The sequence below is a fragment of the Myodes glareolus genome, chromosome 2, assembly GCF_982192425.1.
Source record: "Myodes glareolus chromosome 2, mMyoGla1.1, whole genome shotgun sequence".
Taxonomy (NCBI): Eukaryota; Metazoa; Chordata; class Mammalia; order Rodentia; family Cricetidae; genus Myodes; species Myodes glareolus.
This window is the reverse complement of record NC_142027.1, coordinates 126,858,938-126,980,833: the sequence shown is the minus strand read 5'-3', so window position 1 is coordinate 126,980,833 and position 121,896 is coordinate 126,858,938. Positions and strand designations below refer to the sequence as shown.

At 45.7% G+C, this 121,896-nt stretch overlaps 2 protein-coding genes and 1 long non-coding RNA gene across 4 annotated transcripts; 2 read left to right on the top strand and 1 right to left on the bottom strand.

The window, feature by feature from the left end:
* Nucleotides 1-1,212: 1,212 nt before the first annotated feature.
* Galnt9 (polypeptide N-acetylgalactosaminyltransferase 9) lies at nt 1,213-78,695 on the top strand. 2 transcript variants are annotated; one of them, XM_085680139.2, is made up of 11 exons: nt 1,213-1,780; nt 29,948-30,128; nt 39,264-39,430; nt 40,827-41,001; nt 44,208-44,405; nt 59,842-59,959; nt 70,970-71,155; nt 72,837-72,974; nt 75,354-75,449; nt 76,510-76,677; nt 77,803-78,695. In XM_085680139.2, exons 1-11 carry the CDS (start codon nt 1,540-1,542, stop codon nt 77,947-77,949), a joined length of 1,815 nt encoding a protein of 604 aa, XP_085536265.1. In that variant the 5' UTR covers nt 1,213-1,539; the 3' UTR covers nt 77,950-78,695. The 2 variants fall into 2 exon arrangements, with proteins under 2 accessions (XP_085536265.1, XP_085536272.1); XM_085680146.2 differs by lacking the exons at nt 1,213-1,780; nt 29,948-30,128; nt 39,264-39,430; nt 40,827-41,001; nt 44,208-44,405 and adding an exon at nt 55,916-58,865.
* Nucleotides 78,696-96,657: 17,962 nt separating this feature from the next.
* On the bottom strand, nt 96,658-102,118 carry LOC146895409 (ral guanine nucleotide dissociation stimulator-like; the record flags this gene model as incomplete). The annotated part of the gene is made up of 4 exons (XM_085678556.2): nt 96,658-96,741; nt 97,243-97,361; nt 97,805-97,914; nt 102,048-102,118. Coding segments are annotated over 4 exons (384 nt in total), but the record flags the coding sequence as incomplete, so codon positions are not given.
* A 3,275-nt stretch (nt 102,119-105,393) lies between these two features.
* Nucleotides 105,394-111,606, top strand: LOC146895408 (uncharacterized). Its single transcript, XR_015737315.1, has 2 exons — nt 105,394-105,517; nt 110,119-111,606. It is a non-coding gene; the product is annotated as an uncharacterized LOC146895408 (long non-coding RNA).
* The last annotated feature ends 10,290 nt before the right edge of the window (nt 111,607-121,896 follow it).

Sequence of the window (121,896 nt, the reverse complement as noted above, 5' to 3'; positions counted from 1 at the left end):
ATAGGTGCACACAAACACACACATCACATACACATTACACACAAGCATAATCATAAGGACACAGCACGTGTATGCACATATATACACACACATGCAGACACATCACATATTACTCGTGTGCATCTACACCATGAAGACACCACATATATGCACAAACATGTGCAATACATAGAGACAAGTAATACACCCTTTGTTCATGTGTACATTCACAAAGGAGATTCATGAACATAGAAACACGTGTACACAAACACAAGAACACATACATGAACACATATGCATACCTATGCAGAAACAAAGGTACATACATAGACACATGGGCACATGCACACACAGCAGATACATACATGCACAAATACTCATATGCAGAACCAAGAGCTACAAAGTCCCAGAGGCCTTGCCTTTCTATGGAAAAGACCCACCACAAAGTAAGTTCGTAATAAATGCTCCATCATTTATTCATTCAGTAAATATTTGCTAAGCATCAGCTACGTGTCAGAAATCTTTTCAGGCACTGTCATACAGTGGTAACCAAGCATACAGGAGCTCACATTCTGTGATCCCGGTTAACAACGCCTGCTGTGTGATTTCTGTCGTCTCTCCTCTGATTCCAGGGGTCTTATCTACAGCTGCCTGTTTGGGGCTAGAGATGGAAAGGCAGGTGTTTGTTGTTGTTTTTCTTCTGGCCGAGGGTGCACCTGAGCTCTGAGGACTTGGGAAGCCTGGTCAAGATTTGTTTTCTTTTATTTGGTCCTGATGTTGCAATAGGATCGCTCCGTTTCTAGCCTCCTCCTTTCTTATCCCTGGTACCAGAGGAAGGCGGCCAATCAGATTAGGTTTGGCCATAGGCAAATCAAGGTGGCTCTGACTCACTCCTTTGCGCACAAAGGCACCCCACCACACCCTAGTGTGCACCCACAGCACAGTCCTGACCAGTGTTCCCTAAGGTTCTGTGTCACTAGGGGTCAAGTGTGTGTTTTATCCCCTGAGATAAGCCCGGGCTGTGGAGGGAGGTCCGAGGTTCTGCGTGGTGCGACGCTCTGATCCTAGCTGCTGGCGGGCCTATCCTGGCCAGGGGTGGCGCGCGGAATCGGTTTGGGATGGCGGGCGGGGCTGCAGGCGCCGCGTGCATGTTGATGAGCGCAGGCCGCGTCACTGCGCACCGGCGCCGTGGTTTCGGGGCGCGCAGGAGCAGGGCGCGCAGGAGCCAGCGGGGCGCGCAGGAGCCAGCGGGGCGCGCAGGAGAGGGACGCAGCAGCCAAGGCCTCGCGCCGCCTCCTGGCCCAGGAAGCTCCTGGGGGGCGGGCCCTACTGACTACGCGGGCGGTGCCCCGTGCCCGCAGCCCCGGGAGGTTTCTGCGCTCTGGAGAAGGTCGGGTCGCGGCAGTCTGGCGCGTGGAGCCCGCGTGGCGGTGCTGAAGGGACAGCTCCCGGCCTTCCCCGGCCCATGGTCCCCGTCGCGGCCGGTCGCGCTCAGGCTCGTGCGGCCCCGGAGCCCCGGGGATGCCCGGAGGGTGAGGCGGCCCGGTCTGAGCCGCGCTCATGGCGGTGGCCAGGAAGATCAAAACTTTGCTGACGGTCAACATCCTGGTGTTCGTGGGCATCATTCTCTTCTCTGTGTACTGCCGCCTTCAGGATCGTTCAGAGGCGCTGGTGCAGGTCGTGCGAGGCACGGACCGCCGGATGCGCAATCGGCTCTCCAAGGCGAGTGCTCTAGCCGACCGCGAGGCCATCCTGCAGCGCTTGGACCATTTGGAGGAGGTGGTCTACAATCAGCTGAATGGTGAGCCACGGGTACCCCGGGATGGAGGGGAGGCAGGGTCCTGTGTCAGAACATTACTGTGTCCAGGAGTGGCTGCTCACACCCACCCCACAGTATCTTCCAGGGTCCAGGGTAGAAGCTACTCTGGGTCCTGCGGAGGGAATGCAGGAGGTAAAAGGGAGGCTTGGAGGCCTTCATTGACAGAGGGCAGTGATAGTGACTGTACCATCCACTCATCCTGTGGAACCGACCCCTGCCTCTCCCACAATGACTCCAAACTTACTACCCAAGAGAAGTTGAACTTCTCAAGGAAGAGCCTCCAAGGAGCTGCCAGGAGGGCAGTGAGGGGCTCAGTCAATGCCTGGATCCACAGTGAGACATCCAGACAGTGCCTAGATTCACAACCAGGGACCAGGGGTATCTTACAAAGTTGTGAGGATGGAGGTGACACTTGGGTTCACAGCAAGGGCACAGGGAATCTTTCCAAGCTGTGGGTTTAGGTTGGTTCCCTCTTCCCTCCCTGGAGAAATGGGAGGAGGGGTGACTGCTGCTTCTCTACAGTGGCTGATCCCATCTTCCTCACTGCAGGGACCAGAGGGTTTCCGCCCACTGAAGTTGAGACCTCTGGCCTGGATAGCTCTCATTCAAGGATGCTCAGGGAACCTGCAGAAAGTTTTTTTTTTTTTTTTTTTTTTTTTTTTTTTTTTTTTTTGTGGGAGAAGTGTAAGACACCATTGGTGCTGTGTGGACAGATGGACTCAAGTGTCTGGCAGGGATGCGTAGGAGCTAAGTGCTCACATGGACTGAGGTCAGTGCCTGGGAACCCCTGAGGCATGAAAGTGTCTGCTTCTGGTGGCTGGCCTCTTTGCTTTTTCATGAGGAAAGGGGGAACTCAGCTGGGACACAGTAGATGGGGGTCGCTGTTGGGACTAAACTAATTAGATGTTGGGTGCAAGATGAATGCACCGTCTTTGTCCCCAAGGACAGCTCTGTTAGGTTTCAGGAAAGAGACAGTTGGTGCAAGCCTGCAGCTCCAGCAGGCATCTCCTATTTTGTGTGGCTCTTGGCAGAAGCAGCCCCAGCAAACCTCTTTCTGCAAGTGCTAGAAACTGGCTTCAATAGGCAGTGCCTACTGGGCTTCTTCAGCAGGGTGGGCGTCTTCAGCAGGGTTCAGGTCATAAGTTGTCTGTTTGCTGTGAAAGATGTCACCTGGGGACTCCTTAGAGAACTGGATTCCAGGCATACCTCTGAGCACAACCTAGAGGGACCAGGTGCCATCTGGGGATATAGGCAGCTCATGCATCCTCATGATAACGAAACCCCAACTTCCCAAGGGCTTTTTCACCACCCACGGAACTTCTGGAACTCCTGGCAGTCCTTACCAGCTCTGTGGCTTCTCAGTCAGCCATTCAGCTGAAGGCACAGTGGAAGAAAGTTGAGTTGGAGCGGTAGCTTGGCCACACCGGCAGTGTGATTCATCTTCTGGAAGACACTGGGCCCTGTAATAGCACGGAGCTTTATTGAAGTGTATTTGCCAGGGTGTTATGGTCTGTTTTATGGGGTGAACCAGAGGATTATATAAAAACATTGGCACCATTTGAGCTTGTGTAACAGCATGCTAGCGAGTCAGCCTCATGAGTTGTTTCCGTCTCCAGATCCCCAAGGACAAAAGGGGCCAGTATTTGGTGGAAGGAAATGTCAGGACCCTCAATGAACTTTCCTGACATTGACATGGACAGAATGAGTTCCTCCCTCTGGCCTCTTTCCTCCTTGCTCCTCTGCTACTGCCAGCTTTTTCCTGCCTCTCTTCCCTTTTTCTTTGCCTGTCATTTGTGCCTCTCCCTCAAACCTCAATAAATCCCTTCCCCTTTCTCCTTGCCTCCTCCAGTTTCCCTTCTCCTCTTTCTCTGTGCTGAGACAGCCTTGCCTTCCTTTCTGACTCCTGCTTAACAGAGTCTGAACTCAGCCATCACTCAATATTCATCCTTGGAAACAAGCAAAATCCAAATCAAACACTGGTCTCAGGTGGGTTCCTTGCAGGGTGGGAGGAACACAGGATTTTCAGGGATTGTCTGTTTAAGTAAAGTCATTTAGGCATCCTTATCCCCCTCCCTACTTGATTCAAAACCTTTGATTGGAGGCATGGAGGAGAGCCATGAGCGCTTCCTGGAGGAGGCAGGTTGCTCTCCCTGTCGCAGCTTGTTTTATTTTAGATCCTAGAGATGTGGGTTTGATCCCCAAGGGTTTCTATCTGGAACTTATCTCAGATGCAGCTAAACACCAAGAGGGAGCAATTGCTTATTACATCTGCTCGGGCTCTCCCTTTGAACTCTCTCCTGGCTGGGGAGATGACTAGAAGAGGGAATCCTGGGGAGTGAGGGATGTCTTCCTTTGAGCCAGGAGGCATATGAAGGTGCTTTGATATGACAGGTATATCATTCTCCCCATTTTCTTTGACCCCATGACCTCATGGCATGTCTTATTCACCCTGGCAAAGCACTCCTGTGTGGTGTAGACTCAGGCTCATAGGACTGGGAAGCATTTTGTGGGAAAGGGTGCACAGATTCTCTTATATGTGATTGAGAATTGCTTCTAAATTCAGCACTCAATGCAAGAAAAAATGTTTATGGGAAAAACTCATCCCCCGCATACCTTAAAGCCCAGTGCCCAGGACTACATGAGCAGCTAACTGGTTCAGGCTCCCAGGAGCAGTAAATTTGAAATCCTGCAGGCTTGGTACTGCTTCCGATGTCAGGAATTCAACCCTTTTCCCCTAGTGATTGGGGGGTGGGAGTTCAGACTTTTGTGTTTTCTGGGTTTACCCCTCTATGAGCTGGTGAAGCCCCAGTGGAGTGGAGGAATAGCCCTGTACTCTACTTCTGGGAGGGAACCAAACTCAGGTCCTCTGGAAGAGCAGGCAGTGCTCTTAACCACTGAGCCATCTCTCCATCCCTTCCTTTGGTTACCTTTAAGTGAATAGTTTTGTCTGTAGTTCCATCTCTAGGGCCTGACACCCAGGCAGGGTGGCACACCCATGGATATGTGAATAACTGGGCATTTCTCTGAGCTACATATTGCTTTTGATAAAATAAGTTTAATTTTTTTTTGAGATAGAGTCTCTTTCTGCATAGCACTGATCTCCTTGGAACTCTATATATACCAGGCAGGCCTCAAACTCACAGAGATCCACCTGCTTCTGCCTCCTGAATACCAGGTTCAAAGGCATATGCCACTACTCTCAACTGAGAATAACGTTATTTTAGGCCATTGTGTTCCGCTGCCATGCTTGTTGGCAGAAGTGCTGAATGAAAAGGGTTGGGGAAGGTCTCACACTGTTGATAACTCTCTAGATTCAAAGGAAGCAGTGTAAGTGAAGGGGATGCAGGGAATGTGGCGTGAACCATGCTTCAGGAGAATGATTGTTCTCATACTGTGATTCTGGGTACTCAGTTCTTGTCTGTTTCCTGCCAAGAAGTGTGTACTGCAGCCCAACCCCAGTGTGCACAGCTTTAGAAGTAGGCTTCAGAAGCCCTCATCTAGGGTTAAGATAGGGGCTGGAGGTCAGGTGGGGAAATTGAGGCAATTGTCAAAGGACACGAATTCTGAGTTGCCTGCGTGGCAGCAAGGCCAGGACTGCAGGTAAACACCAGTTCTTCCTTCTTGTGATGGGCACAATGAATTACCATCTATAAAGGGCTTTGGGAGCTGGAACAGAGGTCAGAGGGAAGGAAGGGGTTGCTAGGAAGAATGTAGAGCAATGGTGTGGCTTTTCCCCTGTAACCTTTGGCTTCAGAGTAGTGAGGACTGAGCCTGAGGCAAGGTGTTAGAGTTAGGGATGGCTTGATGCTATGGCTGGAGACTGTGACAGCTCCCCACCTGCTGCTGTGTCAGGTGTGATGGGACATGTCCCAGATATCTGTCCTACCAGTGGCTGGCCATATGCTTTGAGTGCAGCTCTAGAACACCAACCGAGTACAGTGAACTTAGCTATTGGATGTCCTTACAAGGGATGGCCCATGTCTGTTATACAGGTGACCAAAGACAAGTGGCAACAGGCAGAGGAGCAAGAAGATGATGCAGTTGGAGGAGGGTATGGCACTGAACCTGGGGATTGGCTTCAGGCTCCCTTGGCAGGTCAACCATACATCCCTCTTGAGCCTCTGGTTATGTTTGCAGGGGTCTTAGCTTCCAGAAAGGGGCTCCTCTGGAACTTCTCTGCACACTGGAGAAACATGAAGAATGTCCCACTTGCAGGGAGCATGATCGCTGGCAGAAGGGTTCTCATTGCCCAGCAAGTTTTACTTCTCAAAATGGCTTGCTGCTGGTTCCAGATGACCTTCTCAGCTCAGGCCCATTGGCTTTTACCCTCCTCAGAGTATATGGTCCTGCGTGGCCCACCCAAGTGGCAAGAGTGATAGCAGCTGGAAAAACAGCTACAATTGGTTGGATTGACTGGGCTCCACCCACCGTTCTCCCACGTACAGTCTACCTGCTACTGACAATAACTACAAAAATTGGCAAATCAGTGACTATCCCACTGAGTGTGGCCCTGGCTCCATAACTGGGCAGGTCAGGTTATGCAGTGGCTGACATTTTGTCCATGCTGTGCATAACTCTTAGAGTGACTTTTGTTATGGTTTTGGTTATTGTTTCCTCAGTGGGAAGAAATTTGGCTCTACCTTGCTCCTCCCAGATGGACTGCACAGTCTTCTGAATAGTGGTCTTCATCAGAGATACTGACTATACCTGACCACAGTTGTATGGGGACTCCTGAGCTTTCGTGACAAGCAACCCTATGACATGAAAGTGAAACACACTGTTATGCTATTTTTCCCTGAGCAGTGACCTAGTCTGGCTGAATCTGGGGCTGCAATCTACAAAGACGTGGGGCGGGGAGGAGGGGCAAACTTGTAGGAAAGCACTCACAGGTGGTGGCCCCGATCTCAGGTATGCTGGGGTGGGATGATTATGTTTACGATCTGGCTTGCAGTCAGCATATTTCAGTCTGTTACAAATAGACTACAGAATTATAAAAGATGACTTATCATTCGTTGGTTGGAAACTGGACAAAATAAGCCTGTGAATTTCTTTACCGTTTCTGCCTCTACAGATATGCACGTGAGGGCTGAAGTGGTTAAGAGTACTGACTGCTCTTCCAAAGGATCAGGGTTTAATTTTCAGTAGCCATATGGTAACTCACAACCATCTGTAATTCCAGTTCCAGGGCATCCATAAGCACTATAGGCATGTGGTACCCAGATATACATGCAGGTAAAACACAGATACACACTAATGTAAAAACCCTCAAAGAAATGTAAGTGGGCTCTGAGTCTCAAGACCAGCTCATCAGCCTCACTCTGTCCCAGAAAAGCAAAGATGCCCTAAGAGGGAAGAGCAGGTGCAGCTACCAGCAGGAAGAGGCACGGACTGCTGAGGGGGCAGAACTCAGTGTCCTTCCACTTGCTCAGCAGGGTCCTTTGTTGCAGGGGGCTGCTTGGTCATTCCTAGCCACTTAGCCCTGAAATAACCACTCAGAAACTGTATTAATTAAAACATTGCTTGGCCCATTAGTTCTAGTTTTTTATTGGCTAATTCTTACATCTTAATTTAACCCATTTCCATTAATCTGTGCATCACCACGAGGTTGTGGCCTACCAGCAAAGTTTCAGCATGTCTATCTCTGGCGGCAGCGGGTCCATGGCATCCCTGACTCCGCCCTTCTTTCTCCCAGCATTCAGTTCTATCTTCCTTGCCTACCTAAGTTCTGCCCTATCAATAGGCCAAGGCAGTTTCTTTATTCATTAATTGTAATCACAGCACACAGAGGGACTCCCACATTAGTCCTTGACCTCTATGAAGGTGAGTGTGACAGTCCCTTTAAAACTTTTTCAGAAAGAGAGACTGGCTTTGCAAGTCATTTCAAAGGTTTTTTTTTTTTTTTGGAAGAAGATGGCATTGTATCTAACATGTGACAAAGTGGTCATTAACACCATTTCCATGCTCTCTGCTGCCTCCTCCATGGAGCATCCTGGAATTGCTCAGTGGCTCTTATTCTGCAGCCCTTGCTGACCTAGCAAACAGAGCCTTGTTCCAAGGGATATGCACACTGATGAAGGACAGGGCACCTTGTGGAAATGTGTGAAGGGAGTACATGAACACTTTTTCTGGGATCCCTCCAAGTTAGGGGTCTTGTGAACCTACCCCATGCTGTCAGGGGCCTGGTGATACTCAAATCAGTGCTGAAAGTCTCCATACATTCAAAGTACAGCAGGCTCCATGTGCTCCACCTGCAGAAGGTAGCGCTCTTCTTGTGTACCTCTATGGCTGAACAAAGTTACCTTCCAGAAGGAGCCCAGGTAAAACTCCTTCAGCAGAGATGATCTGCAAAGGGAGTGAGTGACAGAGCAAGTAGGTGGGTGAGGTACTTGAGGTCTCACATCGGTTGAACTGTGTCCTCCAAAATTCACAAGACCTTAGAATATGGGCTTATGTGGGGAGAGGGTCTTTGCAGATTTTGAAGATTAAGTCATACTGTCTGGAGTGAGCCTAAATTTAATGACATCTGTCTCTATGAGAAGAAGGAAAAGGGGGCTGGAGAGAGATGGCTCGGCAATTAAGAGCATTGACTGCTCTTTCAGGTAATAGGAATTTGGTTCCCAGTGCCTACATCAGGTGGCTCACACTTGTCTGTAATTCCAGCTACATGGGATCTGATTCCTTTATCAAGCCTCTTGTGGGCACCTGCAAGCGGAAAACAAGAGAAGACCCAGGAAGTAGCTAATAAGGCCAGAGGTGGAGACAGAGCAGTATGGCCTCGAGTCAAGGAATTCTGGGATCTGCCAGGAACTGAGAAAGACAAGGTACTATTTTAGGACTTCCACAGGGATAGGACTCTGTTCATTATGCCCTGAATCTCAGATTACTGCACAACTGGAGAGAAATCAAGAAATCCATGTCAGGCCCCCATGCTGTGCGGTGTAGCTGAGGACTTTCACACAAAGGGACAACCAGGGACTCTCTCCAGTAAACTTCTGAACTGAGATGTAAATGAAGGAAAGTGTGACCTAGGAGCATCCTGGAAAACAGGTTGAGTGGGTGTCAGCAGATGCGAAGATCCGATGGTGTCATGAGGGTCCTAGGGAATAGCGAGGGAGCTGAGAAGTTTTGTATAAAGTGTCTTGAAGGAGGCAGGCAGAGCCCATCTTGGCCTCCTCAGTAGCTTGTCCGATCTGCAGTTATCAGCTGTGCTTCTTGGCTTCTGGGAGGTTCTGGGAGATTTCTAGGAAGGGAGATGATAACAGAAGTGCTCTAAGGGATCCCTGATTTCTTTTTAAGATTGTGTGTATGTGTGTGTGAACGCGTGTGCATATGCGTGCTCAGTACCTGCAGATGCCAAAGAGGTCTTTGGATTTCCTGGAGCTGGATGTGAGCAGCCTGGCATGGATGCTAGGAACTGAACTTGGACTCTCTGAAAGAGCAAAAGGTGCTCTTAAGTACTGAGCCATTTCTTCAGGCCAGACACCCGGACTTTAGCTAGGGTGGTGTTTTTGCCTTCAGGGATGGTTTTAAAAAGCATCCATGATTTCTCTTGAATGTTTTGGACCAGATGAACTTCACCTGGCTAGTGATGTTTTTGTTGATTAGCAGAGGGGAAAGAACATGGTTCTCAGGCAACCCAAGAGCTGGACCGTTCCTCCATCCATGCCGGAGGACGTTAATCTGGCTCATACTGTCTGTGACCTGATCGAACCCAGGAGGGCTTTTAAATTCAGTGCTCCAGCCACAGGGCATGGCCAGCTTTCCCAGGTATCCTATGTGTCCAGTTTATTGATTTATGGATTGTGAGATATTGAATACTGAAGGCAAGCGCTCCACAGCTACAGCTATGTCCTCAGGGAAGCCCGCCTAGCGGAGTGCTCCTATTTTCATTACAGTGTGGCCTTGACCAGCTGGTTCCTCTTCAGGACTACCCTTCCCTCTTGGCAGCATCTGCCTCTCAGAGCCTCAGTTTCTTCATTTGTGAGGTGAATATGAGCCTTGTAGAGAGTGACGGAGTTACTGTAGGCAGGAGCCTTACCATGTTTTGTAGGGAAGGATTCTATAACGTATACACCCCTCATCTGTAGACAGGCAAATGAATCTGAGTCACAGCATGGCCCTCCAACTTTCCAGGCTGAGCCACTAACAGCACTGTGTAGCCTGTTGCAGTTTCCAAGTCTGGCTCCTTAGTGACCTCCAAGAGGCCATCCCCGTGTGTGTGTGTGTGTGTGTGTGTGTGTGTGTTTAGGTGTGGGGGTATGACTGACTGTCACTGTTCTACTTTTAATTTCCCATTTACTAATATTTTTGATAAACAATACATGATGCATTTTTTTTTTTTGAGACCAGGTTTGTCTGTGTAGCCTTGGCTGTCCTGGAACTCACTCTGTAGACCAGGCTGGCTTTGAACTCATAGAAATCCACCTGCCTCTGCCTCCCAAGTGCTGGGATTACAGGTGTACACCACCACTGCCTGGAGCAGGTTGTCTTTCATTGGTAGAAATGCATTACTTATCTAAGAGACATTGATCAAGACGAGGAGACCATAAATGGAGTTGGACTGAGCATTTGATTATTTCCTGCTCTAGAAGAGGGTGTGACCTGGGAGAATGTGGCTGATAGATGAGGTTGATGAAGTCCTATGCAGTAGTCAACTTTATTCAGAGCATCAGACAGTTCATACTCTGAGGGTTAAGAGGAGTCACATGGGTGAAGTGTCCAACCACAGGGCAAGCCGCACTTGACTGAGACAGGATGTTCCCTTGAGGTATATAAGCAATCAATAGGCAGTTGTAATGAATAATCTGAAGTTAACTCATTGCTATCTAATCCACCTGGGAGGGACTTGAAAACGTAATCCAAGAACAATTTTGTGTTTTTGAAGAAACTGAGGTTATAAGACTCTTGTCTTAGTTTCTTGGAGTTTTCTCACAAGTGCTCAGAAATTTTCACATACAACTCCATTCTTGAACTGTGTCCCAACATAGTTAATATTTAGCTGATAGTTAATCTTCCAGTGTGAGCTTGCCTATTTTTGCCTATTCAGTCACATTATTCACCAAAAATTAGGTCATCGTGGTTGAGGTGTATGTGATTTGCAAAGAAGTTGATCATATTTTTAGAAAGTATTTCATAAGAATGGTTGGAAACAAGTCTACTTACCTGGCTATACCTTGACTTTTAAAATAGAGAGACAAATTTAGCTAATTCAAAGATGAATCAGTTTCAAGAAATCTGCTGAATAATATAAACTTGACCAATTTGGAAAGACTATACAGAGGAAAGGAGGAAGGTGGAGTAGTGCTCTTCGGGGCTTCAGCCTAGTTGTCCTCCTGGACTATCAGTGTGACCAGAGTTGGTAGAGAGAGACACCCAACTCTGGGTCTGGCTCCTGGCCAGGTCATCCTGTGGCTCCCAGGCTGATGAAAACAAACAAAGAAGACTGTCTGGGCATTTGGATGCTTAGTGAGGGAGGTGGCACAGATCAGAGTGGTACCTTATCATAGGTTAACCATGCTGGTGTAGGGAGGATGGTTGGCCGCTCTTCCTGATGGCTGGCTGGGCCTAGTGTCTACATTTTGGCAGAGTCCCTGTGGCCCAGATATTTACATGCAGTGTGAGTTCCCTGTGTACTGCCCTTGGACTGATTGGGTATTATACTGCCAACCCTGTTGGTATTGGGACTGGGCCCTTGGACCCAGGAGTGGGTGGCTCTCATCTTTGTCACAGACCATAAAAGGAATGTGCAGCAACTGTCAGGCCACACAGTGCCTCTTTCTGGGTCAGGGCCACCTGGAGCCTACTGCATGGATCCTGGAAGCTCTGACCGACTAAATCAGGCAGACCACAGCCCTGGATCCAGCCCACAAGATCCTCTTGGATGCTTCAGCTGCTGGTGGTATGTTTTAAAATACATATGTGAAGTACAAATGTCCTTCACAATGCTGCCCCGGGCCTTGGTGTTGTGCCAGGGAAATAATGAGGCCCTTGTCCCAGGACCTCCCAGATACTCCTCCAGGCTCCCTGCTCCATAGCCATGGAGCCCAATGGCAGCTCCTTTCTCCTGGGTGTCACACCCTCCTTAGGAGGGGTCTGAGCTGCAGTGCAGGAAGGTGGGGGACAAGGCTGTACTTCAGAGGCAGAGGCAGAGGCAGAGGCAGAGGCAGAGGCAGAGGCAGAGGCAGAGGCAGAGGCAGAGGCAGAGGCAGAGGCAGAGGCAGAGGCAGAGGCAGAGGCAGAGGCAGAGGCAGAGGCAGAGGCAGAGGCAGAGGCAGAGGCAGAGGCAGAGGCAGAGGCAGAGGCAGAGGCAGAGGCAGAGGCAGAGGCAGAGGCAGAGGCAGAGGCAGAGGCAGAGGCAGAGGCAGAGGCAGAGGCAGAGGCAGAGGCAGAGGCAGAGGCAGAGGCAGAGGCAGAGGCAGAGGCAGAGGCAGAGGCAGAGGCAGAGGCAGAGGCAGAGGCAGAGGCAGAGGCAGAGGCAGAGGCAGAGGCAGAGGCAGAGGCAGAGGCAGAGGCAGAGGCAGAGGCAGAGGCAGAGGCAGAGGCAGAGGCAGAGGCAGAGGCAGAGGCAGAGGCAGAGGCAGAGGCAGAGGCAGAGGCAGAGGCAGAGGCAGAGGCAGAGGCAGAGGCAGAGGCAGAGGCAGAGGCAGAGGCAGAGGCAGAGGCAGAGGCAGAGGCAGAGGCAGAGGCAGAGGCAGAGGCAGAGGCAGAGGCAGAGGCAGAGGCAGAGGCAGAGGCAGAGGCAGAGGCAGAGGCAGAGGCAGAGGCAGAGGCAGAGGCAGAGGCAGAGGCAGAGGCAGAGGCAGAGGCAGAGGCAGAGGCAGAGGCAGAGGCAGAGGCAGAGGCAGAGGCAGAGGCAGAGGCAGAGGCAGAGGCAGAGGCAGAGGCAGAGGCAGAGGCAGAGGCAGAGGCAGAGGCAGAGGCAGAGGCAGAGGCAGAGGCAGAGGCAGAGGCAGAGGCAGAGGAGGCAGAGGCAGAGGAGGCAGAGGCAGAGGAGGCAGAGGCAGAGGCAGAGGCAGAGGCAGAGGCAGAGGCAGAGGCAGAGGCAGCGGCAGCGGCAGCGGCAGCGGCAGCGGCAGCGGCAGCGGCAGCGGCAGCGGCAGCGGCAGAGGCAGAGGCAGATCTCTGTGAGTTCAAGGCCAGCCTGGTCTACAAGAGCTAGTTCCAAGACAGGCTCTAAAACTACAGCAAAACCCTTTCTTGAAAAACCAAAAACAACAACAACAAAAGATTTATTTCTCTTAAGTATCTGTGCAGTGCCTACAGAGGCCAGAAGAGGGTGTTGGATCTCCTGTAATCAGAGTTACAGACAGTTGTGAGCTGTCATATGGGTCCTGGAAACCAAACTCAGGTCCTCTGCAAGAGTTAACCCCTGAGCCGTCTCTCCAGCCTGATGATGTTCTCTGATGCTCCCATGTAACCAAAAGTCATGTGTTTTGGTGCGTATGAGCCCTATATGCCCTGAGCCCACGGGCAATGCTGAGTATTGCAAACTGACTTTTCTCTGAGAGCCTCCAGTTAAGTATGAGAAGCAGTGTTACTGTTCTCTGAGGGTGGTGAGCTATAAGAGGCGTGAAAACCCACAAGAGCACAAGGAAGAGATGTTTTAATGACAAGTTAGATGGCTTCATGGAAGGGGAGGCATTCAAGCTACACCTTTGGTGTTGGAATGACCTGGGCACACATTCCAACTGAATGACCTTGGGGAAGTTATCTCTCTTTGAGCCTTGGTTTCCATATCTGTGAAATGTGAGCTAATTCTTTGCAATAGAATCATTGAGATTAAATAAGATGCCTGTAGAAGGTTTGGCGAAGCCAAGTTGATCTTCAGAAATGTTAATGAAGATTTAAAAGAAACAATTAAAAAGAGGGAGAATGTGAATAAATGGGTAGGATAATGCTAGGCATGTGGTAGATAAATATTGTCTGGTGGGATGGGTGGATGGCTAAGTGGGTGAGAGATGGATAGATATTTGGGTGGACGGATTGATGAATAGATGGACGCATGAACAGATGGGTGGATATCTGTACTGTCATTTCCACAACGTCACTCAGGTGTCACTGTTGAGGTCACCCTAGACTACCTTGTTCTTGCTGCCAGTAATCATTAGACCTAACCTTGCTATATGGTGAAGCGGTGTGGCATCTGTGGGTTAATAGTGTAGAGAAGAGCTATGAAGCCCTGTGTTCTAGGGATTCCAAGTCCTCCCCTCCGCCATCTCCCCTGATCTGCTCTCAAGTGCAGAAACTCCTTGGGAGAATTTATCAGTTATAGTCTCTGAGTTCCTGCCATGCCCTGTAAAATGTTAGTGACCTCATCGTTTACAGATATTGGTCTATGATATTGACAACCTTGTTATTAGTTCAGGTCCCCAGGGAATCTTAAAAGACCTAGCCATGATGAAACGAACTCTTGTATTTGGAGAGAGTAGGTAAAATTGAGAGCGTATGAGAGAGACATTATCCACATAGGCAAACCGGGGGCTGTCATTATTATCTGCTTTGTGATCATCAAAGTGAATAGCCAGGTACATTAAATCAGTCTGCACTTTTAGGGGGACAGAGAGAGGAGCAAGGGGTGCTGGAGGAATGTCATGTTTGTTCCCAATCTTCTTGATCTGCCCACATACAAGATTGGTAGCCAAGGTCTCGGAACCACGAGGGAACTTTGTAGAGATGCAGAAGGTAACAGTGATCATTTCCCCACTGTAGATAGTGATGCCCTGCTTGCTGGACAAATAAGGAGACCACTGGTACTTTTGGGACCCAGGGGTAAAATGAGGATAGCTATCTGAAGTTGGCCTTCACTGCTCCTGTGGGACTCACTAACAGTATCTTGTCTGCTTATATGCCTTGTTAAATGGGCTGTGGACATTGTTATGAAATTTGATTGTAGACATGTTTTGCAGAGGCTGAGGATGGAGAGGATTCCCTTGGAGAGGACCAAGATTGTTTCTTTGGGCTCCTGAGGACTCTCCTGGGTGGTCCTTTAGTCCACCCTCAAAGTCATTCAGACCAAAACTGTTTCCATATATGTTGGGACACAGAGGTTCCACTCTTGCCTGGTTTTGGAGAGATAAAATGATGCTGCTGATTTCTTCACTGGAGATGTCAGACTTGTACATTCAGATCCGCCGTTAGGACAAAGTGCAATCGCTAGCCAGTTCTGTCCCACACTCCTGCTGCCTTCTGCCTGGGTCATGCACTTCATCAGACCTTTATTGTATTTATAGGTGTTTGGTTTGCATGTAAGTCTGTGTACTACATGTGTACCTGGGCCCACAGAGACCAGGAGGTGGTGTCAGATCCCCTGGAACTAGAGATAGAGATGGTTGTAAGCTGCCATGTGGGTTCAGGGAACCAAACTTGGACCCTCTGGAAGAGTAGTCAGTGCTCTTAACCACTGAGCCACCTCTCCAGCCCTGTTTGTTGCTTTTTAGATATTGATTCTGTTGTTTGTTACATACTTAGTTGTTTTCAGTGATCACGTGTTGCTTTGCCGTACTGCTACTATGGAATCCTAGCTAACAATGAGTTCTTTCTCTGGGCTTGTGATGGCTCTGAATGTCATGGATGTTATGAATCATGGCAGGCTGAAGTCCCAACTAGGGGATGCTGCCCCTAAAGCTGGCTGTCATACCCTCCATCTTCACTTTCAAGGTCAACTACCCTTTTCCCCAGAGGCCTCTCCTCTCTGCTTCTTCCCCTGTGACGGACTTGTGGCTTGCAGCCTGTGTTCTCAAGGCTGCTTCCGCTCTCAGAACCTTGGCTGATGCTGCGTTGACAGATGGAAAGCAGTGACTCACAGAGAAGCAGAGAGCTCCAGAGTCACACAGCCTTCCAAGCTGGCAATCACAGCCACCCATGAGCCCCAAGTACTCTGTGCGGAAGAGGTGGGCTGACCAAGTGTGAACTGACTTTGCTGGAGGCAGGGAGCTTGGCGGGAGCTGACAGCACTTCTATCCCTGCAGGGGCTCTTGCCTGGCTAAGCGACACTAGCCGAGTTCTTCTTGGCAGGACCATTGATAAGTTGGCAGCCTGGATTTTCCTGTGCTGAGATCTTGTCTTCTTTGCCTTTCTACAGGAGAGAATTCAGTCTCTGATGATCAGAGACTATGTGACTTGAGTTCTTTGTCTCACCACGCGCCAGAACCACAGCTGAAGAGCATCTCTGCACTGGGATCTTTCTGTGGCCCATGGACTCCACAGGGAGGCGGGTGTCTTCCAGGGCTAACCCCATGGAATACCTACCATGCATTGCATTTAATGCTCACTTCGTGGCTGCTCCAGGCTCAAGCGTTGAGTCCTAGTTCCAAGCAGGAAAATAGGCACAAGATGTGGATAGAAAGCAAAGCTCACATGTTACAGTGGTAGATATACTCTGTAGACATGTCTCTCAGATGGCATTCAGCAGGCCCCATGTAAATGTCAGTGACAGCCAGTGGTCAGACTCACTCCTGGCTGCAAGGCCCTCTGGAAGTGAGTGGCCCACCAGAGCCATTCAGACCATTCTGTCAGAAGCAAACAGCGGGTCTGCTGGCAGGGACGCAAGGGGGAGCAGAGGCTACCAGATGTCACCACTGATCCCCCACCTGCTACTTCCTCTCTTTCTTTAATTTTTTATTTCCTGGGGCTGATGTAGCAAAGGGCAAGTCTACAGGTCACTGAGTTGGAGGCACAGGTAGCTTTTCTTCCCCTGACCTCTCTCTTGATGGTTCTAGACATCCAGGGATCCTAGACTTGCCGTTATGTTACTTCTTTGCCTTCAGGCTGTGCCTGTCATGAGGACACTGTCTACTGGAATTAGGACATCTTAATCCTGAACACTCTCATCTCCACAATCCCATTTAATGATATCAACAACCACCCCTTTTACAGACAAGGCCACATTTGTAGTCTTTGAGGGTTACCTCTGTAGTCTAATGTACAACTTGGGCTCTCAAGAAGCTACTGGGAGCTGCTTACTGCAGGTTTAGGTAACCCTCATGTAAACTCATCACTGCGTTGTAGCAAGCAGATCCATGCTACAGATTACTGAGTCCCCTAAAGAGGCTGGATGCCCATACTTAAACTGTGAACTTACAGGCCTTGAATGTGGCAAAAGCCAGATCTCTAAGCAACTTTTGCAGCCATCATATACCAACACCTGGTGAATAGACCTGAAGCACCGCTATCCATCCATTCAGCTCCCTCCAGAGTTGGCTGCTAACTCTGTCACACTGCTTTCTCTGTAAGTCGTTGCTGAAGTAATTGCTCTGAGGGTTCTCTTAGCCCCACATCAAAGTACACAGACCCACAGGAGCAGAGGCAACAGCAGTAGTGTTGGCCACCATGCAACCTGCAGCCACTATCTCTGCCGGCCAAGCCTATAGGAAGTGCTCCACTCCCAAACACGCCAATCCTGGTGCAGGTGTCTGCATGTCTGGGAGTCCAATGGGAGGGACTGCAACCATCATACACGGGATCTGAGCACTTATGAAGCTGTGGGCATTTGCTTGACCTTTTTGTTCTCGGGATTGCGGAAACAAGCGACCACAAATGAAGGCCTGAAGTGCAGAAGCCTAAAGTGGGTTTCTCTGTACTAAAACCTTGTGTCTGGAAGCTGTGCTGCCTTCAGAGACGCTGGGTCTGGTCTCTTCCTGACCCTTGCAGTCTTGAAGAACCCACCACCAACCCAACATCCCCAGTCATGGTTGTGTTGACTGGTAGTGTGACTGGTAGTATGAAATATGACACAGCAGAGAGAATGTGCGCACATTCTCTCTGCTGTGTTAAATTTCACACTACCAATAACTGCATTCAGCCCCCACCCTGCTTCCCATGAAACAGATTTCCCTTCTCAACCTGCTGGACTTAATCATATCCACAAAGTCCCTCTGTATATAGTCACACATTGCTTCCCAGAGTCCAGGACCTAGCCAGCCAAACCCAGTCTGGTACAAAGACTTCCATGTTAGTCTGTTAATCATTTCTTGCAAACTATGCCTCGATAGCAACCTATATATCGATGCTTCTCTTGAAATCTTAGGTAACCTGGCACCCTGGAGGCCAAGTCTGGCTGGCAGTATTTGGTTAGATCTTAGTGGCCCATTGTAACCATGAGCCCCAGTCCTCCCTATCCCTTTAGTAGCAAGCATGACAGTGAATGGCATATTTATCCTAGAATTTCTGTCATAATTTTTCTCAGAGTGCAGCTTGAGGAGGTGTGTAGGAAACTGATTCAAATCACACCTCACCTCCTGAGTCATCCTTGCCTGTCATCCTGCTTCCAAACTGAGTCAGCCCCTTATGTAAATAGTCTCATGCCCACCCTCTGGCAATGGTGCCACCCCCAGTGATCTCCTATAATTAAAGAAGTGTGTTCCCTTCTCCCAGGTCACAGGAAAAGAACGTTGAATGATTATTCTGTAAAGGAGGAATAGTGCTGGCTTTGCACATCACTGAGCCATTGCCTTCAGTAACTGTTCTGCCTTTGGATTGGTTCGGGATGGAGGCTCTCACACTAAGACTGCTCACTACTTCTGAACCAGATGAGGACCAGGGCTCTGAGCTAGAGCACTGGCATGAAGTAAACTGCCCCCTGCTGTCATGTGACCTGTCCCCATGGGGACGAGGAGAGGTACAAGTGTGTAGCTCCTTCTGCTCTTGGCTCTTGCTCTGGACACTTGCATTCCATAGCCAGGGCCAGCTCATGCTCATTTGTACCCAGACACTGAATTGTTCCCCAGCTCCAGGACATGGTTCATTTCTGTGTCAGGCTGGTCAATGCCCCCAGCTCTAATCCACCTTCTAGGAGGTGACACTGGAGACTCAGTGATGCCTGAAGGCCCAGAACACAGAGCAACTCAAAATTTCTCTCCCTGTGCACTCATTTATTCAGTTCCAGAGGTGTAAGGAGCCCATTATGACAGGGAGGCATGGGTGGAGGAGTACAAGGCTGAGAGATAACATCTGGACCTTAAACATGGAGAGAGAGAGAGAGAGAGAGAGAGAGAGAGAGAGAGAGAGAGAGAGAGAGAGAGAACTGGAAGTAGTGACAGTCTATAAGCTCTCAAAGCCCAACCCCAGTGATAGTACTTCCTCCAGCAAGACCTCACCTCCTAAATCTCCCTAAACAGCAAAACAAATTGGGGACCAAATGTTCAAATACCTTAACCATATGAGCAACATTTCTTATACAAAGAACCCCCAAAACCCTGTCTCAAATAAAAAAATGAATAAATAAGGAACATGCCTGAAAGACACATCTGCAGTTCCAGATCTTGGGATAGTGGAGGCAGGAAGATAAGGGATTTAAGGATATCCTTGGCTACATACTGAATCAAAGTTAGCCTATGCTACATGAAACCCAGAGTCTTCTTGACACCCTCAAGGGAATTGAGTTCATAGACAGTTGTCTGTCAAGGCTCCAATAGGGCCTAAGATGAGCTCCTGTCTCAGTGGACAAAGTCATCCTGGGAAAGCAGCCTCTGTGGAAGTGACCAGGGTCACTTGACTTGTACACATGGAATTGGCCCTCTAGGACATCAGCTGACTGTTTACTCAAAGAAGGGGAGGGCCAGCTCTGCCCCAGTGCTCCCCAGTCAGTGCAGAAGTGCTCAGGACATTTCCCCCTGCATCGTGGACCATACAGAATTCTCCCAGGTCAAAAGGCCTCCTCTGAGGATTATTTAACATGGAAATTGGCAAAATATGTAGTAAGTGAGGAGCGAGCCACTGCTGAGAGTTGGCGGGTGTGGCTGAAGGACCCATAGGAAGGATGATGGATGCTTTTCGAGATGGTCAACTGTTCTGAAATACTTAAAAAACTTAAAAGGATAAAAATAATGAGGATATTACATTATGAAAGGTGTTGGAGAATATTATTTTAAGGTGTGTTACCTTTGTTTATGTTGCATTTGTTTAACTCTATGAAACTGTGCTACTGTGCCTGTCTAAAACACCCGATGGTTCAATAAAGAGATGAATGGCCAATAGCAAGGCAGGAGAGAGGAATAGGCAGGGTTGGCAGTCAGAGAGGATAAATATGAGGAGAAATGTGGGAGAAAGAGATCTTGGAATGAGAGAGGAAGGAGAGGATTTCAGGGACCAGCCACTCTGCTGCAAAGACATATAGGAATGGGGGAAAAAGCCCGAGGCCAAAAATAGATGGAATAATTTAAGTTAAGAAAAATTGAGAAGAAACAAGCCAAGCTAAGGCGGGCACTCATAACTAAGAATAAGCCTCTGTGTGTAATTTATTTGGGAGCTGGGCGGCGGCCCCCTCCAAAAGTCGCCAAAGAATAAAAGAGAAAACCATCACACCACAGAAAGGAGAAAGCATAGGTTAGAAAAATATATAACAACACTGATGTAGTTGCAGGTTGGTTGAAAATTTGAGGTCAACTCAGGCTACAGAGAGACCTTGTCTCAACACACACACACACACACGCACACGCACACACACACATGTGTCTATATACATATATGTATTTGTAAAAAATTCCAAAGTTGAAATATATCAGCACTGAACTAAAGACTCAAAGACTGAATTACACAGAAAATTAGATAGTGCCAGAGAAGGTGTAGTACCTGGAAGTTGTTCTTGAGAAAATAGCCACTGTTCAGTGAAGAAGAGAAGAGGAGGGGAGGAGAGAAGAGTAAGGCACACATCTTGCCATGTTCCAAGAGCAGAAAGGGACAGACCGCCAAAGAGCTGGAAGGTGGGGCATGGAAAACAAACCAGCCACGCTCTGGACAATTTAAATTAACCCTTTATATACATCCTAGTAAAACTACAAACTGGCAGCCCCTGCCAGTAGGAAAAACCCTAAGCTCCTATTGAGAATGTAGAGTGGGTTCAAAGGGACTATCATTGTGTGATAATGGATCTGGAGGCTCCTGGGTGGCTATGTGGATTGGTAAGGACATAACTGCCGGCCCCAGCACCACTTCTACTATTTTCTTCCCCCTTCCTCCCTCCCTTTTTTTCTCCCTTTCTTCTTTTGTTTCTTCCTCGTCTTTCTTCACTATTACCTGTAAAGGTTCAGCCATTTAATAAGAAAAGTTCCTCATCCTTACTCCATGACTGCATCCTGAGAATTATAGGCTTAGCCATGTGCAGAAGGCCATGGAAAGTCAAAGAAAATGAAGAAGTCACAGTCTTGAGAATATGAACTGGGTTGGGCACGGAGGCCTCTTTGCCCAGACCGTGGCATGAACTCTATGGAAGGCTAGGATCTGCCCTGACTTCTGCACTTAACTCAGCCAAGAGGCCAAGACGTGATCAGACTCAACAGTTAAGTCAGCAAGTTGTAACCCAAAAGGGTTAAGATCAAGGCATATTCAGAGGGAGAGGGGAAGGGGAGGCACTGCGAATAGATGTTGCTAACAGTCCCCAGGCTACAGCCTGCTTCTAAGGAAGAAAGAGTGCTAGATTTGGAGGCCAGGAGTGGGAAGTCTGTGAACAAAGGTGCTGTTCAAGAGGCTGCAGCCCCTGGCGGTTGAAGCAGAAATTAGGACAAGGGCCACTCTAGGGACCCAAAGCCCATTAGCCATTGCCTGAGGCACACACAGTCTTTGAGTTTATTTAGAGGAGAGTGGAGATAGTGATCCTAGGCAAGAGGCAAGCATGCCTGCAGAAAACTTGGCAGCTATCATTAAAAAAACAGTGCACTAGGAACTAATAGGGCAAAGATGCTTCTAACAAAGCTATGGTGCAAACAATTCACCAGGGAAGTACTGCAGTGTTCTCCACCATGTCTCCAGATGTAAAGAAAGCGTTGGAACTAAGAGAAGAAATGAGCCATCTCGGGAAATTGAGTTAGAGGGCACTGTCAACTCTGTCAGATCAAACAGTAAGAACCCAGCAAGAGGACTTGCATTTATTTATTTATTTGCTTTTTAAGAGATGTATGGACTGTTCTCAAGACTTGAGCCTGCAGGGTCAACAGGATGGTTCAGCAGATAAAGACACTTGCTGTCAAGCCTAAAACTTGAGTTTGATCCCCAGAGCCCACATGTGGGAAGACAGAACCTACTCTTGAAAATTATTCCATCTTCCACATGTATGCTATGACATGGGCATATATGTACAACAATGTAAAATATTGTTTCAAGACATGGTTTCTCTGTGTGACCCTGGCTATCCTGAAACTCACTGTAGACCAGGCTGGCTTTGAACTCAGAGATCCACCTGCCTTTGCCTCCCAAGTGCTGGGACTAAAGGCCTGTGCCACCACTGCCTAACCAAAAAAAAAAAATTTAGAGTTGAGTCCAAGCTAGGTGTGGTGGCACATGGGAGGCAGAGACAGGAAGATCTCTGTGAGTTCAGTGAAAGCCTGATGTACATAGTCACGACTGTGAACTCACTATGCAGAGAAATCCTATTGAAAAAATATCAAAACAAAACAACAAAAAAACCTTGAGCCTTCATTAGGCCACAGGTAAACCCACGCCATGGATCATGTTTTCTGCCCAGAACACAGCTGGTAGAATCTGTAGAAGAAAGATGCCAGGAATTTATACATGCTCACCTAAAGCCATAACCTATGTCTCCTGTGAGCTGAAGGGGACATGGTATTGAACATCATAAAATATTCAGAAACCAAATGATATAAAAATTGTTAGGTTCAGCCTGATCTGTATTTAGCTTTAATGTTTATATTAATACACCAAAAACAACTAAGGTCAAAATGAATTATATTGCTTAAGGTCATTAAATAAATTGGAGAGAAAGACAATAAGTAAAAATTCATGAAATAGAAATTAAACTGAGGAAATAGAGGAACCCGTAAAAGCTGTGAGGCTTTGCTTCCCTGGCAGCTTGAAGAGTTGGGTGAGTCCTGGTTATTGTCTCTAAATCTCCCAAACCTCCCTATGGACCCTGAGGTTGCCTCAGTCACTTGTATGGTGGCTCAGAGTGTCCTCCCTCTCCTGAGTAGAGCTGTCTGTCCTTCCATGCAGTTAAGTCTCAGAGTTAACCTAGACTCCAACCTCATTTGGCAAAGTCCCTCTGCCTTCCAGGGACTTGAAAGTAACCCCACCTCAGTCCTTGTTTCCGGTGTCTTGCTTTACCCTGCTGCCCCAGTTCTTCATGACACCACCATCCCTGCTCCCTACTCCAGAAAGTCTTGCTTCCTCATCTGCGCTCTGCACAGTTCACCTCAGTGACTAGACAGTCTCCTCCCCACTCTACCCGGGCACAGACCTGAGGATCAACCCCTAGCCTCCCCCTGTACCCCATCCCATACCGACCTTTCAAAGTCTTAAGAACACTCTCCACTGGTCCACCATGCCCTTGATCTCTTCCCAGAATACCTTGTCACATCCCAGCCATCTCCCAGTACTGACCCCAAGTGTGGAGCTTCCACCCACAGCTGGTGCCCACAGGCTGCCATGGTCCGTACCATGCTTAGTTCCCCACCCTTGCCAAGTCTTCTGGAGACCGCATGTGCCTGTCATTGGTATGGTTTTTGTCAGAGTCTTCACGCCTGTTAAAATATAATTTTTACATGTGTGCATATATGTTTGTGCATGAGTATGCACACACACATGCCATGTGCTTATGGATTCCTGCAGAGGCCAGAGGAAATCATGGATCTTCTGGAGCTGGAGTTACAGGTATTTGTGAGCCATTTGATGTGGCCTCTGGAAGCAGATGCTCTTAGTCGCTCTAACCTTCTCCATGCCATTCTAAGAGATGGACAGGGAGACAAAAGGTACTGTTTCATACTGACTTCTTATGTTTATGATTATCCAAGGGAAGTTTTAAAGGACTCTTCCATGGCGGGAAAGTGCTGGGGTAGAGTGAGGAGGGCAAAGTGTGAACTTAATCTGTCCTTGTGTTCACCATGACCATAGTCTTGTAGAAATAATGTGGGTCACTAAACTATGGGTATTGACTTTTCTCTCTGTGATGAAACCCTTGACTGACTCTGGGGATATGCCTTCAAGGTCTTCCTGCCAATATGAAGGAAATGTGGTAATCATCCCCCAAGAGTGTTCGCCAAAAAAGCTGACTTCTTATTCAAGGTTATCTCTCTCTTGACTGACCTCATGGAATTAAAGACACTACTTGTTGCTTGATGCTTTGCCTATTGGAATGAGGTGCTGGTGATCTGTCTTCTGCTGAGGACATTTGTGCCTGGGTGACTGGTTGGACTCATTATAGGATGGTGTTGGACATTGAGTGGTCCCATCTTTTCAGCAGGGCACCAGATCCCTGGAAGGTGACCCTGGATTGAGTATGGGGAGCCAGCTCTTGGATATGTACAGGATGTTGGTTTCTGTTTGTTTTCTAGGAAAGATGTAGGAAGATGTTTTAAAACTGAGTTAAGAAATGTAGATTTCCCATTATTCTTCCAGTCACATGCCATCAGGGCTGCAGCACAAGCTGCAGCGTTGTTCAGCTAGGGGAGATTTGGGAATGGAAACCAGAAAGCGCTCCTTCTTTGCTTCTCCAGGAACTGCTGTGCTTTAAGAAACCATGTCTCTGCCTTCTGCACAGGAGCTAAGGCAACTAAGCCCCCGGGAATGGGCCCATAATAGGTCACCGCATGTGAGGAACAGTCACACCAGAATCTTCTGCCCCTAGATACCAGCGGAGCTGACAGTGTGTAGTACGGGCTGTAGCTGTGTGGTAAACAATGACAAGCTTTGAAGACATAGAGTCTGCAAGTTCCATCTCTCATGGTTCCAGGGAAAGCCTTCCCACCCTTTCCAGCTGCTGAAACTTCCAGATACCCTGGCTTGTGGTCCCAACTCTATCTGTGCCTTGTACACAGATGGCCTTCTCTGTGAGGACAGCCATGCTACACTTGGGGTTTAGCCTCATCCTGTGTGACTTCATTTTTCTGTGGTTGCATACTATTTCCAAACTGGGCCACATTCATGGTTCCTTTTTTTTTTTTTTGTGGCCTGTCCTGGAACTAGCTCTTGTAGACCAGGCTGGCTTCGAACTCACAGAGATCCACCTGCCTCTGCTTCCCAAGTGCTGGGATTAAAGGTGTGGGCCACCACCGCCCAGTGCACATTCATGATTCTTAACATCAGGGCTTAAACAAATTGACCATAAGCATATTTGAAAGATGCAATTCATCCTGCAGTAGTGTATGTAGTCTGGTCTCGTGTGCTTTGTGGGTGTAACACTTGTCCTTCTCACTGTAGCTGGGGATACTGAGAACCAGAAAGGAATGAAACAGCATCATTCTCTACTTTCTAACCAAACTCATGTGCCCCTCCTGCCCAGTCTGTACTGTGTCTGGAGCTTAGCCTACAGTGAATACAGGGCCGCAGTGGAGAGAGTGAGAGAGGGGATTCCACAGCTGCTGCCCAGAAGTCTGGGCAGAAGGGGCAGCCCCTTCTGCTCAGTACGGATTTTGTCAGAGCCTCAGTGTGTGCGTGGCCATGTAGACTATTAATGTGGTAAAACAGGCCTCATAACTTTTCTATCATGGGGCGGTCATCTCGGTGTCCTTCCAGGCTTGCCCTCATTTCCTGGTGAGATCAAGCAATTGTATCTCTTTACAAGAAATCTTTGTGAAATAGGATCTGAGCTGATGCGGGGAGAGTGCAGAGAGATGAGAGGCCAGAATCCTGGCAGGGAGGTGCCAGAGTGACCTTCCTTAAAGGCAAAATTCAATTTGGAGTTTTCAGTCAGTGTCGCTGGTACAGATTCCCACTCCTGAGAACTGAGGGGAGCTGAGGCCCACCCAGGTGGCCCTGACGTCAGGCCCCACATCCCAGGCTGGTTTTGGAGATTTGCTTTGCTCCTGCTGACCCCTCTCTGCTGGTGGCCCCTTACCAGAGCCTCCCAGCCTGAGAGGTGAGTCTGTGTGGAACCCACTTGTGAGTTTTCCCAGGAACAGCTTTCCTGCCCCACATCTCTTGATCGGACTCTACAAAACCTTGTGAATAGCAAGGAACAGGTCTGTCCTTAAGACTGATGAACATGTATCACCTAGAGCTCCTCCTTTGGCCCTTGGGCACACTTTAAAAACAAGGTGATTGTTAGTGCTGTTTGTCTACTTAGATGGATCTAGAGATAAGGAGACAGAGCCCCAGACTTGTCTGTGAAAGAGTTTCTAGGTTGGGTTAATTGAGGTGGAAGACTCACCCTTAATGAGTGGTAACATTTCCTGGGCTGGGGTCCTGGACTGAACAAAAGAGAAGGCAGATTGAGCACCAGTGTCTGTCACTCTCAGCTTCCTGACTGTGGCTACAGAGTGACCTCATGCTTTTCTCACCTTGATGAACTGTACTTTCAAACTGTCCTTCCTTCCTTAAGTTGCTCTTGTTAGAAACTTTGTCCCAGCAATGAGAAAAATGACTAATATACAAAACTTCTCTGAGAAAAGTCAGATGTGTAGTATGTCCTGTGGGGTCAGATGCTAGGAAGGATGGTGGGGGCCAGATGTGGACCAGCAGAACACCAGGAATCTGCTTTGATTCATCACAGTGGAGGTTCCTAAGCAGGAGCCTAACCTGGGCCCTGGATCTACCACCTCCACTGAACAGCAGGAGGTAAGCATTATCTGGGATGTTTTGTAATACTGAGTCTATTTTCTCACCTGTTCTCCAAGGGGTTGGGGAGGTCATGCCCTGGGGCTGTGTGAGTACAGATAGATCTCCAAGGGCAGGAGTCTGCTTGTTCGGCAACCAGCAGAAAGCCAGGGTGCTGTCCATAGAAGACAGAGAATAAAGACCACAATACTGTAACAAGAAAGAATTCCATAGGTGAGCTAGTTAACCTTGAGGACGTGACAAGGAATCAAACTGGTGATCTGAAAAGTCTCAGAGAATGAAAACAAATATGTCAGCAGAAGGAAGAGGCCTCAAGAGGAGGAATCTTCATTTAAAGGAAGTTGTAGGACTGGGGCCTCAGTGGCAAAGGACCCAAGCTCTGTTCCAAGCACCCATATCCAGTGGCTCACAACCACCCATAACTCCAGTTCCAGAGGATCTGAAGCTCTCTTCTGCCCTCCACGAGTACCTGCACACACTTGGTATACATTCTCACAGATATATACATATACACATAGATACAAATAAAATAAAACATGAAAATGTTTTTAAAAGATAAATATTTAAAGGAAGTTACAGAAGAACAAGTTGAAAAGCAGACAGAAATATAATCTCATAGTTAACAGAACACATTACCCAGAATGAAATATTTCCTAAAGGTTGAACATGACCATAATAAACTCTAGATGGGAGAGCCAGCCAGCCAGCCAGAGGAGAGGCAGAGAGACAAAGACAGAGATGACAGAGAGGTAAGACAGACAGTGACAGAGAGTATGAATGAGAATGAATACTTATAGAAAGAAAAGGTTCTCTTGTGCTGGAACTCAATCCTGGGACTGGGTGAACAGGAGAAGCTTAGAAACTCAGTATCCAGCAAAGTTATCTGCTGCTCCTAAGGAGGAAAAAAAAGTTTTCCAACTATCTTGTAGCTCAGAAAATTCTCTTTCCATACAATCATTCTGAAATATGATTTGGTAATATTTTTCAGTCAAGTAAGAAGCAAGTCCCAGACCTAAGGAGATGTGGAATTCACAAAATTGGAGCGCCTCTCCAGGCTGAGCACAAGAAGGATTCCAAGGATGGTGGCTAGGAAAAACAATACAATTTATGTCGGAAGTAAAAGATGAGGGTACTAAGACCCACCTATGATTCTACCACTTGTCCCCACTCTGCAGTGAGAAAGGCTGGAGTCTACTCCACAGTCACCTTGTTAAGAAACCTGGGATACAGCATGGAGACCAACTGTTTCCAGCGATGTTGCCTGAGTGTGGTCATGTGACCTTGAATGTGTTATTTGACTCTTTGCACCTCAGTTTCCTCATCTGCAGGTTGAAGTGCCTCATAGACTGACCTCCTAGGGGTACTATAGAGAATGAAGGAATGGACATGTCTACAGAGAATGTGCCAACAAAGACTGTTACTGCCACACTTGCATGCCATGACAGAGCAAGACCCAACTTAAAGCAACCAAAGTGTGCATGGTTCTGAAAACTTAGAACATTGGTGATAAAAGTCAATATTGCCTTGATATTTTAAAATTCTTCATTATGTAGCTTGAGGTTGGTTAGGGATGGAATTACATTTTGGTCCTGGGGTGTTCCTCAGTGCTAGGCTTCCCAGTGAGTTCTGTTCATGTAATTTCACAGAATAAATACTGATCCATTTCCTGTTTTAAAATCTCATGGAATCTTGCCAGCATTTGCAGAGCATGATAGGGCTTTTGCAGAAAACCTTGGGGGACACTGTGGAACCATGGGTAAGAAGCCTGTATACCCCTCATCTTACACATTGGGCGTTGAGAGACATGGCGAGAGTTGGTGTTCCTAGAAACAGTGCCTTCAGCCTTCCTCTTGAAGTCACAAAGGCAACCACCAGAATCGCTAAAAATACAACAGAGCTGAGAAAAATCAGGGAAGGCGGTGCATGGGAGGGGATGTTGGTGGAGGGGGAAACAGACTCCACTCATTTTTCTCACTGAGTAGCCTTGGGACGTGTCTCTGGCTTACAAAGCAGGAACCAGATCCATACATCTATCACAGCTACAATGTTGTGTATTGGCTACGATATGGAAAGGATGCAGCAGGCCAAGAAGCAAGTGTTTTGAAGAGTGGAGTTTGCAGGCTAGTGAGCTCAGGTGATGTATTCTGAATTGACTGGATAGTTCATCAAGTGTATATTTTGCATTTACAAATGAATCCCCAAAGCTGAATACCTGCACCCCTGCACAGCCTCCAGCCAGGCAGCAGGATCTGAGGACAAGGGCTCTGAGGGTGTCAGGGCTGTTCTGCCAGCTTGGAAGCTGCTTTGTGTCTGCCCCTGGGAGTTGCCTGTTTTTTCCCTTTCAAAATGAAAGACACAAAGTGTAGCATGTTTAAAAATAGTAGGGCTTTTTCAGATGTGGTGGTGAGGCAGGAGGGGCCCATTCAGGGCTACATAGTGAGTTCTAGGCCATCCTGAGCTGCAGGAGAGCCTATATAAAGCATGATTTTTAGATATGTTGCAATATAAAAATGAGCAAGTAAAATAATGTGTCTCATAACTTTCCAATTTTATATTCAGTGCATATCCTTCAATCCTATACAAATATCAACTCTATGTTTGGTGGAATATTCCAAAACACACAGCGGTCCAGGAGCATGGACTGAGTAGAGCCCCCGCATTGACTATTTGAAGTATGGAGGTTTACACCTCATATTACCTAGCTGGATCTCTGCCGAGGAGAGCAAAGTATATTGTCTCTACACGTGGTTGTTGTCCTGGACTACAGCTCCTCCAGGAGCTACTGACTCTAGTGACCGCTGAGAACTTCCCTAACTGGTGTCCCCTGGTTCCATAGCCCCTGCCCCATCTAAGATTCTGAGCAGAGCAGGCTCTGCCCTAGCTTTCTGGAGAGTCCTTGCCCCTCTTCACTGGCTTCTCTCCTCCACTGCCTTGTTTCCTCTGTTCCATAAGTTGTCACCTGTGTCCTCAGACTGAAACCCAATTTGCAATTGGTCTGCAAGACAAGCACTACCCATTCCCAGTCTGGGGACAATGACTGTGCATTAAAAAGTTTATTTTAGTTCTTTACAATTAATATTTTATATACTAATTAACTTTGTTTCAGATATTATTATATTGCGAGTATATGCATGTTTATGTATGCAACAACATGCAGGTGGAATTCAGAGGACAATTTTCAGGATTCTGGGAATTGAACTCAGGTCATCAGCCTTGGTGGCAAACATCCTTAACCTCTGAGCCATCTTGCTGGCCCTTTATACCAGCTTTAGGATTAAAGAAAGAGTGTAGAGTCCAGAGAAGTCACAGTCTTGGCCTCTGCATCTCCTCTGATGACATTTTAGTCAGTGTAATGATCTTTTACAATGGTAAATTGATAATGGCACTGGACTCATAGCTGAGGTTAAGGATCCTACTAGAACTTTCTATGCCACCAAGGTTCTGTTGTGAATGTATAGTGACTAAGTCTCACCATCATGGTGTCATATGGAGTAACCACACTTATGTTAACCTTGTCCAGCCTCCCCAACCTTGTCAGCCATGTGCCTGCTGGCTCTACAGTCAGACTTTTCCTGACCACACTGGGCTGGGGTGGGTGTGCTGGGAGCAACGCCAAGGATCTGCTGACCTGTCCTTTCTTGTCTTCTTCAGGCCTCGCAAAGCCCATTGGGCTGGTGGAGGGGCCAGGTGGCCTGGGCCAGGGAGGAGTGGCTGCCACTCTGCAGGATGGTAGCCAAGAGACTGAGGGCAAGTTCGAGGAGTTCGGGTACAATGCACAGCTCAGTGACCGCATCTCCCTGGATAGGACCATCCCGGACTATAGGCCCAAGAGGTGAGCAGCTTGGCCTCAGCAACTGAGGCCTGAAGGTGGAATTCTGCTGCATAGAGGTGCAGGGCTGCAGATGAACCCTTGGTCTCTTTGTGTCTCTGTCTCCCTTGACCCCCCCACCCCGTCTCTTCTCTGTCTCCCTCAATCTCTCTCACTCTGTTTCTTTCTGTCTCTCTTGCCCCTCTGCTGTCTGCTGTATTCATCCTTTTGATACACAGCCACTGCATCAGTCCCCTTTCCCTTTGGACTCAGAGGCTGGCAGGCTGGAAGTGGCTGGGCTATCTATTTGAGTCCAGCTATGACTGTGTGCATATACGTATATGCGCACAGAAACTCAGATGTACTTGGACACCTGAGCTAGAGGTTTTGGTCACTGCTCAGCATGTTCACCTCACTGACTTTTTGTAGCTATTACTGTCATTGCTTAGTGAGCCCCAAGTGTCTGAAAGTCCTTCAGAGGCTGTGACCATCTTGTTTCTCCCAAAAAACAAAGAAGTAAAAGATTCAAAGGAGTTGCCTTCCTCATTACTATGACCTTGCTTATGTCCTTAAGGACTGGGTTCTTATCCTTGTTTATTATCTCCTTCCAAAAGCACAAAGGGAGCTGACCAGAGCTGAACTTGAACACCTTCATAGGAGGATTAGTGAGGCCAAGCATCCATCAAAGCATCAAAGCTTTGAGTTGTCAGTAGCAAGCTGGCTGCCCTTGGACTCCATTACAGACTACCAGGACTGGAGACCTAGGCAGGGAAACTCAGCAGCTCCTTGATGTCTGAGCTCAGGGCTCAGAATGCTGCTAGAGTGCCTCTTGGGGCCTGTGAAGGTGGATGAGTGGTGAGTCTGTTTGACTAGAACTCTGTCAAGGAGCTTTCTGAGGAGGACCAGGCCAGGAGAAGATGGAGCAGGAAACTCAGGGAGGTGACTCACCAGAGCAGTGATCACAGTGATGGAGGAAAAAGGAGTGGACCACCTACATCACCCACCAGGTTGCTCTGAGTCCCGGTCTTCAGGTTGCCTTAAGACTTCATCTCCACCTCCATCTTGCTCTGTGCATGAGCTTAGGTAGGAAGATGGCCAAAGCCCAGAGTCCCAGAAGGCTATGAAGGCCCAGAATCTGGAACAGTTCTCTGGGGCTGTGCTTGAACCAGCTCCCAGAATGGTGCCTGGGCTTGGGTGATGCTCCAAACATGGAGCAGAGACTGCAGCTCCGGGGACATCCTAGCAGCTGTGCTATTTTTTAAGTCCCAAAATAGCCTGTATTTTTCATGCTTGACTCTTTATTTTGGGGCATTTTTTGAAATTCAGAAGTTGAATTATTTACATCATGAGACAGGGAGATAGTTGCTGCCTTCAAATTTTGGGTTGCACAAAGGTCTCTGACATACTTTGATGGACCCTGGTGAGACCTGTTATATTCTTTCTTACAGCCTCCTGACCTGGGTAGGGAGGGTAGGGAGGAGGTATAGAGAGTGTAGACGGGGTCCTGACGTGGACAGTCCACCTAGATCAGAGTGTCATCCACGCTCTCCCTGCTGGACATGCCCCTTCCCAGTGAGTAAACAAGGACAGGTGTCTTCAGCACTCCATCACTCAGCTCTTAGGCCGTTTCTCCTCATGTCTAGTTTCATGTGGTATGGCAGAAGCTCTACTTTAGGTGACACATGTGTAGCAGGCCTGGCCAATCAGAGCATAAGCATAGTGGGAACCAGCCCAGGGAGACTGAACCAGGAACATGTTGGAGCTGTTGAGAAGTAGAAAAGGACTAAGTGGGACATCCGAGCTTGCAGTCTGATTGGCAAAGTGAAGTGGGCAGACTATGAGATGATGCTTGGAGAGACACCCATACCTCCTAGGAGCTCCATGCAGTTGTACCACATGATAGCCCCCAACCTGGAATCTTTGTAGTGGCCTCCAAATTCCTGCCCTCCAGAACCATGGCAAGAAGTGGCTATTGTATTGAGTCATAAGCGTAGAAGCTGTTGTGTGCAGTCAGCAATAGGACATCTGTAGGAAAACTGATCATTTCAAGCTCAATCTAGGCTCTCTCAAAGCTATCTTGCTGTGATTTCCTCAAGGATTTCACCCCCATCATGGCCAGAACCTGTTCTCAGGATTGGCAGACATGGCCATTAGAAGCTGGACTACGGGGGGGGGGGGGGGAGGAGAGAGAGAGAGACTGTATGTGTGTGCACGCGCACATGTGAGGGTGTCCCAGCACCCACAGGCAGCACCATTCATTCAAATGACTCCTCATGCTTCCTTGTCAGAGCCATCTTCGGACCCCTCTTGTCTGGGGGTGGACAGCTTTTCTAATTAAGCAGCAGCTTTAATTATGGCACAAAGTGTATCACATAGATTACTAAGCCTGCCCCTGGGATGATGAAAGGAAGCTGGTAAATCCAAATTAAACAGTGTCATCAAAACGAACAGCTTTCCCCAGCAGCCACAGCCATGATGTCCCTTGTCTCCTGTCTGCAGTCTCCATGCATATTCATCATCTGAGCTAGGAGCAGCTTGACTGTCAGCTCTGATATGTGCAGACTGAGTGCATGGCAAACAGAAGACTGAGCTAGCTCCTTGGATCCAAGCTGGCAGATACATCTGCACGGGACAAAACAGACCCCCATCCCCTTGTGCTTTCGGTCACAGAGGAAGGCTGGAGTGTTGGACACTGAAGATCTCAGAGAAACTGGGGTTTCCTGAAGACATGACTCGTGTTCTGGTGTCATATTTTTTTTGAGCTTGTTTTGTTTTGGTGTTGGTTTTCTGGAGAGTCTCCTCATGTTGTCCAGGCTGGCCTGATATTCACACTCCTCTTGCCTCAGCCTCCTGAGTTCTGGGATGACAGGTTTGTGCCACCACTCCTGGCCCCAGCTTTTTACTAGATGTAGTGCTGTGGACAGCAAGGCCTTGTCCTGACTGCACAATTAGTCCTTACCAGTTCTCTCCTCTTAGATCTACACCCCAATAGGGGCATCTAGGACAGCTAGAAGTTCCTGCGGAGGAACCGACCCAGCAACTGTTTTCTAGTGTTCCAGACCTGTCCCTGGTACCACAGACTGAAACCTAACCTGACAGCGAAGGTCACTGTCCTTGCATCCTTAAATGTGAACCACTGGAGCTGGGGGCGCGGGGACACAGAGCACAGGACTGGCCCTAGGCCCCTCAGTAGGCAGAACTGGACACAGTACATTAGCTGTGGTGTGCCCTCAACCTTTATATGCATGCCCACATTCCAGCCTTCCCCTTCTCCTGCTGTGTGACCTCTGAGCAGGGTCCACTGAGCACCCACAGCCCTTGTAGAGGGTCCCGGGCTAAGACAGCACAGAAGCCTGGCACAGCTGCTCAAAGTCAGCAGAGGACACCAAGAGCTGAGCTGGCCCAGAGCATAATGTGTCACCTAGACCTGGGAGATCTGCCAGCCCCTGTGACCCAGGAATGGTTTGAAGATTGTCACTACCCAGAGGACAGGGGGCATATCTACAGCCCTGTGGGGCTAGGAGAGTCGTCTGTATCCAAGTGGCTAGTTCACTCAGGTGGTAACCCTCTGACAAGTTTGAGGTCCCTTCCTATCTCCCTTTGAGAGCTGTTAGCTTGAGAGGGCCCTGCATGTGTCTATGTACATGTGGTTGAGGTGTATCTTTGTCTCCAAAAGGGAGTTGGCATCACTTTTCTGGCCTGTGGGTAGAGGGCTGATGGGGCAGAGTATGTGGGCTTGCCTTCAGCTTTTTGTTCTTGGGCTTTTAAGCTTTGAACATGAAAGTGTGTCTGTGGAGCATTTGTGTCCAAAACTCTAGGGACAGACACTGTGTAAACATATGTGCCTCCACAGGTTGGTCATATGACAACTGGAGGTGTCTGTGAGATGTGTCTGGGTATCCAGGCATGTGTGAATGTGGATGTGCATATGTGGAAGTGTGCACATGTATATGCTCATTTGTGCAAATGTGTGTGTATGCATATGTGTGGGTATATTGCAGGACAGTTTTGCCTCCAGCAACATGGATGGATGGATGAATTCAGTGTGTGAAAGACAATTTGGTAGAGGAGGGACATCCTAGTTTCTGGATCCTTAGTGTCTCCTGGCTTTGGCTAATGTCAGTCACTACTCTCCTGCTTCTTAGGTGAGAGTGGGAAGGCAGACGCACAGGTGACTGCCTGGTAGAGGAGTTTGAAGTCATGTGTGTGCCTTGCATGGATGAGCATGTTTCACAGCAAGGCAGGATGCTGCCGTGCAGCATGGTAGCAGCACTGTCCCCAAGGACCTGCCTGCTAAAACCTCCCCATTCAAAATTCCCAGAAATAAAGGCATAGTTTCCAAATGAGCAACTTTCTGTCTGCTGAGGCGCAGCTCAGCATGAGACATGTGTCCTGCCGCCTTGCAGAGAGTGACTCAGGGACATGCCACCACTTCACTTCTTGTCCTCACACACTTATCTTTCCAGGACACAAAGGGCAGACCATGCATTTTTATTAGCACCAATGATCTGGGCATCTGAGGAGAGCTGCTCAGGTTCTTGGCAAATGTGCTGCTCCCGCTATCTCTGTGGCAGGATTCCCTTATCTCCCTGTTGTGAGCAGGAACCTCTGCAGCACGCAGTCCCTTTAGTGCACTTCCCAGGCTCAACCTCAGCCCTCCTCATGCAGCTCATACTCAACCATGGCTTTACAGAAACCCCACTGTCTGCCAGCAATAGGAAGGGACACTGTACTCAGTTAACCCATATGTGCCCAATGTGTGTTCCCATCTGTGCTGGGAAACACTGGTTGGTTGATTGTTGCCTATCAGAACTCATGGTTGAACACACTGCTTTATTCTGTATGGGGACATGACTACACTCTGTCCAGGCTTGGGAACAAGGCATAGCAACCACATCCTCGTACACGGCAAGCCAGAAAGCCAGTGCGGCCAGCCATGAGAAAACCTGAGATCTGGCTTATTCCTCTCTGACAGAAATGATGCATGGTGTTGGTGTTGGGAGGAAGCACACTGAGCTACTCTGGGGCCGTGAGGTAGCAGTTTATTCTTTTCCTCTGTGATACTGGGGTCCTGGGGTCTTGAATGGCCAGGAGAGTTACCTAGCTCACACAGCACCTCTAGGGTAACCAAGGCTAGGAGGGGTACAGGGTGGCCTGAGATACTACTACCTCATGAACACTTCTGCCCAGAGTACTACACTGACTCCATATTGTAAAGCCATCATTTGTCTGAAGAGGGGCAAGGTACATCACGGGCACATAACCATATTACTCTCTGTAACACACAGAGAGTAGCAAGAATATTTGTCAGGCCTACATCAGAGCCCCTAAGGAGGGGGCAGAACTGGGGGTGGAATGGCCTCCTCTCTGTGTCATATCTAAGCTTGCTGGGGAGGACATTCCAATACCTTTTTAGTGGAAAAAAAAACACCTCAATTCAAAATGGGCTAGGGAAGCCAGGAGACGAGACAAACAGCAAAAGCTCAGGGTGTGTGTGAGGAAGGGTGTGAGGTGTAAGCCGGCAGTCACTCGTTTCTGTATTTGTCAGTGTTTAAAGGACTGCACAACACTCTTCTGTCTGTCTTTATCTCTCTGTGTATCTCGAGGTAGCTTGTCTTTATCTCTAACTCTGTCTTTCTTGGGGATAATTACGAATGAAGCTATTTCCTGCCCTCTTTCCTGGACTTTCCTAACCATGATGCCAAGGTCTAGTGGATGGGAGCGCTCACTGTCTTCTGCACGGTCTCACTCTCTGCTTCTGCTGGGCAGACCTCGATATTTCTGGGGAGGGGCCATTACTCCTCTACTCCTGGGAGACCCTGGCTCTTCTTCAGGTGACCAGGAGTTCGGTGGCCTGTGCCCACTTCCCAGACCAGTAGATGGTGAGTGTGAGAAAAGCCTGGCCTTCTCAGTGAAGGCAATGTGAGGGTAAGGTTGCTATAACCAGTAAGGGAAAGCAACCAATATGCCCAAGCGATGGGGGACGTAGGAGCTCTCCCTCTCAACAACCTTTGCTAGCCTGAGGGCCAGAGACAGGGCACTCTCAAAGCACATCCCCCCAATGAACCAGTTCTTGCTGGTGGAAGGTTCTTTGGAACAAGTGCATGTGCCCAGTGACCAAGTCCATGGACTTCTGGCCAACTAACCCAGAAACAGAAGGATTTGTACAGTCCTTCCTAACTCAGCTAGCCACTGCCTCTTGATAGCACATGCAGTGATACACAGATGCTCAAATGGCATTTGGCTTATTTGTCCACCATCATCCTCTTATGAAGGAGATGGAGTCTTAGTGGAAAGAAGACCCTGACAAGGGACACAGGTGAGGGCCATAGACGTTAGGTCCATGTGCTGGGTGAGTGTTACACATAACTACCCCCAGAACAAACCAACCACCATCTCACTTGCAAAAGATCATCCCAGCTGAGCATGTTAGTTGTTTATATCCCTCATAGAGGGGTAGGAATGACTGCAAGATGATCACCTGAGTATCTAGTTTCTCCCTGCCACCTGTTGTATGCAATTCTGCTTTAACTGCACGTGGCCCAGGGACAGAGCAGGCTAGGAGAGGCCTCATCTGTGAAGCTGTGGGAAAATCAACATTACTGCTGGCTAAAGATTCTCTGGTGTGGCCTTTGGAGGGCAGCACTCACACCCCTAGGTAACTCCTCTGGAAGAAAGCCCAATTGGTTCCCCAGAGTGAACTTTGGCCCTTCCCTTCTTCCTCCCTTCCCAGAGTGAACTTTGGTGGAATTGTGCCTGTTTGTTGTTGGACCTTAGGAGGGGAAATTTTTTGCCCCACACACCCCCTCCAGGCAGTAACTTCAGCAACAATAGGAGTAAATCATGGATAAAGGTCTCTAATGATGGACTCAGCAGGGAAGAGCTGCACCCCTCCCCACAGAGGTATGGGGTGCCTTCTGTGTGGCTGCAGCTCCCGCAAACCTGCTGATGTTTTCTGTTTTACATGCTTTGCAAGTTCATGAAATTGTACATTCCAACTTTTTCTCTCCATGGATAAATGGACTGAGGTCTTCTTGTCAGGAAATGTTTGTCTGAGTGATGAAGTCTCCATGGCTACCCACACGCAGTCCATATCAATGTGGTGCTGTGCAGCAGTTGTCCCTTGAAAGTTATGCAGGCAGCTCAGGAAGTATGCATCCTGGCCACGAAGGAGGCGACTGCTGGGGAAGGCTGAGTCCTTAACTGTGCCGTGTACAGGACATCCAGGCCATGCTTCGCTCCTGATGCTGGTGACTTGGGTTTGAATTGCTGCAGCTGAGAGAAAGGGTCCTCATCGCTAATAGAGGTATTTGGGAACTCTTGAGCTGAAAAGACTGAGTCCATGAAGAGTGGATGGTGAGCAAATGCTGTCCCCGTTCCCAAGTGACATATCAACCCCTTGGGCTGTAACTCAGTCTAAACGTGAAATGAACATTGCTGTTTCTAGTGTCACAGACGGATCTGTGTCCCCAAAATTCAGTTTGAAATTTTCACCCACAGGACTTCAGATGCTTCATTTGAAAGCAGAGTTACTATGGTTGTGATTAGTTAGGGAGGGAACCCCAAAACCCCATGTGGAAAACCCCATGGAGAGGAGGAGGCAGAGGTTGGGTAGGAGGCCACCTTTTTGTGCACCCCTGCCATTTTCTTATATATTCAAAATCTTAAATTGCATTATTTATTTGTCTGTCTGTTGATTGGTGGGCTTGGGGGCATGTGTGCCACAACACATGTCTGGAAGTCAGTGGACAACTTGCAAAAATCGTTTCTTCCCTTCTACTTTGTAGGTCTTGGGGATTGAACTCATGTTATCAGGCTTGCCAAGTGCCTTTAGCTGTTGAGCATTGGGACAAAATGGACACATCCCCTGGAAGCATTCGGGACACTTGTAATTCCTGCAGACTCCTGCTCCCATCGTCAGTGCTGTACTGGATGCTGATGCTGCATCCTGGTCAGACCCTCTAGCTCTTCTCTAGCCTCTCCCCCCTTGCTAATAAAGGATTGTAACTGTTTTATTTCCCTTGGGATTATTATCTACCCTCACACCCAGACTTGTCCCACCTCTGACTGCCTTTGCTACTCATTCACACTCCTACTTCTGAAGGGGTCAGGTGGTACTCACCCAGTGTATCTCTCCTGTAGCATTCTGTGTTGCACAAGGTAGGTGTGTTTAACTAAACAACTTTTTCCATTTTGAGGAAGAAAACTTTGGTTACTTTGGTACAGCATCCAATAGCTTTCAGTGGGTCTCATCCCTAGTTTTCACTTAATTACCTGAGTTTCATTTCCTCTTTTATCCATTTCTTCTTTGTTGTTTTGAGATAGGGTCTCATTCTATCCCAGGTTGATCTGGAACTCACTCTGTATCCAGACTAGTCTCAAATTTATAGTGATTCTCCTGCCTCATCCTTCTGAGTACTGGGATTACAAGTATAAGCTACTGGGTCAGCCGGCCTCCCTTCCCTTTCTCTCCCTCCCTCCCTCCTTCCCTGCCTCCTTCCATTTCTTAATTGGATTTTATTTTATGTGTATGGATGGTTTTCCTGCATATGCATGTATATGTATATATGTCTATGAGTCACATGTGTTCCTGGTATTTCTGAAGTCCAGAAGAGGGTGTCAGATCCTCTGAAACTAGAGTTATAGATGGTTGTGTGTAGTGTGAATTCTAATTGGTCTTAATAAAAATCCGGAGTTAGATATAGGGGTTAATGCTGAAAGATCAGAGAAGCAGAGCTGCCAGTCACTGGTTCTTACTTCTACTGAATCCTTAGACCAAAGGGGTGATCCTGTCCCTATGAAACCTCAGATTGAATCCTGAGCTCCTGTCTCTTCCTGCCTTATATTCCTCTCTCCACCTAGCCATATCACTTTCGTTGGGAGCCACCATGTGGATTCTGGGAATCGAAACTGGGTCCTTTGGAAGAACTGTCAATGCTCTTAACTACTGAGACGTCTCTCCACTCCAGCCCCTGGGTTGTATTTTTGAGACAGGATTTTACATATTCCAGTTTCTTAGAGTTTCTGTTGCTGTGATCAAAAGTAACTTAGCAGGGAGAGTTTATTTCATCTTACATTTCCAGGTAATAGCCCAACACTGAGGGACACCCCAATCCCAGCTGCCTACTACACCTCCTGATGACCACCATGCCTCCACAGGTGCAAACAGATAACGCACTCTGAAGACCTTCCCCAGATCTCTGTGGTCTTCATCTTTGTCAACGAGGCCCTTTCAGTTATCCTGCGCTCTGTACACAGCGTGGTCAACCACACACCTTCCCAGCTCCTGAAGGAAGTCATTTTGGTGGATGACAGCAGCGACAATGGTGAGTGGGGACCACGCCCCAAGGGTGGTAACATTGAGCACACAGTTTTGGAGCTGTGGACCAGCTTTCTGGGTGTATTGACTCTTGTGGCTGCCCCAGCCAATGGCTTCTAAGCTTGAAGCCATAGTGTTGGCTTGCTAAGCTTTGAGGCAACAGCCTGAAGGTGTGGCCAGAGAAAGCACCTTGCTAAGTAACCTCCCATTTTCTGCTGATGACAACAACATGTGGGGTTCTTGACTGAAACCTTTTACTCTGACTTTGTATTGTTGGGGTGCAGTTCTTTGTGCCACTTCTCAAGGCCACTACCAGTGGGCCTGCATTAGTTACTTATATCAGAGAGAATCAATTTAAGGAAGGGTCTGTTTTGGTCCCCGGGTTGAAGGTATAGTCCATCATGGCGGGGAAGGCATGGCAGAAGCAGCGTGAGACAGTTGGTCACGTCCACATCCAGAAAGCAGAGAGAAACAGATGCTGGTGTTCAGCTCAGTTCCTCCTGTTTTATTCAGCTCAGGACTCCTGCCCAGGAGTAGTGCCGCCCACAGTTAGAATAGGCCTTCCATCTCAGCTAACCCGATCTAGAAACTCCCTCATTTACCATTTTAATCATTTTCAAGTATGTGGCTCAATGGTATTGAGGATATCCATGTTGGGCAACCACTACCTCTACCTCATAACTTTTGGGGGGTGGTGTCTTTTGAGTCTCATTCTGTAGCCCAGTCTAGCTTGGGACTTCTTATATAGCCTAAGCTGATCTTAGACTCACAGAGATCCTCCTGCTTGAATTTTGGTATCACAGGCATGAGCCACCGTGTTCTCACAGAAACCAATTCTTTACTTGTCCCAGCCACCAGTACCTTCCTACTGTCCCTCTGGATTTGACTTCTATAAGCATTTCATAAAGACAGTCAAACTGCATTTACCTGTTAGTGGCTGGTGTGTGTCACTTAGAACTATGTCGCAGTCCTCCATGTTGTGGTAGTATCAGAGCATCCCTATCTCATTATGATCAAGTGACTCCCTAGTGTGGAGGAACCTTGCTGGCTGCACAGGACTTCATTTCTGTGTGTACAGACCTGGGTGGACATTCCTTCATCTGTACAAGGTCTTCATTCTTGGTTATAGCTCAGTGGCCTATAGCTCAGCTATAGCTGCCTACACTGCCTCTATCACTTTGGTCTATTTTTTCCCTTTGCTACTTTTCCCACCAGAATAGCAACTTCATAGGATTGGGGTTTTGTTCTCCCATAGTCTTGCCAGATGTTGGATCTCATGCAACCTTATGTGACCTCACAGTACTTTTTTGAAACTCCAAGTTAGGAGCAGGACTCAAACATCCCAGTCATGGTCTGGGCTCTTGCCAGTGTAGCATGCTAACACACTTATCTTTCCTCTTCAGTGGAACTCAAGTTCAACCTGGACCAGTACGTTCACAAAAGGTACCCAGGCCTCGTGAAAGTTGTGCGCAACAGCCGTCGGGAAGGTCTGATTCGTGCCCGGCTTCAGGGCTGGAAGGTGGCCACGGCTCCCGTTGTTGGCTTCTTTGATGCCCACGTGGAGTTCAACACTGGCTGGTAAGGGCTGGGGTTCATGGATACATGGAAATCCTGTGGGCATTCAGATCAGAGAGCACATAAGGACAGGTCAGGCCGTGGCTCTGGAGCTTTCCAGAGATGAGCTCTGCTGATAGGCCAAGCCATTTGGCATAAGAAGTAGAATTTTCTTGACCTTGTAGGAAATTCTAGATCAAGAAATTCTAGATACTGCTTCTCATTCAAGGGAAGGATTGGACTCAAATGAAAAACCAAGGGGACTCTGTGACCAGAAGGTAGAAAAGTGCCCCCCATCTTGTGGCCACAGGCCAGCAGGTATGCAGGACATCCATTGCAGGAGCAACCTACTTATCCCTACTGGATAGATTAGAATCCTGTGGTCCCTGGAGACAGGGACCTGACCCTACTTGCTTCTTAGACCAGAGTAGGCCTGCGAAAGCTAAAGATATCCACAAGGGTTGAGTGCCCCAGAGTCTCTATCCTGGAGTTTCTCTTGCTTGTTCAGCAAAGGATGCCTTGGAGGGCAGTATCTTTATCCAGCAAGTGGCCCATACTGGGGAAGCCATGTCAGAGCTAGCTTCTTATCCCATGCTGTTAAGAAAGATTATTTTTTATTTAGCAAAGGTCCTCCTTGCTGACCCTGGGCAGGAGTTGGGCGAAGGAGCAGGGAGCTTCCTGCTTCAGCAAAGTCCTCTTTGGACGACCAGGATCCATAGGGTGTGCTGTATCTGCAGGTGTTTGGCAGTGATCACCTATGGTCTTTGTTTCTCACATGGAAAAGAGGGCACTAGAGATCTTACTTGTGACTCTACTCTGGGACTCAGTGCCTGCCTCTGTGTTTATCAAGATTGCAGCAGAGTGACACCTGCCATCACATGTGCATGTCACATGAGCAACTGGGACATTCAGACATGGGTAGGCCAGGTGTTGTGGGAAGTGAGAGTGGGCACCAGAGGGTGCAGAAAACAGAGTAGGGCAGAGAAAAGGTGGCCTGGAATAGTACTTCCCTGCGCCACTGTGACCAAAGCCCCTCACTAGCTACTGGCAATAGCTGGGATTTGTCCTCTGCCAACTCAGGCACCTAGATCAAGGTGCTTTGGGGGCTGCATCCCTCTGAGGCTCTAATGAGGGTCTCGCTCTGCCTCTGCTCTGCTGGCCTTCGCATGGCCTCCTGTCCCTTATTGGAACCCTGGTTACTGATTCGGCCAGGGAGCTTCTGTTCCGAACCTGTTGAGATAACTGGGGTATCCCTTAGTTGTGCAAAAAAAGCTGCATCTAAGCCACACCTGTCTGAGAGGCCAAACAAGGTGAACCAGGAAATGTACAACAACCAGGAGTTCAGAGGCACCCTGAACTAACGAGTGGGCAATCACACACAGTTGTGCATAGAGACCCTTTGTAACACTCAGTCCTCCAACCCCCAGTTGACACTATGACAAACTTTTGAAAAATGAGCTGGTGGGCTGGTGAGATGGCTGAGGGTAGAGGCTCTCGCTGCCAAGCCTGGCTCTGATCCCTGAGACCCACATGGCAGGATGGAATCAATTGCTCTAAGTTGTCCTCTGAGCTCCACATACATATATGGCATGCTCGTGTGCGTGCGAGTGTGTGTGTGTGTGTGTGTGATTTAAATTTCCTTTAAAAATGTGGGAGAAGTGATACAAAAACTCTGAGTTATAGTCTCTCTCGAAAATGGGGCAAAATTGGATGTTCCTTGGTGACCTGACCTGGGCAGGTGCTCACTGTGGCCCCTAAGAGGCTCTGTGAATGCCTCCTGTGGGCTCGGGCTGCTGGCTGTGCTCCTCATATTCCCATGCTTCCCTTCTCTGTCGCTCTGTGACAAGACTTCTCTTTCCATTATTCTGTCACCACCTTGAATCCTGTATCGTTCATTATGTGTCATCGTGAATCCTCCCACCAGAATCACCTCCTACTGTGGCATGGGTTGTGCATTGCACAATTCACACTCTATCTACCATCAATTCCCTGAGGGATAGTGGACACTTAGGAGATCTGAATTTATCAGTCAGAATGAAAATTGTTTAACCTGTATAACTCTCATTTCATTCAACTGGAAACCCCATTTCTGTGAACGGCAGCTTCCTAGCACAGCCTTTATTGCAGGTTCTGCATGTTAGCGGGCATGACATTTGCAGTCTCTCTGGTGTGCTTTGTGCATTCATCCATTGATGAGGCAGTAGGTCAATAGAGGCTCCCAGAGGGATGAGGTTAGGGGCTGTTCCCTCTCCATATTGCCCCGACTCTTGATCCTTCCATCTCTGAAGCACACAGACCCTCAGCCCACTAGTCACCTCGATCTCAGATATTATCTGAACCTCAGTTTGGATGCAGTTCTCCAAACAGAACCTTGTCCTCTGGTAGACTATGTAAGGCCTGTCCATGCTATCTCCAAGATACAGCACAGGCATCAGCATCGAGAGAAAGCCTGCTGTTTTGGCCCTTCGTCTCTGACTTTAGAGTCTCTCTTGCCAGTCTCTCCCATGGCCTGCTGATCCCCTACCCCCATGCATACAGGGCATGTGCCAATGACTGGTAAAGCTGCTCTGTCAGTGTAGACTTCCATCCCCACACCCTAATGTCCTCCCACTCAGTGCCCAGAGCACTCCACACTGGATCCCATCTAGAGCTGCAGAGCTCATCCCACTCACTACTTCCTGCTTTCCATGGTGCCTTTCACCTCCCACACATCCTATACTCAGGCTTCATCATCCTCATTCCCCTTAACCATGGCCTGTTATGTAGGCTGTGCATTGCGTACAGCATATGTAAGCACCATGAGGCATGGATTTTTTTTTCTTATGAATGTAATCTGTTGCAACAAGGGTGGTCCACAATAGGTCTTCAGTTAGCTCTTGCAAATGGATGTACCTAGAGGTACAGGATTAGGGGGAGAGTAGGATTAGGCTAAGAAAACTCTCTGTACAATCCCAGGGCCCTGGCTGACCCATGAAGAACATTCAGATGTCCCTGTGCTTAGCACTGACCAGTCAAAAAGGCCCAGGCTTTGGTCAGGTTAGTGTTGTGGGTTAACCATTCCTAGTATTCCAAGATTACCATAACTGGGTCCTGTGCACAGCAGATGGGGGCCAACCAAGCTTAGATACCAGGCCTAGCTGAAGGATCTGCACTCTTGGCCAGTGGAGCTCCTTTCTTGGGTTGCTGAGGGTTCTGGGATGGCTCTTGTTCATGGCCAATACCTTCCGCAGGGCTGAGCCCGCCCTTGCGCGGATCCAGGAAGACCGTCGGCGCATCATCCTGCCAGCCATTGACAACATCAAGTACAGCACATTTGAGGTACAGCAATATGCCAGCGCTGCCCACGGCTACAACTGGGGCCTGTGGTGCATGTACATCATCCCTCCGCAGGACTGGTTGGACCGTGGTGATGAGTCAGCACCCATCAGGTGAGCCAGGATCAACGTGAGGGTGGGAAGTGCCACCAAAGATGGTTCAGGACCAGAGGGAGGGTCATTTCCTTGAAGAAGCCCCAGCCTTCCCTCAGATGAAAAATGTGCACCTCACAGGGGTGATAGGGACTGCCAAGACTACAGAGTACCATGACTGGGGGCAGGGCTAGCTCATATCCAAGTCCAGGATGATGACCAAGTCAGACCAGGTTACACAACCTGGTTGTGTGAGGTTGGAAGAAGGAGAGGCAGAGACACAGAGAAGGAGAGAGACTAAAAGAGACAGTGATGTGGGAGGTCAAAGACAGAGAGACAGGGATAGGTTGAGTGAGTGACAGAGACTGAGACAGCAACTGAAAGACAAGACAAACTGCGAGACAGTGGCAGAAGGAGACAGAAAGACTGAGACATAAAGGCTAAAGGCTAGAGATGTATAAACAAAGACAGAAAGAGAGAGAGATAGAGACTAAGGAGGAGAAAGAGGCAGTGAGGAAAGAGATTGAGAAAGATAAAGATATGGAAAGAAACATAGAGACAGAAAGGTGGAGAGCAGGGGAGGCAGCATGGGGATTCCCTGAGCGTGGGTCAAGAGGCAGCCCATGGCTGTGAACTGTGTTAGTACTCTGGCCTCACATAACCCGTGGAACATTTACTTTCAGTTTGAATTGGTTCCTTAGACTTGAGGAGAGGAGATTTGAGCATTTTGAAAATACATAATGCCAACATTTCATGAGATCTGGGAGCCCCATTCATCCAAAAGAATCACAGGCTCTGCCCAGCAGGGACTCTGGGAGCTTATTTGTGGGAGACCCTGCCACTGTCTGTCATCCTGCTGAATTTTGATGTCATCACACTTAATTAATTTTCTTTCACCTGACTGTGTTGCCACGCCCACATCTCTGCAGTTTCCACTCCCTTCCCCAGAATCCCCTTCGACCACATCACCTGATGATGTGGGGAATCAGTGCCCCTGGGGAATCTGTGCCTTCACATCTGGTAGTTTGTCCCACTTTCTCCTGGGGACCAGCCTGGGTTTGAAAATTGTCTTTGGAATGAATGAATATCTCCAGGTGCTACTGGGCCCAGGGTGCTGTTGCTTACCGTGGGTCTTGGTGGGACCACCTCCTTGTCTCCCAATGAAAATGTTGCATTCTGGCTAGAATGCTGCAAAGTATCTTCAGTCCCTTGGACCAGTCTCTCCCATAGGAGGGTCTCCTGGAGGTCTTCCAGGCTAGTGCACAGCTCAACCCTGCAGACTGAAGAACTAGTTGGTTGAAGTGCCCTGCTCATCTCCTCTGGCAAACAGCTATTGGCAGTAAATCCAGATGAAATCATTTGGCACAGAAAGGGAAAAAAATTCATCCCAGAAGAAAAAATGGTTTCACAATGCTAAGACGAAGGAGCTTCCAAAATTGGCAAAGCACTGTTTCTCCATACATCCTAGCTCCACATGACTCTTTTCTTAGAGATGGACCATGAGTCTTGGAGTTGGGGCAGCCTGCAGTGATTGAGTAGGGGGTCTGTGCTCTGGACTTTGCAACAAGGTCAGAGGGTGGAGCTTCCCAAAGCACAAGGCTCACAGATGGCTCCCTAGGAGCTCATTGAAGCAGAGAGTGACGGTCTGAAGGTTATTTTTCTTCATTTGAGATTCAGTTCATGATACCGATTAGTAGCAAGATAAATGCTTGTGTGTGACATTTTAGAAATCTGTGGAAGTCAGAGGCCCAAAGGGAGGCATCCCCCACAATTTGTGGCAGGCTCTGGATATCCAAGAGACAGTGGAGCACAAGCTTGCTGGCCTGAGTCTGGTGGGATGGTGGTTCCCAAGCACATTCTTTAGAATCACCCAGGAATTGTTAACCTTTCTGCCAGAAACCAGCTAACTAATGGGGCTGACTTAACAGATGCCACATAAAAAAGATGTGCACATGGCTAAACACTGGGAGGATGCCGGACAGAAACCCCAGTGAAAAACTCGCAAGTTGAAACCTTGCAGAGATACCACTATGTGTACTCAAGAGGATGGTTGAAACAGAGATTGACAATACCTTTAGTGGGTGGAGCACACAGAACCTCATTTCTGGCTGGTGGAAGCCACTTTGGAGAACTGGCAATTTCTTTCTTGTAAATACGTGAGAACTTTGTATAATCCGGACACTAATCCTGGCAGGTTTTTTTTTTCTTTTTTTTTTTTAAGTACTGATAGTTAGAATATTGTTTATTTGAATGTACTTTGATTCCAGCTTTGTTCACGTTTTGGCATGTTTTAAATACATCTTTACTCTTGCATGAGTTTCTAAGAATGGCTGTGCTTTAAGTTATATATTGGTTAGTTAGGTTTTATGATCCAATCTGTATTTCTTTCTTTCCTCTTTATATTTTTTTGAGTTCTACATTTTTCTCTGCTCCCCTTCCTGCCTCTCCCCTCCCCTTCAACCATCTCCCAAGGTCTCCACGCTCCCATTTTACTCAAGAGATCTTGTCTTTTTCTGCTTCTCATATAAATTAGATTCATGCACGTCTCTCTTAGAGTCCTAATTGTTGTCTAAGTTCTCTGGGATTGTGATTTGTAGGTTGGTTTTCTTTGTTTTATGTCTAAAAGCCACTTATGAGTGAGTACATGTGATAATTGTCTTTCTGGGTCTGGATTACCTCACTCAAAATGATGTTTTCTAGCTCCACCCATTTGCCTGAAAATTTCAAGATGTTATTTTTTTCTGCTGTGTAGTACTCCATAGTGTAAGTGTACCACATTTTTCTTATCCATTCTTTAGTCAAGGGGCATTTAGGCTGTTTCCAGTTTCTGGCTATGACAAACAGTGCTGCTATGAACATAGTTGAGTACATGTCCTTGTGGCATGGTTGATATATACCCAAAAGTGCTATTGTTGGGTCTTGAGGAAGGTTGTTTCCTAATTTTCTGAGAAATCACCATACTGCTATCCAAAAGGGCTGTACCAGCTTGCACTCCCACCAGCAATGCAGGAGTGTTCCCTTAACCCCACAACCTCTCCAGCATAAGCTGTCATCAGTGTTTTTGATCTTGGCCATTCTTATAGGTGTAAGATGGAATCTTGGAGTTGTTTTAATTTGCATTTCTCTGATGACTAAGAGTGCTGAACATTTCCTTAAGTGTCTTTCAGTCATTTTAGATTCCTCTGTTGAGAGTTCTCTGTTTAGGTCTGTACTCCATTTTTTATTGAATTATTTGTTCTTTTGATGACCAATTTCTTGAGTTCTTTGTATATTTTGGAGATCAGACCTCTGTCTGATGTGGAGTTGGTAAAGATCTTTTTCCATTCTATAGGCTGTCGTTTTGTCTTATTGACCATGTCCTCTGCTTTACAGAAGCTTTTCAGTTTCAGGAGGTCCCATTTATTAATTATTCCTCTCAGTGTCTGAGCTACTGGGGTTATATTTAGGAAGTGATTCTCTGTGACAATGCGTTCAAGTGTAGCTGGCTTTATGCTGAAGCCTTTGATCCATTTGGACTTGAGTTTTGTGCATGGTGATAGATATGGATCTATTTTCATTATTTTACATGTTGATGTCCAGTTTTGCCTGGCAGGCAAATTCATTTCAAAACGAATGAAAGCACAGTCCATTAAAAGTTTTACATATAAGTGCCTTAATGGCAATTTTTAAAATAACAGACTCAGTGTAGAAACAAGCCAAATGTTTTGACCAGGTGAGTCCTGCCTGACATGGCTTCCCTCACTCTGAAGGACCAGGAGTCACAGAAGATCCTGACAGATGTAGATAACCTCCTTGCTAGATTTACCCTTGGAAGTGGTTTGATAGTCTGGTGTACACCAGTGTCTTGGTATTGCTGTCTCTCCTGCCTGAGAGTCTAAAGGAGAATCCAGTCGGGCATCAACTCTGGAGCACTAGGAACAAGAAGGGTGGGAATTTCATCATTGCCTCCCCACCTCTGATGTGAGAGGAGAGACAGGAGAATGCAGTCCTACATTGCCTCCATTGCTCTGGAGTATGAGGAATGTTGGGTGAGCCCTGTCAGATGTCACTTCCCTCACAGTTTTGGATGAGGAGCAACAAGAGGGAATCCTGTCAGTCAGAGAGATGGTAGGGGTAGTACCATCTCCCTCACAGGGCTGGATCAGGAGCAACAGAGGAGAGAGAACCCTGTTGTTGTCACCTCCCCCTCTGACATCTGGAATAAGAGGGGTGGTCCTGACACTCATCACTCTTCTCACCTGGAGGATCAGGAATCACAGACAGATCCCGGTCAGACAGCACTTACTCTGTGGTAGCAGGAACTGTGGGCAAAATCACTGTTGAGCATGGCTTTTCTCCCTGCTGAGGATCTGCACTGATTGACTTCCTTTCACAAAGAAGGTCTCTGCTGACTCCTCAAGTGTGCCCAGCAAAAGAATGTAATCTGCCTGTGAACCAGGAACAAAATGTAACCAACCAAAAGCCAGTTTCCTCCTGGCTATTCTTTGGCGTGGCCTGATATACTCTTGTAATGGCCAAATAATATTCTGTGCTGTGCACAAACCATTGTTTGTCTATCCAGTCACCCACAGAGACCATTTGCATTGATTCACTTTTTATGGTACAACAGGACCTAGTGGATCCTAAAAGGCCCAGAAGATGGGGTTAGAGGCAAGAGATATAGTTTGGACAAACAGATTCCCAGATCAGGACCCTTGGGGACATGTCCTCTGAATGCTACATAAGTAGAGATCATACCTATAACGACCAGGACACTTCCCCCAGCCTGAGAAGATCTCATTCGAGGAATTCTGTTCTGTGATCACAGGAAGAATTTCTCGTGCAGATAAAGTCAGTGTTTGTGACTCGTGCTCTGTTGCCTCATGAGTTTACATTTATTTTGGGGCTAAGCAATAATAAAAAAAATTACTGGCTACAATAGCCTTTGTGGTAGGGAATTGGGCACCTCTCTTCATCAAAAATCACTCTGGGATTGTTGTTGTTGTTAAGATGAGAGACATGCCAGCCCAGACTACTATACCCAGGAAAACTTTCAATCACCATAGAAGGACAAAACAAGATATTCCATGACAGAACTAGATTTAACCAATACCTAGCCACAAACCTAGCCCTACACAAAGTATTAGAAGGAAAACTCCAACCTAAGAAAGTTGGCTACATCAACAAAAACACAGACAATTGATGATCTCACAACAGCAAATCCCAAAGAAGGTGAAAACACACAAATTAACATCAACAACAATGAAAACTAAACTAACAGGAGATAGCAATCACTGATCATTAATATTCCTTAATATAAGTGGACTCAACTCACCTATAAAAGACACAGGCTAACAAACTGGATATGAAAACAGAGTCCATCCTTCTGCTGCATACAAGAAAAACACCTCAACCTCAAAGGCAGATATCACTTCAAAGTAAAGGGTTGGGAAAAAATTTCTAATGAAATAGGCCTAAGAAACAAGCTGGTGTAGCTATCCCAATATCTAACAAAATAGACTTCAAACTAAAATCAATCCAAAGAGACAAAAAAGAACATTTCATATTAGTCACAGGAAAAATCCATCAAGAGAAAATCTTAATACTGAACATCTATGCCCCGATACAAGGGCAACCTCTTATGTAAAGGAAACACTTCTAAAGCTTAAATCATACATTAAACCCCACACTAATAGAAGACTTCAACACGCCACTCTCACCACTAGACACGTCAGTCAGACAAAAAATTAGCAGAGAAATAAGGGAACTAATAGATGATATGACTCAAATGGACTTAACAGACATCTATAGAATATTCCATCCAAACAGAAAAGAATATACCTTCTTCTCAGCACCTCATGGTACCTTCTCAAAAACTGACCACATACTCAGTAACAAACCTCAACAGATACAACAAATTGGAATAACCCCATGTATCTTATCAGATCACCATGGCTTAAAACTAGAATTCAACATTAATACTAATTCCAGAAATCCCACAAACACATGGAAATTAAACAGTGCTCACCTGAATCATCAATGGGTCAAGGAAGAAATAAAGGGAGAAATCAAAGACTTCCTAAAACTCAATGAAAGTGACCACGCAACATACCCAAATTTATGAGACACAATGAAAGCAGTGTTAAGAGGAAAGTTCATAGCACTAAACGCCTACATAAAGAAGCTGGGAAAATCCCACACTAGTGAATTAACAGAACAGTTGAAAACTTTAGAACAAAAAGAAGCAAACTCACCTAAAAGAACTAGATGGCAGGAAATACTCAAATTGAGAGCTGACATCAACACAATAGAAACAAAGAAAACAATACAACAAATCAGTGAGACAAAGAGTTGGTTCTTGGAGAAAATCTACAAAATAGACAAACCTTTATCTAAACTAACCAAAAGGCAGAGAGAGAATATCCAAATAACAAAATCAGAAATGAAAAGAAGACATAACAACAGACATGGAGAAAATACAGAGAATCATTAGGCCATATTTTCAAAGCATGTACTCCACAAAATTGGAAAACTTAAAGAAAATGGACAACTTTCTGGATAAATATCACTTACCAAAATTAAATCAAGACCAGATAAGCATATTAAACAACCTATGACTGCTGAAGAAATAGAAACAGTCATCAAAAGTCTCCCAACCAAAAAAAGTCCAGGACCAGATGGTTTCAGCTCAGAATTCTACAAGGTTTTCAAAGATGAACTAATACCAATACTCCTCAAACTATTCCACACAATAGAAACAGAGGAGCATTGCCAAACTCTTTTTATGAGGCCACAATTACCCTGATACCCAAACCACAGAAAGACATTACTAAGAAAGAGAAGTACAGACCAATCTCACTCATGAACATCAATGCAAAAAATACTAAATAAAACACTGACAGACTGAATCCAAGAACAAATCAGAAAAATCATCCACTGTGATTAAGTCAGCTTTATCCCACAGATGCAGGGATGGTTCAACATACGAACCAGTGTAATCCACTATATAAACAAAATGAAAAATAAGAACCATTAGATGCTGAAAAAGCTTTTGACAAAATACAACATTCCTTCACGATAAAGGTCTTGGAGAGAGCAGGGATACAAGGAACGTACCTAAACATAATAAAGGCAATATACAGAAAGCCAACAGCCAACATCAAACTAAATGGAGAGAAACTCCCAGCGATTCTACTGAAGTAAGGAACAAGACAAGGTTGTCCATTCTCTCCATATCTATTCAGTATAGTTCTTGAGATCCTAGCTAGATCAATAAGACACCAAAAGGAGATCAAGGGGATACAAATCAAAAAAGAAGTCAAACTCTCACTGTTTGCTGATGATATGATAGTTTACATAAGTGATCCCCAAAATTCTACCAAGGAACTTTTACAACTCATAAACACTTTCAGTAATGTAGCAGGATACAAGGTTAACTTTAAAAAATCAGTAGCCCTCCTGTACACAGATGATAAATGGGCTGACAAAGAAATCAGAGAAACATCCCAATAGCCACAAATAGCATAAAATATCTCAGAGTAACACTAACCAAACAAATGAAAGACTTGTATGACAAGAACTTTAAATCTTTGAAGAAAGAAATTAAAGAAGACACCAGAAAGAGGAAAGATCTCCCATGCTCTTGGGTAGGTAGAATTAACATAGTCAAAATGGCAATCTTACCAAAAGCAATCTACAGATTCAATGCAATGCCCATCAAAATCCCAGCAAAATTCTTCACAGACCTCAAAAGAACAACAGTCAATTCCATATAGAAAAGCAAAAACCCCAGTATAACCAAAACAATCCTGAAAGATAACAGAACTTCTGGAGGCATCACAATCTCTGACTTCAAACTCAACTACAGAGCTACAATACTGAAAACAGCCTGGTATTGGACAGGAGGACCAATGAAACCAAATCAAAGACCTGGATATTAATCCATACACTTTCAAACACCTGATTTTTGACAAATTAGCAAAAAATATCAAATGGGAAAAAAAGGCGTATTTAACAAATGGTGCTGGCATAACTGGATATCAACATGTGAAAGAATTAAAATAGATCCATATCTCTTACCATGCACAAAACTCAAGTCCAAATGAATCAAAGACCTCAACATAAAGCCAGTCGCACCGAACCTTATAGAAGAGATAGTGGGAAGTACACTTGAACGCATTGTCACAGGGAATCACTTCCTAAATATAACCCCAGTAGTTCAGACACTGAGAGGAACAATTAATAAATGGGACCTCCTGAAACTGGAAAGCTTCTGTAAAGCAGAGGACACGGTCAACAAGACAAAACGACAGCCTATAGAATGGAAAAAGATCTTTACCAACTCCACATCAGACAGAGGTCTGATCTCCAAAATATACAAAGAACTCAAGAAATTGGTCATCAAAAGAACAAATAATTCAATAAAAAATGGAGTACAGACCTAAACAGAGAACTCTCAACAGAGGAATCTAAAATGACTGAGAGACACTTAAGGAAATGTTCAGCACTCTTAGTCATCAGAGAAATGCAAATCAAAACAACTCCAAGATTCCATCTTATACCTATTGGCTCGTAGCTTTAGGCATGCTTCCCCACATTCCCTCCCCCTTTTCTGTCACTCTCACCATTTAATCTTTCAATTCTACTCTTCCCCATCTCTCTACAAATATATGTTCTATTTCTCCTACCCTGAGAGATCCTCCCCTCCCTAACAGTCCCTTACATACTAACCTCTGTGGTTATATGGACTGTGGCATGATGGGGAATCTCAGCCAATCACATTCTGCTTAAGGTGTATCCCCCTGAGGCCATACAAAACAAATAAAAGATCAAAGTGCCTTGCCACTTCCTCTTTTTGTTTCGCTGCTCCTTTGGTGTTCGTGGGATCTCTGGTCATGTAAGTTTTCCCCTTTTTATTAAAAGCTAAATCTTTTTTTTAAAAAAAAAAAAAAGAATGGCCCAGATCAAAAACCCTGATGACAGCTTATGCTGGAGAGGATGTGGGGTAAAGGGAACACTCCTGCATTGCTAGTGGGAGTGCAAGCTGGTACAGCCCTTTTGGATATCAGTGTGGCAATTTCTCAGAAAATTAGGAAACAACCTTCTTCAAGACCCAGCAATAGCACTTTTGGGTATATATCCAAAGGATGCTCAATCGTACTACAAGAACATGTGCTCAACTATGTTCATAGCAGCATTGTTTGTCATAGCCAGAACCTGGAAACAGCCTAAATGCCCCTTGACTGAAGAATGGATAAGAAAAATGTGGTACACTTACACAATGGAGTACTACACAGCAGAAGAGAATAACAACATCTTGAAATTTTCAGGCAAATGGATGGAGCTAGAAAACATCATTTTGAGTGAGGTCATCCAGACCCAGAAAGGCAGTATCACATATATCATAAGTGGCTTTTAGACATAAAACAAAGAAAACCAACCTACAAATCACAATCCCAGAGAACCTAGACAATAATGAGGACTCTAAGAGAGTTGTGCATGGATCTAATTTACATGAGAAGTAGAAAAAGTCAAGATCTCCTTAGTAAATTGGGGGCATGGGGACCTTGGGAGATGGTTGAAGGGGAGGGGAGAGGCAGGAAGAGCAGCAGAGAAAAATGTAGAGCTCAATAAAAATCAATAAAAGAAAAGAAATTGAGAGACATACTTGTTATACATTAGGATTATATCTTTACCAATCAAGTTTTTGCTGTTAAAAGTCAGAGTGCTATTAAAATTTTGTTACTATTAGCTGTGTGAACAAAAAAAATGTACTGACAGTTGCTTTTTAAGAAAAATATTGATTCATTTATTATGCATACAATATCTGCCTACATGTCTGCCTTCAGGCCAGTGAGGGCACCAGACCTCATTAGAGATGATTGTGAGTCACCATGTGGTTGCTGGGAATTGAACTCAGGACCTTTAGAAAAAGGCAATGCTCTTAACCACTGAGCCATCTCTCCAGCTCCCTGACAGTTGCTTTTTAATACCGTGTTGTTCTCAGGTTGTTCACTGCTGCCTTCCAGCCAGTGGGAGCAGAATGCTTCTGTTCAACTTGATGCAGACCAATGTCTCTTCATTTTTTATTGGAAAGACTTGGGCCTGCAGAAGGCCAGGGACCAGGAGCTCCGAGTGTCCTCTACTGACTTCAGCATCAGGAGCTGTGGAAGACCATGACAAGTCCCTCAGAGTGCTGTGGCCTGGGAGAGGCTAAGCTCTGAATGCCAAGGAATGCCTTTGTTCTGAGACAGAATCTTCTTTTTTTTTCTATTCAACATTGTAACATGGGGGGGCTGTTTGTTATTTGGGTTTCTGTCCTGCCCGGCCCCCCAGCTGTTTAGTCCCAGAGAAAAATCACACACAGATCTCTGTAAGTTATAATGCTGATTGGCCCATTAGGTCAGGCTACTTATTAGCTAACTCTTACGTCTTGATTAACCCATTTTTCTTATCTATTTTAGTCATGTGGCTCAGTACCTTTTTCAGTGGGGCAACTCACATCCTGCTGCTTCAGTGATCTGGGCAGGAGTGGGAGGAATCAACTTCCTCCTTCCCAGAATTCTCCTGCTCTCCTTGCATCATTTCCACTTCCTGTCTGGTTTTCCTGCCTACACCTCCTGCCTGGCCAATCAGCGTTTATTATAACATGATTGACAGGATACAGACAATTCTCCCGCACCACTTCCCCCTCTTTTTTTTTTTTTAAAAAAAAAAACCAAAATAACAAAAAAACAAACAAAGGAAAATATCCATAGTCCATTTTTTGGGAATGTGGGCGTAGTATTCCAGGCTACTTCTTGCTGGTTGAGGGTGCTGATAATCTTATGGGAACCTAAAGAAAATTTAGAGTTATGATCAAGTCCTGACTGAAGTATCCTGTGAGTCTTGATCATCTCAGGCAGCAGTCTTGAACCTGTTCTGGATGAAGAACTCAGACATCTGGGCCATCTGTTCCTACTGGAGATTGCTCAGGTGGTCTCTCTTGGTCAAAGATGATTTTTCTTAACTCTGAATAAATCCACAGCCTCTCATTTTCTGTAGAAACAAAAGCAAAATCTCTTCTCCAAAGTAACATACCTTTTGACTTCAGTTTTGAAGCCAAGGTATTTTCAAAATACCTATCTTGGATTAATTCTGCAGCATTTATAAGCAAGTATCTTTTAGCAGCTGTTGCTCCTTCCTCAGCATTCAATTTAAAGAGAGCATAACAGCAGACAGTATCAAGATTCTCCGTGTATTTTCCATCTTTATGTGGCTTTATTTTAACCTCTATTTATTTTATTTTTACTTTTAACTTTTGGCTTTTTGAGACAGGTTCTCTGCATATCTTTGTCCTGGAACTCCCTCTGTAGACCAGCCTATCTTTGAACTCCCAGAGATCAGTCTGTCTCTGCCTCCCCAGAGCTACTCGTTCTTTCTTTCTTTCCTTCTTTCTTTCTTTCTTTCTTTCTTTCTTTCTTTCTTTCTTTCTTTCTTTTTTACTCTGAGAACTTTAACCTTTAGCCTGTATATATTTTTAACACAATGTAAACCATTTAGAGGTTTTCTTACTCTTTGAATCTTTCTTTACTGTATCTCTTTCTCTCTCTCTCTCTCTCTCTCTCTCTCTCTCTCTCTCTCTCTCACTTTTTTTGACCATGTGGGTCTTTAATTTGCTAAGGAATATGGAGACAACAACACTCAAAAGCTCCTATGGCGTTTCAAGGTCCTTGCCAGGAAGCAAGCTGCAACATTGTATCCATAGTCTGGACTGTCTGCTTGAAAGTTAAGAGTTTTCCCTGGCAGGACAGCCCAGAAAGACGGCATTTTAAAACAGCATAGCTTTTTTCCTGCCACGGCTGAAAACTGAAATGCTTTACTCTAATCTTTCCCAAGTGTTCCCAGGCTTTCTGTAGATTCAGTTATCCACGATGGGCGCCATTCTGTAACATGAGGGGGCCTGCTTGTTTGTGTTTTCTGTCCCCGCCTGGTACCCCACATCCGGCAGGCCCCAGAGAAAATCAACCACACAGAGATTTCTGTAAGTTATAGTGCTGATTGGCCCATTAGGTCAGGCTACTTATTAGCTAACTCTTACATCTTGATTAACCCATTTTTCTTATCTATTTTAGCCATGTGGCTCAGTACCTTTTTCAGTGGGGCAGCTCACATCCTGCTGCTTCAGTGATCTGGGCAGGAGTGGGAGGAATCAACTTCCTCCTTCCCAGAATTCTCCTGCTCTCCTTGCATCATTTCCACTTCCTGTCTGGTTTTCCTGCCTACACCTCCTGCCTGGCCAATCAACGTTTATCTAAAACATGATTGACAGGATACAGACAATTCTCCCGCACCAAACATAGTTCTTTTTTTTATTACTTTATAAATAATACCAATCAAAATTTCGATTTTCTCCTCTCCTCCCACTTCCCTCCTGCTACCCCACTCACACTCCTCACCTCCCCCTCCAGTCCTAAGAGAGGGCAGGATACCCTGCCCTGTGGGAAGTCCAAGGCCCTTCCCCCTCCATCCAGGCTTAGGAAGGTATGCATCCAAATAGAATAGGATCCCCAAAAGCCAATACATGCAGTAGAGAGAAATCCCAGTGCCATTATCATTGGCTTCTCAGACTGCCCCAATTGTCAGCCACATTCAGAGGGTCCAGTTTCATCACATGCTGGGTCAGTCCCAGTCCAGCTACATTTGGTGAGCTCCCATTAGCTCAGGCACACTGTCTCAGTTGGCGGACCAGCCCATTGTGGTCCTGACTTCCTTGATCATATTCTCCCTCCTTCTGCTCTTCAACTGGACCTTGGGAGCTCAGTCCAGTGCTTCGTCATGAGTCTCTGTCTCTAACTCCATCTGTCGCTGGACTAAGGTTCTACGGTGATATTCAAGATAGTCATCAGTCTGACTATGGGACAAGGCCAGTTCAGGCACCCTCTCCTCCACTGCCCAGGGTCCTAGCTGGGGTCATCCCCATGGACTCCTGGGAACCCCTCCAGAGCCAAGCATCTTGCCAACCCCAAAATGGCTCCCTCAATTAAGATATCTCTTTCCCTGCTCCCATATCTGTTCTTCCTCCATCTCAACCATCTCACTCCCCCAAGCTCTCCCAATCCTCCCCTCTGCCTTCTCTCTCTCCCACTCACCTTCCCCCATCCCACCCCCACCTCCATGCTCCTAACTTTTGCCTGGTGATCTTGTCTGCTTCCAATTTCCAGGAGGATCTATATATGTTTTTCTTTGGGTTCACCTTCTTACTTAGCTTCTCTAGGATCGTGAACTATAGGCTCAATGCCCCTTTTTTATGGCTAGAATCCACTAATGAGTGAGTATATACCATATTCATACTTTTGGGTCTGAATTATTTCATTCAGGATAGTGTTTTCTATTTCCATTCATTTGCATGCAAAATTCAAGATGTCTTTCTTTCTTTTTTTCCTTTTTAGCCACTGAGTAGTACTCTAATGTGTAGATTGCCACACTTTCTTTATCCATTCTTCCATTGAGGGGCGTCTAGGTTGTTTTCAGGTTCTGGCTATTACAAATAATGCTACTATAAACATAGTTGAACAAATGCCTTTGTAGTATGATTGGGCATCTCTTGGGTATATTCCCAAGAGTGGTATTGCTGGATTCTGAGGTAGGTTGACTCCCAATTTTCTGAGAAACCACCACACTGATTTCCAAAGTGGTTGCATAAGTTTACATTCCCACCAGCAACAGATGAGGGTTTTCCTTACTCCACATCCTTTCCAGCATAGGTTATCATTGGTGTTTTTGATTCCAATGGAATTGAATTGAAGACCCAGATATTAATCCACAAATCTATGAACACCTGATTTTTGACAAAGAAGCTAAAATTATACAATGGAAGAAAGACAGCATCTTTAACAAATGGTGCTAGCATAACTGGATGTCAACCTGTAGAAGAATGAAAATAGATCCATATCTATCACCATGCACAAAACTCAAGTCCAAATGGATTAAAGACATCAATATAAATCCGACCACACTGAACCTGATAGAAGAGAAAGTGGGAAATAGCCTGCAATACATTGGCACAGGGGACTACTTCTTACATATAACCCTAGTAGCACAGACAATAAGAGCAATAATGAATAAATGGGACCTCCTGAAACTGAAAAGCTTCTGTAAAGCAAAGGACACAGTCCTTAAGACAAAAAGGCAACTCACTGAATGAGAGAAAATCTTCACCAACCCCACATCAGACAAAGGTCTGATCTCCAAAATATATAAAGAACTCAAGAAACTAGACATTAAAATTCTAAATAACCCAATTAAAAATGGGGTACTGAACTGAACAGAGAATTCTCAAAAGAAGAATTTCAAATGGCCAAAAGATACTTAAGGACTTGTTCAACTTTCTTAGCTACCAGGGAATTGAAAATCAAAAGAACTTTGAGATACCATCCTTCACCTGAGACAGAATCTTCTATGCAAAGCCTAGAATGTCAAAGTGTGGCTAGTGACTCTCAGTCCCCATTTGTCTTCTGCTCTGTACATAGACACTGCATTTTCTTCATCTTTCCAGTCATTTTCATCCTGCCTAGCAGACTTAGCGTACTCCACCCTGTGCCAATCCATTCACACTTACGAAGTGTCTTCAGGATGTGGCCACTCGCTCTCCACCCCACCTGACCTTTATTGGTCTTTGCCTTTTCACGCTTCTTCTTCCCTGGGGTGTGTGCATTGATGGATTGTTTTGTTTAGTTCTTGTTTTTTGTTTTTAGACACAGGGTTTTTCTGTGTAGCCCTGACTTTCCTGGAACTTGCTCTGTAGACTAGACTGGCCTCAAACTCAGAAATCCACCTGCCTCTGCCACCCAAGTGCTGCTGGGATTAAAGGTGTGCACCATCACTGCCTGGTTGACATGAATTTTTGGTACCTAGATAATTAGCATATCCATTCATGATTTCAACAGAATGTCAAAAGGCTTTTTGCTGCCATTTTTAACTGTGTGGGTTTAAACTGAAATATTACATGGCAGTTGGTAGTCTGTTTACTCTGTAACTTCAGAGCCTGTCATTCAAACTGACGTCAGTCAAGGTTCATGAAGCTGAGTAGTGTACAACTTACACAGCTGCCCCATGTATTCCTGAAGTTTTATCCACCAACAAGACGAGACACTGAATGAGGAAGACTAGGCACACGACATGGAAAACAGTGGCCAAACCCACTCTGGTCTGTACTGTTTTGCCAGGGCTTATGGCATACAAGGACAGGCCCACGGCAGCTGCAGGATTTACGGCATACAAGGACAGGCCCGCGGCAGCTGCAGGGCTTATGGCCTACAAGGACAGGTCCATGGCAGCTGAAGAAATGACTGTCTCACTATACCCAGGACACTTTGATGCCTGTGGGAACAAGAAGCATGGGGATATGAAGGTGCAGACTCAGCTTTGGTCTCACAGGCAGACTGGGCTCTGGGCGGCACCATAATGATACCCTCACTCAGTATCTCTCCTTTCCCAGGACACCTGCCATGATTGGCTGCTCGTTTGTGGTGGATCGGAAGTATTTCAGGGACATTGGCCTGCTGGACCCAGGCATGGAGGTGTACGGCGCAGAGAACATTGAATTGGGGATGAGGGTGAGTGGGCACAAGACTGGCATGCTCTGGGGAGCCAAGACTGCTTACAAGGGTGGGCTCAAGGTCCCATGCTGCTTGGAAGATTTTGTTAGCCCAGATAAGACAAAGGCCCAGTGGGAGTCCTTGCCAACAGTTTTAAGAGTGAAGTTCTGCCTGTGAGCCAATCAAAGCAGATGGAGCATGTATGTCTGTTAGTGCTCCAAACTATCATTCCCTGTGTTACACACATGGGCTGGTGGGGTTGCATGGGAAAGTCTCATCCTCAGAGCAGGAGCCCCAGGTAAACACAGTGGGGAACACATTGGTCCTCATGCTAATTGGATATAGTTCAACATACCTACCTCCTTGGTTAGAGTGGGAAGGCAGAGCAGCCACAGAAGGCATCGATGCTTCTATGAGGGGAGCTTGGGAACAGCCTGCAGTAGAGGTTGACAAGCAGAACTGGGCACATGGGCCTTTCTGCAGAGCATGGACCTTGACCTCAAGCAGAGAGATTGTAGGATTGAGATTAAACAATCACAAGCACTTATTCAACCCCTGTGAGTGAGATGTGGGCATAATCCTTACCCTGAGCCTTTGCCTCTGTATCCCTAGGACACTGGGCCTCTTGGAACCATTAGTAACAGATGTGCTGAACACCTCATAGCTGGGTTTTATGGCTACAGAAGAAACAGGAGAGGATAGCCTTCCCATATTCTGGCTTCTAGAGAAGGAAAGGACTAGCGAAAAGAAATAGTGTCCCTTAGAGGAGAGGACAGAGTAGGAAATGAAGCAGGGAGACGAGATAGGGGCACTACTCACAATGAAGACATTTAGGGAAATACTCTAGTGAGCTACAGGAATCTGGACAGCGAGGCAGGGTATGGCAAGTAAGAACTGGCCCGTGCAAGGCTCTGAGGCAGCATGGGTGCTCCCAAGATCTGTGTGGCCTTACCTCAGAGATGAGAATGTACACACCTAGTCCGTGAAGTAGGACATGGAGCACCAGATTCCCTGATATCTTCTGCAGGGTCCCTCTGACTTGTGGCATGGAGAGGACAGACAGAGAAGACAAGGCATAGCTGAGAGAAGAATTGAGAAGGAGATAGAGGTGGAGGCAGAGGGCAGTGGACGGAGGGGAGGAACGCAGCTTTCCTGCCGTATTGGTCTTGCTCATCTAGAAAGACAGAGGTGTCTCGGAGGTGTGGGTGCCTCCCACCAGATCCTGAAGTCTAAATTCAGCACCCACATAACCAGTCTTTTCACTTTGAGAAAGACCTCGCTACAGCCAAAGGCCAAGCCAGGAGGGCCTGATACTCAGCCTTATTCCAAGCCAGTGTTTTGTAGAGAAAAAAAATGGGTGTTCATTGCTTTGTTTTATCCTGGAAAAGGAAAAAAAACCAGGTTGGATTTGAAGAGTGGCAATCAGACAGAGTTCTGCTTAAGATAGCAAGGGACAGGGCAGAGACTGTGTGTGGCAGCCTGTGCTAGGAGCTTGTCCTCCTGGAGGACAAAGAAAACTCCGATGAAAGATTGAGGTCAACTTTACGGCTGGTGGAAGGAGGAGAATAGGGAAGATGAGCAGGCATGGAGGCCAAGGTCAGTCATATGGTGGCAAACAGCCAGGCTGTGGAGATGGCAGCATTAGAAAGAGAGGCCAAAGACTGCATTGGGGAGTCGGAATGAATAGTTAGACTAACCAACATCCCAGATAAAAAGAAGGGAATCATTGCATCTTTCTGAGTAGGAAAGTACAGAGATGGGCAGACCCAGGAGAACCTCATGGCTCCTAGGGACTGCACTAAGGACTGAAATTCTGGGAAGGAATGTTATAGAAATAATAGTCCTTTCATTGAGAAGTCTCTCTGCACACTTAGAGATGAAGGGAAGTCTCTTTATTAAAGCACCCAGCCAGCTGGGGCTAAGGGCCAAGGCTGCTAACAGAAGACTTTACCAGCTTGGTAAAGCTTAAGCTCATGCACCTTACAGGGCCGTCATCCTTACCTCCCTGTGAGGTGCTGGCCCCAGGTCACACTTGTAACAATTTAATGGTGGCAGGAAGGGGAGTGCAAGTATGACACTTGGGCAAGTGGGAGACTCGAGGAGCAAAGATTTCGCCAGAATAATTCCTTAAAATTATTCAACCAGTGTTGTTCTTTTCAAAGAAATGTTCCCTAGGTTCATCTTGTCCATCTGGCAGAATTATGCTTTTCTCAAGAAGAGAACTGGGGGTTTTATGGTAGGCCAGGAATTAACATTGTTTATGGCCCTGCACGGCGCCCTTGAAATGTCAAAGGCATGCTCTTTGGGGATTAGTCTAATAGCTGGTCAATCTTTGTGAGCAAACATTTATATCCTAGCATTGTTAATTTGTTTATCTCTAACAGGCCTGATTAGTATGCTACTTACCTTTGGAATATTTGGGGGCAGCAACCCCTTAACTAAGTTATATTTTGTGTAATTTTATGTCACCTAAGCAAATCTATTAACAAATCCTTTATAACAGCAATTCTATTACTTTGAGTTTTTTTCTACATCAGGAAAAGTACATTTTCTTAAGGTAAACCCACTTTCCTAGGGGTGGTCCTGACTTGCCCCACAGGATTAACCCTTAAGGGACCAGACAAGGGCATGGCTCCACCTAAAGGTAGCTCTTATTCTTTGCAGAAACCTGCACACAGAATTTAAGAGGGTGGAGCATGCACGCCCCTCATGTGTATGAAGCACAAGTGAGCCTAACGTGTACATTCTGTTTTTATTTATGACTGCATTTAGGGGAGCTTGCATTGAAACAGACAGTTTCAGAAATGTAAAATAAATTGTAAAAGAGGGAAGGAGGGGAAATGGCAACGAAGGAAGGGAGGTAAGATGAGCTAGCACAGCATACTTACAAAACCCTGCGGAGCTGGGCAGGAGGAAGGCCAGCACTGCACTCCTCTGAGCCAGGCTTCCCCACTCAACCCTGAGGCTCCGGAGGCTGAGACCAAGATCCTCTGTTTTCATTGTTTTTTTGTTTTGTTTTTTGTTTGGTTTGTTTTTGATTTTTCAGGACAGGGTTTCTCTGTAGCTTTTGGAGCCTGTCTTGGAACTAGCTCTTATAGACCAGGCTGGCCTCAAACTCACAGAGATCCGCCTGCCTCTGCCTTGGAGTGCTGGGATTAAAGGTGTGCACCACCACTGCCGGGCTTCTGCTCTCATTGTTAAAGATTGAAATCTGAATTCCAAAGGCTCCTGCAGGGATGAACTCCACTTATCCTGGGACCCAGAGTCCTGGGGGAACCCCCAAACCAGGAGCCTATAGAATAAGCCTCTCCAGATCTGGCCTATGGCAAGGGAACAAGGTGACCTTCCCTCCACCAAGTACCCAATTTGATTCCTCTGACACCTGTGTGACTCCAGGTCCCTTTAACTGGGGGGCAGCCCCATGCTGGGCACCTTTTCTTAGAGAATCCACAGGAATCTCTGCTCTTCCCAAATGTCAGTGTTTCCTAGTATTAAAGCATGGCTCTTGTATTAAAAAGTAATCGATGTAAGATGGCTCCTCCAAGAGCCCTCCATGTGATGTGGTTCTAGAAATTGCCAGAGAAAGGGTATCTCTGCAGTCATTAGCAATCATGGATGATGTTTTGCCTGATCAATGTTGTTCTAGCTGACCCTTCAGGCTGTGCTTCTGTTCCCCACAGTGGTGCTGGGCTGACCACTAGGTCCAGCACATATGTGTGAACAAAAAGGATTTGCAAGCAGGGGGAGTCAGGGCACCCTGGGTTTGGGCAGCTGTAGTCCGTCACCACCTCCGCTCATAGTGCCTGGATGGTCTGGAAGCAAGGAATGTGTACCAACCCAAGCCAGAGCCGGCAGAAGACAGGCGGGATGACAGCGGTAGCAAGCCGTCGCTGCTGGCTGTCACTTTTCAGAGTACCTGTGGCCTTGACTGAAGGGGACAGATGGCACAGGGATGGCTAAGAGGGGACAGAGTGGCTGTTGGGGAACTGCCTGTGGGGTGAGGGTCATGGTCTTCTAGATTTCTTCCTTCTTTAAGCAGGTGGATATAGAGTAACTTTCTCAGGAGAGACAGCTGTTACTGAGGACTTGGAAATAAGGACAAAGGCAGTTAGGAGCAAGAAGGGAGGTAACCAGGTCTGGAACCCATCGCCATGATGGCTCGGGAGAGCAGCTGCCATGTCCAGGTCTTCGGGTCTTGGTGGACTCACACACCGTGTCCCTGTGTCACTGGTCTCCAGTCTTAGTCACTCTTCTTACTGCTGTGACTGAATGCCTGATAACAACAACTTATGGACAGAAGGAAAGAAAGGTTTATTTTGGTCAGTAGTTTGAAAGTGCTGCCTGTCACGGCATGGAAATCACAGGAGCAGGAGCAGGAGCAGTTGATCCCACTATGTCCATGGTCGGAAAGAGGAGAGAGGACACTGGTGCTCAGCTGATTTCTTTTCTATTCAGTCTGAACTCTCAACCCAGGGAATGGTGATGCCCACATTCAAGGTAGATTGTCCCTCCTGACCTAACCCAATCTAGAAACTTCATTACAGACAGGCCCAGAGGTGTTTCCATAGTAATTCTAAGTCTTACTGAGTTGACATTCCAAATTAACCATCACACCCCTTCCCCCAAGTCCCAGAGCCTACCCCACTGGATGACTGACACCTCTGCCTATTCCAGGACCCATGCCCCCCTCCACTGTGAGAACTTGGGTGTGGCTATGTTGTCCCCAAGGACCTATTATCCTGTCACAGCTAATGGTCTCTGGCGTAACTGATCACTGAAGCTGAGATCCATGCTGGGGAGGGCTTTAACACCTCATAATTGAAATGCTTGCCTAACTTTATGTTTCAACCCCATCCTGAGAGGCAATGGGGGAACTTGTGCATGTGTGCACACACAGGGGGAAAGTTAGTGTTACCACCAGCTGGTTGAGTCCTTCTTCTCTACCCAGATAGGAATCCTGAGCCACAAAGAGATGCTCTTCCAGGGCTGGCAGTTCAAGGCCTGGGGACTGGGCTAGCAGACCCAGAGGCCTTTGGCTCCAGACTGTTCAGAAGGCAGAACCGAATTGCTCTGGACACTCCAGATGGAGGCTCGTTGCCCTGGTGTTAAACTACCAACACTTGGCCCAAACACTTGGCCGCTCCTGTGGTCCTCAGCTTCAGAGAGCTGCAGAGAAGCTGAAGGTGCCAACTTCTAGTGACACAGCTCTCAAGAAAGCTTAGGTGCTGGGACCCTTTGATCTAGGGTGACGAGAGTCCCGGCTCTCCTGCTTTGGAAGTCAGGATCTTTTAGCCCTTAAGGCTTTGCAGTTCTCTGCATTCTTCCAGCAGCCAGGGCCTGTTCTTCCACAGCCATGGCTCTCTTCTTTCTTCTTCTTTCTTCCTTTTTCCAATCTCAACTCTCTACCTCTGCTCCCCTGTATTGTTTCTGCTTCTCGTCACTTTGCCCCATCCCTCCATGGAACTCTTGCTGCCTCTTGTCACAACTGCAATCTAAACTGCCTCTGCTGTCCAACTACCATAGTCTTCGCTTCATGTGTCGCCTGGTCAGCCTGCTGCTATCACGTCTTGGGGTCAGCACAGGAGGGAGTCTCCCAGTGACTTTATAGCCAGAAAGTGGGTATGGCCAGTGTGTTTGTACCAATTAACTTCACTCCTTTGTACAAATTGAGGGAGTGTGTTTACTCCAGTTATGGAGAAACTCTTGTAGCAGCCATCTACTGTGGATGGATAATGATGCTCGCTCCTATCCCATTCCTTCTTGTACAGTGCCCTCAATCACTGAGCTGTCTCACCAGCCCCTAGAACACACTTTTTGGAAGTGGCTCTACAAAATAAGAACAGGGTCTCAAGTCTTTTCTTTGTTTTTCCTTGTAAAAATCAGTTTCAAGGCTAAGGCAAGGCCCCATGCGGTGGGCCCTGGGCTAACTGTGATTCTCGGTAGATGACGGAAAGCTTACCAAGCTTCAGGCAAGTTTGCCGTGTGGGAGCAAGTGCTGGAGTTTCTTCTCTGCTGCTGGCTTTCCAGACCAGACTTAGTTAGATTTTGTCCTGACCTTTATTAAACCTAATGGATGAGACAAAGTCTTTTCCCTCTAATTGGCTCCAGGACTGTCCTCATTAGGGGATGGCATCCCTACAATCACAGGGATGAAATTGTCCTCAAGACCACAGTTTCTCTAATTGGGTTGAGCTGGTTAGGAAGGCTATGTGGGCCATCATATTAATCACAGGTCAGCAACAGTGGAAACAGGGAATGGCAAGCAGAGCATGAGCCTGTGAGCTCATCCTGAAGAGGTACCTACCCCAGAGCCTCTACACTGCTGACCCTCTGCCAGGGGCACTTTACCCTACAGGCCTCATAGCTCGACTGGCTCCCACTGTTCCTTCATGTCTCTCTGTTCAGGTGTCACCCTCAGAGTCCCCCATCTTCCCAGCCTTCCTCATGGAAATCCTTCAGCCCCTCCATGCTCCATGGTGGCACCAAAGGAGACGCAAATGTTCTACACTGAGCTGTGTCTTCGGGCTTCTGAGAACAAAATTCTAGTAAAAGAGGGAGGAGAGGAGACAGGACGTTAAAACTATTCAGTTAATATGATGAGCACTAATAAGGTGTATGTCCGAGGCAGGGAGCAGGCCATTCCCCAGGGTGGTATTTTAGGCCCAAGAGGATATCTGCTCTGAGTTCAAGGTGAGGAGGGCTGAGAGAGCACCTTTGAGTTGTGTGTTGTTACTTATATTGGGGTGTCTCAACTGCCCCCTGCCAATGGGTGGCCTAGAAGCAGCCTGCTTCCAACAGCTCTGGTGTTAACTACTGTAGGCTGCCAAGAACTTTCTAAGGGCACTGGCTAGGCAAGCAGCAGGGCTGTCCTGGACACATCTGATGGACCAGAGTAGCTCAGTGAGAATGCCTGTGTGAGACAGCAGAGGGGTCCCTTGCTTTCTGGGTGTTGGACAAGAGTGGCCATAAGCTGAGCCTCTTTACCTCCAGGAGGAAGAGGATGGATGGTATCTGCTGCCTCATGCATAGAAGCAGCATCGCAGGCAGTATGTCTTCACAGATTCCCGAGACTTGCATTCAAGCTTGTCTCTGCTTGCTCACTGTCTCAGCCTCAGTTTCCCCATCCATTGTAGAGGAGCACATGAGAACTCCTGGAACTTGTGTGCAGTGGGAGCTCACGGTGGCTGTGATAGGTGCTTGCCTACCTGCTTACCCACTGTTTTACTCCTTTTATGAAATTGTCCTGATGTAAATGGGGATGAGTGGGGTGGAACATATTGGCTCAAATAGAATTGAAATTGCACACAGTTTGTCAGTGTCAGGTGTGCCCCTTCTCAGAGCCTGCTTGTGGCTATATGTGTGCACATGCATGCAATAGGTCATGTGTGATGGGCATTGTCATGTGTTATTTATGTCTGTGCATTAGCTGTGTCCTGCAGATATCCTTGAGGTGACCTGCTGGAACTGCTAGTCTGCTGCAGACATGTGCCATAAGTTCTTCATCTTCTTCTCTCATTTTCTGGCTTTGGCTTTTCAAGACAGGGTTTCTCTGTAGCTTTGGAGCCTGTCCTGGAACTTGCTCATGTAGACCAGGCTGGCCTCGAACTCAGAGATCTGCCTGTCTCTACCTCCTGAGTGCTGGGATTAAAGGCGTGTGCCACCACCTCTCGGCCTTCATCTTCTTTTATATCCTCAGACTCATGGGTTCTGGTACTTACCTGGAAGGCTCTTGTGGCTTCTCTGTGTCATCAGACATGAAGTGATGGCATGATCTGACTACCTACATAGCTCTGGAAATGGAGTCTACCAGTGAGACGAGGCTTGTGTTTAAACAACTTTTGATACAAATGCTAGGCCTTTTTCCTGCCCCCCAAAGGATATATATGTGTGACATATTTCAATGTGAGTATATGTATGTGTGTATCTTTGAATGCATATATATTAATGTGATGTGTGGTACATGTATATGTGTGTGCATATAATATATGTCTGTGTATATATGTATATGTGTGGTATATATATGTACACGTGTATGTAAATATATAATCCATATGTCTACGTGAGTATGGTGTATGTGTGTGTGATGAGTGTAGTATATGTGTACATATGTGTTGTATGTAAGCATGTGTGATATGTCTGATGCATACATGTGGTATAAGTATGTATATGTGTGCATATATATGGCGTATAGTGTGGTCTTTGTGCATATGTGTACGTATGCAATATGTGTGTGTATATATATGTGTGTGATATTAGTGTGGTATATGCACATGTGTATGATATATGTATATGTGTACATGTGTGATATTGTGGGCATGTGTGGAATGTGCTATGTGTGCATGTTTGTGTGGTTTCCGTAAGTGTGTATATGTGAGTATAGTGTATATGGACTTTTTTTTTGTCAGTGATGCCTGAGAGAGGTCATTGTCCAGGCCTTGTGGCACGCGGGGGCTGATCAACTGTCTTCTTTTAATTTCTGCAAATATAACAGACACTAAGGATGTAGCTCTGTGGTTTTGAATGAGTGTGAATGCTGTGTACATGTGTTCACCATATGTTTTTGTCTCCCTGGCTGGCTTTTCTTACTTGCCACTCCTTCTCTGGCTGGTTGAAGAGCTGTTCTGCCCTCAGGGATATCAGCTCCTTGTGTGGTTGGGAAGCCCCTTCCCGTGGCATCTGGCTGTCATTCTAGGCACAGGGCTTTTCCTGGTGTTTTCTGTTGGTGGCACAATGTTTCCACTCTAAGATCTTGGTCAGTGTACAGTGTGTGCTTGTAAAGAAGTGACCTCGCAATTGCCTCTACATGGCTGTAAAACAGAGGTCCCTCCAATCTTTGTCACAAAAACAACAGCCTCTGCCATGTACTATGTGTGTGTGTGCATGCAAGTGTGTTGATGTGTGTACTTATGTGTCAGTGTGTGTTGGTGTGTTGTGTGTATGCATGTATTGCGTGAGTGGTTTGAACATATATGTGTGTGTGTGTGTGTGGTACATGTGTATGTTTGTGTATATATGTGTGTGTCTATATGTAGTACTTGTTTTAGCTTTCTACTTTCAACCGTTACCTCATTTTAAAGTATTTTGTAAAATACTTTATGTCTAGTAACTGATTATGCCCTCATTATCTGTCTAAAATGTCTTGGATATTCTCTTGTTTTCATTCCTGTGTCATGGTTTGAAAATGGAATATCCCCAAAGGTTTGTATATCAAAGACTTGATCCCCAGCTAGTGGTGCTTTTTGGGGAGGTGGGAACTTTAGGTCATGAGGTGGGGCCATGCTGGAGGAAGTAGGTCACAGGAAACAGATCCTTGCCAGGAGGCACATCAGGCCCTAGGCGCTTTTCTGTGTCTCCCTGTTCACAAGGCAAACAACATTATTCCCAGTGTGCTGCTCAGCCTCACTGTGCTCAGGCCCACAGCTGTGGAGGTGAATGACTGAGGCCGTGTGTGATGAGCACACCTCCTCCTTCAAGGTGATGAGCCCACCTCCTCCTTCAAGGTACTTCTCTCAGGCATTGTCACTATGCCTGTGAAACTTGTTATTAAAAAAAACTCTATTATGTTGGCCATGATGATGCACATCTTTAATCCCAGCACTGGGGAGGTAAAAGCAGATGCAGATTTGTGAATTTGAGATTCTGATCTACAAAGAGAGCTCCAGGATATTTACACAGAGAAACCCTATCTCAAAAAAAAAATGCAATCCCCTTGCATCTGTTGTGATTGAATTCATGTGGTGTTATGCATTTGTGTGGGACACAGAACACTATTTTGATGGGAGCAGGGACTGGCACAGGACAAAAAGGGGATTGACCAGAGTTCTCCAGAGAAACAGACCAGCAAGACCTAGGTGGACCTAGGAAGCCACTCACAGTTATGGATGCTGAGAAGCCCCAAGGTCCGTGTCAGGGATCTATGGGTGCAAGTCCCAGTTCGAAATGTTGATACGATGCAGAGCAGCTCTAGGACAGGCTGAGCATGAGCTCCCCTCCCAGTCTGCATCTTCTCTGGTCTACTTACCATGCAGGAGTATCAGAGCTCTTACCCAGTACACTCCAATAACACTTGGTCAAACATCCCGTTCCTGGGCAGAGGGAAGGCACTGAGCCGCTTGCTATCTCGTGGAGATTTGCCCTATAGGTGGGGAGAGCTAAACATAATTGAAATGACTGGAGCAAAGCCTGTGCTTGGGAACCAGAGTGTGAAATCAATTTCTACTGCAGAGCCACAGATGAGGGGTTTCAGTGTTTGTTTTCTGAGAAAGCAAGCTATTCTACTTTCTACTGGGATCATTCGTTCGCATAGGGTACCAGAGGCTTCGTATGTTCTTCGCTTCTCTGTAACTGAAGTATCAACAACAACTCAAATAAGGAGACATTTGCCTGGGTATGCGGTTTTAGAGTCTCGTTCTGCCATGGCTGGGAAGGCATGGCAGCAGAAGCACGTGTATCCGTGGTAGGTTCACATCATGCTTGACTAGGAAGCAGAGTGCAACAGGAAGCAGCCTTCATCCTAGTGACTTACTTCCTTTAGCCCAGTCCCCTTGCTTAGTATTTTCACAGGCTATCAAAATAACACCAGACACTGGGAAGAAAGCGTCTAAAAATGAGCCGGGGTCAGGGGTTGGAGGTTCCAATTCAGTTGCTGTTGGGCAACTGATCCTTTTTTAGGCAACCCAAATCAGCTATAGGTTGACTCTGGCAACTGGGGTAGGAAGGTGGTTGAGAATCCTTACGCAGAGCTCTGAGTGGGGTGGGTGGCATTCAAACCCACAGTCATAACATGGAAGAGAAATCAGGCATGACAGGAAATTCCAAAGGGGAGGCAGCCTCTTGCCCAAGTCCTGGTGGATACAGCCCCTAGTCCATGCTTCTTCTTAGACACCTTCCTCTGACAAATCCAAAATATCCAGACCCCTAGGAACTCCAGACTCGACTGGACCAGTTGTCCTCCTGTGGTATGTTGGGTTACCTGGCATGTCAGGTGGGCTTCTCAGCCTCTAACCAGGTCCAATCCTCTCACCCCAGGTGTGGCAGTGTGGCGGCAGCATGGAGGTACTCCCGTGCTCCCGTGTGGCCCACATTGAGCGTACCAAGAAGCCATACAACAATGACATCGACTACTATGCCAAGCGTAATGCACTGAGAGCTGCCGAGGTGTGGATGGATGATTTCAAGTCCCATGTGTACATGGCATGGAATATCCCCATGACAGTAAGGCGGGTACCTGGTGGGGTGGGCAGATACAGGGAAGCTTGTAGACCCTAGGGAGGGAATTGGAGTGAGGGACTCTGGAACACTGGGCCACTTCCAGGCAGCCTCCCGTGCATGGAGGGTCATGTAGGAAAGGGCTTCTTGCTGATCCAGCCATAGCGGCTACACCCTTCCCCTCACCATAGGTAATTTACAGGTAGCCGCCAAAGGTTGTCAGTAAAGGTCAGGTGTGCCCTAAGCTCCACCCCAGTGCTGCTTTCTCCAGCTGGTCCAGCTTTTTGCAAATAACCTCTTTTTTCTCTTGTCCCATAGTAGAACCAGGCCTTATATCCTGATTCAGAGCACATGTGTGATTTCTTGTATTAATTAATATGTTCATTTTAAATGGGGTCTCATTCTGCAGCCCCAGTTGGCCTTGACTCACAATAGTCTTCCTCTTCCTCCTTTGTGCTTGGGTCACTGCTGCCTGGCCAACCTAGCCATTTTAAGTGTCTCTCTTCATCATCCTAAATTGGCTCTCCACCACTAAGCCTGCACACCTGTCATTTGGATAATCCTGTGGAGCATCTGGACCGGACCACCTCCCTTCCTTACAACCCTGCTAAGATGCATAAGACTGACCACCCTAACTCAGGACCTGCAAAATCCCCTTCCAGGCTTCCCTCCAGCTTCATGGATCAAGACCCCATTAGATGGATAGTAGAGTAGAGGCAAAATCTGAGAATCCTGTTGTTTATAACACAAGGTGATTTTGAGACTCCACAACTCTACCTCTGTTAACATTGCAAAGGAACATAGGACATCACAGCCGGCCACAGGGGCCACACATGAGGTTCACCAGCCCTAGATCCACTCAATGGAGGGAAATATATGTTCCTCAGTCAGGAGTACTACAACTAATTTAATCCTCAAAACAAGGCTAGTAGTGAGGTTAAGAGACTGTTCCAAGACCACACATGAAAAGTGTCAGGTCTCAAACTAGCCCAGGCCTGAACCTGCTCTACCCCTAGACCTGTGGGGAGATGGAGCATCAGAGAGCCATGGATGGGGTAGTTCCTAATCTACCTCATATTCTGATGGCTCAGGGCCTACACAGGGTACTAAACTCCACAGCAACTCAGGATTCACAATTCCCTAGAAAGATCATGAACTCAGTGGAGCTACTACACATGCTACTCAGTGAGCAGTGTAGGTTTAGCCAGGGTGGAGATCCATGTATTCACAGCACCCGTGGTCCCCTTCTGAGCCTTCCTAATGCTAACACATAGCATTCTACCAAGGGTAGCTGTCCTTCTAACTTGCTGAAATTCTGTGTCTGAGGCTCAGTCATGGTGACAACCCCTAGAAATCAAACTCAGTTTGACTGATACACTGTGGTCCAGGGTCCCATTATGAGTGTCACTGAAGCACAGGCAAATACAACACAGATCAGGCAGGAAGAACAGCACAGGTCTCTTCCCCAAAGTAGGGCAGCTGTGGACAGGCCATGTCTGTACCCACAGCCAGAACCCTCTGTGAGTTCCAGGTCAGGAGGTCAAGATGAGACCATGGTGGCCCAAGGCTGCAGCCAGGGCCACTCTTAAAGATGGTGAACCCAGGCCCCTGGAGTCCCTGACATGGGAAACCATAGGGTAGCATGGATCTGCAACACTTACACTCTCCTGCATGCTGTACCCCACAGAACCCAGGAGTGGACTTTGGGGATGTGTCCGAGAGACTGGCCCTGCGCCAGAAGTTAAAATGCCGCAGCTTTAAATGGTATCTGGAGAACGTGTACCCCGAGATGAGGATCTACAACAACACGCTCACGTACGGAGAGGTACCGCCTCTACACCAGGGCCCTGCTGGGCTTGTGACCTTCTTGCCCAGCACCCCAGCACCTGTGCTCCAGGCCTTTATACCCAGTGTCCTGTGCTAACATCAGGAACTCACCTACATAAATGTGTATATTATCAGGCACATTCTTGGACATTGAGGCTCCAAATGACATGGGTATACTTGTGTTCATGAGAAGCACCACTATTGGGTTCACATGGAAACATACCTGCACCTTTGCATGCAGGAATATACCCAAATAAATGGATCAGTGAGGTGGCTCAGCAGAGGAAGATGCTGGCTGCTAAGCCTAAAGACTTGAGTTTAATCCCTGGGACCCACATGGTAGGAGCAGAAAACCAGCTCCCTCAGTTGTCCTCTGACTTCCACGTGCACTCCACAAGTATACAGCCACACACAAGACAAATACTAATTAATTAATTGGTTTTTTTGGAGATAGAGTCCCTAGCTATTCTGTAGACATTTGATGTAGACCATACTGGTATCAAAATCACAGAGATCCTCCTGCTGGGATTAAAAGTGTGCACCACTTCATCTATCAAAAATACATAAATTATAAAAAGAAATATACCAAAATAGATATACACACATGTATTAACAGACATTCACACGTGCTTACACATGCGTATGTAGACTTGCAATCACACACATGCTGACAAATGCATCAACTCACAGGCCCATCACACATCTGCACCCATCTGTGTATATATTCTTATTCATTCATATCAAGATGCATGTGTGCATGAATGCATCATTACACATGAATGTGTATTCATACATGCATGAATATATGAAATTATGTGTATTCATTCATGTAGCCTGTGCTCATTCATCACATGTATACCTGTGCATGAGGCCATACAAATACATACTGAAGCATGTCTGCTCCTATGGGTACATGTGCACACACACAGGTCACAGGCGCATATTGTTACTGTTCACATACATGGAGCTCCCCAAACACTCACTTTCACCCATGTGAAAAAGTTTCCATCCAACATGGAATTGCACACATTTGTGCACTAATGCCACATAGCTACATTCACACCACAACACGCGCATTCTAAGCATATGCAGAAGCATGAGCACTTGAGACAGCAACTGTCTCCTGAGCTCAGTATGTGTTGCCCTGAGTTCCAGAGTGCACATCTGTGCACAGAGCCCTCTCTAAAACCAGGGAGAAGGCCCTGTGTTCTGACTTTGGCCCAGGTCTGGAATCTGAGGTATCCCACCACAGAACAGGCAGGAAGAGGGGAGGGCATCCCCCTTTTGTCCCAGCTTCTCAACCACATGAGGACAGCCCAGCTTTCCTAGAGAGAGAGGTGGTATACATACTGCCCTGGGACAGCACCCAGGGTAGGGCCAAGGGGCTTGGTGGGTAGTCCTTGCAGACCCATCCATCCCTAGAGCGGGGTCACCCCTTAGTCAGATCCAGTTTGTGTGCACAGCGCTTTCCCAGAAGTGGTTGGAGAGGGAGGCAGCTGTCCTCTCTGTTCTGCTGTTGTCCCTCCTACTTCTGCCCACTGTGGGGTCCATACCCAACTCTAGATGCTGTGACCCTAGGACTTTTCCTGTCCTTTTAGGGGTGTGTGCTCTGTGATTGACTTACTGAAAACTCCACAGCCTGAAACCCAGTAGGGTAAAACAGAATATAACTCTGGAGTCAGAGTCTAAGTTCACCACTGTTCCTGGGGGCTGTAAAGTGGGTGCCCTGGCTTATTACATAGATTAGAGATTATTTGCCTGATGATTGGGTCATATCACTCCTCCACCAGCTGGGAACTGGAGCGAGGGGTTCAATGTGTACTTTGGGGGGACCAACAACTGCCTCCTGAACTCAGTATACACAATCACTTTTATTTCAGTCCTTGACCAAAGTGTGTTGGAGGCAAAACAGTCTCTGAATCTGCATGGGAGGAGATACTAGCACAGGGATGTCCCTAAGCTAGTAACACAAGCCATCCTATTGACCAAATCCAGCCCCGCCTGCTGGAGGCCAGCTAACTTTCCATATACTCACAGAATGTCTGTGTGACAAGCATAGTCATTTCTTCCCAGGCTTCTAGGGAACTAGACTCCCTTCACTTGGTCACCTTTTCCACCTCCTCCCCCTTGCACCCACACTACACCATACCTCCTGCTCTGCCCCAGTCATATGCCAAGCCCCAGGGTTTTATCCCAAGTGGGGAATTCTGGATGTGAAGTTCATTCCTGTCTCATCTCAGGTAGCCCACAGCCAGCTACCAAGTGGTCACCTCTGCTCCTAAGTGGGAGACAGAGCGGGAGAGTTCCTGGGTGTTTTCCCTCCAGCCTTGGGACCCTCCTCAGTGACCTGCAGTTTCTCTGTTGCTTCTGGATATAGGTGAGAAACAGTAAAGCCAGTGGCTATTGCTTGGACCAGGGGGCAGAAGATGATGACCGGGCCATCCTTTACCCCTGCCATGGCATGTCCTCACAGGTAGGCAGCACCTAGACCTCCCAAAGTAAAGGGAGGATAGGCATTGGGGTAGGTCATGGAGAATCCCTTGGCTGTTGGGACCAAGTTTAGAAGAGTAAGAAGCAGCTTGGGATTCTGAAGGCAGTTGGTGCCATTAAGTTAAAAACAAGCCCTTTGGGTCAAATGGGCCTTGGCAAGTCATGAACTGGCCCCATGCCTTTGTTTCTAGATTAGTTAAATGGGATAGAGGCAGCATGTCTTTTCTCAGGTGGTCTTGTAGATTAGTGGAAGTCATGATAAAGTGTTGCCTGGTCTAGACACAATGAAGGAAAAAAGTTGTTTTCCATTCTGTTCTTGTTAGCTGTGCTTGCATTTTGAGAAAGGATTGCAAGATTTAAGTGCCTTTTATAGTTTAGGGCTGAGGTTGTTCATATCTCTATGTGGCTAATCCCAGCCACAACTGAATCCCATTCTCTGCTATCGATAATGATACCTCCCCAGCAAGTGCTGAGCTCTGTAGACCTGTCCTCTCTGAACCTGAGCCTCGTTCATGAACATACATCTGGGTAGACCTGGACTTCTGTGAGTCCATACTGCCTCCAACATGGATAGAGATAGCGAGTATCTCCTGGGTGCTTCTTAATTTCAGGCTACAAGGTACCTGCTTTGGCACAGTGGCCCAGTGGGTGGGAGATTACTGTCCCCTATGCTACGATGGGGTGCATTGTAGTGGCCTCTGGGAGAGTTAAGCTTTTCTGACCTTTCCCAGTTGGTTTTCAGCACAATAACCTCTGACTGAGGGCAGAGGGGGCTATCAGTGGAGTTGTAAATACTTTCCCTCCAATCTTGTCAACACTTGTGACTCAGTCCCTGGCTCACACCATTTTCTCAGGTCCAAGAGGAGTGAGTGTGTGCTAGTGAGACCTGAGCACCTGGCAAAGTGCTCATGTCATGGTGGACATGGCCACAGCAACACCACATTCTCCTGCTACAGAGGAACGTTGTGGGCCTGGGCACAGACAGGATGTGTTAACTTGAGCTTGAACCTCAGTTATACTCACAGCTCCCACTGTCTCCCCAGTTGGTGCGCTACAGTGCTGACGGCCTCCTGCAGCTGGGCCCCCTGGGCTCTACCGCCTTTCTGCCAGACTCCAAGTGTCTGGTAGATGATGGCCGGGGGCGCATGCCCACCCTGAAGAAGTGTGAAGATGTAGCCAGGCCTACACAGAGGCTATGGGACTTTACTCAGGTCAGTGAATGGGCTGACAGCCCTGCAAAGTCAGACTTCATGGCTGTGGCAAATACCGAGAGAAACAGCTGAAAGGAAAGCCTTAGCTTGTGCTTATGGTTTCAGAAGATTTGCCATAGAGCAGCTCACCTCGTGATAGGAGGAGGGGAGGAGCCTATGCCAACTGACTTCTTCCTTTCCCTCTATTATTCCATCTTCACCCCCAGCCCCTGGGTGGGTATATGCTGGCTGCCCTTGTCCGCGAACACCCTCACAGGCACACCCAGAGGCATGCACTTCTAGGCACTTGTCAGTGAAATCCTGTTGATAGTCAGGAATGACCACCTCATGCCCTGTGGCATAGAAAACTGATAAGAATGGACTAGAGTCACACAGGAAGAGAAAGGGAGACACAGCCTTGCCTGCTCCAGCACTGGACTTGGGCAGAGAGGATGGAGTAAGACTAGCCCTGGCCACTAGAGCTCCTCAGGGTTCTGAAGCTGACCATTGCCCTGCTCCCCCTCACTTACCTCAAGCCCCACTCCTATGGGTCTCTGGGTCCTGATTCAGGTTCAGCCCCCCTCACTATCCCTTCCTTACACCCCAATCCACTCAGCAGTCTCTATGGATCACATATCCTCTGATCTTCCCCTGGTCCCTAGCCTCCAAGGATCCCACACAGAGGGGCATTTTGTAGAAAGAGTGGGTTCTAGCTACTCTGGCTGTAAGGATGAGCCGCCACTGTTGCTTGCTGAGTCAATGAGGGTCTACGGTTCCCAGGAGACCCTTGGTGGACAGGCAGGGCCAGCATGGAAGGACCTACTGAAATGGCTCTAAAGTCACCAGGCTTGAGCCAAGGCCCATAAGGTTTGGGGACCACAGATATACCAAATAATTAAGGGGGCCAAAGAAAACCTAGAAAAACAACAACCTTAGAGGCCCTAGATACATTCGTGGAACCTCTTTGAAACCCAGAGAATTGAACAAAACTGCTAGCCCACCTAAAGTGGGCAAGAGGAAATTCACATAATCTAAGGAGACAGGTTCCTAGGTCTTCATAGTGTCAGGACCAGAGTGGGCTGGGATCACCCCCATCAGGAATGCACCCTGGACTCCCAAGCTAACTCTGTTTCTCCTGTCCTACAGAGTGGTCCCATTGTGAGCCGGGACACAGGCCGGTGTCTGGAGGTAGAGATGTCTAAAGATGCCAACTTTGGACTGCGGTTGGTAGTGCAGCGCTGCTCAGGGCAGAAGTGGATGATCCGAAACTGGATCAAACATACCAGGCACTGACCTCTGCCCCACCCCACCTCCACACACTCGGGCCCAGGGACTCTTGAGCGCTGCAGGACTCAGGGGATCCTGGACTGGAGCCAGGATGGAAACTCCTCGCCCACCCCCACAGACCCAGAGCAATGTGGGCCCTGTACACCTCAGGGCTGGGCCCTGCCACCTGGAACAGCAGAGGAGGCCTGGGAGCAGCAGCTTCAGTTTGCTTTAGGAACCAGACTTTCCTGGGACAGGTAGCTCTGCCTGAGGGAGGACATCTGAGGACAGTGCACACCCATACCAAATCATGTGCCTTTTCTACAGTGTTCCCCAAGTGACTGCAAGGACAGCTTCCACGCATGTACTAACCCTGTACATAACCCATATGGAAAGAAACTCAGCTATTGAGTGCTGAAGGCAGGTGCATCCTCATGCCAAGCACCCTGTCCTCCTAGCAGGTTCAGTCAGGCCTCGTAGCCCAGCTGCCCCTCGCTCACCTGCTCAACCTCAACATAATCTAAGGCAAATTCAGAGAGTGGCCCCTTGTGCTTTGGTAATGAGGCAAAGGGGAGAGATCACATGGACAGACAGACCCAGTAAACAACACCCGCACCTTTCTTCCTGAGGATCAGCCTGGCAGTCATGGGGCATGAGTCTCAGTCTGGGAAGTAAGTCTCTTGTTGCTCTACCGTGTATGCAGTGGGCATCATCAGATGATCCTCCTGGCCCTTCATTTGTTTTATAAATAAAGTTTTGTCAGCGTACAGTCATACCTGTTGTCTGAGACCATCTGTGACTACAGTGTTTGAGCTGCAGCACAGAGTGCAGGCCACGCTGCATGGCTAGCAAAGCCAAACACTCTTAATATCTTGAATTTTAGAGAACACTTCCAGACATCTTTGCTAGGATATGCCCACTCTTGTAGTACAAGAGGACTAGGGGTCATTGGCCTTCAGAATTGTTTGCCTCTGTTATCATCCTGGTGGTCAGAGCTGGAAAATGTGGCCTATCACTGGGTAGCTGTACTTGCAGCTGAAAGCCAGAGTTTCTAAGACACAAGGCAGGAGAGTTGTATGAACATGGCCAGTGTCTTCACAGACAGTGGCCTCAGGACACAGTGACTCATCTTATTCTATTTGCAGTCACTGACATCCGTGGACATTGACTGGTCACTCCAGTGTCAATGGCAAGCATTGGCAGGAGGCTGTCCTGGGCGGGCAGCTGGAGGTAGGTGTGCTTGTGGTGAGGTTCTGGATATGGCCACTACCCTTAAGCTCTGGCCATTTCAGGGCTGCCAAGCTGGTCTTAGTAGCCATGCTTCTTAAATAAGTTCGGTGAGAGCACCTTGTTCCTTGCTAGGAGGAATTAGACTGGAAACTGACTGTCCCTTTGCACCCATGAAGCATCAGAACTCACCATTTACTGCTGAAAGCCAATCAGCTCCTGACCTCTCTTCTGGTCTCACAGAGGTAGAACTATAGGCCACTGTTGGCTCCTTATACCCTTCCGTATGGTCAGCAGGAAAGAAGTTCTATTCAGCAGAATAGAAATTGTCACGGCCCTGTTCACACTTATTTCAGCTGAACAGTTCAGACTTCAGAGGGGCCATGGACCTGGCATTCCCCTTCCTAACATGCTTCTTTCCAGGAGGTCACCACCTCACCCTGCTCAGGACACCAGATTCAGGAAGGAAACTGCTACAAGGGCCAGAAAACAGCAGGACACCTCTCACTGCCCGATGTGAGCCAAGTTCCACAGTCCAGGCTCCTGGCCTCTTGGAGGAAGATACAGAGCTATTACCAGCAGCACACCATGATGCTTTCTTACTATGGGGAAGACATGGGACATGTGTCCCCATCCTCCTCCCAGAACTGGAACCTCAGTGCATCGCCCCTGAGTACCTCCCTTCCTGTAGCTGGGAGAAGCTGTGTCCTTCATCTTATCTTTCTTGGCAGAGGACCCTCACTACCCTCCAACCACAGGAGGACACAGGATTAAGCCCATAGGCTTGACGTTCACATGGTGAGGGGGTGATACTGGTATCAGTAGCAGCTAAATATAGCCCATGCCTTCACATGGAAAACATTACAGGCTCATAAGCATGGAGTTGTCTCGATGTGTACCCACTGGGCAAACTGGCAGTCAGATGAGGCTGCCAAACCATAACCTCATAGGATCTCACCTAAAAACATCCTCAAACCTTGGCAAACCATACACCTGTCTTCCTCGGCATCTTCCTGGCCTGGGAGGGGCTGTGAGGTAGGGGCCAAGGCATCCATGTCCCTTGTCTGAGGCACTCCATCTGCTATGGTACAGGCGTAATAGAGCACCTGCTTTGTGAGATACACTCATCCCTCACCGACCTCACCTCCTCACAAGTGGGTACACACTCCTCTGACACTCACCTGCCCAGGAATGCCAAAGATGGAGAAAGAATGTGAGGGAGGGTCTCCTGTAGAGTTTAATGCTTCCTGCTTTTGCTGTTGGCAATACTGCCCATGGCCAGCAGGATGTACTTGCTTGTCTAGATACTGTCTGTCCCAGAGATGTTCTATGCTGGGACCAGTTTTCAAGTCTTGAATTCATGGTGACATGTGGCATGCATGTATGTTGATATAAGTCTTGGGCTCAGAATAACATCTAGTACCATTGTGGGCAATGCTAAAGGGGAGGGAATGAAGAGAGAGAAAAAAGGAGGAAGAGGAGAGGCAAAAAGAAAGAACACTATTTATATTGATGAGAGATTCAGTTCTTTATATACATTTAAGTAGTTTTGAGAACATCTGACCACACTTTATGGCTGGCCAAGCAGAGGCCCAGAGGAAGAAAGTGGTTGTGTATAAAGTGGTCACAGTCACAGGGTTTGTGGGGTACACTTCTCCATGCCTTAACTGGGTTCTTTCCACCCACCCTGCCTGACGGTCTCACATAGTCTCTCTCTCTCTCTCTCTCTCTCTCTCTCTCTCTCTCTCTCTCTCTCTCTGTGTGTGTGTGTGTGTGTGTGTGTGTGTGTCTGTCTCTCTGTCTCTGTCTTTCTCTGACAATAATCATGTTTTAAATGGTAGTAACCAAACAAATAGAATTGAGTAAGACTGAATGAGTCTGTTTCTTTAATTAATTCAATTATAAACTGGCTTCATGCCCAATGTAGAAGAATTCATGTCATTTGGGCAGAAAATGGCTCATTTGTATCCAGAGTTCTGGCTGCTCTGGGAGACAGAACTGGGAGGACTCCCTGGGGAGTTCTTACATGCGGGGTGCTGCTGCTTTCTTCTCTGGTACACACAATGCAGCAGAACTTAATGCTGCCTAATAAAAATGTTCAATTTGCCAGCAAAGATTCTTTGATGGCTCAGACTGTGTTTGAGGCTGGGCCCCATGGGAAGCAGCCAAACAGGGTGAGCACAAGGGGATAACAGTGACAAATCCCACCTGGCATCTGGCACTTAGGTGGCACCCAGGTGGCATGTGGACTTCCCAGGAGGAATCTCTTGGTTTCCATCTTGTGCCTTGTAATCTATACACCACACCCTTTCTCTCCCACATGGGCCAATTCAAAAGCCTCCATGTCTCCTTGCTACACTGGTATCCTGGGGCTGCCACAGAAAGATCCACCCACTGTGGAACCAAAGCAACATGAATGTGGCCTCTCCTGTCATAAGGACATCAGCCCCTAGCTCTCTTGCTCCAATTTGACCTCAATTCATATCACATTTAAAAGATGCTATTTATGAGTAAGGTCTTATCCTGAGGTGCTAGAGAACAGTTTGGGGAAGACGGCAAGAAATCTTCCTGATCCCACAGAGGAACCAAGTAGTAGCAGTGTTGAGTGGAGTGGCTTCACTCTGGTCCTGGTATCCCAAGTCTGTACCCCAACTTCCTAGGAGACTGAAGTAGAATGATGGAAAGTCCAAGGCCAACTTGGGCAACTTAGTGAGACTCTTGTCTTAAAAGGAGAGCTGTAGCCAGGCAGTGGTGGCGTGTACCTTTAATCCCAGCACTCAGGAAGCAGAGGCAGGGGGATCTTTGTGAGTTCAAGGCCAGCCTGGTCTACAGAGTGAGTTCCAGGACAACCAAGGGCTACACAGAGAAGCCCTGTCTCAAACAAGCAAACAAGACCAATATCCATGATTGTGTGACCTCTGGTGACCATAGACTTGCAGGAACCCTGTGTGCCCCCAAGAACCTCTATTTCCACTGCTGTGACTCTAAAGTGTATCCTTGCTGCTGACAGTGAGGAACCAGTTAGTGAACAGCAATACACCTTCCCAAGAGGGCCAGCCTGGGAGCATGGTCACTGCCCAGCTCTGAGAGATAGAGGGCTCCTTGGTGAACGGAGACTGGAACCTGAACCCCAGGCTTCATGGAGGAAGTTCCCAGACAGACCTGAGCTATGCTTCTCCATGCAGAGGACCGGGTCTCACAAGTTTAAAGAAACATGGTGGCGTTTCCTAAGCCTGTGGCTCCCCAAAAGCTTAAGGCTGGAGACCGACAGCTACGCATTTGGGATTCAGAGCCAGAACTCAGGAACCTGAAAGTGGAGCTGGTAAGAAGCAATGTCAGTCTTCCCCAAAAGCCTCAACTATGTCTAGAGAAGCTGCTGGCACAGGCGTCTTAGGACTCAGTGCCTGCACAGTGGTGCCGGCTCCTCATGCTGCCGAGGACTGCTTCCACATGGCCAGAGTTAATTAAGTTCACAATCTTGCCAAGTCCTTCAGTTAACTGCCTGGGGAAAAATAAGACGAGAAGGCTTGTTTGTTATTTCCTTTTTCTCTTTTAAGCACCCCACAGTCAGTTTTAAAATTAAATTAAATAGCTTATCTTTACTAACACAAATCGACAGGCCATCTTTCTTCAGTGGCTGAGTGGTGCTGGCTGGCTATGACTGCCAATATTCCTCATGGAGGCATGACTTGGCTAGGCCGTGTTTACCAGCTTTGCTGACAAATTCCAAAGTCCAGTTCATTTCTCCCCTCAAAGGTCACAGTTCTGAGGGATGACGTTTTCTCCTCTCAGCCTTCCATAGGGTGGTTCCATAACATGGCAGCAAGTCTGCTCTGTCTAGAGTGTGAGCGTAAGATAAGGAAGAGAGTTACCGCAGTGGGTCGTCTCCCCCCCCCCCAAAAAAAAAACTTAGTAATTTATTAGGACAAAGACAACCAAATCCAAACCATTTATTACAGAGGACGAGGACAAAGGAGAGGGAAGAAAGCATCATGTAATACATTGCAATGACTGATTTGAAAAACAACTCAAGTATGAATCTCCAATAGAAACCAAAAGATCCTGTGACACTGAATGCATGATGAGTCTCTCTAAAGACTGGCAAAATTCTCCCTAGCAGATTGCTTTTTGGAGTTGTAAACTTTGGCAGTAGGGATTTTCATACATTTCACCACAGAGAAGGCCCCTTTGAAGCTTGACAGGGTCAGTGCAGCAGGATGCCAGGCGTATGAAGGGCTTCCCAGGACTGTCGCTGCGCTGTCACCCAGGGTCGCCCTCGCTTTCCTGCAAGGGTGAATCTGGCAGCTGCTCACCCAGGCACCTCCTCTTGTGGGTCCCGGGCCTGAGAAGCCCTCTCCTCACAGGCCCCACACCTTCCTCAGACTATACCAGTCATGGCCGCCACGTTCCTGTGTGCACACAGTGCTCACTTGGAATTCAAGGGAGGCAGGTGGGAGGGGTCGCAAGGGACTGAAGGCAGTGTGCTTAGTGTTCTTTGGTGACTGAAACCAGCTGTCTCAGTGACCCAGAAGCAGCTTCAGTGGTCTGAGCCCGCACCGTGGGGTCAAGGCAGCAGGAAGATGGTGGACAACTTGCAGCTCTGGGACAACCCCTGCATCTGGGCGTGGTTTGCATTGACTGCTCCCTGACCCCATTCCATGCACCCCAGCTAGTAAATGTAGCCTGCACTGCTAGGCCAGGCCACATTTTGGGTGCCTGCTGAGGGGCTAGGACAGTGTGGCCGGGGGCACATTTCACTTCAGGTTTTATTGTTCTCACTACAGTGATTTGAATCCTCTTTGGCAAAGGAAAAGGAGAGAGAGGGAGGGAAGGAGGGAAGGAGGGAGGGAGGGAGGGAGGGAGGGAGGGAGGGGAGAGGGCAGAAAGAGGGGAGTGAAGCAAGGTTGGGGATGCTAACAAAAGACAGAGGAAGAACCAGGCTGGAAGAAAACACACCCCACAGAAGTAAAGAAATACCTTTAGAGAACTTGTGTGGGTATAATTCTGAAAAAGAATTCAGAGGATGAGATAAAAACAGGTTGCAGGGTTAAAGAAATGATTATCAAACTATTCAAACTTAAACATAAAGCTAAAGAAATGGCTCAACCAATACAGAGCTAGGCCTGTCTTGGAGTCTCAGAATCACACAAGAAAGTCAGGCATGGTAGCTGTGCTGGCTAATTTTATGTCAACTTGAGGCAGGCTAGAATCATCTGAGAGGAGGGAATCCCAATTGAGAAAAAAATATCTCCAAAAGATTGAGCTGTAGGCAAGCCTGTAGAACATTTTCTTGATTAGTTATTGCTGTTGGAGAGCCTAGCTCATTGTGGGTGGTGCCATCCCTGGGCTGATGGTCCTAGTTTCTGTCAGAAAGCAGGCTGAGCAAGCCATGAGGAGCAAATTAGTAAGCAGCACCCCTCCATGGCCTCTGCATCAGCTCCTGCCTCCAGGCTCCTGTCCTGTTTAAGTCCCTGTCCTGGCTTCCTTCAGTGATGGACAATGAGTGATGTGGTGTAAGTCAAATAAACCCTTTTCTGCCCAAGTTGCTTTGCCCATGGTATTTCATCATAGTAATAGAAACCCTAACTAAGACAAGTTGGTACCAGGATATTACCTGACATTGCTGTGACAGACTTGACCATGCTGCTTTGGGAGGGGGGGATTGTGGAAAGATTTTGCAACTTTGGACTGAGTGTTGAGAGCTCAGCGGGCTGTTCTGTAGGTGCTTGGAAGATAAGATTGTTGAGAGCAGTGCAGAGAATGGAGACCCGGCTTGTGAGGTTTCAGAGGGAAGCAAAGACTCTACTAGGCCATTTGTGCAAAGAATCTGTGGTGTCTGGTCAGGAGTCCAGGAGAGGATATAGGTGAAAGTGCAGTAGGAGACCCAGTTGCCACAGAGACCTCAGCATTTTGGAGACTCCAGTACCACGGGATGACCACCAAGAACAACAGCAGTGGCGGAAAGGAGCAGACAAGAGCTTCGAAGCCAGCTGTGTGCTGCAGACAGCGGAGCCGGAGAAGTGACTCATGCCCCTGGGAGGAGGCCAGAAGATCCCAAATACTGAACACTGAATTCTCTACACTGCTGGGATGTGGGTGTGCTTGGTTTGGATTGTTGCTGTGCTATGGCTCTTCCCTCTTGAAGTATGAAAGGTTTTTTTTTAATTTCATAGGAGCCTACAGGTTGAGAGACTTTGAATTTTTAAAAGAGATTTTGGATTTTAAAGGAAATTTTGGATATCTTTCTTTTTTCAAGATATGGTTTCTCTGTGTAACAGCCCTGGCTGTTCTGGAGCTCACTCTGTAAAACAGGCAAGCCTCAAACACAGAGACATCCACCTGCCTCAGTCTCCTGAGAGCTGAGATTAAAGGTGTGTGACACTTTGCTTTTAAAGTGTTTGATTTGGCAAAGACTGTGGGACTTTTAAGTTTGCAATATGTTTCACATTTGTGATATATATTAATCTGAGATCTTGGGGATGAACCAAAAAAAGTAAAGGTTATGTTTTTTAAAAAATGTTACGTGTAAAGTTGACAAGGAGCTAATGTGCTGGCTGATTTTAAGTCAACTTGACACAGGCTAGAATCATTTAAGAGGACAGAACCCCAGTTGAGAAAATACCTCTGTAAGATTGGGCTGTAGGCAGACCTGTAGAACATTTTTCTTGATTAGTGATTGAGGGGGGAGGACCCAGCTATAGTGGGTGGAGCCATCCCTGTGCTCTATAAGCAAGCAGGCTGAGCAAGCCATGGGGAGCAAACCAGTAAGCAACACCCCTTCATGGCCTCTGCAATAGCTCCTGCCTCCAGGTTTCTGTTCTGCTTGAGTCCCTGTCCTGACTTCCTTTAGTAATGGAGTATGGTGTGGAAATGTAAGCTAATAAACCCTTTCCTCTGCAACTTGTTTTTGGTCATGGTGTTTCATTGCAACAACAGAAACCCTAACTAGGAAAATAATTTAAATTTGTAATACCAGTCCTGAGAAGGTAGAGACAGGAGGATCCCTGAGGCTTGCTGTCTGGCTAGACAGTCAGTGACCTTCAGGCCACTGAGAGAGCCTGTCTCAAAAATGGTTCCCAAGAGTGTCATTACACTCAAGGTTGTCCTTGGGCTTCCACACAAATATGCATAAATGCATACGCACACATACCTTCGTGGAGAACAAAAAATATCTTAAGGGGCTATATTAGTGTTCTTCTAAAGGAACATAAATGATAAAATGAATTTATCTAGTCAGGAAGTGGTTCTGCACACCTTTAATCCCAGCACCTAGAAGGCAGAGGCAGGTGATCTCAGTTCAGGGTTAGCCTGGTCTACAGAGTGAATTCCAGGACAGCCAGAGCTACATAGAGAGATCCTGTCTCAAAAATAACAACAAAAGAATTTATGTATTATGTATCTGAATATACCCGTAGATGTCTATCTATGTAAGGATAGGGATTTATTAGAGTGACTTGTAGACTGTGCTCCAGGTAGTCCAACACTGGCTGTCTCTGGACAGAAAAGATAAGAATCCAATAATTGTTCAGTCCACAAGACAAGTCTCAGCAGTCCCAATCTGGTGCTAAGAGAATTCCCAGAGAGCTGCTGGTCTTCTGTCTACATTAGGATCCTGAAGGAGTGGGCTCTAATAATAGTGAAGGAACACCTCAGCAATAGCATAGATGAGCTTGCAGTGAGACTGCAGGCAAACAGGCAATAAGCTTCCTTCTTCCATACCAGAAAACAGGGCCCAGACTTGGGGAGGTCTTCCCTTCCACAGCTGTGCTCAACTGTTTGGATTTTAATTGATTCCAGATGCACGCAAGTTGACAACTAAGATTAGCCATCACAGGCGCCCACAAGATGACTGAGCAGGTAAGGCATTTGCCTCCGAATTCAACAACCTGAGTTCAAATCCCTGGGATCCACATGGTAGAGGTACCTCTATGTGGTATCAATCATTGAAAACGAGAATAATCAAAAAGCTGATACAAAATTAAAGCACATTTATTATATGTAAGTCTTGCCTGCAGTTTTGCTTAAAACATACACAAAGAATGACTGCACATCATACATGTGTGGGGAAGGTTTGGGACCAACCTCTTGGGCATACCTCCCTTGTGACTTTCCCAGAGATTTCTCACAGCGTCATTTTGCTTCTATGATTTCTGTAATAAGGAGAAGGAGTTCTATCATTGCCCCACAATTGGGGTTGTCATTGTCATCAGTAACCACATAATAATGTCATTAGCAACTGTCATAGTCATTCTCGTGCTAGAATTACACCTTACATGGTTATTCCGGAATAATAAGACATTTTATAATGAGAAGTTGCTAGGCTAGGGTGGTGTTCTGGAGAGTGCTTTCCTAGCGTGAAGCTCTAGGCCCAATCCTCAGCACAGGATGTGGTGATGTATATTTAGTAAGGCAGGAGAGTCAGAGCTCAGGACCCTTCTCTGCTGCATAGTGTGTTCAAGGCCAGCCCTGGAACATGAGATGCTACCCACATCCCCAAAAAACCTAAACTAAACCAAATATGGAAGAAATGATTATGCCAGGCAGTGGTAGCCCAAAACTTTAGTTCCAACACTTGGGAGGCAGAGGCAGGTGGATCTCTATGAGTTTGAGGCCAGCCTGGTCTACAGAGAGAGTTCGGGAATAGCCAGGACTACACAGATAAACCCTATCTATGAAAAGGAAATAGTTTGGCATGATGGCTTATCAGCGTTTAGGAGGCTGAGGCAGGATGGTTTCTATGAGTTTGGCGTCAGTCTGAACTACAGCATTAGTTTGAAGCCAGACTGATTTACATAGTGAGGTACAAGCCTGGGCTACCTAGCAAGACCCTACCTTAAGAAAAAAGAGTCCAAAAGAGTGAGGGTGGGAGGAGTTTTAAAGTAATGATGAGTGGAGTAAAGTCCTAGAATCTCTGCTGGGCTGAAGGGTCCCTAGAAAACACCCAGGACCCATCAGGACAGGTTTCTGGGTGCAGGACTCCAGCCTTTGAATCCTATAGATATCCACCTTGGTTTTTAATGCTCAGGAAATGTCAGGAGAGCTTGGGCTTTGGGAATTGACTACCTATCCAGAGGTCCAGAGGTCCAGAGGGCAGAGCTAAGTCCTGAAAGGAAAACCCTTTTGGAACTGGAAAGATGGTTTAGCAGCTAAGAGCACTTGTTTTTGCAATGCATCTGGGCTCAATACCCAACACCCACATAGTGGCTCACAGCTGTCCACAGCTCCAGTTCTAAGGGAGCCACCACTCTCTTCTGGTTTCTACATACACAAAAGCAAAATAATCATACACAAAAATAAAGAATAAGTGAATATAAAAAACCAACAACAATAAAAACAAAACCCTGTTGTCCTCACTCCTGACCCCGCTCAAGCCAGAGGCCATGCAGACCAACTCATTGGCCCTAATAAGCTGAAGGCCATGCTGTGACCCTCATAGTAAACTCCGCTGGTATTAAGTGCACTCCTCTGAAACTCGGCAGCTCTTCCTCCCTGCTCTGACCAGCCTCTTCCCGCCATGCTCTGATTTAATTCCCCGTCCAACATGGATTATAATTGCATTAGGAAATTCTATACTTACGGTAAGGGTGAGTTTTAACATCTGCCAACACCCAGTTCCAGGCAAATACTGCTATACAACCCATTCTGCCAAGTGCATGGTGTGCAGCCCTGAAGCAGGGTTGGGGTCATATGGGGTAGGAGGAAAGTAGAACTATTTGGGAACATGTCCTGCTAGGCTAGGTGGAGACAGACATACAAAGGAGCTTTGCAGGTGAAAGTCCTGGGTTGTGTCTGGGTCTAGAGCTTATTCCTAAGAACCTGTGCTAGCCAGTTCTGTGTCAATTTGACACACGCTAGAGTCATTTTGGAAGAGCGAACCTCAATTGAGAAAATGCCTCCACCAGAGAGTCTTGTGGCCAAGTCTGTGTGCATTTTTTGATTGTTGATCAATGTGGGAAGGCCCAACTCAGTGTGGGCAGTGCTGCATCTGGGCTGATGGTCCAAAAAGTACTGTACGAAAACAGGTCGAGCAAGTCACAGGAATCAAGCTGTAAGCAACCTTCCTCCATGGCCTCTACTTCAGCTCCTGCCTCCAGGTTCCTGTCCTCCTTGAGTTCCATCTCTGAGTGCCTTTGATGGTGAAATGTGATGTAGAAGTATAAACTGAACTAAATCCTTCTGCCCCAAGTTGCTTTTGATCCTGGTATTTTATCACTGCAGTAGAAACCAATACAGAGTCTTTATCAGAAGAATGCAGGTTCTGTTAATGCCTAGGGCAACCAAACTTCTAAAGTGTGTGGTTCAACTAGTATAATATGCTTGAGGCCCTGGGTTACATCCTAAGCACCACAAAGAAAAAATAAAATTAAACTATGGAGGGCCAGACAGAGGTGAGGTAACCTGACAAAAGAGACACTGAGAGAATCTAGATGAAACTGTTATCATTTATAAACTTGACCTGAGGCTGGTCCCTCGAGGAGCGAGAGAGCTGGAAAGTTTATTTAGTGGATTATGGAGGGGGAGGGAAAGGGAAGAAGGGGGGGAAGGGGAAAATGGGAAGTGAGAGAGGCAGAAGTTGCCTCTTCAGAAGAAGGGAGGGAGGGAGAGAGAGAGAGAGAGAGAGAGAGAGAGAGAGATCTGGCTAGGAGGCAAGAGACCAGCTTGCTTTGGTGGAAAGGTGGGGGTTGGGAGTGGGCGGAGCTTGTCTCTTAAAGGGACAGGGTACCCAGGTGACAGGCTTAGGCCAGCAGATCGCAACAGAAATGTTACCGGCTTTGAGGATGGAAGATGGACCCAAGCTCAGGAATGTCAGACCTCTAGAACTGGAAAGGAAGGGATCTCCACAAGGAACTAGTTGCTAGCCCACCATGGACTGCTGACCTACAGGACAGAGTACTAACTGTAATTTCTTAAAAAAAGCAGAATCATTTGTGTGTGTGTGTGTGTGTGTGTGTGTGTGTGTGTGTGTGTGTGTGTGTATTCAGAGACCGTAAGAGGCTGTCAGATCCCCTGTGCCCTAGAGCTGAAGTTATAAGCTGTTGTGAGCCACCTCACAGGATTGCTGGGAACCCTACTCTGGTTCCTTGCAAGCACAGCAAATGCTCTTAACTGCTGAGCTATCCAGCCCCAACTATGATGTTTTAAATAGTGAAGGAACTGGCCTTCAAAGTTTGTTTGTGTTAGGAATATTTCCTAATGCGAGCTCTCTGCCAACGCAAAATCAAGCCAAATTAAGAAATATCCAGGTTTAATGGGAATTCTGCACTCTCGGGTGGCCCTGAGGGGCTGCGATTGCGACCACTGGGAGGAAGGAAAAGGGACCACGTGTTCCTCTTTTGGGAGCTCATTTAAATACCCTGGGGGGAGTGGTCCTGACCCCACCCCCAGGGAGAGGTCAGGACCTGGCCTGCTGGGATTTGAAGTCCAGACCAGGCCTGAGGGCTGGGATAGACGTGAGGGGCTGGGACCTATGCTCCCAACATGACAGTTTGTATTCCAGCCTTCTAGAGAACCTGGCCACCAGATCAGGAAAGGAAGGGTACAGTGGGGATGGGAAGGGTCTTAGCCTTCAGGATAAAATGAACCAGATCCATGTCTGTGCCTCTGCTCCTAGGAGGATGGATCCCTGTTTGCAGGTAGGGGAAATCATACCAAGGAATTGATCTCCTGCATGGCTGAGTTCTTTACTTACCTACTCATTAGGTCAATAAACTGCATTTTATGTAATTTCACCTTTGATCGTGAAACTCTGTATGGTTTGTGAGGCAGGGAGCACAAAGCAGAGAAAACAAGGAAATAGATGGTCAGCTAAAAATTCCTATAATTATCAAGAAGGCCAATTAATGGTACTTGGGGGTAGTATGGGGAAGGATGAGCCCTGTGAACAGCAAGGACACAGTGGCAGAGGGGGCCTAAGTCAGTTTTTGTCTAACTAGACTTGTTCCTACCTTTAGACCTAGATGAAAGAAAAATATAATCTGAAATCAAGTTTATAGCAAGGGCTGAGTAAGGCTGATACCACCATTTCTATTGAAAGATAATCTCACAGCTGAAGTTGTCCATTAACTGGGGTCCCTCCATCAGGGTGGTTGAAGTTCTCAGAAATGGAGTCACAAGCAGTTCTGGACAGCCAGGCCTTCCCACCCACCCTCAGCAAGCCTGGCCCCACCCATTCCTGTTTCCACCAATAACCCAGAAGCAGTAAACCAGTGGTCATCATTTCTAGGATAAGATGGTGACATCATAGATATCTGGGCTTCATCCTGCCTCTTGGCCACTGTCCCCACTCCTCTGCCTCATGTGGCATTGAGAGCTGATACTCCTTTTGGGCTCTGGTATCATGGGATGACCCCAACCAGAGCCCAGAAGGGCTGTTCACCCATCACACGCACAAGAAGCAGGACCTGTGTGTGTCCGAAGAATCAAAGCTCTCCTCCTGACCTCACTTCTCCTCTGTCCCATAGAAAGCACTTCAGGGTAGGACCAGGAATCACGGAGTTGCTGATAAAATGAACGCTCTCTGTTTTTGGGTGGAGGTAACGCAGTATCTCACTATGCAGCCCTGCCTGGCCTCAAACTTGCAGCAATCGTCCTGCTTCATTCTCAAAAGTGCAAGATTCTGACACAGTTCCAATCAGGTCCAGAGAAAGCAGGTCCAAGGCAAGGAGCTACCCTGCTGCTGCAGGAGCTCCTCTAAGATACCAGCCCACTTGGGTGTGGCCTCTTATACTGTAAATGCCAATGTAAAACTCCTGCTCACTCTCTTTTGGCTGCTGGATTCAGTTACTGTTGTCCATTTGTGCAGAGGACTGTGATCTGTGAATCTACCCCTAAATAGATAACCCTTTATTATACTCAATTCTGAACTAGTGTGGGATTGCTTTTTAGCATCCATCTTCACCCTGCCTATATTTTTTCTTTTTAAAAAATTATACATTGATGTACATATTTGTATGTATTTATGGTGTGTGTGGGGGTAGATGTAGGTGCTACAGTTTAACTGTGGCGGTCAGCCAACTTTTCTAGGCAGATGTAAAAGAAATTCTCAGGGCAATTGCCCAGTCAGAGAATAACACAGCCCAGCTTGACAAATGTAAAAAAGTAAACGTAACAGGGTAAAGGGCAGCGATCAATTGCTGCACTCTCCCTAAGTCTCCAATTTCTCACATGGATCAAGTTCCTGTTTTGTTTTTTATTTATAAAGGTCCTAGGACTGCTGAAAATTGAGGCAGACCTGGGTTTAGAGAGCCACCTAGTGTTCAGAAAGCAGAAGTGACTCAATGTGACATGACTACAGTACTACATAGTGAGACCCTGTGTTAACACTGCACATTTTCTCTGTCTATTTTTGTGCTCTTGCTTCAGCTCCATTGATCCTTCTGGCTATATTCTTGACAGTTGATCCCACTTAGCTGGAAGTAACTGCTTGAGGTGTGATTTGAAATTGACCATGATCTAGCTGTTTTGTTCTCTCTCTCTCTCTCTCTCTCTCTCTCTCTCTCTCTCTCTGTGTGTGTGTGTGTGTATGTGTGTGTGTGTGTAAAATGCTAGTATCTTTGCACATGCTTCTGTATGTGTGTGTGAACACACATATGTAAGTATGTGTGTATGTATGTCTGTGTTCATTCATATGTGTGGTATGTGCATGTGTATGGTGCTCATGAGGTGTCCATGTAGGTAGAAGCAGGAGTTTGGCATCATGTGTCTTCCTTAATCCCTCTACTCTTACTTTTTATTGAGCCACATTCTCTCTGAATACAGTGCTCACTGATTGACAAGATTTAGGGACTGTGAGCTCCGGGGCCCTGCTGTCTCCTAGGGTATCTTTGCCTTCTTCTTTTTCTTGCTGTGATAGAATACTGACCAAAATCAACTTCAGAAAAGCAGGCATTTATTTTATCTGCAGGTTACAGTCCATAATGAAGGGAAGTCAGGCCAGAAACGCAGGCAGGAACCCGGGGACAGGAATTGAAGCAGAGGCCACGGAACAACACTGCTGACTGGCTTGATCCCCATGGCTTGCTCATCTTGATTTCATATACCACCTCAAACACCAGTGCAGGGGTGGCACTGCCCACAGTGAGCTGAACCTTTCCACGCAGAGCATTAATCGAGAAAATGCTCCACAGTCTTGCTACAGGTCAGTCTGAGGGAGGCATTTTCTCAACTAATGTTCCTCTTCCCTATTGTCCCTACCTTGCATCAAGTTGAAAACAACAAAAACAAAATACCAGCACATGGGGTATCATCTGCACATGACCTTATCATTTTTTTTATGTGAATGCTGGAGATCAAAACCAGGTCCCTGCACTTTCCCAGCAGAGAACATACGGACAATCATCTCCCTATGCCCGATCTGTATTGTTTTGTTGGTATTTGAAACTGCCCAAGGACATTGACTAAACATTCCCACTTCTATCCATAGAGATCAGATGGGATATGCAGATTGAGTACCATCTCACCTATTTAAAAAGTTATGGTTCTTCAACTCACGAACCTGACATTTCTGCATCCATTGGCTTTCCTTGGTTTCTAACACATCTTAACAATTTCTTACTCATTGTTTACATTTCTTTCAATATTTCTGGATAGAACTTAGGTACACTATGGAGAGCCAGGGACAGGACAGTAACAGGATCAATGGCTATTTGAATGACTGCATTACTCACTTCCCTGCTGATGTGCCATCGAGTGGATGGTGTTATCTGGAGTCCTCCCTTGTGCATGGCTGGTGTGCTGCTGTGTGGCGAGTTCATTTTCTGTGATGTGTGTTAGTGTTTCCTTTGTGACTTTGTTGAATCAATTTCCTAACTCTAATGCTGGCCTGTGGATTCTTCAAGATTCTTTACACACATTGATAATGGACTAGTCCACTTTCCTCATGTGTAGGGATGACAGCCAACCAGTTCTGCCATCACTGCTGGCTACTGTCTCCTTTTTGTTCTCTGTGATGGACAGGTCTCCATTGTTCAGTTGGAAAGACTCTCTAACCTGCAGCCTGGTTGGGGTTTCTCTCAACCTGCCTAATGCAGCCCTGGATCACTAGCTCCCAGAACCATTGGACACCTAACTCTGGTGACTAGATAACATGAACAACTCACTGTTTTGTTTTCATGAGATAAGGTTTCTCTGTGTAGCCTTGGCTAACCTGAAACTCACTCTGTAGAAGAGGCTGGCTTCAAATTCACAGAGATCCTGCCTTTGCCTCCCCAGTGATGGGATCAAATGTGTGCACCACCATCACCTGGCTAACAGCTTACATCTTGATGAGACATGGACTAACCTGATGTATATAATCTTTCCCGAAGCCAAGTGGGCAGTGATGTGTGTGTGTGGCTCCTCCTTCGTCAGAGCCCAAGTGAACTGCCCTACATTTTGAAAGGGTCACTGAAAACACTCAGTGTCCTCAGAATAGTAGGTGGCAGCTCACATGCCCAGGAAGACTGCAGTGAGCTGTTTTTGATGGTGATCTCTAGTTGTGTCCTGTGGAGGGTTTCCTGTACACAGTGAGCAGTGAGACTGCATCCAATCCATTTGCACAGACAAACATGTAAAATGTCCATGGGCTCAGCTGTGTCACTTGTTCACCACCCCCAGAATTGTGGGGAAGCCTGGCAGTTCTTTGTGTTACCCATCTGTTTAAACACATTCGCTGGGGCGCGACAGTGTCACAAGGTGGTGAGTGTGCGCAGAGCACTGGGCTCAGGGCTGCTGAGAATGAGGAGCACCGTGACAGTTAAGCCGACCTCTTCCTTCTCTGCATGGCCCTGCTGACCAGCTCGACAGAGCAGAAGCCCACGGAGAAGCCTCTGTGGTCGAGCTCCACTATATCAGAGCTCAGAGCCCCTAAGTGTTAGGGACACCGCCGGGCACAAGATTGCCAGTTCACAGTCATGTATTTCTCACCACTGTTGGCGTTTGCCCATTTTCTGCCACATGAACTGCTTGTTTTTCCCTGCTTCTAAGATGGCCTGCCAGGGTCCCCCTTCCATGACACACATGTTTGGCTCAGAGCTGCCATCCACAGTTAGACATAAGTAGATTGTACCACATGGGAAATAGACATGATGCCCCTAAACCATATAATTTAAAATGACTAAACAATACATTTTATTAATATTAAACCTTAAATAACAACACAACAATGAAAATAAAATTAAACAAAATTAAAGGCAATATTAAAATACAAGCAGTAATAAAAATGAATTAAACAAAATTAAAGGTGATATTAACAATAAAAACAGTAATAAAAATGAATTAAACAAAATTAAAGGTGATATTTACAAGGAAAACAATAAAAATTAAAGAAAATTAAAGGTAGTATTAACAATGAAAATAAAATTAAAGGAGATATTAACAGTGAAAGCAACAATATAAAGGAAGTGATGGAAACAGATTCAAGATCCACAACAAAGCACTGAGCCGACCTTCAGGTGATCAGTCCAAGAGAGGGGAGTAGCGATAATATGAGCAAAGGGGTCAACACCTGGTGGTGATACCCACAGAGGCAGTTGACCTGAGCTAGTGGGAGCTCACTGCCTCGGGACTGATAGTGGGGGAAAATGCATAGGACCAAATTAGGCCTATTGAATGTGGGGGACAGTTGTGAGGATTGGGCAGTCTGTGGGGTCTCTGGCAGTGGGACCAGGATATATCCCTAATGCTCATACTGGCATCTTGGAGCACATTCTCTTTGGAGGGATACCTTGCTCAGACTAGATATAGGGGTAAGGGCTACGGTCCTTTCTTGAAGTAATGTTTCAGACTTTGTTGACTCCCCATGGGAAGCCTTACCCTCACTGAAAAATGGATGGGGGGTGGGCTGGGGGAAAGAGTTGGGAAGAAGGGGAGTGAGTGGGAATGGGGATAGCTATGTAAAATGAGAGAAGATTGTATTAAAAAAGAATTTAAAGATATTAAAGGAAATATTAATAATGGAACAATAAAGATTTAAACAAAATTAAAAGTGATATTAACAATAAAAACAATAAAAAGAATTAAACAAAATTAAAGGTAATATTACCAATGAAAACATAATTAAAAGGGATATTAACAATGAAAACAACAATAAAAAGGAAACAAAATAAAAGGATATGCTTTCTCTAAAAAGGGGAAGGATAGCTTATACATGAACTGTTTCTGGGTGGAACTCATCAGGTATTTATACTATCTGTGAAATTAGCAGGCACGAGAACAGATCATGAGACACACAAGGGAACCGACTTTAAGAGTTTATTGAGAGATAGAAAAACACGTGTGAAGGCCTGAAGAAGTTGGTGTGTGTCTAGCATTTAAAGGTTGCCCAGCACATGTGCATAGGTAGCTGTGCCACACATAGATCACATGACCACTCTGCACATAGATCACATAGGGCTTGAGGACTCGGGTGGTTATGAAAGTTGCCTGATTACTTGATGGCACATGCATGGCCCAGGAAACTGGAAGTGTCAGTGCTTGAGGTGGCTAGACATTTTGCCAAAGCACTGCATGATGAAAATGATAAAAACCTAACTAAATGTCAACATCAGGAAGAGGGGAAACAGGCTCTGGGTCACCTAATTGCACACCAGCAGTTAGAAATAAGTGCAGCCACATCTATTGTATCGGATGATGTGGGCAGACACTGATCTAAATTCAGAAGCTGTACTGGCCCAGCTACTGGCACAATTGGTTCCCAAACTGCAGGGTTCTCTAGGGGTTTCAGAAGCTGGTCTCAAAGGCAGCATCTCTTGTATTTCTGAGGCTTCTGGTGTTGTTGGCCTGATGATCACACAATCTAAGACAGAAAGAGATGGGCCATTAGTGGAAGTGCCCTAGAAGTTTCTAGGATGGGGTGAGCTTCCCAGAGATGGCCTTGCTGGTCACACTAAGTCTGTTCATGTCAGAAAATACCCAGTCCCCTCTCTCCACAACAGTACATCTCACCTGACAGGGGTCCAGCTCTGGTTCCAGGTCAGGGCATCTGGAGAATTCCCTGGTGCAACCCATCACCAATACCACCTCCTGCCTTCCCAGGCACATACCCCAGCCTCCTCACCCTTTTTGGACTCCTGCTTTTCCAAGCATTGATAGGAGCTCCTCAGTTTGTATCGCAACCTCTGTGGATGGCACATTTAGCCTTATATAGTCCACTAGCCTCTTCACAGTGACCATGATTGGATAGTCACAGAAGTCCTGGGGGTGTTTTCTGAACCATATCAACAGAAACCGTAACATGGCCCTGCAAGGAGGAGCAGGTTGGTGGGAAGTAGAATCATAAGCCCAGCCTTTCCTCACCAGCACAACATTGGCCCCTCAGATGAGTAAAATGCTGGGCAGTCTACTTGTTCCTGGGCATGGTGGTCAGGAGTGAGGGGCTGTATGGAGAGGGCTCCAGATACTTTCTGTATCTTAGAGGACTGACTGTGTAAACTCAGCTGAGCTGTGGTGGGGATGAATTCCCCTAGGACCCTTTAAGTTTCATTCATCCCTATGTTCCTCAGAACCAAAGGGGTCATTGGAGATCCCTGTTTTTCTCCACCTACACATGAAGTCTCTGATACCATCCTCTCTGGTGATGTCAAGAGGAGGGTGATTGGTAATGGTTTAGCCCTCAACACTAGCCACACAAACATCCCACTCCACAGATGATTTCTTACCTCCCTCTTCACCCAAGCACATGCACATCTTTTTTCCTGATCCTGAACACAGTCAGGATGGAAAGATCCATACTTATGGCATTTCATGAGGATGTCACTCAGTTCATGTGTCTCCAACCCATCAAGAGATCTGGAGGGAGTTACTTGAATCTGATGTAGGAAGAGAACACGAAATGTATGAGAGTGCTGAGGGCTCTTTCCACTCAGATGGTTGTTCCTTGTGGTACAATCAGTGTCACAGTTCTAGTTACCCCATTGGTTACTCTGTGCTCCTGGAGATAGCTCAGTGCTCCTGTGCTTTGCTCTGCTCCCTTGGAGTTTGCTGTCTCAGGCCTACTTTGGCCTAGGTTACTGGCTTTGACCTGTTTTTGCAAATCCTGGTCTGGAACCCCTCTTGCAAGAAGTCCCTGGCTTGGAGTTGGTTCTGCAAAGATTTCTGGCTCTGGTCTACTGCCTCAGGGGTCCTAGGCTCAAGTATGCTCAGAATCACAGAGGACTCGCTTACTCCCTCAAAGGTCCCAGACTCACGCTCAGACCTGCAGAGATTCCAGGTTCCTGCCTATTCTCTTTGATATACCAGACCAATGTCCAGACCCACAGAGGCCCTGGCTCAGGCCTACTCCCTCTGAAGTCCCAGACTCACGCCTGGCCCCACAGAGATCTCTGGTTCCTGCCTACTTCCTCAGAGGTCCCAGATTCATGACCAGACTGGCAGAGGTCCTGATCAAGCCTAGTTCCTGGGAGGTCTTAGACTCATGCCCAGACCCACAGGGGTCCTGGCTTAGGTCTACTCCCTTGAAGGTCCCAGATTCACATCCAGATCCTCAGCAGACTCTGGCTTTGGCTCACTCGCTCGGCGATTACTCCTCTGTACCTATTCCAGTAGATATCACTGACTCTGGACCAGGTCAACTGACTCAATCCTGATCCGCCAGTGTCCCAGGACTGGATTGGCTCCAGGGACTGGATTGACTCCTGATTTCTTCTCCCATGGAGCTTGCTTTCTCAGGCCCAATCTGTCCTAGGTAGCTGGTTCAGTCCCACTCCTGTGGAAAACTAATCAAAAGACAGAGAAAGAATATCCAAATTAACAATATCAGAAATGAAAAGGGGGACATAACAACAGACATGGAGGAAATAAAGAGAATCATCAGGTCATATTTCAAAAACCTTTACTCCACAAAATTCGAAAACTTAAAGGAAATGGACAACTTTCTGGATAAATATCACTTACCAAAATTAAATCAAGACCAGATAAGCATATTAAACAGACCTATAACTGCTGAAGAAATAGAAACAGTCATCAAAAGTCTCCCAACCAAAAAAAAAAGCCCAGGACAAGATGGTTTTAGTTCAGAATTCTACATGACTTTCAAAGAAGAACAAATACCAATACTCCTCAAATTATTCCACACAATAAAAACAGAAGGAACATTGCCAAAGTCTTTTTATGAGGCTACAATTACCCTGATACCCGAACCACAGAAATACATTACTAAGAAAGAATTACAGACCAATCTCACTCATGAACATTGATGCAAAAATACTAAATAAAATACTAGCAAATCGAATCCAAGAACCATCATCCACTATGATCAAGTCAGCTTCATTCCACATATACAGAAATGGTTCAACATACAAAAATCTGTCAACGTAATCCACCATATAAACAAAGTGAAAAATAAAAACCATTAGATGCTGAAAGAGCTTTTGACAAAATATCACATCCTTTCATGATAAAAGGTCTTGGAGAGAGCAGGGATACAAGGAACATACCTAAATATAATAAAGACAATATACAGCAAGCCAACAACCAATATCAAACTAAATGGAGAGAAACTCCCAGCGATTCCACTGAAATAAGGAACAAGACAAGGTTGTCCATTCTCTCCATATCTATTCAGTATAGTTCTTGAGATCCTAGCTAGATCAATAAGACACCAAAAGGAGATCAAGGGGATACAAATCAGAAAGGAAGTCAAACTCTCACTGTTTGCTGATGATGTGATCGTTTGTGTAACAAAAAGTTACAAAAGATCCCAAAAATTCTACCAAGGAACTTCTACAACTCATAAACACTTTCAGTAATGTAGCAGGATACAAGATTAACTCAAAAAAATCAGTAGCCCTCCTGTACACAGATGATAAAAGGGTTGGGAAATAAATCAGAGAAACAACACTCTTCACAGTAGCCATAAATAGCATAAAATATCTCAGAGTAACTCTAACCAAACAAGTGGAAGACTTGTATGACAAGAACTTTAAATCTTTAAAGAAAAAATTTAAAAAGACAGCAGAAAGTGAAAAGAGCTCCCATGCTCTTGGGTAGGCAGAACTAACATAGTAAAAATGGCAATCTTACCAAAAGCAATCTACAGATTCTACAGACTCAATGCAATGCCCAGCAAAATCCCAGCAAAATTCTTCACAGACCTTGAAAAAACAGTACTCAACTTCATACGGAAAAGCAAAAAACCCAGGATAGCCAAAACAATCCTGCACAATAAAAGAACTTCTGGAGGCATCACAGTCCCTGACTTCAAACTCTACTACAGAGCTACAATACTGAAAACAGCCTGGTATTGGCATAAGAACAGACAGGAGGATCTATGGAACCTAATAGAAGACCCGGATATCAATCCACACTCCTTAGAACACCTGATTTTTGACAAATTAGCAAAAAATATCGAATGGAAAAAGAAAGCATATTTAACAAGTGGTGCTGGCATAAATGGATATCAACATGTAGAAGAATGAAAATAGACCCATATTTATCACCATGCACAAAACTCAAGTCCAAATGGATCAAAGACCTCAACATAAAGCCAGTCGCAGTGAACCTTATAGAAGAGAAAGTAGGAAGTACACTTGAATGCATTGGCACAGGACACCACTTTCTAAATATAACTTCAGTAGCACAGACAGTGAGAGAAACAATTAATAAATGGGACTTCCTGAAACTGAAAAGTTTCTGTAAAGCAAAGGACACGGTCAACAAGACAAAATGACAGCTTACAGAATGGGAAAAGATCTTCACTAACCCCACATCAGACAGAGGTCTGATCTCCAAAATATACAAAGAACTCAAGAAATTGGTTGTCAAAAGAACACATAATCCAATAAAAAAAATGGAGTACAGTCCTAAACAGAGAACTCTCAACAGAGGAATCTAAAATGACTGAAAGACACTTAAGGAAATGTTCAGCATTCTTAGTCATCAGAGAAATGCAAATCAAAACAACTCCAAAGTTGTTTTGGAGGTATATCTTACACCTATAAGAATGGCCAAGATAAAAAACACTGATGACAGCTTATGAGAGGATGTGAGGTAAAGGGAACACTCCTGCATTGCTGGTGGGAATGCAAGTTGGTACAGCCCTTTTGGACATCAGTGTGACAATTTCTCAGAAAATTAGGGAACAACCTACCTCAAGACCCAGCAATACCACTTTTGGGTATATATCCAAAGGATGCTCAATCGTGCCACAAGGACATGTGCTCAACTATGTTCATAGCAGCATTGTTTGTCATAGCCAGAACCTGGAAACAACCTAAATGCCCCTCCACCTAAGAATGAATAAGGAAAATGTGGTACATTTACACAATGGAGTACTACACAGCAGAAAAAAATAACAACAACTTGAATTTTGCAGGAAAATGGATGGAGCTAGAAAACATTATTTTGAGTGAGGCAACCCAGACACAGAAAGACAATTATCACATGTACACACTTACAGGTGGTTTTTAAACATAAAGCAAGGAAAACCATCCTACAAACCACAATCCCAGAGAACTTAGAGAACAATGAGGACACTAAGAGAGACTTAGATACATCTAATCTACATGGGAAGTAGAAAAAGACAAGATCTCCTGAATAAATTGGGAACATGGGGGCCTTGGGGGAGGGTTGAAGGTGGGAGGGGAGAGGCAGGGAGGGGAGCAGAGTACAATGCAGAGCTCAAGAAAAATCAATTTTAAAAAGACAAAAAAAAACCCCAAAACAAATGGGAAAAGGTTCTACTCAAGACAAAAGAAAGGATATGGTTTGACACTTCTTGGGGAAAGTGGATGGCACAACCTAGAGTTGTCTCCATGATCCCACATCTCTGGCCATGCCACTTTGGAGCTCCAGGCCCAGTACCAATGATAATCAGCGTATAATCTTACTTGTCCTAAGAGAGCATACAGTTCCAGAGAAGAGTAGCACTGTCCTAAAATCAAACCAGAAGACTTGAGAGCCTGAACTTGTGTGTAGCCACTCACATTTCAATTATCAGGTCCAGCACCTCCCAGGCGGTAGAACATTTTTGGTAGATGGCCATATATATATATATATATAATATATATATATATAATATATATTATATATATATATATATACAGTAACTTTAAGACTTTGGTAAAAGTTTCTGTGTCTTCATTCTTTGATGATCAGTTTAAAATTCACTCTTGTTTAAGTATCAGGCTTATTGAAGGAAAAATAAGAAACTGAAAAAGTCAATGCAAAAACAGAAGGAAGAAAAATGGAAGTAGTAAGTTTATAGTTCCTGGATTTAATAGAAATAAAAATTATTTTGGTATAAATAGCATGAAATATATAGGGAGTTTAAAAAGATCCATGGTGTTTTAATAGACATATGGGAATAGAAGGATATATGGAAGGGACATGCTCAAAGTAAAGATGAATTTATATAACAATATCTTCATGCTACAAATTAGCATGCACAATGAATACATAATTAAAATGTTTTGCTTCTTTTAAAAATTATCGTTGTTTCTATGCTGTGCTTGTGTGCAGTGCCCATGAAGCTGGGAAAGGGTACTGAATCCCTTGGATCTGGGGTTATGGATGGTTGTGAGTTGCCGTGTCAGTGCTGGAATTGAACCTGGCTCTTTCCAAGAGCAGTCAGTGCTCTTATCCACTGAAACATCTCTCCAGTTCATTTTTGTTCTTTTTATGGTCAAAGAGTAGCCCATCGTAGAAACCGTGATTAGTGTCCAGTGTTACCCAGTAAAAGTTTCCAGCTGGGTTATTTTGTACAACTTGGTGGTGTCATTCATTTCTATCCTATTAATTACAAAAATTGTACCAAAAATTGCAGATATTAGCAACCTCAGTTGATAGCCACACTTATTTTGGCTACAGCTGTGCAATTTGGGTGATAGGTCAGGGGAATGGGTGGAGCTGTACCCCAGGATGCAGACAGGCTCTCCTCCACCAGCTGGGGGCTCAAAGGTCTGAAGACTTGCTGACTCAGGTCTGACAAGGGATGCTTTGCAGGCTGCCCGCCGGAACACCTGGGGTCTGGCTTCCCCACAGCCTGGTGGTGGTGACACAGAAGAAGGCCTCTCAGAGCCTGGCCTTATAAGTCAGTCGTGCAGCAGGGCAATGCCAAAAGCCCAATAGCTTCAATAGAGGGAAACACAGTCCACCTGTTCATAGTATTTCTTCTAGAATCCATAGTAGAAGATTCTAGAAGAAATACTCTTGTCACCAGATTTGGAAAATCCCAGGCTGCTTTAGATGTACTTCTAGAACCTGAATTGCTTTGTCTGAGGTACACATGTTTTTATTTTTGATTGAGGTTTGGGAAATTGTGCTCCTGAGAAATTGCACAAATTCTCTCCCAGAACCATGGGAATTATGCATGTATGTATGTATGTATGTATGTCTATTGAAAGATTAACTGACATAAAGTTGAGTGTCTGTGAGCCTTTTCCCAAGGATATTGTTCTTCATCATCTGGCAACTAGAGGACAGTGGTTCTCCATGGAAACACAAGGAGGCCCTCCCTGACCTGTTTGATGGCATCTCAATGACATTTTCAAATAGGAATGGGAATGGGGGTAGCTGCTGAGGTGAACTCGGTACAATGGGGTTGGGCAGGGCTTCACTCCTAACTTACATGTCCTTACTAGGCTGTTAAGATGAAATTAGATGTTGTAGCTTTCCATTTACTTGATTCTCTACAGAGCAGGTTCCCGTGTTTCTGTGAAAAGTGCCTGCTTCCTGCAGAAGCGTGAACCATATCAGGACTGACAGTTCCTTACGTTCTTCAAAGGCATAACCAGACAGCTTTAGCTTTACCTAGGAAAGCTGAGGCTTGCCCCATGTTCAAGGGGAACCAAGCCCCTTGTGTATTCTGGGTGACCCTGCATGACAGTTATGTTCCAATATGTGTTCACAGGGAGATGATGTTCCCATAAAAATGGGGGGGTCTGAGACTTCAGGCCCTACCCCGATTTCATTGCTCCTCTTTTGACCAAGGAACCCAGGGAAGTCTAGTGTGCATCTCAGAGGTAGAGTTGGGGACTTCTTGGCCCAGACTCCACTGGCCAGACCCACAACTTGCCTTCTCTCCTGACACCTCAGCTCTCAAAATCCTGCTCCTGTCTCCCAGACATCCATCTGAGAGCTGTTCAAAGGCTAGCATACAGACAGGGATGCTCTGGGGTTAGAGCCTGGACCCTGGCACCTCGAAAAATCTAGACTTTGCCCACCCATCATCTATAGAAAACAGCAAAGAGCAGAAGATCAGGGAAAGACTGGGCATGGTGGTGCAAGCCTTTTCCCCAGCATTCGGTAAGCAGAGTCAGGAGGATATCCCTGAGTTTAAAGGCCAGTCTGCCCATCTACATAGTGAGCACCCAGACAGACAGACTACATGGAAGAGGGACTGTTTTAAAACCAAACCAAAGCAAAAACAAAAACAAAAACCATAATGAGCAGAAAAGGAGATTTACTTCAAGTAGCTGCATTGGGAAGAGGAACAAATAAAGGGTCCAGTGACACCACACTCCTTATTTTGGGTAGTGACATGACAGTTAGTTTTAAATATGAATCAAGAAGCATGCAAAACTAAGTCATCCCGATTAAGGTGTGGTCGTGCCCAGCACTGCACCATCACTCACTCCCTTGACCTAGTGTCTCCTGCAGAGTGATCTGATACGTGACCAGAACTCTGTGAACCTTTTGGGGAGCCAAGTTTTTCCTCAGTCCAGCGCCTGGCTTCAGTCTTTTCCCTTTGCTTGCATGAACTTCCATTATCTCTGGGGTGCATTGAATCAATCTCCTTTTATCCCATCGGGGAGGCACAGAGTCTCTTTGGAGTACCTTCACTGTTTTCAGGACAATTGCATTGCCCACGTCTTCCTTTACAGTACTGAATTTTGAGGCGAAAAGGCCTATATCCAAAACAAGTAATATATACAGAACACAAGCAGGACCATTCAAGGCCATGCCAGGCAACCGTGCTCAAGGATCATTGCTCTATGTTCTCTTGGCTTAGCTGTTCATGAAACGACTGGCATTAGGGACTTCTTGGCTTGGAGGCAGAATGTAGCCATGGAGCACACGCTAACCTCAGAAACCTTAGTGTTTTCTGCCTCAGCTCTCAAGTACTGAATTACATCTGTGCTAGTTAGTTTTAAATCCACTTGATACAGCCAAGATCAACTGGGAAGAGGGAACCTTGACTTGAGAAAGCATTCCCTTCAGGCTGTCCTTTAGGCAAGTCTGTGGTTCATTTTCTTGATTAATGATTGATATTGTAGAGTCCAATTCACTGTAGGAGGTGCAATCCCTGGGCATGTGATCTTGGTTTACATAAGAAAACAAGTTGAGCAAGTCCTGTGGAGAAAGCCAGTAAGCTGCACTCTTTTGTGACTGTTGCTTGTGCTTCTGCCTTGAGATTCTGTCCGACATCCCTCAGAGTGGATTGTGATGGGGAAATGTAAGTCAAATAAACCTTTTCCTCTTAAAGATATTTTTGCTCAGTGTTTTATCGCAGCATTAGAAAGATAACAGGCTAAAGTTACTCTGCCCAGCAAGATTCCCTTTTTATTCAACTTTTCCCCTCATTTGGAGCAATATTCTCTGAAGATATTACTGATTTATCACCTTGTTTGATCTTGTTCATCTGTCACCCTTGAGGAGATCCATTTCATGTGGTTAGAACCTATGATGAGGAAGAAAGTGTTAGATATCAGGAGCCAGGGCCATTAAATCTCTCCAACCAGTTTTAAGCAGGTAAGAGGTATAGCAGGAACAACTCTGTGGTCAGGCCTACCTGGAGTCCTTCTTGGATTCTGTTTGTACTGTGGGTGATGTCCTAGCATCTCAAAACGCTGCTCAGACTCTTTCACTAGGTGATGTGCTTCCTCACAGTGTTAATAGACAACACTTTAGAACTTTGGAAGTAACCAAATGACAGCAACAACAAAAACAGGCAATCGTTTATTGAGTTTCTTTTAGTTTGTGTGGAAGTTTTGTCTTCATGTATTTTGTGCAACATGTGCATGCAAAAGATGGCACTGGATCCCCAGAAACCGGAGCTAGAGCTTGTTGTAAGCCTCCCTGAGGGTAATGGAATTGAACCTGGGTCCCTGAAAGAGCAACTAGTGGTTTTTTTGTTGTTGTTGTTGTTTGTTTTGTTTTTCGGTTTCCTTTTGTTCTGGTTATTGGTTTTGGATTTTTGGGGGGAGGGGTGCTTTCAAGACAGCATTTTCCTGTGTAGCACTGGCTGTCCTGAAACTCGCTCTGTAGACCAGTGTGGCCTCAAAATTACAGAGGTCTGTGTATTTTGGCCTCCTGATTGCTGGGATTAAAGGTGTGTGCTACCACTGACTGGTAGCCAGTACTTCTAACCACTGAGCCATCTCTCAAGCCCCTAAGAACAAACACAACGAAAACTGCAGATGCCCTCCTTTGGTGCCCAGGACCTATCAATTATTTAAAGGCCCTCTTGGAGTGCACACTGCTAAAACACGTGCAGTTACCTCTGCTTACAGATTCTATCTTTCTTTTTGTCTTTGAAGAATTTGTATTTATGACTGTTATTTATTTAAAAGTATTTTTTTCATTTTACACAGCAACCATAGTTGCCACTCCCTCCTGTTCTCCCTTCTTCTCTCCTTCCCCTCTTCTTCTCCCACCTACTCCGAAGAAAGGATAAAGCCTACCATGGGGAGTCAAAAAGTCTGGCATATCAAGTTGAGGCAGGACCAAGCCCTGTCCCCCTCTGTCAGGGCTAAACAAGGTATCCCTACACAGGGAATGGTCTCCAAAATGCCAGTTCATGCACTAGGGATAAATCCTGGTCCCACTGCCAGTGGCCACACAGACTACCAAAGCCACAGGACTGTCACCCACATTCAGAGGGCCTAATTCAGTCTTCTGTAGGTTCCCCAGCAGCCAGTCCAGAGTCAGTGAGCTCTCACTAGCTCTGGTCAGCTGTTTCTGTGGGTTTCCCTATCATGGACTTGACTCCTTTGCTCATATAATCCCAATCCCTACTCCCTCTCTTTGACTGGACTCCTGGAGCTCGGCATAGTGCTTAAATGTGGATCTCTGCATCTGCTTCCATCAGTTACTGGATGAAGATTCTATGATGACGATTAGGTTGGTCATCAATCTGATTACAGGGGAAAGTTAGTTCAGGCACCCTCTCCATTATTGCTTGGGGTCTTAGCTGGGGTCATCCTAGTGGGTTCCACAACACCAGGTTTCTCCCTCACCCCATAATGGCCCCCTTTATCAAGATATTTCTCTCCTTGCTCTCTCTCTCTTTCTCTCCCCAAATCAACCATCACATTCTGTCACATTCCCGTCACCCCTTCCCTTTGCTCCTTCCTCCCTCAAGATCCCAATTTCCTTTTCCCAGAGACATCTACACATGTAGATGGGGTTCTCCTTGTTACCTAGCTTCCCAGGGATTGTGGATTATAGCATGATTATTCTTTTCTTTATGTCTAGTATCCACTTATTATCGAGTACATACCGTGTTTGTCTTTCTGGGTCTGAGTTACCTCACTCAGGATATTTTTACTTGTTACATCCTTTTTCCTGCCAATTTCAAGATGTCTGTCTTTTAATGTGGAGTAGTACTCCATTGTGTAAATGCACCACATTTTCTTTATCCATTCTTGGGTTGAGGGGCATCTAGGTTGTTTCCATGTTCTGGATATTATGAACAATGTTGCTATGAACATAGTTGAGTAAATATCCTACTGGTATAAATGTACATCCTTTGAGTATATGCCCAAGAGTGGTATTGCTGGGTCTTGAGGTAGATTGATTTCTAATTTGCTGAGAAACCTCCATACTGATTTTCAAAGAAGCAATACAAGTTTTCACTTCCACCAGCAATGGAGGAGTGTTCTACTGTCTCCACATTCTCTCTAGAATAAGCTATCATCAGAGTTTTTGATCTTAGTCATTCTGACAGGTGTAAGATGGTGTCTCAGAGTTATTTTGATTTGCATTTCTCTGATGGCTAAGGATGTTGAGAAATTCCTTAAATGTCTTTTGACCATTTGAGAATCTTCTGATGAGAATTATGTTTAGATCTGATACTCCATTTTTAAATTGGATTATATGTCATTTTGATGTCTAGTTTCTTGAGATCTTTATATATTTTGGAGATCAGATATTTTCCAGATGTGGGGTTTTGAAGTTATTTTCCTATTCTGTAGGCTGCCATATTGTCATATTGATGTGTCCTTGGTCTTACAGAATATTCTCAGTTTCAGGAGGTACTATTTATTAATTGTTGCTTCCAGTGTCTCTGCTTCTGGTGTTATATTTAGGAAGTGGTTTCATGTGCCAATGTGTTTAAGGCTACTTCCCATGTTCTCTTCTATCAGGTTTAGTGTAACTAGACTTATGGTGGTCTTTGAACCATCTGAACTCAAGTTTTGTGCATGACGATAGATATGGATCTATTTGCATTCTTCTGCATGTTGAAATCCAGTTAGGTCAGCACAAGTCTTTGAAGATGCTTTCTTTTCTCCATTGGACAATTTTAGCTTCTTTGTCAAAAATCAGGTGTTCATAGGTGTGTGTCGATTAATAACCTGGGTCTTTGATTAAAGTCTATTGATCCAGGTATCTGTTTTTATGCCAATACCAGGTTGATTTTATTCCTATAGCTCTGTAGTAGAGCTTGAAGTCAGGGATGATGATAGATACCTCTGGCGGTTCTTTTAAAACCAGATAGAAGAGAAAGTGGGAAGTAGTCTACAAGACATAGGCACAGGAGACCACTTCCTTGGTAGAACCCCAGTAGCACAGACAATAAGAGAATCAATGAATAAATGGGACCTCCTGAAACTGAGAAGCTTCTGTAAAGCAAAGGACACCGTCAGTAAGACAAAAAGGCTACCTTCTGACTGGGAGAAGATCTTCACCAACCCCTCATAAGACAAAGGCCTGATCTCCAAAATATACAAAGAACTCAAGAAACTACACACTAAAACTCTAATTAACCCAATTAAAAAATGGTGTGCTGATCTGAACAGAGAATTCTCAACAGAAGAACTTCGAATGGCCAAAAGACACTTAAGGTCATGCTCAACATCCTTAGCGATCAGGGAAATGCAAATCAAAACAACTATGAGATACCATTTTACACCGGTCAGATTAGCTAAAGTCAAAAACACCAATGATAGCCTATGCTGGAGAGGATGTGGAGAGAGGGGAACTCTCATCCATTGTTGGTGGGAATGCAAACTTGTGCAGCCACTGTGGAAATCAGTGTGGCAGTTTCTCAGGAAACTGGGAGTCAACCTCCCTCAAGACTCAGCAATTCCCCTCTTGGAAACATACCCAAGAGATGCCCTATCATACCACAAAAGCATTTGTTCAACTATGTTCATAGCAGCACTATTTGTAATAGCCAGAACCTGGAAACAACCTAAGTGCCCCTCAATAGAAGAATGGTTAAAAAAGGTGTGGAACATATATACATTAGAGTTTTACACAGCGGTAAAAAACAGTGACATCTTGAATTTTGCATGCAAATGGATGGACATAGAAAAAGACCCTTTCTGGGTCTGGGTTACTGAGTGAGGTAACCCAGACCCAAAAAGAGGAATATGATATGTATTCACTCATAAGTGGATTCTAGCCATAATTAAAGGTCTTTGAGCCTATTATTCGTGATCCTAGAGAAGCTAAATAAGAAGGTGAACCTGAAGAAAATCATGTAGTTATCCTCCTGGAGATTGGAAGTAGACAAGAGTACCAGGCAACCTCGGGTGCATGGGGGGTTAGGGGGGTTGTTGAAAGGGGAGAGGGTTAGAGAGAAGGGAGTAGGGGAGGAATGGGGAAAGCTCGGGGGATTGGGATGGGGGGAGGGAGGAAGGATGGATATGGGATCAGGGAAGTACAAATCTCAACTAAGGGAGTCATTTTAGGGTTTACAAGAGACTTGATTATAAAGGGGATCCCAGGTCCAAGGAGAGATACCCAGATTGTTCTCTGGACAGAGGAGAGGGTGCCTGAACTGGCCTTGGCATATAACCATACTGATTAATATTTTGCATATCACCATAGAACCTTCATCTGGCGATGGATGGAGATTGAGACAGAGACCCACATTGGAACACTGGACTTAACTCCCTAGGTCCAAACGAGAAGCAGAAAGAAAGAGAACGTGAGTAAAGAAGGAAAGACCAGAGGGAACCTTCACCCGCTGATGGATGGAGATTGAGACAGAGACCCACATTGGAGCGCTGGACTGAGCCCCCAAGGTCTAAATGAGTAGCAGAAGGAGGGAGAACATGAACAAGAAAGGCAGGACTGTGAGGAGTGCGTTCACTCACTGATACAAGGGGACTGATCTAATGAGAGTTCACCAAGGCCAGTTGGACTGGGACTGAACGTGCACGTGATCCAATCAGATTCTCTGAATGTGGCCGAATTCTCTGAATGTGGCTGGCACGGGGTCTTTCTGAAAAGCCATTGACAATGACACTGGGACTTGTTTCCTCTGCATATACTGTATTTTTGGGATCCAGTCTGTTTGGATGCTCACCTTCCTAGATCTGGAGGGAGGGGGGAGGAACTTGAACTTCCCACAGGGCAGGAAACCCTGACTGCTCTTAGGGACGGAGAGGGAGGAGGAGAGGGAGTAGGGGGAGTGGGAGTGTGTTGGGAGGAGGGGTGGAAATGGAAACTTTTATAAATTAATAAACTTTTATAAATAAAAAAAAGTTCAGGATTGTTTTAGATATACCGGATTTTTTGTTTTTCCATATAATGTGGAGCACTGTTTTTTTTCTTTTTTTTTTTTGAGGTATGTGAAGAATGATGTTGGGATTTTGAGGGGATTACATTGAATCTGTAGACTGCTTTTGGTAGGATTGTCATTTTTACTATGTTAATACTACTGATCGATGAGTGAGCATGGGAGAGCTTCCCATGTACTGATCTATTCCTCAATTTCTTTAAAGACTTAAAGTTCTTGTCATATAGGTCTTTCACTTGTTTGGTTAGATTTACCCCAAGACATTTTATGTTATTTGTGGCTATAGTAAAGGGTGTTGTTTCTCTGACTTCTTCCTCAGTCCACTTACCATTTGTAAGAATGGCTACTGATTTTTTTAGTTGATTTGGTACCCAGTAACATTAATGAAGGGGTTTATGAACTGTAGGAGTTCGCTGATAAAATTTTGGGGGTCACTTATGTGAATATCCTATCATCTGCAAATAGTGAATGTTTGACTTCTTCCTTTCCAGATTGTATTCCTTTAATCTCCTTTTGTTTCCTTATTGCTCTAGCCAGGACCTTGGATACAGTATTGAATAGATATGGAGAAAATTGACAGATTTGTTTTGTCCTTGATTTTAGTGAAATCACTTTGAGTTTCTCCCTTTTTAATTTGATATTTGCTGTTAGCTTTTCATATATTGCCTTTATTATATTTAAGTATGTTCCTTGTATCTGTGATCTCTCCAAGGCCTCTAACATGAAAGGGTGTTGAATTTTGTCAAAGGCTTTTTCAGCATCTAATAAAACGATCATGTGGTTTTTTTCTTCTAGTTTGTTTATGTGGTGGATTACATGGACAGATTGTCATATGTTGAACCATCCTGGATCTCTGACATGAAGCCTACTAGATCATGGTAGATGATTTCTCTGATGTGTTCTTGGATTCAGTTTGCCAGTTTATTTACTATTTTTGCATCAGTGTTCATGAGGGAGACTGGTCTATAATTCTTTTTCTTTGTTTCATTTTTGTTTTTGGTATCAGGGTAACTTTGGCCTCATAAAAAAAATTTTGCAGGCGTCCTTCTGTTTCCAGTGTGCTGAATAATTTGAGGAGTTTTGGTATGAGCTCTTATTTGAAATTCTGACGGATCTGAACTGAAACCATCTGGCCCTGGACTTTTTTGAGTTGAGAGTCTGTTGATGACTGTTTCCATTTCCTTAAAGGTGATATTTAAGGTCTATTTAAATTAACCTTGACCTTGATTTAATTTTGATCTTGATTTAATTTTTGGTATGTGGTATTTATCAAGATATTTATCCATTTATTTTAAATTTTCCAATTTTGTGGAGTACAGGTTTTTGAAGTATGACCTAGTGATTCTCTGATTTCCTCAGACTCTGTTATGTCCACCTTTTCTTTTCTGTTTTTGCTAATTTTAATATTCTTTCTCTGCTTTCTGGTTAGTTTGGAAAAGAGTTTGTCTGTCCTTTTGATTTTATCAAAGAACCAATCCTTTGCTTCATTGATTCTTTGTTTTGTTTTCTTTGCTTCAATTTTGTTGATTCCAATCCTGAGTTTGATTATTTCCCTGACATCTCCTCTTCCTACATGAGTTTGCTTCTTTTAGTTCTTGAGCTTTCAGGTTAAGCTCCCTGTGTGAGATTTCTCCCAATTCTTTTTTTTATTAATAATTTATAAAAATTTCCACTTCCTCCCCTCCTCCCAATACCCTCCCACTCCCCCCACTCCCTCTCCTCCTCCCTCTCCAGTCCTAAGAGCAGTCAGGGTTTCCTGCCCTGTGGGAAGTTCAAGTTCCTCCCGCCTCCCTCCAGGTCTAGGAAGGTGAGCATTCAATCAGACCAGGATCCCAAAAAGTCAATATGTGCAGACAAAAGCAGTCCCAGTGCCATTATCAATTGCTTCTCAGACAGCCCCCATGTCAGCCACATTCAGAGAATCCGGTTTGATCACATGCTCGTTCAGTCCCAGTCCAGTTGGCCTTGGTGAGCTCTCATTAGATCAGTCCCCTTGTATCAGTGGGTGATTGCCCTCCTCGCGGTCCTGGCTTCCTTATTCATGTTCTCTCTCCTTCTGCTCCTCATTTGGACCTTGAGGGCTCAGTCCAGTGCTTCAACGTGGGTCTCTGTCTCAATCTCCATCTATCGTCGGATGAAGGTTCCCTCTGATCCTGACTTCCTTGCTCACGTTCTCCCTCCTTGGAAGTAGACAAGATTGCCAGGCAAACTTGGGTGCACAGGGGGTGGGGGGTGGGAAGTAAGGGGAGATTGTTAGAGAGAAGGGAGAAGGGGAGGATGGGGGATAGCTTGGGGAAATGGGATGGGGGGAGGGAGGAAGGATGGATATGGGAGCAGGGAAGTATATAACTCAACTAAGGGAGCCATTTTAGGGTTTGCAAGAGTCTTGATTCTAGAGGGATTCCCAGGTCCAAGGAGAGGTCCCCAGATTGTTCCCTGGGCAGCAGAGGAGTGGATGCCTGAACTGGCCTTAGCCCATAACCATACTGAATAATATTTTGCATATCACCATAGAACCTTCATCTGGCGATGGATGGGGACAGAGACAGAGACCCACATTGGAACACAGGACTTAACTCCCTAGGTCCCAATTCTATATGTAGGCACTTATGCTGTGAACTTTCCTCTTAGCACTGCTTTGGAAGTGTCCCATAGGTTTGGGTATGTTGTGGATCTATTTTCATTGAATTCTAGGAAGCCTTTAAGTTCTTTCTTTATTTCTTCCTTGACTTAGTTGTGGTTCAGTTAACAGTTGTTCAGTTTCTATGAGTTTTTAGGCTTTCTATAGGTTGTATTGTTGTTGAACTTTAGCTTTAATTCAAGGTGATCTAATAAGATCAAGGGGTTATTCCATTTTTGTATCTGTTGAGATTTGTGTTATGACTGAGTATGTGGTCAATTTTAGAGAAGGTTCCATGTGATTATGAGAAGAAGGTATATTCCACTGTGTTTGGGTGAAATATTCTCTAGATGGCTGTTAAATCATAACATCTGTTTGTTCTCTTGTTTCTCTGGTAATTTTTTTGTGTGGCAGACCTGCCTCTTGGTAAGGTCAGCTGTTGAAATCTCCCACTCTTAATGTGTGGAGTTTGATGGGCAATTTAAGCTTTTATAATGTTTCTTTTCTAAATGTAGGTACTTTTGTATTTGGGGCACAGATGCTCAGAATTGAGACTTCATCTTGATGGAATTTTCCTTTAATGAATATAACTATTCATTATTTCACTTTAGTTTGAAGTCTATTTTGTTAGATACTAGGATAGCTACACCAGCTTGTTCTTAGGTCCATCTAATTGAAAAATATTTTCCCAATCCTTTTCTCTGAGGTAATGTCTGTCTTTGAAGTTGAAGTGTGTTTCTTATGTGTAGCAGAAGGACGGATCCTGTTTTTGTATCCATTCTGTTACCTGTGTCTTTTTATTGGTGAATTGAGAACATTGATAATATGAGATGTTATTGACCAGTGATTGTTAATTCCTGATATTTTTGTGTTTTGGTGGTGGTGGTGGTGGGAGTGTGGGTATTTCAGTGTGTGTGTTTCTCTGCCTTAGGTTTTGCTGTTGTGATATTATCTGTCAATAAGACAAAATGGCAGCCTACAGAATGGGAAAAATATCTTCAACAACCCAACATCTGACAGAGGAATGATATCAAAAGTACATAAAGAACTCAATAAAGTAGACATCAAAATAGCAAGTAATCTAATTAAAAATTAAGATACAGATTTAAACAGAATTGTCAACAGAAGAATGTCAAAGGATCGAGATACACTTAAAGAACTGTTCAGCATCCTTAGCTATCAGGGAAATGCAAATAGAAATAACTCTGAGATACCATCCTACACCTGTCAGAATGGCTAATGTCAAAAACACTAAGGACAGCTTATGTTGGAGAGGATGTGGAGTAGGGGGAACACTCATCCACTGCTGGTGGAAGTGCAAACTTGTATAGCCACTGTGGAAATCAGTATGGCTGTTTCTCAGAAAATTGGGAATCAATCTACCTCATGACTCAGCAATACCACTCTTGGGCATATACCCAAATCATGTTCAATCATACCACAAGGACACTTGCTTAACTATGTTCATAGCAGCATTATTCATAATAGCCAGAATCTAGGGAAAACTTGGATGCCCCTCAACTGAAAAATGGATTAAAAAGAACATATTATAGCTACAAATTGAAATATTACTTAGTTGTAAAAAAATAATGATATCATGAAATTTGTAGTTAAATGGATGGAACTAGAAAAAAATGCACGCTGAGTGAGGTAACCCAGATCCAGAAAGACAACCTCAATATGGACCCACTCAAAAATGGATATTAGATGTAATAATTAACAGAATATAATCCACAGTCCCAGAGAAGCTAGGTAACAAGGAGGACCCAAAGAGAGACCCATGGATCTCCTGAGGAAAAGGAAATAGACGAAATCTCCTGGGTAAATTGGGAAGGGGTGAATTTGAGAATTTGAGGGAACAGGATGAGATGAGAGCATGGGGGATTCGGAAGGGGACGGTTGTGATGGGAGCCGGATGGAGAGGGAGAGCAATGAATGATAGTTTTTTCTTTCTTTCTTTCTGAGACAGGGTATCCCTATAGCTTTAGAACCTGTCCTGGAACTCACTCTATAGACCAGGATGGCCTCAAACTCACACCTGTCTTTGGCTGCCAAATGATGGAATTAAAGGCATACATCACTGCTGCCATGCTTAAAGAGATATCTTAATATAGGGGGCCAATATGGGGTTAGGGAGAAACCTGGTGCCAAGGAAACTAAGAACTCACAAGGATGACCCCAGCTAAGACTCCTAGCAATAGTAGAGAGGGTGCCTGAACTGGCCTTCCTCTGTAATCAAATTGGTGACTATTATCATCATAGAGCCTTCATCCAGTAAATGATGGAAGTAGATGCAGAGATCCACAGTCAAGCAATGGACGGAGCTACAGAGGAGTGGTTGGGTCAGGGCATAGAAGGGAATAGGTGGAGGGAATGAGAGGATAGGTGGGAGGGGAAACTGTGGTTGGTGTGCAAAATTAAAAAAGAAATAAAAAACTTTTAAAAACCAACCAAAAAAACAAAGCTAAATACAAATTGCAATGAAAGGAAGGCTAGAGTAGTAAGTATTAGTAAGTATGGGGGTTAGAAAAGGACAGTCATAGTAAGGGTGATTGGATCGTTAGGAATACCTAACCATTCTAAGTGTGGATGCATCCAAAACTAGAGTTTCTAAATAAATGAAACTATAAAAGTGAAGAACTGCGAAGAGAACAAGAGATCCACAGTTATAGTTCGAGACTTCAGCATAGCTCTCTCAGCACATTTTGCAGAAGTAGAAGAGAGAAAAATCATTATGACTTGAAAATCAGTGGAGCCCTAATCTCCACCAACCGACAAAACCTAACTGTTGCCCAACAACTGGTACACAACAACACTGTTGTCAAGGACACAAAGAAGAATCACTGAAAGACATCATACACCAAAGCAAACTCACAACTCAACACTGGTAAGGGACTAGAAACCACAAAGTACTGTGGCTGCAACTCACTAACATATTTGAGAATAATCCCTTTGATAGCTGAAAAGTAAACAACATATTTCTGTGTGATCAAGGGGTCAAAAGAGTAATCACTAAAAACAAAACAAAACAAAACAAAACAAAAAAAATCTTTTGAAATTACTGAAAGAAAGTAGCTTCAATATGTTAGAAGCCACTCAGGAGTGCTTAAAAGGAAATTTACAGTGTTTAATGCTAAAGTCAGAACATATTTTTTATGGGAGAAATTCATACAATTACCTTAAAAAGGAATATTTCGTTGCTATTTAAATTTTCCTAATTTTTCCATGACCCATAAACTGCGAACAAATAGGACAGGTACCTTGTACCAAGCGTTATGTTGACCATTAAGCTCTTCAGGGAAAATGGTTTGATCTGCCTCTGTCCTTGATAATTTGAACACTGTGAGCCACATCTGTTGGTGATTAAGGGCTTGTATGAATGGTCAAGCATGGTGGTGCACACCTTAGATCTCAACACCAAGAGGCAGAGGCAAGCGGATCTCTGTGAAGGCAGGAAGAAAGACTGGCTGGTATGAGCCAATGTCTTCTGCTGCACTCTATCATGTTTGCACTCTATCACGTTTGCAATCTATCACGTTTGCACTCTATCACGTTTGCACTCTATCACGTTTGCACTCTATCATGCTACAAGGCAGTTATAAAGCAAAGTGAATTATTTTACTTGCTCATTTCTTCTTGTAGGGTTTCTTGTTTCTGTTTTTGAATTTTTATTTCTTGCTCCATATCTTCTATCTTACAGTTATTATTTGTTAGCTTCTGATTTATCTATTTCATCAAACTTTCATAATCTATTTCCATATTCATCAATGTGGTTTGTTGGGCATCCTGCACATTTTAGAAAGACTTACATATTACTAGTGCAGCTAACCTGTGACACTGCTAAGTCATGACAGAAGATTCACTAGGTCTGACTACGCTTTTCTGCAGTATAGACATAATGGAAGTATTAAGGAAATGAGACGCTCAACAGTTTGTAGTTCTGATTTCATCAAGTATTCTCTAACAGTTAAAACTCAACATTTTGCACTCCAATTTATCTGACTAACTTTAATTACCTATAATTAGTATTGTTCTAGATTTATGAGGTTCTTATTTATGAAATATTAGTATTTAAGGTAGCACAACACCTTTTATAGAGTACTCTTTGAAAAAGTGGAGAGAAATTGATCCAAAGTAAATTTCAAGCTTTGATATGAATTAAATCTTCATGTTTCATACTACAAACACACATAGAAAATGAAATAAACTCATGAGCCTAGGTTCTTCTGAACAGACAACTGTTTAGGAAAGAAGTTAAGGTTTCAATCTACTGAGCCTAAGAAGTTATAAAGGATTAATTTAGCATTATAACCAACACTTAGAACACTTTGCCTGGGTATGGAGCTGTAGTAGTATACACTGTGTTGTTCTAAAGAAATGGTTCTTTGTTTCTGAGGTGCTGGGAATCAAACCCAGGGCTTCACACATGCTAGGCAGACACTCTCTCTCTCTGGAGACTATTTTTGTACCTTTTTAACCAGCTCTAGTTCGTGTGTAGTTTTCTGAAACTGCTTCTTTTTCTTTTCAAATTGGATTTGGAATTCTTCGTGCTCATTTACAGCACTGACATGCTCCTAAAATTAAACAGCCCACAACACAACCAACATTTGTTAAGAGTTATAAAACATATAGCACATCTAAAACAAAACCTATATGCCCAGAGAAATCATAGCTTAGAACAGATTCTCGAATGTAGACTTGGCATACAGTGAGGAATTAACTAGGGTATAACTCATAAATGTACCCAGCAAGACTCTTCATTCAAGCAATATGTGATTAAAATGCCATCTTATACAGGGGAACAAGTCTTGGGGTTATTCTTAGTCCTCAGCATCTCAATATGAGTGAGGAGATTCTTGTTGTCTGAATTTAGCTTTTCATAGAGCTAAATTTGTATTTTCTATAATACAAATGAGTCACTACTGTGAGCACATGGCAAACATACACAGATGAAAGGCTTAATGAGCACATTAGAACTGTATGAAAAGTGATTCCACAGTTGACCCCACAGAATTACTGTTAAGTCTAGAATAAGATCAAAAACCAATCACTACTGATATTGACCTGGCAAACCTTATGAGCCACTTTCTAAGAGTTCCACAGAGAACTGAGCAGAAATGAGAAACCCAAACTCAAATCCTGGTGGATTGAGGCTAGCTGGAATCTTCAGAACCTGCAGAAGACTGAATTAAGCCCTCTGAATGTGGGTGACAGTCCTGTGGCTTTGGCAGTCTGTGTGACCACTGGCAGTGGGACCAGGATTTATCCCTAGTGCATGAACTGGCATTTTGGAGACCATTCCATGTGTAGGGATACCTTGCTCATCCCTGATAGAGAGGGAAGGGGCTTGGTCCTGACTCAACTTGGTATGTCAGACTCTGTTGACTCCCCACGGAAGGCCTCAGCCTTTCTTAGGAGTGGATGGTAGTTTGGTGGGGTGGAAGACGGTAGGGAAGTGGGAGGCAGGGAAGGAGGACAGACTGTGTTTGTTATGTAAATGTTTTCTAGCTCCATCCATTTGCCTTTCAAGATGTCATTATTTTTTTCTGTTGTGTAATACTCCATTGTGTACCAATGTACCACATTTTCCTTATCCATTCTTTGGTCGAGAGACATTTAGGTTGTTTCCAGGTTCTGGCTATGACAAACAATGCTGCTATGAACATAGTTGAGCACATGGCCTTGTGGCACAATTGAGCATCCTTTGGATATATACCCAAAAGTGGTATTGCTGGGTCTTGAGGAAGGTTGTTAATTTTCTGAGAAATCGCCACACTGAAATTTAAAGCAGCTGCACCAGCTTGCACTCCCACCAGCAATGCAGAAGTGTTCCCTTTTCCCCACAGCCTCTCCAGCATAAGTTGTCATCAGTGTTTTTGATCTTGGCCATTCTTACAGGTGTAAGATAAAATCTCAGAGTTGTTTTGATTTGTGTTTCTCTGATGACTAAGGATGTAAGTGGTTTTCAAACACAAAGCAAAGAAAACCCGCCTATGAATCACAATCTCAGAGAACTTAGACAACAATGAGGACACTAAGAGAGATACACGGATCTAATCTACATGGAAAGTAGAAAAAGTCAAGATCTCCTGAGTAAATTGGGAGCATGGGGACCATGGGAGAGTGTTAAAGGGGAGGAGAGAAGGGAGGGAATCAGAGAAAAATATATAGCTAAATAAAATCAATTTTTAAAAAAAGGAAAAAGAAAAAGAGAAGTCTATACTTCATGACAAAGACATCTTTAACTAGGAACTTAACTTTAACTAGGATTCTTCAGTGTGCAAAAGTTGTCAAAGAACACAGCATACACACATCACTGAGGTAAGTCCTATAATCAAACCTCAATGCAATGAAATGACTTTTTCAGGAAAATGCTTGGTGGAACTAGAGAAAGTGTTACTACAAACTTGCCAGTTCCACAAACACAAGTGTCCCATTGTCTTTCCTACAGGTCATGAGCTGGAAGGTGGAGAGCCTTCGTACTTTGGGAAGTGCTTGTCAAATTCAATGGATGGGGAAGTGAAATAGAGCAGATAGTTATGATCAAAGTGGAGCAAAGCCAGATATTGAAGTCATGATCAAATATACCACTAAATTTGTAAAAATGCACAAGAACACAGCAAAAATGACAAAGAAAAGGAGTTGATAAAAGCAAGTCAACTTGAAGAAAAAGAACTTAGAAGAAAAATATTAAAAACCCAAATCAATAATGTAAATAAGGAAATGAATATATGCCAAATGCCAAAAGCCCAAACTGAAATTCTGGGAAACAAACTCACTATGTCCTGATCCAGTAGGAGGGGAGATGGCCATGTGTATGGGAAACATCTGAGTCCAACTGCTCTCCCAACAACCAAGTGCTTCTCTGAAGTACAGACAAAACCCAACCTCAAGCAGCACCTTTATATTGGCACACCTAACAAGAACTCCGTGTGATGTCACATGCAATGAACCAATCAAGGCTCGGCACAAAAACACAGTTGTTTTTTAAATTTTTTCTATTCACATTCTTGCCCCCAAGGACAATGCCCTTAGCAGAGAGGGCTGTTACATCCACATCCCACCCTGTCTCTTTCTCAGAAGTCAAGAGAGATTCATTGCTGTCGCAGTTACACTCTGACCAGTTCTCTCCCACCCACTGCCTGAATGGAATGAATGAGCTCTTCAAGTTGCCTGAAATTCAGGTCTCATTCTGTGTCATGTAGCACAGTTCTCATATTAACCAAGCCTGCTTCTAGGAGTTGCAGTAAGTCCCATTCCCTTAGAAACCTTGAAGTTCCTGAAGACATACCTTTTCTGGTGAAAATAACACTCCTCAGAAACCCACTGAGTGTCCATCATTACTAACGACCTTTGTCTCAAAAGAAGATCTGCCCTAGTATCACTGTCCTTTTGTCCCTTCTGACCACTGCCTCCCTCCCACCCCGATATAAAAAAGAAAATACATCCAAGAAGGTGGGAAATAATAAATCAAAGGGAAAATAAAGTCTAGGAAATAAAACTAGGCCAAACACTCTGAAAGTACTGAGTATCAACAAAGACTTACAATGACTAAGACAATTTACTAGTAAATTCTATAATCTCAATATCTAACAGCAATGTTCTCCCAATATTTCCATATACTCAGAACCCAAACTGAAACCCTGGAAAACAAACTCACTATGTCAAGATCCAAGAAGTTGGGGAAAAGGCCAAGTGTATGGGAAATAACGGACACCATCTGCTCTCCCACCAGCTGCTTCTCTGAAGTCCAAAGACTAAACATAGCCCTAGGCAGGGTGTCCTTTTATTGACTGATATCTAGCTTACCTCACACGGAATCCATGTGATGTCACATGCAATGGTCCAATCAAGGCATGGCAAAATCCACAGTGATTTTTAATTGTTTCCTTCACATTCTTGTCTCCAGTCACTTTTCCACTAATTTTTCTCATGGCTGAGATCTAATAGTTAGCAAAGGTCTACTTTCAGGAGGTAGAGTTTAGTTAACCTCAGATTTGTAGAAATGTAATTCACCATAATGGAAGTAACTAATGGCATGGATATCCGCAGAGTTGTACAGTTGCTTGTATGACATTTGTAATTTCAATATTCTTCTGACATGTTCCCTGTCCTCTCCAAGTAGCATTCCTGCAATCTTAAGCATGTTTCTCTAGTCAGACAATATCAAGCTACATTTTAGGTGCCATGATCGATACAGTCAATCTGTAGTTCTTTCTCTCCCCCAGCCCTCTTTCTTTTCATTTTAAAAAGCATGGGCTACATGACCTTAAATTGAGCATCTCTAAGATTGTCATATCCTTCTTCAATAAGCATCTTCCAGAATTGACACACACACTTCAAAGTATGTAGATGCTCCCAGAATCAAATCTTAAGAGTTTCTACGTTCCAAGAAGACACTGTCTTCCAAACAATTCCCATATTCTCCTTACCTGCTGCAGGTAGTGAAACTTCTCCATTTAGG

Bases quoted from the DNA above. Each gene is read 5' to 3' on its own strand.
- Galnt9 (XM_085680139.2), top strand. From the start codon at position 1,540: ATGGCGGTGGCCAGGAAGATCAAAACTTTGCTGACGGTCAACATCCTG. The intron at 72,975-75,353 runs GTACCGCCTCTA...TTCTGGATATAG, and splicing joins ACACGCTCACGTACGGAGAG to GTGAGAAACAGTAAAGCCAG. The intron at 75,450-76,509 runs GTAGGCAGCACC...CTGTCTCCCCAG, and splicing joins GCCATGGCATGTCCTCACAG to TTGGTGCGCTACAGTGCTGA.